The 144,179-nt window shown below is 36.5% G+C and overlaps 5 protein-coding genes across 13 annotated transcripts; 3 read left to right on the top strand and 2 right to left on the bottom strand.

Annotated features, from left to right (window-relative positions):
- Nucleotides 1–6,107: 6,107 nt before the first annotated feature.
- On the top strand, nt 6,108–25,410 carry LOC132145424 (collagen alpha-2(I) chain-like). The gene is made up of 50 exons (XM_059556455.1): nt 6,108–6,304; nt 7,026–7,027; nt 8,985–9,020; nt 9,257–9,340; nt 9,811–9,867; nt 10,065–10,109; nt 10,276–10,329; nt 10,420–10,473; nt 10,581–10,634; nt 10,721–10,774; nt 11,146–11,199; nt 11,553–11,597; nt 11,750–11,848; nt 11,945–11,998; nt 13,779–13,877; nt 14,014–14,058; nt 14,482–14,580; nt 15,135–15,188; nt 15,296–15,403; nt 15,771–15,824; nt 16,017–16,115; nt 16,285–16,338; nt 16,463–16,561; nt 16,652–16,705; nt 16,816–16,869; nt 16,973–17,026; nt 17,424–17,477; nt 17,592–17,636; nt 17,735–17,833; nt 17,910–18,017; nt 18,114–18,167; nt 18,260–18,313; nt 19,474–19,527; nt 19,697–19,750; nt 19,898–20,005; nt 21,036–21,089; nt 21,189–21,242; nt 21,350–21,511; nt 21,604–21,711; nt 21,802–21,909; nt 22,004–22,057; nt 22,228–22,335; nt 22,440–22,493; nt 22,592–22,699; nt 22,844–22,897; nt 22,992–23,099; nt 23,274–23,520; nt 23,631–23,815; nt 23,941–24,183; nt 24,426–25,410. The coding sequence occupies exons 1-50, from the start codon at nt 6,235–6,237 to the stop codon at nt 24,570–24,572; spliced, it is 4,059 nt and encodes a 1,352-aa protein (XP_059412438.1). The 5' UTR covers nt 6,108–6,234; the 3' UTR covers nt 24,573–25,410.
- A 9,820-nt stretch (nt 25,411–35,230) lies between these two features.
- Nucleotides 35,231–45,556, top strand: LOC132145404 (N-acetylneuraminate 9-O-acetyltransferase). Its single transcript, XM_059556424.1, has 18 exons — nt 35,231–35,896; nt 37,030–37,126; nt 37,204–37,324; nt 38,407–38,445; nt 38,563–38,625; nt 38,713–38,757; nt 38,842–38,965; nt 39,045–39,247; nt 39,333–39,746; nt 39,839–39,928; nt 40,021–40,140; nt 42,000–42,156; nt 42,286–42,365; nt 42,448–42,549; nt 42,644–42,784; nt 42,856–42,933; nt 43,196–43,288; nt 44,160–45,556. The coding sequence occupies exons 1-18, from the start codon at nt 35,590–35,592 to the stop codon at nt 44,409–44,411; spliced, it is 2,526 nt and encodes an 841-aa protein (XP_059412407.1). The 5' UTR covers nt 35,231–35,589; the 3' UTR covers nt 44,412–45,556.
- Nucleotides 45,557–46,067: 511 nt separating this feature from the next.
- LOC132145403 (epsilon-sarcoglycan-like) lies at nt 46,068–58,041 on the bottom strand. 4 transcript variants are annotated; one of them, XM_059556420.1, is made up of 13 exons: nt 57,901–58,030; nt 57,433–57,519; nt 53,343–53,465; nt 52,355–52,512; nt 51,871–51,943; nt 51,143–51,341; nt 50,414–50,576; nt 49,092–49,306; nt 48,483–48,509; nt 47,905–48,093; nt 46,839–46,882; nt 46,543–46,580; nt 46,068–46,449 (listed from the first exon to the last, which is right to left on the bottom strand). In XM_059556420.1, exons 1-13 carry the CDS (start codon nt 57,935–57,937, stop codon nt 46,399–46,401), a joined length of 1,404 nt encoding a protein of 467 aa, XP_059412403.1. In that variant the 5' UTR covers nt 57,938–58,030; the 3' UTR covers nt 46,068–46,398. The 4 variants fall into 4 exon arrangements, with proteins under 4 accessions (XP_059412403.1, XP_059412406.1, XP_059412405.1 ...); XM_059556423.1 differs by lacking the exon at nt 57,433–57,519 and having other exon boundaries at nt 57,901–58,041; XM_059556422.1 differs by lacking the exon at nt 46,543–46,580.
- Nucleotides 56,475–114,230, top strand: LOC132145402 (neurabin-1-like). Of its 6 annotated transcripts, none has more exons than XM_059556416.1 (20): nt 56,475–56,604; nt 62,240–63,615; nt 79,388–79,520; nt 79,983–80,103; nt 82,659–82,763; nt 88,098–88,233; nt 95,901–96,053; nt 96,490–96,543; nt 99,932–100,161; nt 100,921–101,017; nt 102,100–102,247; nt 106,265–106,335; nt 106,924–107,008; nt 107,202–107,253; nt 107,860–107,919; nt 108,668–108,716; nt 109,889–110,008; nt 110,208–110,231; nt 110,484–110,666; nt 111,199–114,230. In XM_059556416.1, the coding sequence occupies exons 2-20, from the start codon at nt 62,329–62,331 to the stop codon at nt 111,391–111,393; spliced, it is 3,303 nt and encodes a 1,100-aa protein (XP_059412399.1). In that variant the 5' UTR covers nt 56,475–56,604; nt 62,240–62,328; the 3' UTR covers nt 111,394–114,230. The 6 variants fall into 6 exon arrangements, with proteins under 6 accessions (XP_059412399.1, XP_059412398.1, XP_059412401.1 ...); XM_059556415.1 differs by lacking the exon at nt 56,475–56,604 and adding an exon at nt 58,018–58,153; XM_059556418.1 differs by lacking the exon at nt 56,475–56,604 and adding an exon at nt 60,620–60,794 and having other exon boundaries at nt 106,283–106,335.
- A 13,342-nt stretch (nt 114,231–127,572) lies between these two features.
- On the bottom strand, nt 127,573–137,741 carry LOC132145401 (pyruvate dehydrogenase (acetyl-transferring) kinase isozyme 2, mitochondrial-like). Its single transcript, XM_059556412.1, has 11 exons — nt 137,419–137,741; nt 136,688–136,829; nt 135,000–135,071; nt 134,691–134,875; nt 133,940–134,029; nt 133,727–133,804; nt 132,759–132,835; nt 132,171–132,269; nt 131,908–132,018; nt 131,552–131,665; nt 127,573–129,288 (listed from the first exon to the last, which is right to left on the bottom strand). Exons 1-11 carry the CDS (start codon nt 137,534–137,536, stop codon nt 129,145–129,147), a joined length of 1,230 nt encoding a protein of 409 aa, XP_059412395.1. The 5' UTR covers nt 137,537–137,741; the 3' UTR covers nt 127,573–129,144.
- Nucleotides 137,742–144,179: the final 6,438 nt, after the last annotated feature.

Raw genomic sequence — 144,179 nt, 5'->3', positions numbered from 1 at the left:
TTGGATGACAAATAATTTTCTCCAATTAAATTCGGATAAGACAGAGATATTAATTATTGGACCAAAAAACAGTACACAGAATCTTGTAGATTACAATCTGCAACTAGACGGATGTACTGTTACTTCCTCTACAGTCAGAAATCTGGGTGTTATATTAGACAGCAATTTGTCTTTTGAAAATCATATTTCCAATGTTACAAAAACTGCATTCTTCCATCTTAGAAACATTGCCAAGCTACGAAACATGTTATCTGTTTCTGATGCAGAAAAGCTAGTTCATGCATTCATGACCTCTAGACTGGACTATTGTAATGCACTTCTAGGTGGTTGTCCTGCTTCGTCAATAAACAAGCTACAGGTAGTCCAAAATGCAGCAGCTAGAGTCCTTACCAGGTCAAGAAAATATGATCATATTACCCCAATTTTACAGTCTCTGCACTGGCTACCTATTAAGTTCCGTATCTGTTACAAATTATCATTACTTACCTATAAGGCTCTAAATGGTTTAGCTCCTGTGTACCTAACTAGCCTTCTACCACGCTACAACCCATCACGCACCCTAAGGTCACAAAACGCTGGACTTTTGGTAGTTCCTAGGATAGCAAAGTCCACTAAAGGAGGTAGAGCTTTTTCACATTTGGCTCCCAAACTCTGGAATAGCCTTCCTGATAATGTTCGGGGTTCAGACACACTCTCTCTGTTTAAATCTAGATTAAAAACGCATCTCTTTCGCCAAGCATTCGAATAATGTATCTCTTAAATTGTGAGTGTAGTTGCATCTGCATTTTTATTCTTTAGCTTGGGTTAAACTAATTTTACTTTGTTGGATCAGCAGCTATGCTAATGATGTCTCTATCTTGTTTCTATGTTTTGCCACGGGATTTACATCCCGTGGTAACTAGGATTTACACAAGCTCCAGTCTGGATCCAGAACACCTGAGAAGAGATGATGCTGACCCTCAGAGGACCCCAGATGATCCTAACCTTGAATCAACAAACAGAACTAACAATTATTGCTACATGTGTGACTGCATCATATAATTACTATTAATTAATAATATTGATAGTTCATCATCTAGCTGACTACGTCTTGTATTATTATTATTATTTTTATTTTTCTAAAATCCTGTCAAACGTGCACAAACTACTAGCTACTACTAAATATTGTAGAAACATAATTTTCTGTAAAGTTGCTTTGTAACGATTTGTATTGTAAAAAGCGCTATGCAAATAAACTTGAATTGAATTGAATTGAATGTCAGAGAGATGGACCAAAATCTCTGAGGAATGTATCCAACACCTTGTTGAATCTATGCCACAAAGAATTAAGACAGTTCTGAAGGCAAAAGGGGGTCCAACCCGGTACTAGTAAGGTGTACCTAATAAAGTGGCCATATATATATATATATGTATGTATGTATGTATGTATGTTCTCTAACAGTACCAGCTTGGCAGTTGTTTAAAGGCAGGTTGTTTAAATGCACGCTTGACTGAAGATACCTCCCTTGGGCGTGTCTCCTACCTTCAAGAATGACAGCTCTGTAGAAACTCTCCTCTGGGAAAGAGTTCAGTTTAAATATGAGCATAATCTTCCTCTGTAGCTTATATCCTGTCTCTTTAAAAAAAAAAAAAAAAAAAAAAAAATTTAACTTTACCTAAAATTAGCCATAAGTATAAAGTATATAAGTCTAAGTATTAGGCATAAGGAAAAATCTAAAATAGCATTTTCCATATGAACCTAAATTTTCAATGCAATAAGTCTAATCATTTTTTTTAATCAGTTGTCTCTTGGCCCTCTTCCTCTATAGTTAAGCTGTGAATCTGCATTGTTTACTCTTGGTTTTCACTCTTGTGTCTGAGTGCATTAGATACATGCTGTCACAGCCACACTGGTATGATAGTCTTGTACCGATCGTGTTGCAGCTAGCAGGTGTACAGTGGATAACCTCTCACATGAGGCTTTTTGTGGTCCATGTACCTCCTCTGCTCTGCCTCTGGATGTGGAGAAATCTGAGACACAAGAAACTGGGTTGAGCATGCAGCCAATCACACGATGCCTGAGCTTAGCACATCTGGAATCCAACAACATCCAGCACTAGCAAACCCTTCAAAGTGTGGAGACCTCAGTGAAAAAAGGAGAGTTCTGCAAAATGGCAGACAATAAAAGCTGAGCAACATCTGAAAAGCAACAATAGAGATCTCAAATATTATTGTCATTAAAGTGAATGGTGCACGAGCAAAGAAAGTTAACTTAGCCTTCATCCTGTTTCAAAAACATTTCAAATCATGTACGATTCTTTTATGAGTATTAATTATTGTTATAAATACTACTGCAAAATAGGCATATGACTACATGTACAGCACAATGTTAAGACCAAGCAGAGCTTTGCAAAATAGCCATAGAATTCAAATTTAGCATCCTTTGCATCTTCTTGTTCAACATGGAAAATTATTATTTTTAATAAAAATATTTTATAAATAAAAGATAAATGGTAAATTAGTATTGTATTTATATAAACAATAATCATCATGATGAAGATTATTATTGCTATATTGTTCTTATGCTTACTTTATTCATATTATTACCTTTCATAAAGCTCAAAATAACGTTGCATAGATACTCACATTTTTTATTAGTTGCTTTTACTAGTTAGCAAGTTGACTAATAAAAGTTGACCAGTGGTTTAACTTTCTAGTAATTTAAGCAATAATGCTTTTATAGTGAGAGTTTTCAGAACATTTTACTACTGACAATATCATTGTTATGAGTCACTGTTATGAATAAGGTAATTTATGGAGTCAGCAAATGCATGTGTTTTTTTTTCTTCTAATTCCTCATTTGCTTCACTAATGTGTTCCCAACTCTTCATCTAGTCTCTCTTGAATCTGTTGAATTCCATGTTTGACTGAACATGCTGCAGTGCCTGACCATCTTTGAAACACATTTGCTCTCAGACGCTCCTCCCCTTCATTGCTTTCCCTACTTTAGCTACAAGCAATATGCTTGCACATTCCAGCAATGACTAATATTTTTCTGGCAGGGAAGTGAAGCCCAATGGAAAAGAAATAGTGAAGCCACCATTTAAAGAAAACTTGTTATTCAGCTTCTTTAGGCCTAATTAGTATACTGTATGTATTCAATACACTTTAATTGCCACAACCCTTTCTGGGTTTCAAGTAGATGTCAAATTAAGGCTATATGGACACTGTCTATATAGACGTCATTAACACTAGTGAGTTACAGTGCGTGTTACAGTCCTGCTGAGATGTCTAATTAAGCGCTCATAGTCTATGAACTTTCCCATCCTGTCCAATTAACCATTTAAACAGTGGGTGGGCTGTAACAGACCTCAGGATTTTATTACGCTGAAGAAAACAAACATGCTTGCACATCAGCTATCATTACTGAGTTTCTATTTACACATGCTCAAAACCATGCATGGCTCCTGGACACCTTTACTACAGACTGATTTAGAGTTAGGTTTTAGGAAAAGTGACAAGTAAGGTCCCAATATGGCATCCTTTGTGATTTTAATAAATACAATTAATCATACACTATCTACAATTATACACTGAGGTGCAAATATTATGGTACTCAATACTATAAATAGCATCTAACATTATTTAAAGGGTTAGTTCATCCAAAAATGAAAATTATGTCATTAATGACTCACCCTCATGTCATTCCAAACCCGTAAGACCTCCGTTCATCTTCGGAACACAGTTTAAGATATTTTAGATTTAGTCCGAGAGCTCTCAGTCCCTCCATTGAAGCTGTGTGTACGGTATACTCTCCATGTCCAGAAAGGTAAGAAAAACACCATATCGAAAATACACTTTGGTCCAAAAATAACGACTTTATTCAGCATTGTCTTCTCTTCCGGGTCTGTTGTGAGTGCGACTGTTGATGTACGATGCTGCTGACGAGTTTTCTGGAGCGCCTAATAACAAAGATAACACATCAGCAGCATCGTACGTCAACAGTCACAGCAGTCGCACTCACAACAGACCCGGAAGAGAAGACAATGCTGAATAAAGTCATAATTTTTTAATTTTTGGACCAAAATGTATTTTCAATGCTTCAACAATTTCTAACTGATCCTCTGATGTCCCAAGGGCTACTTTGATGATGTTTTTATTACCTTTCTGGACATGGACAGTATACTGTACATACATTTTCAATGGAGGGGCAGAAAGCTCTCGGACTAAATCTAAAATATCTTAAACTGTGTTCTGAAGAGGAACGGAGGTCTTTCGGGTTTTGAAGGACATGAGGGTGAGTCATTAATGACATGGGATTTTCATTTTTGGGTGAACTAACCCTTTAAACTCATGCTATTTGCATTGTAGCATCTGCTCATTCATTATAATGTGCCAAGTGAGTTTATGTGTGCATGTGTGAGCCTCAGTTTCCATTTTTTCATCAACATAATAGTGCCACTTTTAGTTTACTGACAACAGAAAATTGTTCTGTAAACTGCATAGAAATATCCTGTAGCCAACAACAACTGATGCATTTAATCAGTGTGGGTTCCCTCTTTAGCTCTGAAACATTCAGCCAGTTAAAAAAATAAAATAAAAAAAGATTAAAAGCTTGAAAGCATCTGCATTTTACTCATTTTTTACAGAGTTCATATTGATAGTAAATTTAGATTGGAAGAAATTTTAGATTGAATTAGACTGAAACACACACACTGGTAGACACGGTACATGTGTGTTTTAGGGAACATGCCATAGGGTTTCTGTGCTTTCAAGCTCTACATTCTGCAGAGGGCTAAATGGTGGATTCTGGCTACAGACATGTCTGGTCCTGTGGCCAGAGCTGCACTGAGGAAGGCAGGATCTGAAAATAGATCTCATAGACTGGTCTTGGTCTTCTGGCTAAAAGTGAGCTGAAATAAAGGTCTACAGAAAAACTGTCTCTCAAAAGAGTTTGAACATTGAAGAAAAAAGTCTGAGGCTAGCCAGTTAGTCATCAATGTATGTACAGTAAATGACAAATAAGAATGATAAAAAAACAGAAATCCTTATTAAAAAAATGCATCCTCATAAAAATGACAGAAAATGCTATAAGCCATCATCACTGTTTTTCTTGTCACATGACAACAAGATGGCTTCCTGCATGTCAGTTATGCCACACTGACTTTTTCACACTGATTTGCAAGAAAACATTTTTATTTGTAATATTTTAAAAAATTGCTCCACTGCTTATTTTCGTAGCTAATGAATAATAACTAAACAATAAATCAATCCCCAAATGTCATACAATGTAATATTTTTGTACTTTTTCTCTCTATTTTTTCTAACAATTTTAGTATTTTAACAATTATTGTCCTATTAATACTGTTTTTAACTTTCTTACTTTACAGGACCCAGACTTTTTTATATTAAGCCCCGCAAAATCATCATGACTTAACAACATTCATCACTGAGGAATAGTCATATACCAGTACACTGTATGGTTTAGTGGCATCATTTTAGACAGTCAAAATGAATTGCAGACTATGTCAGTCTGCATAGTGTACCCATAACAAAAAAAGGGTCAGGATTTCAGTGTGCTATCTGTACGGCAAAGCAGATAAAAGTAATGCATAATAAAATAAACCACAGTTCAGTCCAAACGCGCGCGTATTGGCGACCTGATCATACAGTGATGCGCGTTTTTACATTTCAAATCGAAGTGCCAAAGACGGACTTGTTACGTCAGCATAGCGAGAAATCTTCAGTTAGATATATCTCCCGTGAATCCGGGGTCAGAAGCGCATTGTTAAGATGCGTCAAATGCGCAAAACGCGCCACAAGTATCCGCTGGACGCGCTCGGACCCATCCGTTTCACTTGAGCTAAGCGCCATTGAAAGCCTGAGAAAAACGGTAAGCTTTACACTTATAAAGCTCGACCATGTCCACGTCCTCAAAAGAATGGATCTAATTAAAACGTTGTACTCGTCATCATTGTCGAGGTATTGCCAAGGTCTGAGAGAGAGGCAGGGATGAGGGCAGTGCTAGGATGAGAGTCACATAGAGGCTCTCTCTCCCATTGGTTTGGGGGCTCACTCTGGACACGCAGTCAAGGGAACCTCCTGCCATATAAATAGAGCTGGTTGGTCTTTATTATTCTAGCATCATTGCAGCAGGTTCCTGCAAAGTTTGGTGTTTATACCACAACTGTATGCCTGCTTGAAGTAGTTAAACCAGGGCACTGCAGCACAAGGAGTCTGCATGTCGGAGTAGACATGCTCAGCTTTGTGGATACCCGGATTCTGTTGCTGCTTGCAGTGACATCGTACCTAGCATCATGTCAATGTAAGTTTGAAATATGCTTTTTTTTTATAACCAAGGATCTTAAGGCTTTTTCTTTCTTCTACTGGATTTGCTGCGCTTGCTTGGTTGACCCTTGCTGGGAAATTACCTCAAGGAAAAGCTAGAACTACATCTGAAGAATTGAGGCGTTTCCTTTTGGCTTGCCACTGTAAAATCCAGCGGATCTTTTTAATGGATTCTTCGCGTCTTGGATATTTTCATCTGTTGCTGAGAAACTGAGAAACGGAAACACATGACATAGTTATTAAAAACTAGAAAAAAGAACTATACAAATATAGACAAATTACGGGCAGCTGGTTAACTCTCTTAAAAAAAATGTATTCTATTTAGGGCGCTGTACCTCATCTTTGTCCCACACTCCAGGAGTGTTTTTTCTAATTATGGGGGTCTGTAAAATCGGCCCCCTGCTGGCTAAATCTGTAACATAATTTTAAGCAACATCCTGTAAAACTGTTAATAATCTGATTTAAATGAACTGTTTGCAGTATAAATCATAAAAAGTTTACTAATAAACTAATAATAAATGTTAAACTTATTCCTTATCATAGGCCTATCATATCATAAATTAGATTGTATGCCTTTACAACATAAATGTGTTTTGGAACAAACTGATTTGTTAAAAAAAAATACTTTTAAAGATTTTTTTAGCTGATTTTAGATCAAAGAAAATTGGCATTTATTGTGGCATAAGGTCACCACCCAGCAGTCAAATACGCCACCTGGTGGAGAATAAGTGACATGACACGTAGCTGCTCCTACTGGATGAAAACTATTTAGTTCGAGTAGGAGTCATGGCAACCGGAAGGCCTAAACATGTAAACAATCACTGATGACCTCTAGTAGTAGTAGTACCTGATAACCACTGCATGTGACTCACTTGCTATAGTAAATCAATAAATAAGTTCAGCCTAGGTCAGTACTATATTATATATACAATGCAACAGTATATATTTAAAACTGTATATAATCAAAAGATTGCATATTTGTTCATCCACTTGTAAGAAATATTATTTTGAGAGAAACACTTTAATTAGACTAGTTAATAATAATGAATTCAAACAAATAAACAGTTTTTAGTAAATGTAATAAAGTAGATAAATATATTAGTTAGGATTTCGAGATAATACTTTTAGCAGTATACTACAGTTTTGTACATCATCTATTCTTACAGACGCTCAGTCATAAAATCAAATGTAACCCCAAGTTACTCATCTAGGCACACTTTGTTTTACAGCAAGACATGGATGTAAATGCACAAAATTCAATCCAGGCCTACTAAAATAAGATCTTCTTTTTTTGGCAACAATGCAAAAAAAAAAAAACCTACGACAATTCCTGTGCATATTTTTTCCTTTTAAAACATAATTTTTTGCATGTAAGGGACTGTATTTAGCACAAACCTTGACATTTTTGTTTGCCGTTCAGATTCTTCTGAAATGAAATGAGTGAATAGTAGCCTATAATAATAAATAGTAGACTTTTATGTTTAGAACTGTTACCATATTTCAACATGTGAAGTGTATAACTAATCAATCACCTCTGTGTCTCTCTCCTTCTCTCTCTTTCTGTTTTCTTCCTCCACCCCCATCTTCATCATACAGCGGTCAGTACACTCGCATGAAGTTATTTCAGTTAAATTAATAGAGATATTTACCTTATCTGATCCCCAAATCTCCAAATGGATGATGATATTCGGTGAGAAGATCCTTTGGTCAATCTCAAATATAACAGAGCATTTCGGATTATCAGAATTTCTGGGGGTTTTCCTTCTTGTCTATGACGGGAAGGAGGAAAGCACCATTGGCTCAAGCAAATGTCAGTGAAACTAGAGACCACCCTATCCTGCCTACCAGACAACCTGGGCACAATGGATCTTTTTAGATGGCCTGCTGAAGAGGTGGACTCAAAGTAACAAAATCAACATGCCACAGATATTCCTCCAGCCCGGTGGATTTTGCACAGCAGTTCCCTCAAGTGGACATGCATAGATAGCATAGATTATTCAAATTGGCATAAATATTTGAGACTGAATCAAATTGCTCACCTGAATATCATATAACATTATTGATCACTAACAATAAAAGGTGCTTAAAGGAACCTTATGAGAAACATCAAATTTTGGTCAATGGGACAGGCTCAAAATCCTGTTCTTTTTGATTTTCCTGTTCTTTTTGACTAGGCCTTTGAGCTCCTTGAAGTACCTTGGTTGAATGTAGCATCACGTGACTGGTGCATTGCTACCTTCATTAATATCTAATTAAGCAGCATGTTATAATTGTTCTGCAAGATTAATTTGCATGTTTGTAGTTTTAAGAATACAATAAATGATTTTGATATGAGCTATTGCACAACAAATGACATAATAATCTTAGAAAGGTGGAATAAACAAATCCTTTTTTTTTTTTTTTTTTTTTTTTTTATTTATTCCCTTTTCTATGTGCAATTACATAAAGATAAGCATTGGTTCTAATGGTCATGTTTATGACTGTGTGTGAAAAATGTGACTTAAATTGGGATAACATCAGTTTTCTTTTTTTTTTTTCTTTTTTTTTGCTATAACCCTGAGCATGCATATAAAAAAGCAAGTGGCCTTCATATGAAAGAGTATTAATATACTGTTGGACTTTAAAACAATTGTCTGGTTATACTTTTCTGTAAATAGGGCCCCAGGGGACCAAAAGGACCCAGAGGTGAGAGGGTAAGTTTATCCCGTAACTTTTCAGCATTATAGTCATATTTAATATAGGCCAAAGAGATTGGATAGGAAACATTTGTTAGGAAACATCTATTCTGTATATTTTTGGTATGAGTTTCAGTTTCACTAGATTAGCATGGTGCCTAGTTTACATCAACACCACAGATTCATCTCACATTTTAAAACATTAGAACAATTACAACTAGGTTAATTTTGTTTTTTGTTCTCATTCTCCACAGGGTCCTAAAGGACCAGATGGAAAACCCGGCAAACCTGGACTTCCTGGGCCTCCCGGCCCCCCTGGCCCCCCTGGTCTTGGTGGAGTAAGTTTCACACAGAAAAACTTGGCCAGAGACCTAAACTTGTTTATTACATTGCGATTCAGTGACTAAAGCTTGTGGGTAATTATATTTAAATCTCACGATCCTCCCATTACCCCTCGACCCAGTCATATTTAACATTTGACCTTTAACCTTTGTCCTCAACCTTGGCCTCAAAATGGCTTCCAAAAGTGTGAGATGTATTTATTTCCAATCCAAGTCGAAAAACAGTGTCATAATTTTAGTATGAAAGAAGAAGCATTTAGAGAATGTTTGTGTCAATAAAATGCTAAAATAACTCAAGCTTTCCATTTCTTTTGTTTTTGATGATACTGGAATATAACGTTAGCATTAAAATATTGTATTATGAAAATAAAATAAATCAATAATTACTGATATAAAATAATGTATTATTATTGCTCAATATGTTTTATTCATTTTTTGCTAAATATGTTGCTTAATTTCCTCTTTAGAACTTTGCTGCTCAATATGATGGCGCTAAAGGACCTGAACCTGGCCCTGGACCTATGGTGAGTTCATGTTCATGTTTACTACTCAAGCATGATGACATCTAAAACTCTTTTTCTTGCCAAAATGTGTCACTATTAATGCTGCAATGTCGTGCAAATGAAATACTGCACTTTTTATTTTATGTAATCATAATTTGTAAACTACTGCTGATCACACAGATACCTCAGGCCACTCATTTTTACTTTCACTTTTTCAGGGTTTGATGGGACCTAGAGGCCCAGCTGGACCTCCCGGTGCCCCTGTGAGTATTTGTTTAAAAACTGATTGTTGAAGTATTGATACCTTTTCAACAAAAAAAAAAACGTTATTGTTTTGATAATCAATGATTTAATTAAGTATTCATCTGGGTGTTTATGGCTCTAAAAAAATAAATGTAACATTTATTCCTTTTTTCTGTGAATATATAGGGACCTCAGGGATTCCAAGGACATGCTGGTGAGCCTGGAGAGCCCGGACAGGCTGTAAGTACTCTTGGTCACCACAGTTTTTTTAACACAGTTTGGGAATGTTCAACTTTAATGCTGATTTCTCTCTCTGTCATTTCATTACAGGGAGCTGTTGGTTCTCGTGGACCTCCTGGACCTCCTGGCAAAAATGGTGAAGATGTGAGTGCTATAATACCGTATACTTAAACTGAGCTTCTAACTCGAACATGCATTGCCCCATTTATACACACTGTGTCTAGACATCCTCTTTTATATTCTTCTCAAAGGGTAACAATGGCAGACCTGGAAAACCTGGAGACAGAGGAGTCCCTGGAGCACAGGTAAGGGCATCAAAATGCACATTTTTGTTTAAATCAAGCATGTTTGTGTTCACGTCTAAACTTCGTCTTTGCTCTTTCTTCTACAGGGTGCCCGTGGTTTCCCCGGAACTCCTGGACTTCCTGGCATGAAGGGACACAGAGTAAGTGCTTAGTTTTGAGGACTGATGAGAAGACATTGTTGGAGGTGGCACAGTGGCTAGCACTGTTGTCTCACAGCAAGAAGGTTCCTGGTTTGAGCCCCGGCGAGGACAGGAGGCCTTTCTTTGTGGAGTTTGCATGTTCTCTCTGTGTCTGACTGTATCCCACAGCACAAAGACATGCAAGTTAAAGACAAGTCTGTGTAAAGATGAGACTTGTGTATGGATTAACTAATTTTCTCCATGAATATAGCCATAGATGCTTGATTGGCATTAAGAAAGAAACAAACAGAAGACACTGTTAGTTAACACTTAACATGTAGTTTCAGTTGCTTACATCTAAGTAACCATGATTTTAATTTCTTGTTCCTCAGGGTTACACTGGTCTTGATGGACGCAAAGGAGAGCCTGGTGCCGCTGGTCTTAAGGTAGGAATCAAAGGTTTAACATCCTAAAACATCTCAGACTATAAAGAAATGCACCTGCCACCTTAAAAATACATATAAGAACATAATTTAGTGGAATCGATTGAGTGCATCTCAAAAATGTATGCATGAAAGAAACTGCACTTACTGATGCTTTACATACAGTAAATATTCTTACTTGTGAAGTTGCATTATGTGTATTAAGGTGCTATACAAATAAAACACATTATTATTACTATTATTACTGATATTTTTACTTACAAAGTATAGCACACTTACCATATTTTGTAGTGCATGAATCAAGTCAAATATATCTTGTCATATTTTAAAGGCTTTTGTTTTTCTTTTTTCAACAGGGTGAGAATGGTGCTCCTGGATCTAATGGAATCCCCGGACAGACAGTGAGTCAGAAAATTACATTTATGAAAATCTTTATTGTATATCCCAATTCTGCCTCCAGCACAAATGACTGTATCAGCTTAAATGGTCTTAAAACACATACCTACTTCAACTCTTTTTATTAAGTACATATCTCAATCCTCTTGTTGCACAGGGTGGTCGTGGTCTTCCTGGTGAGAGAGGTCGTGTTGGTCCTTCTGGCCCAGCTGGTGCTCGCGGTGCTGATGGCAACACTGGTCCTGCTGGCCCTGCTGTGAGTGGAATAGCTGCCCTTTGACCTCTCTGTCTCATAAAATGTGCCTTATGACATAGTCCTTATGTAGACATAACACATTTTCTCTCCTCTTAGGGTCCTTTGGGAGCAGCTGGTCCTCCCGGTTTCCCTGGTGGCCCTGGACCTAAGGTATGAGTGACAGGTGGCGAAATCAAAACTGAACAAATTCAACTAAATTTGACATCTGCCAGGCACCTCTGCGTAAAACAACGTGCCAGAAGATTAATACAGTGGGGAAATAATTATTTGATCCCCTGCTGATTTTGTAAGTTTGCCCACTTACAAAGAAATGAAGGGTTTGTCATTTTTATAGTAGGTTTATTTTAGCGTATAGAGACTGAATACCAACCAAAACAGAAAAAAAAAACATTATATAAAGGTTAGAAATTGATTTGCATTTCAGTGAGTAAAATAAGTATTTGATCCCCTACCAAACAGCAAGAATTCTGCCTCCCACAGATTTGTTATGTGCCCATGTGGAACACAGATTAGTCTTGCCACTTTAAGAAGTTACTCCTAATGTCAACTCGTTAGGTGTATCTTCCATTCCAACCTCTCCCACCACCAGGGGCAAGACCAAAGAGCCGTCAAAGGATGTCAGAGACAAGACTGTAGATCTGCACAAGGCTGGAATGGGCTACAAGACCATCAGCAAGAAGCTTGGTAAGAAGTAGACAACTGTTGGTGCGATTATTCGGAAATGGAATAAATACAAAACAACCATCAATCGCTATCAGTCTGTAGCTCCGTGCAAGATCTCGCCTCATGGGGTAAGGATGATCATAAGAAAGGTGAGGGATCAGCCCAGAACTACACAGGAGGAGCTTGTAATGATCCTAAGGCAGTTGGGACCACAGTCACCAAACAAAACCATTGATAACACACTACGCCGCAATGGACTGAAATCCTGCAGCATCCGCAAGGTCCCCCTGCTCAAGAAGGCACATGTACAGGCCCATTTAAAGTAGGCCGAAGAACATCTAAATGATTCAAAGAAGACTTGGGAAAAAGTGCTGTGGTAGGATGTCACCAAAATTGAGCTCTTTGCCATTAACATGACTGTTTGGATGGAGAGAAATGCTGACTATGACCCCAAGAACACCTTCCCTAGTGTCAAGCACGGAGATGGAAACATTATGCTTTGGGGCTGTTTTTCTGCTAAGGGTACAGGACGACTTCACCACATTGAGGGGCAAATTGACGGGGCCATGTACTGTAAAATCTTGGATGAGAACATTTCCTCAGCCAGGACACTGAAGATGGGTCATGGGTGGGTCTTCCAGCATGACAATCACCTGAAACATATCGCCAAGGCAACAAAGGAGTGGCTCAAGAAGAAGCACATTAAGGTCATGGAGTGGCCCAGCCAGTCTCCAGATATCAGTTGCCAAACAAAAGTCAAGAAACCTTAAGGATTTAGAGAGGATCTGTAAAGAGGAGTGTATCAAAAACCCTCCTGAGATGTGTGCAAACCTGATGACCAACTACAAAAAAAAAACATATTATCTCTGTGCTTGCCAACAAGGGTTTCTAAACGAAGTACTAATTCATGTTTTTCTGGGGGATCAAATACTTATTTCACTCACTGAAATGGAAATAAATTTCTAACTTTTATGTTATGTTTTTTTCTGGATTTTTTGGTTGGTATTCAGTCTATATACATTATAATAAACGTACTATAAAAATTACAGACCCTTAATTTCTTTTTAAGTTGGCAAACTTACAAAATCAGCAGGGGATCAAATAAATATTTTCCCCACTCTAGACATGCTAATATAAGCCAATACTGCCAGTTCAAATCATTTGATTAGATCTCATGCTCTACACATACAATACATTTCCTTAATTCATCATAACAACCTTCTCTCTTTTACCATCTGAAATTTACTCTGTCTATAATATTTGACAGGGAGAAATTGGACCTGCTGGTCCCACTGGCCCATCTGGACCTCAGGGACAAAGAGGAGAGCCAGGCACGAACGGAGCTGTGGGCCCAGTCGGACCCCCTGTAAGTGCATTTTAAATATTTGCAGATAAATTCATCTGATTTTCTTGAAGAAAAAAAAATATAATATATAATATTAAAAATAATAATATAAAAAGAAATAATATATATATATATGTTTCTCTTTGTACTTTTACAGGGTAACCCTGGTGCTAATGGTCTCAATGGTGCTAAGGGAGCAGCTGTAAGTTTTCATATCATTTATACTAAATAATTGAAATAATTATGTTGTGCTAATCATTTTAAAGTACAATTGCATTGGTATTTGAGGAAATAATTTACTAATTGTTGTGAAACACATCATGTTAGAAGTATTTTTGCTGTATTTTTACTTTTTTATATACATTTATTTTTATTTTACATTCTATTTTATTGTAACTGTTTTTCATTTTTAAACAGCAATTGCTGTACATTGCAATCACAAATCACAATCAACTAACTGAAGTGTCAAAATTCATTTTAAAAAGAGATCTTAACTGACTTACTGAAAGCTGTTTGCTTTACACCTTAAAGTAACATTACCACGCCTTCAGTGTTTGTGTGAAAGCATATGTTCTTAGGTTTTTTTTTTTTTTTTCTCAAATGTATTTTTTTGTATATTCCACAGGGCACCCCTGGAGTTGCTGGTGCCCCTGGCTTCCCTGGCCCTAGAGGCGGCCCTGGCCCCCAGGGACCTTCTGGAGCCTCTGGTCCAAGAGGTCTTGCTGTGAGTACCATCTGATTGGTCTTAGCTGCCATTTTTGGGGTTTTGGCTGAAAGAAAAAATAGGCTGGAAAGTTTTATGAGAAATCCAGGTTTAATTAGATGTCATTTAAACTCATGCTGGAAAAGACGTCACGTTTTCAGTTGAAGAGACAGCACACTTAGACAATGAGTGCAATTGCACAACAGTCATGATATGGTATTTTCAGTCAAAAATCAATAGTAACATAATTCCACAAGTTTTAGTTCTTTACAGTCGTTTTACTAAAACAATATCTTAAAAAATAGTTCGAGACTAGATTTTAATCAGAAGTAACACCAGCTGAAGGAGAAATTTTAATTATGTATTTTACAGCAAAAAAAAGTATGTTATTGTATTAAATTCAATTATGTTATTTTATTCAATTATTCTTAGTAAAACATAATTTAATATTTTCATTTTGGTGCATGATTCTATTTTTGTTAATATTCTTTTTTTTATTCTTACATTTTTAATAGGGAATTTCAGATATGTACATGTTATAAAATGGTCAAACCTTTGAACTTTTCAATGCTCAGGGTGACCCCGGACCCGTTGGAGTGAAGGGAGATTCTGGTGTTAAGGGTGAACCTGTGAGTATACACACTGCCAGTCATCGAAACAATTTATAAAGCATATATAATCTGAGTTATGGCTGAATGTCCTTGTTCACTTTCTCCTTTGTCTTTTTCCTGTACAGGGTAGTGCTGGTCCTCAGGGACCCCCTGGTCCTTCTGGTGAAGAGGGCAAGAGAGGGTCAACTGGTGAGCAGGGAGCTACTGGACCCGCTGGATTGCGTGGACCTAGGGTAAGTTTGATCTTAATAATAAAATGTTAATTTTAATATGTTAGGGGCGTCTCCACTTTAATTGTAAGTGTCAGAGAGAGAATGGAAACTTGATTTATAAGAGTACTACATGGACAAAAATAAAACAATACAAATGTATGATCACCAAATTTAGTTGGTTAGTGGGCCAATGATTTGAAAGAAAAAACACAACAGTACAGAATATTATAAAAAAAAAAGTACAAATCCAAGACTATGAATAAGAATAATGCAAAATAATTATAAAGCTTGATACAATGGTTAATTTTCTGCATGAAATATATATGTAATTAGTTATGTTTTTTATTATTTATTTTTACTAATCTATGTATATTCATCTTTCTTACAGGGAGCTGCTGGTACTCGTGGTCTGCCTGGTCTGGCTGGCAGATCGGGCCCAATGGTAAGATTCAAGAGATATTAAAAGAACGGTTCTGTATTTAAACAAGCTATATAGTGTATATAGAATGTGACAGTGGTGTCACAAAATATGTATGCATTTACATTATATAATAGTTTTCCTGCAAAATCCATGCAATTATACATAGTTCTGTTGCTATATTTAAGACTCTGATCCATGAATCTTGTGCCGTAGGGCATGCCTGGTGCCCGTGGTTCTACTGGTGCCCCTGGAGCCCGTGGACCTCCTGGAGATGCCGGTCGTGCTGGTGAGCCTGGTCTTACTGGAGCTAGAGTGAGTATCAGCCTCTTACTACTTTATATCTGTCCAGTCCATTATGACAGAATCTGTAAATCACAAAACAAGAAACGTGGCATTTCTCCTAATTTTACAATATCCATTGAAATCAATCATTCTTGACATGTGACCATATGAACAAGACCATCACATAATATCTTTTCAGGGTCTCCCTGGTAGCCCCGGCAGTTCTGGACCCCCTGGAAAGGAAGGGCCTGTTGTGAGTACAATTACAGTTTTTATATTCTTACTATACATAGTTCAAGGTACCCAGTAAAGTATTACTAATCCATGATCATTGTGCTTTGTGCACACTCATCACCACTTTATATGCTGTTCTCTAGGGGCCTTCTGGTCAAGATGGCCGCTCTGGCCCCCCTGGCCCAACTGGCCCCAGAGGCCAGCCCGGTAATATTGGATTCCCCGGTCCTAAGGGACCTTCTGTAAGTATTGACTGCATTTTGAACATTTCATCTTTAGATATTACAAATACAATAATGTATCATTGAGCTTATCAATGAATCTTCCTGTAGGGTGAGCCTGGCAAGCATGGTGAGAAGGGACCTGCTGGCCCCACTGGACTGAGAGTAAGTATTTCAGAGAGAAATTTCTGTTATAAACATACTTCAGAATCCAGTCTCAAGAAGCGAGTTATTAGTTCTTGAGCTGCTCTGATTACGTTTCTCTTTTCCTTTAGGGTCTTCCTGGTCCTGATGGTAACAACGGCCCTGCTGGTCCCGTCGGACTTGCTGTAAGTAGGCCATCTGATATTTTCTTAAAAGACTATCTATGTGGATTAGTACATGACCTTTCACTTTTTCTCAGTGGTAACAGATTGTAGTTTTCTAATTTAGGGTGCTCCAGGTGAAAAGGGAGAGCAGGGAGCATCTGGTGCTCCTGGTTTCCAGGTCAGTGTCATACTTTTACAAGCCTTCTTTCAAGATTAACGTGTGAAGTTAAATATAAGAAGGGCTTCCTGTCTGTCTTGGAACCCCATAAGTAGGGCTCAAGTACCAAATGTGGCCACAAATTGTTTCTTTCAATCAAAAAATTGGGTGAAAATAGTCTAATCAAGTAGCTCAAGATTATATGTCTTTTAAAAGCTTTGACAGTTTGGGGGCAGTTGTAATGTGAAGAAATCCAGACAAAATAGTATAATCACAAGGTACTCCATGGTTGTATCCATGGTTGGGAATCACTGTCATATGCAAATAGAATAAGATACATTTGTACTAGTCTAGAATCCTTCCTGTTTGTGTAGTGTTTGAATATTAAAAACTTGTGTTTCCTGCTTAATCCTAACAGGGTCTTCCTGGCCCCGCTGGACCTGTTGGTGAGGCCGGCAAGCCCGGAGATAGAGTAAGTTTTCATGGCTCAGATGTTAAGCAGCTTACACAGTTTTTGGATCACTTGCATAATACTGGATGCATAATGTCATGCAAATGATTAGAAATATTTCTTATCTCTCAACAGGGTATCCCTGGAGAGCAAGGTGTATCTGGACCTGCTGGTGTGAAGGTGACTTAACTTTCTCTGATTTCTTGTGCTGTGTTTATTTTCACATGAGAAGAAATGAGCCTATCTTACGGTTCTCCTGTACATTTATTACTATTAAGGGAGAGCGTGGTAACCCTGGAGCCGCTGGTGCTGCTGGAGCTCAGGGACCCATTGGTGCTCGTGGACCTGCTGGTACTCCTGGCCCTGATGGAAACAAGGTATGTACACATGACACTGCACATGTCATCTAGACACATAATTTAGAGTGTAACTGACAAAATCTGTATTCTTCAGGGAGAGCCTGGAGCAGCTGGAGCTGCTGGTGGCCCTGGACACCAGGGAGCTGCTGGTATGCCTGGTGAGCGTGGTACCGCTGGAACCCCTGGACCTAAAGGAGAGAAGGTATGTTTTGGAGCAAAGCTCTTGGCACTCTATAATGAATATGTTGCCAAATCTTCAGTCTCTTACAACTGACTAAAACATTTCTCTTATACACAGGGTGAGCAAGGATACAGAGGACTAGAGGGCAATGCTGGAAGAGATGGTGCCCGTGTGAGTATACCCAGTACCTTTATCTATTTCCATACAAAGTTACACAAATGTTTTGTAGCCCTGATTTTATGATACTATGGTACAATTTACAGGGTGCTCCTGGACCCAGTGGACCCCCTGGACCCGCTGGTGCTAATGGTGACAAGGTAAAGAGCATTCTCTCAACTGCTATGTCAATCAGATCAATGAAAATTGTTGCTATCACTCTAAATCATTGAAATATTTACACCAGTCCAAAGGGTTTTTCATTTTATTCCTTATGGATCTTGAGTGATGAATCACACATTGTAATCATAATTCAAAAGTGAAATCATAAAAAGAGGATTTGAAATGATTGAGAACAAAGTCACACTGGAATACATTTAATGGAACACCACAACAGAATGTATTAAGATTCTTACCTTCTCAAGGGGCGAGTAAATTACATCCTTGGTCCATTGTTTGAAGAAGAAATCCTGATGACAACTGTCAAAATCACTGCTGCCCTCTGCTGGAAAATTCAAACAATATTCCGTTATTCAAAAATGCTAGGGTCAAGTTAAAGCCTTCACATGATTTGATTATTTTTCTGTATATTTATTTTTTATTTGATGATCGTCTACAGTAAATATTTATAAACAACAAACATTGCTACATTCATTTAAATTTGGTTGAAATCATATTTTTAAAACCTTCAATGACAGACACATTTTCCTTTCTGAAAAATCTAAACTATTCTGTTATACAACTCTTTTACACGAGGAAACAAAAGCTTTTTTTTTTTGCAATGTTAATTCAGTGTAAATACAGTAGGTTGGAATTTATGCAGTTTTCTAAAACAATTTAATTTAACACGCTATAAGTGACATTTATTTACAAATGAATTATTAAATTGCACTAGTCTATATAAAGCATTGCCCATGTTCCTGAAATCCCATGTGTGTTGACTCTGAACAGTGAAAACAACTAAAATGCTAATGCATCGATTTAAAAAAGGAAATCCAATGTTCTTCTAATTTGCATAATATACTAATTATGACAAAACATTAAATGTGAAATACAAATTTGTTCAGCATGCTAAGGTAAGATGTTTAAGGAATGTCATACAAGGAAATGGGCCACATTTAACTTATGTGAACAGTGTGATTGTGTCCGAACTGTTCTGAGGGTTCTCCAAAATGATTTACAGGTTCTTCCTTCAGACTTTTTGCAGCCAAAAAGAAGGTGATAACCTACAAATAATTAACTTGGAAGACTGGCAAAAGCACTTACTTCAGGTAGCTGTAAAGATCATTCTGATCAAACCTATCTCTGTGTTCTCTTTCAGGGTGAGACTGGCTCTTTTGGCCCTGCTGGACCTGCTGGTCCTCGTGGTGCTCCTGTGAGTATTACAATCAGTTCTTTACTACACACTGATACAACAATTATTTCATTATATATTATTATATTTATGATTGTCCGATATTAAGGAACTAAAAAAAGAGCAGTGCACAAACTATAATTCAATTCAGAAACAAGCATTCATACTCAAATCTTGACATGTATTTTAGGGCGAACGTGGTGAGTCTGGCCCTGCCGGACCTTCTGGATTTGCTGGACCCCCTGTAAGTCCATGTGAATTCTCCTGAAGTCAGCTTCTAAAGATTTATTGTGATTCATATATTACATTTTAGACTTTCAAATCGGCTGTTTTAAAAAAACTTTGAACATATATGAACTAAAAACTGACAGGGATTCAATGATTCTTGTAGGGTGCTGATGGCCAGACTGGACAAAGAGGTGAGAAAGGACCTGCTGGTGGAAAGGGTGATGTTGGACCCCCAGGCCCTGCTGGTCCTGCTGGCAATACTGGACCTCTCGTAAGTTTGAGACTACATTTAATATAAACTCATTTACTGTTGAACAAACATATCTTAATGAGAATTTGGCCCTGTCCACATGAACGCGGTCATTTTTAAAACCGCAACTTGTTCTTTGCAGTTTGGCCATTTGTCTCCCGCTCTCTCTCATGAAGACAACATGGAAGTGACTTAAACTGTAATTCTTCGACTGGCCGCTAGAGGCTGGCTGCAAAAGGGAGTCAATCCTATAGACTCCCCATGTTAAAATGCCCAACTTTACAGCAGAAGATAAAACATGTTTACAGCTTGATTCAAAAATGATTTCGGTCTATATAGCAAATTGAACCCTTCATGACAACTGTGAGGGGGTGAATTTTTTCAGCATAATTAAGGGCGTGGCTACTTGAGTGACAGGTGGATATCACCACCGTTGAGCTAGGTGGGCGTGGTTTCAGCAACCAGCTCCGACCTTTTTGCCTATTTTCAATTACCATGGAGTGACGCGCAGCTGCCAAGATATCGATGGCTGCCCACTTTTGACTTCAAAAACGCTCTTCGGAAACCTATGGGTGACATCACGGACACTACGTCCATGTTTTTATACAGTCTATGGTCCACATGCAAACGCAGTGCCAGGTCACTGAAACAAAATTGAAAGATTTTCAAAAACTCAATTTGCAGTGTTCTCATGTTGACAGCGAAATCTGCGTTTTAGGCTTGTGATGTCGGAGCCAGCACTGTTATCTCCACCTCCTGGAAACTTTTTCAGGCTTCTGATTGGCCAACATGGCTTTAACGGTTGAGATTATAACGCCACCTGTTGGCTTGGCATGCTCTTGACAATGCATCATAGCATGCATTTGCATTTTCATGTGGACAGAGATTTTTTTTTAAACGGAAGGAGGAAAAACTGGACATGACCTTTGCTTCTGAAAAGTATTGTAGTTTTGACATTTCACCTCATGTCTCAGTCAAGGATATATTGGATTACTCATCCAATGTATCTTTATGACTTTTTACTTTTTTTTAATTTCTTGTGCATCTTTAGGGTCCTGCCGGTCCTGCTGGCCCACCTGGTGCCCGTGGTGACTCTGGTCCACCTGTAAGTATGTTTTTTTATGGATTTATATATTAATTTATATTGCTTGTTTAGCTGTGTGACATTTCCTACATAACTCATGAATTTCTGTCTCTGTTCTAGGGTCTGACTGGTTTCCCTGGTGCTGCTGGCAGAGTTGGACCTCCTGGTCCTGCTGTGAGTAATATTAGATAATTAAATGGAGTTGTCCGAACCTAATGCTTCATGCTAGCACTTGTATTATTTCAGGATATGTCTCACATATAATTGTTCCCACCAATTAGGGTATTGTTGGACCTGCTGGTCCCACTGGTGCTCCTGGAAAAGATGGCCCACGTGGTGCTCGTGGTGATGTTGGCCCTGCTGGTCCCCCAGGAGAGAATGGACTGATTGGACCACCTGGTCTGGCTGGAGAGAAGGGATCTCCCGGAGAGGCTGGCGCACCTGTAAGTACCACCTAATATGTCAGACCACATTAAATGCAAAGTATTATGTAGTATGAATTACAAATTATGATAAACTTTTTTTTTTAAATCAGGGAGCACCTGGATCTGCTGGGCCTCAGGGTCAGCTGGGATCTCAGGGATTCAATGGTCTTCCTGGCTCCAGAGGTGACCGTGGTCTTCCTGGTGGCCCTGGTGCTGTTGTAAGTGCACTGACCCCCTGATTGTCTCCAAACTGGTCAAAGTTCACATGCTACAGGGTAAATCTTAATTTTAATCTTGCTTGTTTTTAGGGTGAGCCTGGAAGAGTTGGTCCTGCTGGTGCCCCTGGTCCCCGTGGTCCCATTGGCAACATTGGCATGCCTGGTATGACTGGACCTCAGGGAGAGGCTGGACGTGAGGTGAGTATCAATTGTACTTCATTTTAAGACACACAATTTGTAGTTTTTTTGTATTTATTAACATTTTTATGCAATATTCACTGTTGTTTTGTAGGGAAGCCCTGGTAATGATGGACCTCCTGGCCGTCCTGGTGCTGCTGGCCTTAAGGTATAGAGCCTTGATATGACTTCTGACAAAGCATTTCTTTATATTAGACCATTACTAACTTTATCCTTAGACTGTAGTGTTGTAATAAATCCTAAAGTTTCAATTACCAAACCAGATTGTGTTACATATAAATGAAAAAAGTAATTGAACTGGACTATTTCAACTAACAGGGAGACCGTGGTGAGCCTGGTTCCTCTGGACCTGCTGGATCTGTTGGTGCTCCTGGACCAAATGGACCATCAGGCGCTGCTGGCAGACCCGGAAACCGTGGTGAATCTGTACGTGTTACTGAACTAAGCCACTGAATTTACTAAATTATGCACTGAAATTAGAGACTACCATGCATGTAATCAATCCATTCTCTCATTTACACCCCCTTTAGGGACCTTCTGGATCTGCTGGCCCTGCTGGAGCTGCTGGAGCAAGAGGTGCACCTGTAAGTGTGTCAGACATCATCATTGTTAAAGGCACTTTAATTGAACGACCCAGTCAATGGGTTCTATGGATATTTCAATGTCTCCTTTAAATTAACAGGGCCCTTCTGGACCTCGTGGTGAGAAAGGTGTTGCTGGAGACAAAGGAGAAAGGGGCATGAAGGGACTTCGTGGACATCCTGGTCTGCAGGGAATGCCCGGACCCAATGTAAGTGGCACAACTTTTAAAATAAGCTTCAACTTCTTTTTCCTGTGAAAACAGTTTGAACATTTTGTTTAGTTCTCATACAGATTAGTCAAATGATTCGGCATAAAAGATTGCAGAACAAGAACAAATGACACTGTCTTACAGGGTCCTTCTGGTGACAGCGGCCCTGCTGGTTTGGCTGGCCCTGCTGGTCCAAGAGTAAGTAACTGTCTCATTCTTAAGACTTATCACACAGGATTTTGAAATAAACATGTGGAAATGGGCATAATGGTTGTCTGCATTGTGTCTTAAGGGCCCAGCTGGTCCTAATGGCCCTCCTGGTAAGGACGGTTCAAATGGCATGCCTGGTGCTATTGGACCCCCTGGACACCGTGGTCCTCCTGGACATGTCGGACCTTCTGTAAGTAAACATACATTTGAGAATTACTCTTGACACAGATGGAAAGAAAACAGAAAATATATATTGTAAAATATAATATAGAAATATCTCAGTATCTTACCTTAAGATGAAATGTAGAGAGGACACCCCAGTTGAACACAATGTGTGGTTAATCTATAATGTGTTTGACTCTAGGGTCCTCCTGGATCTCCTGGTCTTCCCGGACCCGCTGGTGCAGCTGGTGGTGGATATGACACATCTGGAGGCTATGATGAGTACAGAGCTGACCAGGCCTCCCTCAGGGCTAAGGATTATGAGGTGGATGCCACCATCAAGTCCTTGAACACTCAGATTGACAATTTGCTTTCCCCTGAGGGCTCAAAGAAGAACCCTGCCCGTACTTGCCGTGACATCAGGCTCAGCCACCCTGAATGGAGCAGTGGTAAGTGACCAAAGCAGTCTGAGGTCTTCCAACAGAGTTAACCCATCTTCCAATAGTTTTTACTTCCTATGACTTTCCATAATGATCTGTACTGTTTTCTTTCCTTGTAGGTTTCTACTGGATCGACCCCAACCAGGGCTGCACCATGGATGCCATCAAGGCGTACTGCGACTTCTCTACTGGCCAGACCTGCATTCACCCCCACCCAGAGAGCATCCCACGCAAAAACTGGTACAGAAACTCCCAGGAGAAGAAACACATTTGGTTCGGCGAGACCATCAATGGAGGTACTGAGGTAAGTTGAAGAATTTCACTAAAGTTCGAGACGTTCGAAAGGACCAAATTAATTACTGTACTGACTGTTCAAGATTTATCAAGAGAATACAGTCTGAAGGTTGTTGTCTTCCATTCCCTTTTCAGTTCGGTTACAATGATGAGACCCTGAGCCCACAGTCCATGGCTACTCAGCTGGCCTTCATGCGTTTGCTGGCCAACCAGGCAGTCCAGAACATCACCTACCACTGCAAGAACAGCATTGCCTACATGGATGCCGAGAATGGAAACCTGAAAAAGGCTGTGTTGCTGCAGGGCTCAAATGATGTGGAGCTCAGGGCGGAGGGCAACAACCGCTTCACTTTCAGCGTCCTAGAGGATGGCTGCAGTGTAAGTTCTCTTTTTACACTTTGATTAAACAGACAAAAATCTTCATCCAGTTAGCACGATATGTACAAAATATGAGGTTAGGAGTTTACAGTCAACAGAGGATAGTGTTCAACATGCATATGAGACTGTCACAATTACACTAGTCTATACATGTTTACACCTTGGCATGTATATGACAGTATTATGTTTGTCAAAAAAGGAAGTCACTTAACATGTTTTATCTTTTTGTTGCATCCCTGCAGAGACACACTGGCCAGTGGAGCAAGACAGTCATTGAATACAGAACAAATAAACCATCTCGCCTTCCCATCCTCGACATTGCACCTTTGGACATTGGTGGCGCAGATCAAGAGTTTGGTTTGGACATTGGCCCAGTCTGTTTCAAATAAATAGACTCATGATAAATTAAACGAGAGAAAGAAAGAAAAAAGAAAAATCTCTGCCCTTCTTTCTGTGTTTTTTATACTGAAAGCTGATTTCTTTCTGCAAATCCACTTGCTTAAGCTGGGTTCTATCGGAGAGGACCAATGGACTGAACAGAGCATTGCACAATGCAAATTAATACAGCAGCCCAAAGAGACACAGGATAACACCATGTTATGGGACATGTCATCATTTTGTAAAAATAAAAGAAGTGTAATAAAAACAATGAAAGTATACATCACTTTGTGGTCTTTGTATATCTTCCAAAGAGGAAGTTTAAAACCACAATTTCTGTACGGTTTAAACTACCTCATGTGTAAAGGAAAATATTAATCAACATCCTAGTTGTCACAGTTGGTACTAAGGCTTCAAGTTCTGTCCTGTTTCAAAGGTGCTCCAATACTTGAAGCAGTGATATTATATGGTGCTATACACGCAGCTGTGGAGGAAACCACTGTTACTGTATTACTTTGTATTGTCTCTAAGGAATATTGCACAGGTCCCCCTGATAACCCCATTTTTAAGCAGGTGGAATATTCCTAAACCTGATGTTTATCTGGTTTTTACTTTTTGTTTTCTCAGAGTTTTTGTTTTTTTTTGTTTTGTTTTGTTCAGGCATTACATTCTTTTAAGCCCCCAGTGTTAATACTGACAGCACAGTTCATCCATTTTAAAAGGTTGCAGAGGCCTCTCTTTCAAAACAAACCACAAAGTTTATTGTACCTATTTTGTATATGTGAGATGTTTAAATAAATTGTGAAAAGTTCTGAAAATAAAGCATGTCCAATGTTCCGAAACACATTATTCCATGAGTTAAGTGCTTTAATGTTGGGAAAAAGATGTTTGATTTAATTCGCCATTTTGAATGTCTGCCTAATTTTTAATTCCTAAATTCACTAGCAAACAATTTCAATGTGTTTATTTTCAAAACATGAAATGGGTTTTCTATTGTATGCGAAGAATGGGTGTTTTCTTTCTTAGCAAAAAATACTTTGAATCTATTGCCATTTAGAGTAAATTTTCCTCTGTTCATAGTTATGACATGCTTTTCAGATGGCAAAATCTTTCTCACTTTTGAATCAAATAAAAAGGCAGTCACTGCAACTTGGCATGTTTCAAACATGATGTTTGTATTTGTAGAGAATCCAAACATGTCTATTTTTACACAGAAATGATAGCATTAAATGCTACACATTGTGTGTGTCCAATCTTTTTGATGTTTAACCAACATCCCCACTACTAACCAAGCAGCATAATTTATCACAGGGATCAATATTTAATATGGGTCCCATTACTATTAACTAAATTGATTCCTTTTTAATTATCGACATTATTTGGAGGTTCATCCTTGACAATCCACATGTTCAAATTTACGTCTCTGTGATGATTGGTTGATATTCCAGAGGGGAGGCTTGCCTACCCTGTGAGGTTTCTTTTTTCAACACTCCTCAGAGCGGAAAGTGAACACTCGATGCTGATTGGCTATTTTTATTTTCTTTTTTATCAACAGAGGCACAAGAGCTCAGCTCTCCCCAGCCTCCCTCTCCACCTGATCACTTAGCGGTTGTAACATCAGCAAATTTGGCACATCGGCGATAGAAAAGTGCCGCATTCCAACATCAGTAACATGTTATGGTATTAAAGCTGTGTAATAACAAACAAAAAATACACATTCTGAGACAAGAAGTGAAATTAATTGTGAATTTTATTAACATTAAATCGTCCTCCTCCCATTTTCACCTCAAAATTTTGGGGAAGTTATGCCTCCCCTGCCTCACCCAACAAGCCGCCATCAAAAACTGTACAAAAACATCACCTGTAGTTTTCTAAAGAGCGTTTTTGAAGCTCAAAGTGGGCGAAGCAGGCTGTCGCCATCTTGGAAGCGCGTTACCGCGAATCAGTCCAGGACAATCGAAAATGGGCAAAAAGGCAGGAGCTGGTTGCTGAAGCCACACCCATCTAGCTTGACTGCAGTGTCAGCAGCTGCAATCCACCTGTCACTCAAGGGGCCACGCCCATAATTATGCAGAACTTTAAGGCGTAATATAATTTAAACGGATGAGTTATTAAACAAAATTACCCCCTCACAGTTGTCATGAAGGTCAAAATTAGCTATATAGACCAAAATATTTTTTTGAACCAGGCAGTAAACATGTTTGTTTTGTTTTGTTTTGTTTTGTTTTTGCTGTAAAGTTGGGCAATTTACCATGGGGAGTCTATGGGATTGACTCCCTTTTGCAGCCAGCCTCTAGCGGCCAGTTGACGGATTACATTTTAAGTCACTTACGTGTTGGCTTCAAGGTAGCTAGTGGTAGGTAATTAGCCTCGCATAGCCAGATTGAATGTCTGAAATTCATGGCAGCTTTCATTGGCCAAGGCCCACCTATGAGGCCGTTTGGCAGACACGTTAAACAACCATTCACAGTTAGTTTCCCTCTTCCTCACATTTCGAGGCGTGGAAATTTCTGAGATTTCTGTTTTTTTCTTTCTCTTTGGAGTGTTACAAGCTCTTGGTGCATAAAGAAGATCTGTAAAGTTGCAAAGACTAAAGTCTCAAGTCTTTCTTTATCAAAGTTAAGACTGCCACAACCCACTAACGGCTCATTCAAACACACCCCCACAGTATTGTATTGTTTGTAGTGTGATCAACTTTGCCTAAGTACAAGTAGACATGTTAGGGAAGTAACATGTAACATTTTATTATATGTTGATATTTGTGTTCTACTGAAGAAACAAAGTCACCTACATCTTGGATGCCCTGGAGGTAAGCAGAAAAACATCCAATTTTCATTTTTGGGTGAACTGTCCCTTTAAGCTAGTTTGTGGCCCAGAGGTGGGCCAGACAATTTTTTTTATGTGCATGGGAATGCCTCTAATTGGCCATTGTATTCAAAAGCTTAACAGAATCGTGTGTGATTGGTGATTGCAGCACTATATAAACATGTCTGTCTCTGGCTCAGTGCCAGACAGTGTTGCCAAGTCCACAATTTTCCTGTGGAATTTGTCTACTTTAACAAAGTCAAAGTCAAAGTCACCTTTATTTATATAGCGCTTTAAACAAAATACATTGCGTCAAAGCAACTGAACAACATTCATTAGGAAAACAGTGTCAATAATGCAAAAATGATAGTTAAAGGCAGTTCATCATTGAATTCAGTGATGTCATCTCTGTTCAGTTAAATAGTGTCTGTGCATTTATTTGCAATCAAGTCAACGATATCGCTGTAGATGAAGTGACCCCAACTAAGCAAGCCAGAGGCGACAGCGGCAAGGAACCGAAACTCCATCGGTGACAGAATGGAGAAAAAAACCTTGGGAGAAACCAGGCTCAGTTGGGGGGCCAGTTCTCCTCTGGCCAGATGAAACCAGTAGTTTAATTCCAGGCTGCAGCACAGTCAGATTGTGCAGAAGAATCATCTGTTTCCTGTGGTCTTGTCCTGGTGGTCGTCTGAGACAAGGTCTTTACAGGGGATCTGTATCTGGGGCTCTAGTTGTCCTGGTCTCCGCTGTCTTTCAGGGCAGTAGAGGTCCTTTCTAGGTGCTGATCCACCATCTGGTCTGGATACGTACTGGATCCGGGTGACTGCAGTGACCCTCTGATCTGGACACAGACTGGATCTGGTGGCCACGGTGACCTCGGAACAAGAGAGAAACAGACAAATATTAGCGTAGATGCCATTCTTCTAATGATGTAGCAAGTACATAGGGTGTTATGGGAAGTGTTTCCGGTTCCGGTTTACCTAATTAATGCAGCCTAAAAATCCTTTAACGGATTTGGATAATAAAAGCATATTAGTATGTTATGTGTATGCCAGGTTAAAGAGATGGGTCTTTAATCTAGATTTAAACTGCAAGAGTGTGTCTGCCTCCCGAACAATGTTAGGTAGGTTATTCCAGAGTTTAGGCGCCAAATATGAAAAGGATCTGCCGCCCGCAGTTGATTTTGATATTCTAGGTATTATCAAATTGCCTGAGTTTTGAGAACGTAGCGGACGTAGAGGATTATAATGTAAAAGGAGCTCATTCAAATACTGAGGTGGTAAACCATTCAGGGCTTTATAAGTAATAAGCAATATTTTAAAATCTATACAATGCTTGATAGGGAGCCAGTGCAGTGTTGACAGGACCGGGCTAATATGGTCATACTTCCTGGTTCTAGTAAGAACTCTTGCTGCTGCATTTTGGACTAGCTGTAGTTTGTTTACTAAGCGTGCAGAACAACCACCCAATAAAGCATTACAACAATCTAACCTTGAGGTCATAAATGCATGGATTAACATTTCTGCATTTGACATTGAGAGCATAGGCCGTAATTTAGATATATTTTTGAGATGGAAAAATGCAGTTTTACAAATGCTAGAAACGTGGCTTTCTAAGGAAAGATTGCGATCAAATAGCACACCTAGGTTCCTAACTGATGACGAAGAATTGACAGAGCAACCATCAAGTCTTAGACAGTGTTCTAGGTTATTACAAGCGGAGTTTTTAGGTCCTATAAGTAACACCTCTGATTTTCAGAATTTAGCAGTAAAAAATTACTCGTCATCCAGTTTTTTATATCGACTATGCAATCCATTAGTTTTTCAAATTGGTGTGTTTCACCGGGCTGCGAAGAAATATAGAGCTGAGTATCATCAGCATAACAGTGAAAGCTAACACCATGTTTCCTGATGATATCTCCCAATGGTAACATATAAAGCGTGAAGAGTAGCGGCCCTAGTACTGAGCCTTGAGGTACTCCATACTGCACTTGTGATCGATAGGATACATCTTCATTCACTGCTACGAACTGATGGCGGTCATATAAGTAAGATTTAAACCATGCTAATGCACTTCCACTGATGCCAACAAAGTGTTCAAGTCTATGCAAAAGAATGTTGTGGTCAATTGTGTCAAACGCAGCACTAAGATCCAATAAAACTAATAGAGAGATACACCCACGATCAGATGATAAGAGCAGATCATTTGTAACTCTAAGGAGAGCAGTCTCAGTACTATGATACGGTCTAAATCCTGACTGGAAATCCTCACATATACCATTTTTCTCTAAGAAGGAATATAATTGTGAGGATACCACCTTTTCTAGTATCTTGGAAAGAAAAGGGAGATTCGAGATTGGTCTATAATTAACTAGTTCTTTGGGGTCAAGTTGTGGTTTTTTGATGAGAGGCTTAATAACAGCCAGTTTGAAGGTTTTGGGGACATATCCTAATGACAATGAGGAATTAATAATAGTCAGAAGAGGATCTATGACTTCTGGAAGCACCTCTTTTAGGAGCTTAGATGGTATAGGGTCTAACATACATGCATACATGTTGTTGGTTTAGATGATTTAACAAGTTTATACAATTCTTCCTCTCATATAGTAGAGAATGAGTGGAACTGTTCCTCAGGGGGTCTATAGTGCACTGTCTGATGTGATACTGTAGCTGACGGCTGAATGGTTGCAATTTTATCTCTAATAGTATCGATTTTAGAAGTAAAGTAGTTCATAAAGTCATTACTGCTGTGGTGTTGGGAAATGTCAACACTTGTTGAGGCTTTTTTTTTCGTTAATTTAGCCACTGTATTGAATAAATACCTGGGGTTATGTTTGTTTTCTTCTAAAAGAGAAGAAAAGTAATCGGATCTAGCAGTTTTTAATGCTTTTCTGTAGGATATGTTACTTTCCCGCCAAGCAATACGAAATACCTCTAGTTTTGTTTTCCTCCCGCTGCGCTCCATTTTTCGGGCTGCTCTCTTTAGGGTACGAGTATGCTCATTATACCATGGTGTCAAACTGTTTTCCTTAACCTTCCTTAAGCGTAAAGGAGCAACTTTATTTAAAGTGCTAGAAAAGAGAGAGTCCATAGTTTCTGTTACATCATCAAGTTGTTCTGAGGTTTTGGATATGCTAAGGAATTTGGTTACATCAGGAAGATAACTTAAAAAGCAGTCTTTTGTGTTAGAAGTGATGGTTCTTCCATTCTTGTAACAAGAAGTAGAATTTACAATTTTGGCTATATGAAGTTTGCACAGAACTAAATAATGATCTGAGATATCATCGCTTGGCTGAATAATTTCAACACCATCAAAATCAATTGCATGTGACAGTATTAAATCTAGAGTATGATTTCGACAATGAGTAGGTCCTGAAACGTGTTGTCTAACACCAATAGAGTTCAGAATGTCTATAAATGCAGATCCCAATGCATCTTTTTCATTATCAACGTGGATATTAAAATCACCAACTATTAAGACTTTATCTGCAGCCAGAACTAACTCGGATGTAAAATCACCAAACTCTTTAATAAAGTCTGTATGGTGCCCTGGTGGCCTGTATACAGTAGCCAGTACAAACATAACAGGGGATTTATCATTAACATTTGTTTCTCTGGATAATGTTATATGAAGCACCATTACTTCAAACGAGTTATACTTGAAGCCTGCCCTCTGAGAAATCCTGAAAACGTTGTTATAAATTGAAGCAACACCTCCACCTTTGCCTTTTAGACGCGGCTCATGTTTATAACAGTAATCTTGGGGGGTGGACTCATTTAAAATAATGTAATCATCAGGTTTTAGCCAGGTTTCTGTCAAACAGAGTACATCTATATTATGATCAGTGATCATATTATTTACAAAAAGTGTTTTCGTAGAAAGGGATCTGATATTCAATAAGCCAAGCTTTATCATTTGTTTATCCATATTGCTTCTGTTTTTTATTTGTTGAACCTCAATTAAATTGTTACTCTTAACTTGGTTTGGACGTTTTTTGTTTTTTCTAGTTCGGGGAACAGACACAGTCTCTATAGTGTGATATCTAGGTGAAAGAGTCTCTATGTGCTGAGAATTAACTGACCTCTGTGACGGTAGGCAGCTAGCAGACGGTCGGTTTAGCCAGTCTGTCTGCTTCCTGACCTGGGCCCCAGTTAGTCAAGTATAAACACTAAGACTATTTGCCATATTTCTAGAGAGAAGAGTGGCGCCACCCCAGGAGGGATGAAGACCATCTCTTTTAAACAGGTCAGGTCTGCCCCAAAAGCTCGTCCAATTGTCTATGAAACCTATGTTATTCTGTGGGCAACACTTAGACATCCAGCCATTGAGTGATGACAATCTGCTATGCATCTCGTCACCACGGTAAGCAGGGAGGGCACCAGAGCATATTACAGTGTCTGACATCGTGCTTGCAAGTTCACACACCTCTTTAATGTTATTTTTAGTGATCTCCGACTGGCGAAGTCGAACATCATTAGCGCCGGCATGAATAACAATCTTACTGTATTTACGTTTAGCATTAGCCAGCACTTTTAAATTTGCCAAGATGTCAGGCGCTCTGGCTCCCGGTAAACATTTGACTATGGTGGCTGGTGTCTCTATATTCACGTTCCGTACAATAGAATCACCAATAACTAGAGCACTTTCATCAGGTTTCTCAGTGGGTGCAGCACTGAGTGGTTTAATTAAACCTGTTTAATGTTTTGATCGGAAAAGAAGAGCGGTGTTTTGACCCACGACTACTCTGCCTCACCGTCACCCAGTTGCCCTGCTGCAGGGGGTCTGTTTCCGGAACCGAACAATGTACAGGAATCCCTGAGCTAGACGCATCCAAAGCCGTATCTAGAGCCCTAACATTCTTACTGTCCTCAATTAAAGTTTGGATGCGTGTCTCTAATTCTGAAATCTTCTCTGTCAGCCTGACTATTTCCCTGCATTTATCACATGTGAATCCCTCATCAGCGACAGAGATAGATAAACTGTACATGTGGCAAGAGGTGCAAGTAACAATGACAGGAGGAGCCATTACTCACCGTGCTTGATGAAAATTCTTACTGCGGTTGTTTGATTATTTTAAATAATCAAACAACCGATTTTTATTATTTTTATTATGTAAAATGTTTGCAGCTGCTTTGGGTTGTCTATAACATTGTAGCCACTGAAAAGACATTATTTTAAAAATGCAAAGTATATAACAATTATTTAAAAAATGCAAAGTAACACTGTTGCCGTGGGTTGTTTTTTATGTCCACAGGATGAAGGTAACCCCAATAACCTCATATTTACCCCCTGGAATGTGCATTTACCAGGGAAACCCACAAAAAAAAAAAAAAAACGTATTTTACACCCTGGAACATAATTTTTATCAGGGAACCCACAACTAAATGGGATTGGGCTAGTTTTGAGTAGCAATTGGGCTGGTTTTGTTGTGAAAACCTGGCAACCCTGGCACCAGCCAAAGGGCAAAAGCAGATTTTATTTTAGCAGTTGATAATGTGCTGCACGGAACGTTCTAATCTCAGCTGGGGTTTTTTTCTGTCTTTTGAAAGCTGCATTCATATCCACTTGGCTCAAAATCTGAGGGGGCACATGAATGGGCAATCCACTGTTTGGGGGTAAATTTTTTGTCTGAAACAGAAAAGTGAAATAACAGTCGGTTTTAACTATTTAATATCTTGGTAGAACCTGGTGAGGTTCAAGAGAGCAAATATTCAGATGTAGCTACTGTACATTTTTGTGAACACACCAACTTTTGACCCAGAAATGATCCCCGTGCCAACCAATCCCATACCCCCATACCACAGTTCAGGGCTTTGTCCAAAATCACCCCTATACCACTACATAGTGCACTATTTGAGGAGACATTATCAAGTGCACTTATCCAATCCCATAATGCACCTCAGTAATGTCCCACACTTGAGGTCTGAGCAGGTACACACGACAGGAAGTGCAAGTGCAAGACTGTCCCAGGTCTAATAAATGGCAAAGCTCAGTGCCCTAAATGCGTACTAAATCCACACTATCTGATCGCACTTCAGGGCAGCATTTGAGTCTTTACAGCATTTGAGTCTTTCCATCATTTTCACGTACTCATGTGACCTAAAATCACAACATGTCCAGGAAATCATTACAGTGTAAGTTTAATTATACATTACATGTAACTTATTTTGTAGTAAAACGTAAAATGTTGCATTTTATTGATACAAAGACGATTTTTATTATTTTTATTTTGTAAAATGTTTGCAGCTGCTTTGGGTTGTCTATAACATTGTAGCTACTGAAAAGACATTATTTTAAAAATGCAAAGTATATAAAAACTGTATTTGCCTTTTTACAACCCTATAAAACAAGTCCCGCTGAGTAATCAAAAGTTCTACCTACTGTACACTTAGGCCAAATACAGGAATACATAATTTAAGTAGACAAGTGTTTAAGTGCTAAGAGTGCAAGTGCAGGTATTGGGACAGGCCCGATGTATGAATTGCCACGTCTGGCCATAAGATGGCGTCTACAACACTTCTGGATCATAGCTAGCAATGGGGTTAGCACCACCTCCTCACTAAGATGGAAGAAGTTATTTTGTGTTGCCTGGCTCAGAGTTGCTCTCAGATTGGTCTTGAATCACTTTTAAGCTAAGACTCCTATTAGGATTTTTAAGCTGAATTAGGAACTATCTAAGAGTATTCTTAGAATCTTTAAGAATACGGGCCCAGGACATTACTTAAAACAGATTGCATACTTTTCCAAACTGCAGTTGAAGCCTGGCATTACAAGCTAAAAAGAGAAGGTCTAGTAGGCCTACTTGTGTCTGTTAAGAACACGAAAGGTTTCCCATTCATTACCTTAGCTTTAAGAAGGGTGTGGCCGCTGGCTCTAAGACTTTTTTTGACTGTTCAGTATTAATGTTATTAAATAGCAATGGGAATCATGTAAGATTTGCAATTAAGAAACTATGCCACCTGGGGCCTGTACCATGATGGTGGCTGAACAAACTCTGAGTTTGTCACTTTCACTTTGCTTAAAGCTGATTGGTCAAATTTCAGTTTGGGATCTCTAAACCAGAACATAACCTACCCCAGAGCAGGGGTGCATTTCCCAAAACCATAGTTGCTAACTTAGTTAGCAACTATGGTTTTGGGAAACGCACCCCAGGCTAGCCAGCTAAACCGGATTCATGATACAGGCCCCTGGTTAGTATCATATAAAAGTAGGCCTATGTCAGTTCAATGTATGCTACAAAAAAAAAAATTTTCAGTTGTGTTGGTAGAACACAGCAAACCAACCACCTGCACCCAGAGTTCAGCTCGTGTTAAATGAATGCAGGCAAATGCAAATAACACTTGTTTTATGACACAGAAGAAACGAACACACTCGAAACCTAACCATTTCTCTGAATGACAACAATGAGGGAAGAAAGAAGCGATATTATTTCATGAATAATATTCATGTTATATTGTAACTATTATAGTTTATACCTACCAGGGTGCAGTGATTGGATTCAATGAACTCTTTCTCATGAATAAATCCTAAGGGCCAGCGGACATAGATCTGCCCTGCAATCCTCCATACACTTTGACTTTGCTTTTCAAACCTGAAAGATGAAATTGCTCGGAAAAAAAACAGTTTCCACTATTGAAAACATTTATGAGTGCTTTTAGTCTTTTCAGAGATGTGCAGCCAGTATATCTGTTGCCATCTCAAAAATGTGTTCTGGGGTTTCATGACCCTTTAACACTGGTTTGTTCACATAGTAGCTAAAGAATTGCCCTGCCAATATCTCTTTTTAAGAGTATATTTTAAGAGTTAAGAGTAATTTTTCATACCCTCAGAAACGGTTTAAAACTGCTCATTCTACATAACACAATGTTTAGTCCTAACCAGTCCAGAACAACTTGAGGTGCTAGATGCCAAGAGAACTCTATACATTGAGTTCATTGTTGAGGAAGGCATGTCATTATCAACAAACCATTTAAACGGCTGCGTATCTTGATCAAACTAATTATATTGGTCGTAGCGGTTCAGTAAACAGAAGGAATACGTTCCAAGTTTAACGAGGTTTGGTTTCTTCCAGTTTGACAAGTGGGCAGGACACTGGATAAAAAAAAAGAACTTAAGAAGAAGTAGCCTAGGCTACGTTAGTTTGGGAAAAGTCTGCGCGAGATTTCTTTAAGGCGTTGGAAGGTAAAAGAAAGCAATCAGGGGAACGTAAAACTTGATGTAGATATGATAGTTGAACCAACCGCAGAAGAAGGAGCGCAATCGGACTCCAGCAAACCTGCACTGCTCACGACAACAGAAGCGGAGGCGCACGCGGGAAGCGAGCACGCGCCGCTCGGCTCTGACATCGTCAGCTTCGCCGCAGCTCGTCTGTCTGCCTGTTGTCATGGAGGAGCCAAGATGGCGGTCCTGGCCTATAGCCTAGGCAAACGAGAAATAAATCAATATTTCAGCATCAAAAATGCAAAACTGCTGTCTGTCGCCGCCGTCGTCCTTCTCACTGTGTTCCACACGGCTACTCGTCATTATGGAGGTGAGTGTTTGTGTGGCGGTGTGTGAGAAAGAGCTGCGTGTTTGTGTTAGCGTCAATGCTAATGCTGTCACTCAGTGTTTTCTGGGAGGGTGTGCGCGTCTGTCACTGCTAGATAAGAGCCGTAGCTTTGCAAGTGAATACACTAATAAACTGTGACTGTTTATTTTTTTTTACGGATGTCTGTTTGGAGTAATTTTAACACGAAGCACACCATTGTATCTGTCAAAGATTTTAGCTAATCAATAACAGATTAAACCAGTGTTGTCGCCCAGCTGGTTTGTCATCAGGGTTGCATTTCCAGTTAGACTTCACTCTTTGACGCATAGCGCCCAGTAGACCGTAGCTTAAAAGCAGGTGCCAGGTAGTATTTTGGAGGGGCATTATAGGCGTGTCTAATACTCATAAATAGATAGGCTACGTGCTTCACTAGATTTTGATCCAGCCAAACCCATGTAGTATATTAAGTTTAAGTTTTTTACAGGTAACATTCATCTAGTCCTGCTTGTGTTGCCTGAAACTGAAGTGTAATATTGTTATTGGTCATATCTTAATGTGTAGGCATGTTCAGGTGATATTATTGTCCTTAGTACTATCAGGATTGCGCAATGAATATATCATCTCCTTATGTAGTCAGTGATGAACCAATCTGAAAATGAATATTTTTTTTATCGTTTATATCATGTAATTACTATGTTGAAATGATTTGAAATGTGTAGATATGGTCTTAATGTCTAGAGTATGCAAACCTTCTTATTCTCCTTACCATGCTGGCACAGAAGCACTTGGAGGAACTAAATATTGTAACTGAAAAGCTTTGTACACTATTTTAAATTCTTTGTTTATGTTGTACACTTATCAGACGGACATATTTGCACTGTGGTTTTGCTGTTTTCACACGATCCTTCTAATGCTGATTTGAAAACAGTTGTGCTGTTTAATATTGGTGAATAAAAAGTTAACCTGGGAAAAAAAAATGGGAATAGAAATTTTATTTAACTATGTAAAAGTCTTTACTGCATACTTGCTTTATGACAGAATAACAATTCAATTATTTCACAAAAAAATAAATAATTACTAACCCCCCTAACTTAGTTTAAGGTTATTTCACTATAATTATGCACTGTTTCTTTCAGGCAGTGACACGTGTGACTGGCTTTTATCCAGTGGGCGTTTTTTAGGGGACAGTGTATGGCAGCCCTATGGCTGCATGCTTCACAAGTACAAAAGCAGGTAAATCATGTTATGATTGTGATGCATGTGGGATTGAAATGTGGACTGGAATTTACAGTCCTTTTATTGTCTTTCAGTGAAGCAAAGGTTTGCCTCAGAGAGAAGAGAATAGCATTTGTAGGAGACTCTAGAATACGTCAGCTCTTCTATTCTTTCATCAAAATGATGAACCCTGAGGTGAAAGAAGTTGGGAACAAGGTTTGTTGTTGCTATTCATTACAGTAAGCCTTCTTTTGGTTAACTGATATAATGTATTTCAGACCAGAGTGAGTATTTACTTCAAAGTCGTATTTTTTTCAGTGTTGGATGGCCCCCAAGCAATTGCAACTTTAATAAATGTGCCGTTCAAAGGATGCAGTTAAATTAAAAAAGAAAGGGTGTAGTTGTTCCTGTTTAGCAGAATGTTACTGCTGGTATTTCAAAATATGCCCCGAACAAAAGCAGTTGTTTTTAGACACTAACCTGGGTACATTATGTGAGTGAAAGTGAAAGTGTATATGTAAATGATTTAAGGTCACTATGAAATAAAAACATACAGTTCTTATTCTTTATGAAATAACCTTAGTTCTTATTTTAAATAATCCCTTCACCCTTCCGTTCTTCTACAATCTGATAAATTCTAGATGAACAAGTCAAGTCCCGTGCTAGATGTTTTGCCTCTTTCGATAGCTGTATGTACATCAAAACAGTGAAGGAAAGGTGGTCACTATTTCTGCTTTAACATGCCAACTTTAATTTTTCAGTGCTCAAATGGGTCCACACTGATTTTCATAGACTGAAATTGCATGTCACCCTCCACAGATATGATTTCAACATAGCAATTTAAAATCCTCTTTACTGTCACCATGTCTCTCAAACACACACTACAAGAAAAACCTGTCTTAAGTAGCACAGGTATATTTGTAGCGATAGCCAAAAATACATTGTTTGGTTCCATGAAGATATTTTGTAAATGTCCTACCATAAATATATAAAAACGTAATTTTCTGCAATCGCATGTGAGTGAGTGTTTGCTGAAAGGGAGACTATTGTCCTGCCCTCATGCCAGAGAACAAGTCATCTGAGGTCAATGTCGTTGCAAGTGGGAAGGGAAGTTATTTTGATTAAAGATTATGAGGCTCTTGAATTATAAATAAATAAATCATTATAGTAAACACTGCATTATTCCATAAAAAAAATAAAACAAAATTAATAAGAACGATACATTTTCAAAGTTCTTTTATTGTGTGTTAATTATATGTATTTTTAATTATATATGCTCTTCTCAATTGTTCCACCAGCATGAAAACATCCCTTTTGTAGATGGTGATTCCACTGTCGTAAGTATTTTTAATTCACTGTGTCCTGTACAGCAGAGAGTTTCATTTTATTTGAGCAGTGATCCTTCACAGTTATTAATTGTTATATAACAACTCAGAATATGTTTACCTTTTTAGGACTTCCTATGGTATGCCGAAGTGAACAATTCCTTGAAGGGGCAGTTGATGTTATGGACAGAGGTAAAGGCAATCAACTTGCACTTGATAGAAAGCAGGCAAGTTATTAAATCACAGGCTTAAGACTCTGGTCTCATCTTATGATTTTAGGGATCTGCTTCCAAACCACATGTCATCATCATCGGTGCTGCTACGGTGAGTTCCTGTTTGCAGTCATAATGGATTCAGGTGCTGTTTTTGAAAGTCCTTCTAATGACAGATGTTTGTGGTTTCCAACAGTGGTCCATTAAGTTGCACAACGGCAAGAGTGAGGCACTCTCTCAGTACAGAGCGAACCTCACGGCTATATCAGACACACTGGAAAAACTAGCAGAGCACAGTGAAGTCTATTGGGTTCTGCAAGGTTAGTTTTGAAATTCAGATCCTCTGGAATGATGGCTTCACATTTATGTCTCATGTTTTTGCATTGTCTGTTTATATAGATCCTGTTTATGAAGACGTGCTAAGTGACAGTCGAAAGATGATCACAAATGAGCAGATAAATCTGTACAACGAGGCAGCTGTTAGCACTCTGAATACCAGCAAAAAGAAAGTCAAGTTTTTAGAGGCCTCTCGACGAGCTGCTATGGAGACAATTTCCCAGTCGGTGGATGGATTGCACCTCCCTGAGAGCACAAGAGATGTTGTAAGCTTCTGGTTGAGATTAGTTTTGCAATTAGTAACTATTTTATTCTTTTTATCTTTATGACTAATATTTACCCACTTCTCAGGGCGCCATGGTTCTGATGAACTCCATGTGCAATAAGATCCTGAAGCCCATTGACGGCTCTTGCTGTCAGAGCGCTCCTCCCCTAAGCGTCCTTCAGATGATAGCTGCTGGTCTCTTTTTGCTCTCCATCATCATCTTGCTCATCATGGGCTATAGTGGACATCATAAGAGCAGACACGTTCCTGATGTGGAGAGCGGAGAGGAGAAGAAACCCCCAGTTGTTGTGGGTCAACTGAACCCTAAGGGACCTTTACTGGCCATCTGCAAAATGAGCCTTATCATGTTGTACTTCTACCTGTGTGACAGGGCAGACATTTTTATGAAGGAGCAGAAATTCTATACACATTCCACCTTTTTCATCCCTCTCATCTACATCTTCGTTCTGGGCATCTTCTACAGTGAGAACAGCAAAGAGGTAGTGCAGGCTCTTGGGAAGCTGTTCTAGTCTCAAATGCTGTTTAAATGTTCATATTGATATTCTTATACAAGTTTTATTTCTCTTTCCAGACGAAACTCTTGAACAGAGAGCAAACGGATGAATGGAAGGGCTGGATGCAGCTGGTTATCCTTATTTACCACATTTCTGGAGCTAGCACTGTATGGTTATTAATAGCTTGGATTTAATAACATTGGATTACTTTGCTTTACTCTGGTATTACAAGTGACTGCACTCTCCTTTGTTTTCTCAGTTTATACCCGTGTACATGCATGTCCGTGTCCTGGTAGCTGCGTATCTCTTCCAAACAGGATATGGACACTTCTCGTTCTTCTGGCTGAAGGGAGACTTTGGACTTTACAGAGTGTGTCAGGTACTTGTTGCCAGACTCTGCTTATCTTCTGTTCCCGTATTCATGTAGCAGTGACTGAGATATGATCTTCTTGTAAAACGATTAGGCCAATGTAAGTCCAATGTAAACGTGTTAATGATCAAAATAAATGCTGATTTGCCACTCTAGAAACATGTTAAAATGATTTCTGAAGGATCACAGGAACAAATTACACTTTCAAATACATTAATATACAAACCCGATTCCAAAAAAGTTGGGACACTGTACAAATTGTGAATAAAAACAGAATGCAATGATGTGGAAGTTTCAAATTTCTATATTTTATTCAGAATACAACATAGATGACATATCAAATGTTTAAACTGAGAAAATGTATAACTTTAAGGGAAAAATACATTGATTTTAAATTTCATGGCATCAACACATCTCAAAAAAGTTTGGACAAGGCCGTGTTTACCACTGTGTGGCATACCCTCTTCTTTTTATAACAGTCTGCAAACGTCTGGGGACTGAGGAGACAAGTTGCTCAAGTTTAGGAATAGGAATGTTGTCCCATTCTTGTCTAATACAGGCTTCTAGTTGCTCAACTGTCTTAGGTCTTGTTTGTCGCATCTTCCTCTTTATGATGCGCCAAAATGTTTTTTTATGGGTGAAAGGTCTGGACTGCAGGCTGGCCATTTCAGTACCTGGATCCTTCTTCTACGCAGCCATGATGTTGTAATTGATGCAGTATGTGGTCTGGAATTGTCATGTTGGAAAATGTAAGGTCTTCCCTGAAAGAGACGACGTCTGGATTGGAGCATATGTTGTTCTAGAAGATACCTTTAAGGCATTGATGATGCCTTTCCAGATGTGTAAGCTGCCCATGCCACACGCACTACTGCAACCCCATACCATCAGAGATGCAGGCTTCTGAACTGAGCTCTGATAACAACTTGGGTTGTCCTTGACATGGCGTCCCAGTTTTCCAAAAAGAAAATCTTGATTCGTCTGACCACAGAACAGTTTTCCACTTCTGGTTCATGTTTAGATATGGCTTCTTTTTTAACCTATAGAGTTTTAGCCGGCAGTAGCGAATGGCACGGTGTGTAGCTCTCATGAAATCCAAAATGAGCCAATATTTGGCATGACATTTCAAAATGTCTCACTTTCAACATTTGATATGTTATATATGTTCTATTGTGAATAAAATATAAGTTTATGAGATTTGTAAAGTATTCCATTCCTTTTTTACTCACAATTTGTACAGTGTCCCAACTTTTTTGGAATCTGGTTTGTGGAAAGCAGTAGTTTTAAATAATACATTTTATATTATTTCACAGCATTACTGTTTATTTGATGTATTTAATAAATAATGCAGCTTTGCTATGCATAAGAGACTTCTTACAAAAATATTTGAATTCTATAGACCCCAAACTTCTAAACAGTAGATTTATAGTATTATAAACAGTATTTATAATATATTTATTAAAGCCTCAATTACAATATGGCATGATATACAGTATTTATATTTTACGTTATTATGAATAATGTTATTTATGATTAAATATTACGGGTTTTTTTGTTTTGTTTTTTTGCTGTACATTTATTCAAAACATTAACTATAACAGTACAGTAACTTATAAGACTTATTCTTTTTATATATATACAACTGTGAACTTTCACTTATTGTTTTTAATTGTCACCTTCCATATGGATTATTGCTAGTTCATTGCTCAATGTGGAAAATTGTTGTTACAAAGTAGATGTGACCAAATTGCTTATCAATGTAAATTTTAATAATGGCAACATTTAGAGGGAAATGCTTTGTAAAAAAAAAAACAAAAAAAAACTTCACAGCATATGATACAAATAATGCGTCATCTCTGTCTGTCTTTTAGGTTATCTTCAGGCTTAACTTCCTTGTGGTGGTGCTGTGTCTGGTTATGGACAGGCCTTATCAGTTTTATTACTTTGTGCCTCTTGTCACCTTTTGGTTTGCAGTTATTTATGCTACAATGGCATTGTGGCCACAGATTCTTCAGAAGCAAGCCAATGGTAATTGAAGTTATACAAGAGTATTTGCTGTTATTCATTTAAAAGACCTCAAACAATCCTAAAATAATTTTTAAACATATAAAATACATCAAGCCTTGAAAAATAGTTTTCTCTTTTAATTATGCACAGGTAGTGCATTCTGGAACCTGGCACTATTGTTGAAACTTCTGGGTTTGCTTCTTTTCATCTGCTTCTTTGCATATTCACAGGTAAGTTTCTCTCTAACAAAAGGACTGTTAAGACTTGTTTTGATACAAAATTGTGCATTTAAATCTTTCGCGTTTGTTGCAGGAACTCTTTGAGGCTGTTTTCTCTTTGTGGCCCATTTCAAGGCTCTTTGAGCTGCAAGGTAGCATCCATGAGTGGTGGTTCAGGTGGAAACTAGATCGATTTGTACGTAAAACATCCATTCTTTTGAATTAATAAGAACTGTAAAACATTTGTCTTGAAGTAGGCCTAACAGATTTCTGCTCTTTTTGATTGCTAGGCCGTGATCAATGGGATGCTCTTCGCCTTCATATACCTGGTCCTGCAGAAATGTCAGCTGCTGTCTGAAGGCAAAGGAGAGCCTCTCTTCTCCAACAAGATTTCCAACTGTCTGCTCTTTGTCTCTGTGGTGTCTTTTATTGTAAGACTTTTTTCGGTTTCTCTCTAAAAATATTACTTTGACTTCTTTACAATTGATTTTTTTGTTCCCAGACGTACTCCATTTGGGCCAGTGGGTGCAAAAACAAGTCTGAGTGTAATGAGATGCATCCATACATTTCAGTCGTCCAGGCAAGTACCCATTCTACTTTGTGCTCTTTATAATAACGTTCTCTTGCACACTTGTAACTATGGATGATTAAAAAAAATCATTTCTATTCATAACAACACTAACCTTTATCACATTTGATTCAGACAGTCGGATAGCTTTTGTGAGAACAGAAAGAACATCTGTAACCTAAAATAATGGATCCCTTTCAAAGAGCTTTTTGCTTTGTTCTGTTGTGCCTATGAGGCTGCTGACATTTCATCACTGTGCTTTTTCTGCCCACAGATTCTGGCTTTCATTTTGATCCGGAATATTCCTGGTTATGCTCGTTCTTTGTACAGCTCGTTCTTTGCATGGTTTGGAAAGATCTCCCTAGAGGTGAGACAGTACAAGCTTTACTGCAAACAAACAAAATAAAAGTTGTCATGTTTAAGGGTATTTTTGATGTCCTGTCAATTAGGATTGACATTTACGACTCATCGATCTTTGATTAAGATTAGGGGTATGATTCTCCCTTTGGTGTGAGAGGTTCCTGTGTTCCTATCCCGGACGAGCCCCCAATTTCATGTTATGCCCTGTCTAGTGTAAAGGGACAGAATGAAAGAGAGTAAGAGATGGTAGAGTTCTTTTTGAAAAATGAATGAGCAATGTTTTAATGAGCATAAATTATACAAATAAGTAATATAGTTTTACAATACAACTGAGGTAATTTAGCTTGCCCTAGATCACAAAATAAAATATAATTACTTCCCTACCTCCCATCCAAAAACAATCAATCAAAGGTTTCAACAATGTTGTCAGTCTCCCTACCTCCCCAAAATATTATGTACAATTATTTATATTATTGTCCTAACAGGTCTTAGCAGGGGCAATCAACGATCAGTCAGTAAATGTGCGGTAGTTAGAATTACAAAGTGGGCTAATCAAACTAACAAACAAACGGTATGCACAGGCAAACACTCAAATGAACACACAAACATAATCAGTTTTAGAAGAGACGAAGGAGGCTTTTATAGGCAGCTGACCGGGCAGGACATGGCACCAATTAGAATGCATGAACCAATCTGGCTTCTTCCTGGACAGAGACACACAAACACCAACCAAAACACACAGAAATAGAACAAAAGGAACAAAACACTGAAGTAAAATACCTAGTCCACTGCAAATGCATGTTTAAAAATGCTGGAAAGAAACTATTACACGGTTTTGATTGAGATTATTCTAACATGCTTTCTGTTTTCTCCACCAGCTCTTCATATGCCAGTATCATATTTGGCTGGCAGCAGACACCAAGGGCATCCTGGTCCTCATTCCTGGAAACCCCACTTTAAACATTATCGTCAGCACATTCATCTTTGTCTGTGTAGCTCATGAGATTTCCCAGATAACCAATGACTTGGCCCAGGTGGCCATTCCTAAAGAGATCGGGCCTCTACTGAAGAGACTGCTGGGAGCAGGAGGCTTTCTAGTGCTGGTACTGATACGGTCCCAAAATGAATAATCCAGGGCAATCAGACCGTAGCACATCTTGTCCGCTGAGGATCCTAATGGAGCTGTCTGTATAAAATAAAGGAACTTGACAGGCCTAGAACATTTTTGCCGAGGAGATTATCCTGGGAATTCTTACGCCATTGGCCTGTTTACAAAACTCAAGCTGGAACCGAAGCCAAGGACCTCAGATGATCAAATAAGGATTCTTAAAGCAGGATGTTTGCAGTAGACAAATAATACATCCTGTGTGCAGATAACAGGTAAACCTGTGCTCTGTCCTCTCATAGACCTGAGATGTATTTTATGGACGGTATTTAAAAATATATGTTAATATTTTTTACAGTGGTATGTGTTTGTGTGTCCTCATTGTCTCCCAGTTTTCAGTTTTTGTTCACAGCGCCCACGACCGCAAAATGTCTAGGAGTAATACATTCCTGTCCCTCAGCTTGTAAATCTGTCAGAACTACATTGGCTTAGGCAACAACTATTTCCATAAAAAACACAATTTACATTCATATCACACCAGCAGCTCTATCCTTTAGGTGAACAGCTTCTTTTGAAAATGAAACATTTGAATTATCGAAAGGTAAACATCCATTTATGTGCCATCATAAAAAACTCAAACGATGGTAGTGAATTTGTTCGCACTACTAATGGAATCCATAAGCACTGCTTCAATCAGAATGTTTTCCAGAAGTTGATTGTTTGCTGAGTTAATTTTGGGTGGATGAGGGAGGAACCGCTTTTGATGTGAAAGGTAAACTTGAACTATCAAGACAAAAGAAGACATGTGCTTTGATCATAACATGATGTGGTTACCCTCTTTCGATTGCACTGAGTGGGGCGTACTTCCTGCAGATTTTGAGTCGTTTGAGCCAGTTATCTTTCGGGTTTTTTTTTTTTTTTTTTTTTAACCACATGGGTTTACTCGGTTCATAAGATTACAGCTTAATGTTAAAATCAGCTTTGTCTATGATCTGTGACCTCATTATTTATTGTTTAATGCATGTCTTCATATCCTCTCAAACTGTTTGAAATGTGATTGTAATTCAATCACTCAACTTGATGTAATTCTTTTAATATATTACATGTAAAAAGAGTGAAATTTAATGATCAGTTTACTGATAATGCTGTAAATAGATCCTATTTAATGTGCCATTGAGAGACAAAGGTGTATTGTTTCAATAGTGGTACTCCATTATAGTTACTGAAAAGTTACATTTACTATGAAATTATCACATTTTAAATCTACTCTTCATAGCAGTTCAATGTAGGTTTATTTTAAATCAACTGCAAGATATATTCATACTTTGTTTTCGATCAGTGAAAATGCTTTTTTTTTTCTAAGCAAATCAAAATTTGTACAGTATGCCTTTACCTGGAAGATCCATGCAACTGATTTTTTATTTTATTTTTTCAAACAACTTAATAATTTGTATAGTTCGCTTTAAGTTTTATTTAAAGAAACCCCAAAGGCCTCAAAGGAATTGTGTTTACAGTATGTTAAAATGTGAAAATATTCAATCAATTTGGAAATGCCTTCATATTGTATAGTCAATGTTGATAATAAATCTCTTCTCAAAAATTTGATTTTTTTTTTTAAATTCATCTTCATTTCTGTTTAAATGTCTTCCACTCACATCCCTAGAACAAACATACACCAGTGTTGTTATCTAGTGGCAAGTGTATTCATTTATTTATCAAAACACATTTGCTCATACAAGAGAACAAAACAGACAATATCAGTTCCCAGTAAATGTGCCTCCATTAGTGCCTCATTATAAAAAATTTAAACATTTGACAACATATTTAGTGTGGATATTATTTTAAAGTATTGTTTTAGTGTGCTAATCTCAGCATTAGTTATGACACTGAATAAGGTTTGGATATTGCACTTTTAAACGTGCATGAGAACACGTAGGCATTGAACTTGAAGCTATAGCTACACATGCACATTTGGCAAGATTAAACGGGTACAAAAGTGAAGCCACACGAGATCACAGGTTTAGAGCTTCGGCCACCTTTCTCTCCTCAGGAATACCATTTACCTACAATGAGAGGAACACTTTAGAAACGTGAAATAGCTCATCTTGTTCTTTTTTTTAAAACACATTATCGCACATGCAAAGAATAATACTTGCCTCTAGCCTCCGAAAAGTCGTCATACAATAATTATCTCCTTTGTTAGCATGAATGAATGAACAGCATGTTAGACAGGAAGAGATTTCTCAGCTGTCAGCTGACAGCTGATGTCAGTTCAATATGTATACACTGGGGTTCACCAGAGAGCAATGAAAGACTGCAATTAACATCTCCTCTGTGAGGATAATGACCCCTGCCCTTTTTTATGGATAATTTAGGAAAATGTTTAAATCTATTTGCTGTTTATATCAATGGGATGAAAAGCTTAGACGTCAGTTTTCATTGCTTCACTTACCAGAGGACTGCTGCTGTGGTATTTGGATCTGATTTTGTAGATTTCTGTAAATAAAGACAATGGCAAAGATTTGGCCAAGATGCTCATCACTAGCACACCATAATGAGGGTCGGTTGCATTAAGAGGTATTGCATAAACTAAAACAACAACAGCAACAGAGTTTTATACACATTGTTGTCAAAGGCTCTGAGTCGATTCTTATCGGTGAATAGAAAAACAATACTCAATACTAATCAACTCAAACAGCGCAGTTCTTTTTCTCACCCTAAAGTTGTTCCAAACCTGTACGAGTTTCTTTCTTCTGTTAAACACAAAAGAAGATATTTTAAAAACTGTGGCTAACCAAACAGTTACAGGCAGCCATTTACTTTCATAGAAAATAATGAATTTGTACAGGCTTGGAACAACATGAGGGTGAGTAAAGGAAGAAAAAATGTAAATTTTGGGGTGAACTATCACTTTAAATGAATGTAGTTACTGACAAATATTGACGTACATAGTTATTGTATAAAGATACAAATTACTTTCTTTTGTCAGTAGCATTTTACTTTTGATTAATTCTGTTGTTTAATATAAAATTAAAACCAATTATTGGATTGCATTTGTGCAAACATCTTTTGCAAGAATGGTTTTAAAATTATTATGTGAACAGAATAATTAAAATGATCTTTTACACACTTGGCCATGGAACTGAATTTATTTTTCAAAATGTGCATTCTTTAAAAGTACTTACAAAAATAATTTTTGCATCCATAAGTTACCAAGATTGTTAAATTATTTTTGAATTCGATTCCAACTTTTTTCTTCTTCTTATCACATAATTTCTGGTCAGTCGTACTGATGATAATACACATATGTAGTGATGTTTGATCTGCTTTAATCTCTCCAAGTCATCAGTGATTTAATACCAGGGCACTGGGGGATTCAAGCTTGTTTTTAAAGAACACTGGATTATAGTAACCTACTTTCTCAGCTCTTCTTAAACCAGATCCACCATTTCCAAACTCAAATTATACCTTACATTTCACCCAGAAACTCTTGATTAAAGCAAAAGTCACAGACTCACGTCTGCGTCTGCATGAGCGGCATGCTGGTGGTCTCGTAACTGTCGGGATGGATGGGCGGCACCACCTCTCCGCTCACAGGATGGAAGACCGGCAGTGTCGAGAGAGGCCACGAAATCTCCCGGTTCTTAGACATGCTGCGAAGCTCCTTAGTAGACTTCTGAATGGAGCTGTGGTGAACCAGCTGAATACTGGGAATGGAAGGAGCAGCTAAATGACTATTTAAAGCAAATACATGCACAAAAAGTATAATACAGAATATCTGAAGTTCTAGGGATAACATTGGGTTATCTGTCTGTTTTGCAGGGCTATTTGATGAATATTTGTCTTTTGACACACTACCTCATACAATTATATGAATCATATATCTCTGTCACTGAAGCAGCTGCCCATTGATGACACCATGGAGACACAGAGGCGATTGTATGAATGAGATGGAAATGAACATGTCACCATGATGAAGGATTTAAGATAACAAAACATAGGGAAGAAAAAAAACATGGAGAACCTATCCAAAGAAAGAAAAAAGATCCGAAAAGGAGAAAGAAAAAGCCAAGACCACAGGAGAGGGAACACTTACTCTGGTGTTTGCATGTTTCTTTTTTCCCTAGAAACAAAACAAAATGACTGAATTAAATTCTAATATTTATTGTTAAAGACAACCACACAAAAGCCAATGGAGAGCGATTCAGGATGGGAATGGAGGGGTGGGAATGGATAAAATGAAGTCTGGTGATGCAGTTGTCTCCTTCAGGCTGCGGTGGTAGCTCTGATGGTGGGTGACATCAGGAAACACACTGGGATTGGCTGATAATGAAGAGGAAACATCTGCCGGAATGGCTCTAAATACAACAGATGGAACCTTTGGACTAAGTGCATTTCAGTTAATGATTAAATAGAGGGGGGGGGGGGGTGATGCTTGATGAAGATGGTAAGCTGCTTTTTTGGCAGGGATGCGACCCCGTCTTTCAGACTTTTACATATTCTAGAAAAGCCCTCAAGATCTTCACTTAACTACTTAGAAGATGCTGTACTGGCACTGCATGGTTTATAAAGATCAAAAAGTAATCTATCATTTAAATGTCAGCCATTAAGCAATGCCCATTAATTACAAGTATTAAGTGTAAGTGGAGATTTGTGCTTGCTTGTGTGTTTCACTTTCACTAAGAGTTTAACACAGCGAACTTACACCCCTTCCCGTCGACAACACATGGAGTAGGCGAGGATGATGAAGAGGACCAGGGCGACAGCTGAGGGCACCGCCAGGGTGATCAGGAAGTCAGCGAAATAGTCTCTACTTTTCAGTGACTCTGAAGGCGGGTTGTACTCGCCGATGTCCGGCAGCACACCTGTGCCCGGGTCTGGACGGTTACTGTGCACAGGAACAACCTTAGTGATGTCCACCTTCAAGAACAAAGACAAACTGGGCTCAGCATAAATAAACGCTTGACATGGTTAGAGAATAACAACATTACATTTCCTGCTAAATTTGTGTGCGAATGTGTTTTGAGGTACACTATAGTTCATAAGTTTGGGGTAGGTAAGATTTTCTTATGCTTCTTATACTCACCACGGCTGCAATTATTTGATCATAAAACAGTAATACTGTGACGTTTTCTAATTTATATTAAAGGTGCATACAGCATACAGTAGGATTGACACCGAGTGGTCGAACTAGGTATTACAGTCCAAGTTCAAAATATTGGAGAGGGTTTTTTTTCACTGTTTTCACTTGCATGTTGCCAGATTAACGACACCAACATGAACGACCACATTTCACGATGAATAAAGTAAAATATGCTGTGTTTTCTGCCAACTGGCAACCCGGGGTGCCGAAATATAATTGGGTAAACTGGTAGTTTCACAAACCAAAACATTTTCAAAGGAGACAAACTGACTGTAGCATTGTTTTTCAGATAAACAATTATTTAATTTAGCATGTTTCTTAAATATCTGAAAACATATTACGGTATTTTTTATGCTTTGGTAGAGTCAAAAACTTTCATACAGCACCTTTGCCATCTTTGAACAATTAATTAATAATTATTTTATTCATGTGATGCCAAAGCCAAATTTTCAGCAGCCATTACTTAAGCCTTTAGTGTCACATGATCCTTCACAAATGATTCTTATATGCTGATTTGTTCCTTAAGAAGAACATTATTTACATAATCACATTCAATAATGATGGGGATCATATAAGTCTGACTTCTATTAAATGCTCATTTAAATGTTATGCTCATTCTCATCTAGTCTGCTAACAGTTACTTTTGGCACATATAGATAAATGTTTCTTAAACCAAAAAATGGTTGGAAGTAAAGCTGGAATAATATTTGCTTTAAGATAATGGAAAAATTGAATAAAATAATAAATATAAAACATGCATACTGTACATACAAAAAAAGTGACTAAAAGTAAAAGTTATGTTAACTTGCACACAACAGTGGCCTCTCATGGTGGATCTCATTCCACAGTATGACACAGATCTGAGCCAGAGATCTGGTGCTCACCAGAGAGATCTTGCACCAGTCGATGTGAAACTGATCTCTGAACTTCTTATCGCAGCTGATGACGGGCTCCATCTCCTGACTGCAGCGCAGCTGGTTCTGTGGGGTCTCCACCTCTCGAAGGCACGATGAGAACTGCACGTCTGCTCCCACCATCACATACACACTGCGAATGTCACAGAAGCTTTATGCACGCAGTTCATACATTTTTAAGCTGTTTTTAACAGTAAATTGGCACTCAACGTAAGCATGCTGTACTGAAATACAGCATAAAGGTACTGAAGACAATAGCACTAGACAGACAATATACATCCTCTGTCTGTCAATATGAGTGTTTTCTGCTCTAAGCCGAGAGCTCCTAAAATGCTTTATCTGGAACATTTTATCTTCTGAAAGAGGACATGAATATTTGATTAACAACTTATGCCAACGCATGAGGGAACTCCTTTAAAGAAATGTGAACTGAGAAGGGCAGCTTTTACGTAAATTTAAAGGGGCCAATATGCACTGTTCTTCTGCCTTCTGGGACAAGATGTTCTACCTTTCATGAGTTTCTTTTTTCTTTCAAGAATGAATTAATTTGAATAATATTGCAATTTATACAGTTACTAAACCACTTGTTAGTATAATTTAGATTAGCCAGAAGATACACTACTGCTACTTCATATTTGTTGATTTATACCACAAGTCCAGTGCGACTAATACATTTTTCGGTGTATATTTTGATCTCACCCCTCTTTCAGGTCGTTAATGGGTAATGGCACTCGTCCGCCCCGGTCCAACGCTGAAGTGATGTTGATGGCATTGAGTCTCTCCGGTTGCCACACGTTCTTGACCGCACCGAGAAAATCTCCCAGCACCTCACTGGCCAACATCTCCTCAACGTTCATGTTCTTGATGAAGAACTCAGCCTGATAGGGCAGAGGAAATTCTGCCAGAAAGCAAAAAAAGTAGGAGAGACATGAACATATCTTCCTCTATGCAATTAGAAGTAACAGTTACATAACAGTAGGATAATAAGGCTGTCATGTTGAAGAGTCTCTTTATGACAGATGGTGGACTGCGTCACAGTAAGGCCACATCTGCATTGAAACACAGATCAGGAACGGGGAATCTCATAGCATTTAATATAAACATAAAAACGGGGAATCTCATAACATTTAAAATAAACATAAAGCAGATCTGCCTGTGAAAGAGAGTTTGCAACATTCAATGTGGTGAATACACTAAATCAGCTGCTAAAATAACACGATTTACCTGATTAAAATATCAACTAATAACAGTATTACCAAACATGTTAACATCTGGCTGGTAGATTCATTCATCTTAAAATGACATGTTTTCCATACTTTAGGATTATTCTCTATATTAAGGTTTTCAGTCAAACAAAGTCTTTCTTTGAGCATATGGCTGTATGTTATAATGAGATTTGCGAAATCCAAACTGTTCTTGGCTCTCACCTTCTGTAGACATGATGTTTATGACCAAGTTGTGCCTGGCAGTTTCAAAAGTGCGTTTATTATACGCGGTAATCTGCAACACGCAAGAGGGAAAGTTTAAGCCCGGCTCAGGGCAGCTTTACATTCATGCCATGCAGAGGATGTCAGAATCAGATGCAAGCACATACAGTTTCTCAAGGGTAAAGAAGAATAACAAAGCCAAATCCTTACATGAATCTAAAGCCTGAACAATACACAAAGAGGAGATAAGCATACTTTTGCATACAAATTCAACTTTGCCTGTTACCTTCTACTCTCCTAGCAAAAAATGATTATAGATTTATTCCTACGAAAATAAAAACTACACACTACTATGTGCTTTACTGTCAATTTAATGCATCCTTGCTGAATAAAAAGTATTAGTTTCTTTCAAAGACAACCTTACAGACCCCAGCTTTTAAACAGTAGTGTATGAGATCAGATGTGTTTATACATGATAACACACCTCAATGATGGTCGGCTTGCCTATATGCGCAGCGGTTGGTGAGCCATAGAGGACTCCATCGCTATGAGGGGTTCTCTGAATGTAACGCAGCCATCCAGGCCTGTCTGGATAGCCTTTGAGGTTAGTATTAAATGTGATGGGGTCATTACTCGAGTCACCTGAAATGAAGAATCATTTTTATTTAAGCAATAAGGTAAGACAGCCTGTGCCAAATGTGCTTTTACATGGCTACTGCAAAATAAAAAATATTGTGGAGAGAGATATACTTTGTATTTATCATGTACCAGGTTTCCTTAGAAAAACATAAAGGCTCTGACGTGTAAACTGAGAGGTGAAGAGAAGGTTTAAAATCACAAGTGGATGTAAAACAAACAAGACTACAGCCAAGAAAGAGAAGTGCTAGAAGAAGACAACAACGTACAGTAGGCCACAGCGGAAGGACCTTCGACAAACTAAACAGGATTTACAGAGACTGATACTCCTATAACAGGAAGATTGGATCATACAGGATATAGAGGAGTTGATGAGTCAAATGGGATTGGAAGTTCCTAAAAAGAAGTATAAAAAGTCTGAGGAGTAAGCTGCAACTGAAAGTCACATCAAGGGCATAGTCTGACACCCTATTGAGGGGTGCTTAACAGTATCTCCAATATTGCTGTTTAGAATTTGACTGAATTTGAGCCATAGCTGATTTTGTTTTATTTTTGCATTAACCGCTCTGTATTGTAACTAATAAAATAAGAGATGTAATTGTTACTATTGCCTCCCGTGAGACTTTACTTGTAACTACAAACTGAGCCTCAAACAAGAACAACCACAAGAGGGTCTTCTACATCATTCCTGAAGAACTTGAATCTGCGGGCGGGTGAATGCTTTGTGGTTTAGGCTAGATTTGACTATATACCCAACCTGAATAATCATAGGGTTAAAAATGAGAGATAAAAGTAACAATAGGCATATTATTGAGTAAGTAGTGGAGTAAATATACCTGCTTTTGGATACGGTGGGAACTCTCCTTTAAAGTATTCCCTCTCTAGCACATGAACGAAAAGCACTCCAGCAGAAGGATAAACGTTGCGGTCGCCGTGCGACTTAGAGAGGATGGTGACCACTGGTGCGGAAAGAAATGACAAATTAATTAAATGCAAATAACCAAATCACCTTACTGTAAACGGTAAAACATCTGCAAAGACAAAAAACAGCTATTAGAAAACAATCAAATATGTACACAACAGTGCTGTCAAATGATTAATTGCAATTAATGTGTGTGTACACTATGTATATATAAATACACATACATGCATATTTAAGAAAGATATGTTTATATATTAAGTATATATTTATATATAATATTATATGAATTTAAATATATAAATGTCAATATATGTAAATAGTTTTACAATATATACTGTATGTGTGTGTATAACACATTTATTTTTATTTTGTATACCATTAATCACAATTAATCATTGGACAGCACTAATACACACCACCATTCATTATTTTTTTTATAAATTAGTACTTCTATTATGCCATCACATGGCATAAAAAACAAAAACACAAAATCTTCATAGTAACTTAATTTAAATAAATAAATATGATTTTGTTGTTTCATAATAGACAGACATAAATAATGTTATAATTTATGGATATAATTTAGAAAAGCTTAAGAGTGACTATCTTTGCATATTTTCATATTACATATTTTTTTGCCCTTTTCCAGTACTCTTATCTAAACTCTCTATATGAACTTTTATGTAGTTTTTTCTTTCTTTCTTATATTTATGCGTTTATATAACAGGGTGTGTTTCTTTCTTCTAAAAATCATCTGTGTGGGAGTGTGTGAGAATGTGTTATGTGAGCGAGTGGGTAAGTGTGTTTTGGGTATCAGGCCTATCAGGAGGGTAGTACAGTGAGTCACAATCTCAAATGCTCAACACACCTCTCATCCCCCCATCCCTCGCTCTGCACATTAAACCCCCTTTCTCTGGTGCAACACATACACATGCACACATACTCCCCGTTCAAGTATTATATAAAAGAAAAGCGCTCAGTTTTTTCAGTGGTTCATAATAGATACTGAAGAGATGGTTGCCAGCATGCTTTTACAGTCTCTTTCTTTTCTCACAAGTCAGCTGGGAGGAAGCTGGTTTTAAATCTCCACAGGGGAGTGTGCTGCACTGGGAGAAAGCTACTGCAGCAATGCACTACATAAACACCAGATCTCTTCAAGCTTTCAGAAACAAACTGCTTCTAGTACATCACTTAAGGCAGAGCATGTGCTTACAAGGAGGCTGAAGGTTGCTCAAACACATTAAGCAGGTCAGAACAGCAAAAACCAAGGGATTACACAAAGAGAGCTGACATACTGTAAATATGAACACATACAGATAAAATAATCCTTTGATACATCAACAAACAAAGAAAACGGTTCTGTGGATTTATATCAGCCTACCCCATAAATTCACACACAAACAGACACACACACACACACACACACACACACAAGCATGCATAATGTATATAAGAGTATATAATGTGTATCAAAGGATAAATATATTTTAATGTACTTTAATATAAATATTTGTATATACCTTTATGCTAATTATTTACATTTGTTTTTAAATGAACAAAATACATTTTATTTTTAAACTGCACTTTAAGTTTGACACACCAACACCCATATATTGAGTATCAAAATATATTTTTTAAATATATTTAAATATTATTAGTGGTTATTGGTTTAATAATTTAAAAGTCTTGGTAAACTTCACCTTATTCAAAAAAGTGAGCGCAATTAATGTTATATTACTGTTGCAAAGGGGGCTGGCTGTAAATGCAATGTTTATGTACATTTTCTAGCGATTACTGATGTAGCAAATTATCGAATGATGAACAACTGATATTTATAATGGGATATTACAACAGGGTACAGGCTATAATCAAAAAAGCAGCACAGATGATACAGATTTTTTTGCATTTTTGTGTTACCTTTTGTGTGCTAAAATGTGGACGGTGTATGCAGATAAACACTATAAGCAAACATAATTCATAATTTAATGAGTAACAAAATTATGCTTTTTAATTTGAATCAACGCCTGTTCATGCATCTGTTCAGGCCGTCACGACTATTCACATGCTGTCAATGTGAGGGTATTTTTTTATGTAAAGATGTTCTATTCTGTTTCCTGCCACTCTGAGAAGAAAACCATCCAACCAATAAGACTCGCACTTCTGATCACCCATGCAGAATTGTGACAAATTTATGCTCAAAACAGACTATTTTGATACGCAAGAGCAAATACCAGAGGAAGAGACTTAAAACTGGCTCTCTCTGTACTTGTGGATTCGGTGTTCTTTGATAAACACCATAGTGAATTTTTGCTCCGATCATTCATTTTGGTGTGAACAGGCTTTAAAACTACACAAAGATCTACTTTAATGTGCAGAGGTGACAGAAACCAAACATTCATGCACTGTAGGGGCTTGTTGAGCAGGTGTGTCATTACTAATGGTTTAATCCACAGTGGAGGTATTGATCTGTTTCTGGGGTGTTGATGGCTGTGGTTTTGTACGCATGGGGTCACAGATGCATGCTTTGAATAATTGGAGTGCCAGATGGTTTATTCTTTCACCCTGAGGGAGATCTTAGCCCAGAGCCTGATATAAACCCAATAACGACAAAACCACATCCCAGGGTCTATAAAATTATTTGAATACTGTGTGAACTCAAGGCAAACTGAAGGGGATGATCAACACTATATGCTAATGAGTCAACCATTAATGGTTAATGCCAAACTTTGCGACACTAAGTAATGGCAGAGCAAACACGCACATGCGCAAACACGAACACAAATTACAGACGTGCCCTACTGTGCAAATGGCTAATCCTGGTTTATGATTTTATGGGCTGACCTTGGGTGGGCCTAATCAAAATATTCATCATGTGCCATACTTTCTCTTTCGCTCCCTCCCTTGTCGTGACACAGCCAGGGATATACTACTGAACTATTGCACTGTGCTGACTTCTCCTTTCCGGTCAATTCATGCATTTCACAATACATTGGGAAGAAAAAAAAAACAGGGCAGACTAATTGCAGGACTGAGAAGACGTCAAACTGTTCAAAGTACTGCGCCTGGAAGTCAATGTTATGCACAAAATTGGGTCAGCCTGTCATGAGTAAGCTGTAGCCAGGAACACACTCAAGGTGAAGGGATTGAATGCTTTCCTCAAGCCGTCCATTTATCAGGTAATACCGATTTTCATTTTTAATACACTTGAAGAAGTGGATAATGGTTTTAATATCAATGCATTAATTTATAATGGACATAAAATGTGTATTACGTAGAACGTATTATGCACATCAAAATGTTTAAGTGAAACTGTAAGCATATAAAAAAAACGTTATATATTAGAGGTAGAATAACTTATATTGTTATAATACACAAACAGTAGTTTTGTTAAAGAAGTAGCTCTTCCCCTTCTACTTCAATAGAGTCAAGAGGAAGGTGAATTATATAGGTTGGCGATTCAGCAGGTTGGCAGGTGTTAAGCCCAAAAAGCTTTGCACGGCAAAGTGCTGTGCGTTTGTTATGATCACTTCAAACACATTGGCTTTGTCTCAAAATCTAGTGAGCTGCCTACCTAGTCAGCATTTCGAACATCACATGTAACACTTTGGATATTTGGCTATGCATGCTAATGCCCAAACCATCTGTTTAATAGCTCATGAATGAATCAGTGTTTTGATGCTGAATTAATATTTTAAGACAGTGAATCGCTCTAGTTCACTTGACTCATGTTTTTCATTCACCTTTTGTGCATCCCTCCTTTTTAATGTGCTCTCATTGATTGTTACTGTCATTTATTTATTTAGAAATTCAGTTTTTTCAGGGGTCTCCCTGTCCAATTGATACTATGAACAAAAATGAAAACATTATATAGCATAACCTGCAGAAAAAAGGACACTGAACCGAGTCAAAAGATTCGAGTCACTGGGATGATTTACAATCCCCAATGCTATTAGACAGGCAGCATGCTAGTGTTTGAGACACAGCCATTCTGTGCAATCACTCACCGCCACTCTGAAACACAGATCTCTGTTTGGAGTCGATTAAAGCCCGGGATTGTCCGTCTGTGCCCCTGACACAACGAACTATTACGGCTTTTACAACGGACAAAACAGGAATAGAGGGGCAATTACATAAAACCATTTACTAAGAAAAACAGCATCGTAATCGTACAAGACATTCCTGTTGTTCAGGCAAAAGAACCAAGTGTTTTAATGTTGCTGCCATTTAACTATAGTATGTATAAAATAATATATTATTAGTGGAAACTCCTATATTAGCGTCTCTTTCACGTAGTACAGTTGATATACCGACTCTGTATCTTTGAGTTAGCGATTAACTGCCAGTCAGTTTATCATTATGATGTAATGAGAACGAGAGCTATTACGTTAGCCAGCAGGCTAGCTATCATCCAACGGAAAAGAACGAGTATTTCTCCCAGTGTCGACGTCTCAGGTCTTTATAACGTTACGTACCCACTATGAGCCCCGCGAAAACGCCAACCGAGACCATCGTTCAGTTGCCACAGTAGCTCTTAAAATCACACATTTGAAGTATCGCTGGTGGTCCTCGGGACGTGACAGCCATAAGCATCATCCTCCGCTGCTCGGATTCCTCCCACTCACTGAAGCTGATGGCCGCTGGTTGGCTGAAACATCTGGCGCAGATGCTGGAAAAAAATCACAAGCTATATTTACAGGGGGACCCAGTTAAGACAGAATGGAAAACGTATGTAGCATATACCACACAATAATTCTTTTGTAAAATGCAAGCCTAATTGTGTAAGCATTTATTATTAGTAGTATATTAATATTATTATTATTATTATTATTATGGCTCCCAGATGAGAACTTTGCTCATGTTTTCAACTCATGTGTATTCTGTAAAATGTTATAATTAGATATAGAGGCCTATCAATTTAAGCTGTTATTTCTTTCTTGCTTGCTTTTTTTCTTTCTTCGGTAGTAATTTCTTTCAATATTTTTTTTATTATTATTGTTGCAATTTTTTATAACTTATTTTTTCTTCTTTTCTTAACACTTTGCTTAGATTTGGAGTATTTCTTGCTGAAATTTCCCATCTTACATCATATCTTAAGTTTTCTTTTGTTTAGTTGTTTGTATTTTTCCTTTTTCATTCATTCATTCATTCATTCATTCATTCATATTTCAATGTTCATTATTTGTAATTAAAAAGATGCTCAGTGGGAAAAAAAATATGTTTATAGATTATAGATAAGTATACAATAACAATAGTAATAATGGACTATAGATAACTATACAATAACAATAGTAATAATATCAGCAATAAAATATGCCAATAGCCAACAATACATTATGGGTCAGAATTATACATTTTTCTTTTATGCCCAAAATCATTAGGATATTAAATAAAGTTCCATGTAGATACTTTGTCAATTTCCTACAGTAAATATATAAAAAGTTTTTTTTTTCTTTCTTTCCTGCACCCCCGGATTCCAGATATAGTTACATAGCAAATAGTTACATATGGCCAAATATTATCCATTCGTAATAAATCTTAAAAATTGAAGCAAAAAAAAAAAGACCCTTATGACTCCAGGGTCACATATTATAAAAAATAACATATTATTTGGATGCATTTTATTATAAAATTTAAAGTGGCTGAAATACGTTTATCATTGCTGTTTGTGACTGACACCACTTTCATTTTATTTTCAATTTGAAAATTGGTGACATATGTACACATGTAGCATGACCACTGAAATGTGATTTATTTATTTATTTGGTTCTAGCATGTAGTGCAAATGTAGTGCTGTAAAACACAAACACAACCCCTCTCTGAGGATAATGCACAGGAGGCTCCTCCCTCCCCCATCCATCATGCCCCATAAGCTCTAAAGATGACAATGAGATAAGGTCTATTAAAATGCATTCAACCCCCCGTGGAGAGGCTGAGCACGCAGATGGTCATGGCCATTTGCACTGTGCACAACGCTGCACAGCTGGACAGCTTATAGTCAGCACCACGAGTGATACAAACCTTCTGTTGGATCTTTATCATTTTTTGTACCTCACTAAAAAAAAGAGCTATAGCTTCATCCTGTGCCATCAATGTTTTAGGTTGCTAAGCAACATCTTCATACATCTGCTGACAGAAATACAAGGCGATCAAGTGTTATGCAATAAATAGTACTAAAAAAATAAAAAAATAAAAAATAAATAAAGAGGGTGTAAAGGAATATTTCCTTGTCTATTGTGCTTCCGGAAACACAGTTCAGTGGTTTCATTAAATTTACTTGGTAGTCTTTGGGTTAAAGGCACAAATACAGAGAAATAGGATTGGGATTCAACATTGGCTTAATGAAACAAACAAGAAAAAAAAAATCAATTTGGGCCTAGCATGCAGTAAACATCACTAGTCTAAACCTTGTAAAACAGCTTAGAATAGCTTATTAGAAATCCTGTTTTTCTCATTCTCTGAATAATTCATTATTTTTATATTTGTATGACTTTATGACTTTGTCACTATCCTTATGCTTCAAAGGCGGCACACATGCTGTTTCTGAAGTAAAAAGTGAAAACTGAATGTTGTGAATATGAATTATTATCAATTGAATTTAGTTTTATGAATTATTAAAAATGTTTTACATGTTATAAACATGAAATAATGAATGCAAACATGAAACATGTCAACGAAAAAAAATAAAAATAAAAATCATATATATGTTCCCTGAATTCTGCTCCCAAATTCCATCTAAAAACTCAATGCCAACAGTCTAATTGTTAGCTATTTGATCAACTGATCACATTATAGATTGCATTCAATTATCTTTCTTGTCGCCACGTGGCCTCTAACGCAACCACTGTAGTTATTATGCTGCGATATTAATTACTTGCATTCCTTTGCCAGGCTGCAGTTTGCTCGTTCCCTCTCTACACAGATTATTGGATCAAACCATTCTTGAAAATTAAGGTTACACACCTGTCAAGCCGTTGAAGCTCTCATAAAAATAGCACAAAGGCAAGTAACACAACAAGTTTCGGCAAATAAATTTAGAAATACAGAACTGGTTTCGTTTGAGTGATAGTTTGATTCTAAATGGTGTAATGTATCAACACCCCTACTAAGGGAATGGCAGCATCACCCCTCGCCTGCAATGGCGTTGTCTAGCTGCGCGCTCGTGTGTGTGTGTGTGTGTGTGTGTGTGTAAAGCCCGGTTTGTATGTCATATTGTGTCAATTGTCTGGTGAAGTCCAGCATGGTAGTTTGATGTTAATAGAGGAGCTGAATTAAAATGTTGTTCAATGTCATTCCTCTTTGGTTAATGATATAAATAGCGAGGACACATTTATTCCTGGGGTAACTGGCATTACATTTGAATGCGTAGGTAAGTGAATCTTGTTTTGGAGCAACAACAAGGGAGTTAAGCAATACTTGTGTCACTTCTGCTTCGTGTTTGTGTGTACGATGTTTCGCTAGCTGTGGCTAAATACACTCGCTGGAATGAGCTAGGTCTGTATTTTTGGAATGTTTCTGGAAACTGGGTTTGTAGGATGGAGCTGTCAGTGATGCAGGCGATGTGATGCGCGTAAGGGTTGGTTGTTCATCATCTCTATATAGCGCTAAATGCATAACGTTATTTATATTTGACACAAATTAGTTTCACATTTATTTGCGTCATGCATGTTGTGAGAGATAAATGTGCGCTGTTATTTTACCACCAACAACTGTTTTATCGCGCAGGTAGCGCGCACAGTTATATTTTGTCCTTGTGTTGGTCTGAAATGTGCATCTGCCTTTCTGTGCTTTTATTAGCGATATAAAATATTAATTCGTGATATGTGAGGTGGATTTTAAACACGTCCCGGCAGCGTAAAATGCAGAGGCTGTCTGCGGTACACGATGGGTGATGGAAGGCAAATCTAATCTGTGAGTCACATCGAGATCTGCGTCGAAAACACATCGGTGCATCAACAACATCACGCTGAAATTGAGTGCTCCGACGGCCCTTATGGCAAAGTGATGATCACCCATAGTGTTCAAGAACCAGGGCGGTGGACATTTAAAAGCCAGAGCAATGGCATCCTCCAGCATCTGAGCCCCTTTTGAGCTGTTTACAAACTGATGTGCAGAGTTGCTTTAGAGATGTTGTTGTTTTCATCCGTCGTGCTGCTGTTCAGTAGGCTCTTGTAACAGCGAATTTAGGGAAGTGACTCCATTAAGCCAACCCAAAACTATTTTTGTGTAGATATGTGAGCAGAATTACAGTAAAGTGGGAGATTCATGTCTATTCAAATCACTAACGAAATTGAATCGCAAAATTCAAAGTGGGCTCATAAGGTGTGTGCCCACCTGTACCAAATAAGCCCACTACACATTTCCAATGTAAATGCTTTACATCATATTAGACATTTCAATTTAGATTCAGTTTTTATTAGTCGGCATGACTAATTAAAGAGCTGCTGATCAAACCGGAGTATCTGAGCATCCATCCAAACACTCTCAGTCTGGATGTAACTTGAGTCTTACCATGGTATCTGTACTTATACTGTATCTTATCTTAAAGTAAGTCAATTCCTCTGACACACTCTTTTCTTTGGTTGAGCCTCTATCTGGACTCTTGAGCTTTCTGTCTCAGGTCATTCTATCAACTGCTTATTTCTTTGCCAAGGCTGCAGCTTGTTGTGAGACTTATTTTTAGACTCTATAGTCCTTAATTTATTTTATGACAAGTTTCCACTTTTTACAGTGTATTATTGTGTTATGTGCACAAATAATTGCATAACTTGTAAGCAAACAAGCTACTCGTAACCTTTTTGTAAATGTTTTCAGAAATCCCCAACAAAATGTGATTGCACCCAACAAACAACCAGAAGGAATGTTAGTGTATATTTGAGAAGACCTCCATTGTCGAGGCTAAGATGTTGAAGACGGAGGCCTCGGCAGAGAGGAATACCCTGAGGAGCGCTTCCCCGCACCGAAATGCCTACAGGACGGAGTTCCAGGCTCTAAAGAAGGCATTTGACCAACCGAGACAAGATGGAGACCCCAAACCCAAGGACCAGGACGGGGTCAGGCAGCCCCGAGGTCGGCAATATGGGGCCCATGTCAGTCGCATCAAGAACATGTTCATGCAAATGGGGACTGAGGACACTGGGTCCAACAGACGATCAAGGGAAGAGACCTCCCCACAGAAACTCAACAAGCCAACAAACTTCATCAACAGGACAGATGGGTCAGAGGTCAAGTTCCAGCAAGGGACTGGAGAGCGGACTGCCGGTGGCCCACATAACATAAAATTCTCTGAAACAAGGAAACTCTTTGAGCAGAGCTCCAGAGATGCTTCACAGTCACCCGTGTACTCTTATGGCCGGGACAAGAGGGGTTCTCATGAGCATTTGGATGACTGGCGGGGGGCGCGTTCAAACCGAGGCAGTACGGACTCTTTGGATAGTCTTTGCTCCAGGACAGATGCCTCATCTCCCACTGTGAGTCAGCTCAGTGCTGTGTTCGAAAATATAGACCACCAGGGCTCCGGTGTTACTCTCAGAAAAGGCCACGGAGGCGGAAGAGGGCTGTGCTCCCCAGATGGCTTACAGAGACAAGGGGAAGCCAGTGAGGACGACAGTGCACGACAGTCTCCATCACATGGTTTTTACAGGACACGAGTGGGTAGCAAGCACAATCTGCCAGTTTCTTCATCTTCAGAAGATCTTCTTAGTCCTAGTCCTCTGTCGGAGACTGTGAAGCCTGATGAGAAGAAGCCGCAGGAAACCCCAGAGTTGGTTGATGGATCCAGAGAGCCCAAACCAAAAGATGAGGTAAAATCAACCGAGGCCATAGACGGTGCTTCAGCAGAGACTCAAGTCAATGACACTGCAGGAAATTCACATGAGTCTACAGCTACCAAGGTCCATGAGGACACAAGCGGTGATGTGAAAGAGGAGTCTAGCCGGATTACAGAGGATCAAACTGAAGAACCAAATGAGGAATACAGTGGCAATGAGAGAGTTATTTTCAATGCTGATGGAGATGCTTGCTACCAGGGCTGGGGGGAGAGCTGCACCGACCCCGAGGATGACCTGTATGATGATGATCTTTCCTATGACCCAGGATCAGAGATTACAGAGATTCCCGGTCTTCCAGAGGAGGAAAAGGAGGCTGTTCCCCAAAAAAGAAAAATTAGATTCAGCTCTACTCCCATCAAAGTAAGTTTATTGCTGGTCTTTAACTGTATTAATGGGTCAATTATGTGACATTTAACATCAGCATGAAATGGAATTTCATCCTGTCTATTTTTTAAATGCATCTTGTTGATTTTATTGTGAACAATTCATCCACACGAATTAAAATGTAATTTACCCCACCCCACCAAGCATTCAGCTCTGCCTCCATCCATCAAAAATCCATAGAACCAGTTCCTACCCAAAATTATTTTTCTTTTTCGATAATCCGTCCCACTCGAATGTACATCACAAAACAGATTAAAGATCTTTCACTAATTCCATTTCATACTATTTTAGTTTTATTTAAATATTATCATAATGTTTATTAATATTTTAAAATTAGGTTTTATTTAGAAATATTAGTTTAGATTTTAGAATTTGTGTTATGTGGTTGTAATTTTTATTAGTTTTCGTTTTTTAAATATTTCTATTTAACCATTTTTTTTTAGTAATTCTTGTACTCCAGTTTAAACTAAATTGAAATTTTCAGTTTAGTTTAAACTGAAGTAAAAAAAAAACAATTTCTGAAAAACATTTCTTATTTCCATTTAAGTTTTTAAATTTGAGGTTTTTAGTTCAGCTTTATTTAAATTATCAAAAATTATGTTTAATAATTTTTGTTTTAGTTAACAAAAACAACACTGCTTTTGTTACACTGTGACTGTACACTTTAAAAATACATTTAATACATGCACTTTGTATATACTTTAATAGCTCTTATATAATTTTTTTCTTTTTCTTAAATGACAGATGTTACATCATGATCATGATACATTTTCATTCCTTTACCTTGAAAAAAATAAATAAGAACTTGAAAATAATAATTAAGGCATACTCAATAACATAAACAAAACAGTGTAATACATTATAAAACCAAGATGAATTCAAAGAGTACATTATTATTATTTGTTTTTTCCATTTTTATTATTTTCTTTTCTTTCTCATGGACACTCTTAAAGGGATAGTTCACTCTCAAATAAAATTTTGGTATGTTTTAGCTTACCTCAAGGACATCCAAGATGTAGGTTTCTTTGTTTCCGCAGTATTTCCCATTTTGATATTTTTAGTTCAAACCGTTCTTGTCTGTGGCTCATATAATGGAGGTCTATGGTCACCACCTCAAAGAGCAGGCACAGAGGAGTCCAAATAAAACAATTCCCCATCATAAGTACACATTGATGACCTAAGACACGAAACGAGCGGTTTGTGTAAGAAAACGAACAGTATTTATATCGTTTTTACCTCTTGTACACAACCACATCCAAATGATCTGAGTGCTCGAGTGTTTCCTGATGTGACGTGCGCGCGCGCTCTGGCTTAGTCTGCGCATGCACGGAAAGCGCCGGAAGTGATCTCTCGCGCATGCATGTCACTCATTTTTTACTGTTTACCACACAATACGCAACCAATCTGCACTGTCTGAAATATAATGCAGTAATTGTAATTAATTAATTTGTTTATAAAGCACCCTATAATCGTTGCTATTATAATAAAAATACAACACATTACTCACTCTATTGACAGCGTGCCATTGGGTCCCTCTGGCATTGGACGTCGCCACCAGTTTATACGTGGCAAACTAAACACAACGTGCAAAACGCTGCGTCTCAACAGCGGAGAAAACTCAGGAACTTCAGGCAGGCAGGTGTGATGCGAAACTGTCAATGTCCTCGTTGTTATCTTGTAGTTGTTCCATTCATGACAACATATGCTCTCCACTTCTGTTGGCATCTCACAACACTTGCTACTAAAACACCACCAATTTTGAAGAGATCTCTGTCTCTCTGAGGCTTGAAGACGTGTTGCTGCAGCGGATCGCTCCTGAGTACTTGGTCTGTGTATTCTGGTTCAAATAAATATGGTTGTGAATAAAATTAAATGTTGTCTATGGATATATTGAAATCGTTTTCCATTGCAATTTCCTGTACGTCTAAATATGTTTAGATCTTCACAGTGAAAGGTAACACTTCCGAAATATCTGTGTAAACCATAGACAGTAAGTGTAAACAATGAGTCATGTACACGCGCGAGAGATCACTTCCGGCGCTTTCCGTGCATGCGCAGACTAAGCCAGAGCGCGCGCGCACGTCACATCAGGAAACACTCGCGCACTCAGATCATTTGGATGTAGTTGTGTACAAGAGGTAAAAACGATATAAATACTGTTCGTTTTCTTACACAAACCGCTCGTTTCGTGTCTTAGGTCATCAGTGTGCACTTATGATGGGGAATTGTTTAATTTGGACTCCTCTGTGCATGCTCTTTGAGGTGGTGACCATAGACCTCCATTATATGAGCCACAGACATGAACGGTTTGACCTAAAAATATCGAAATGGGAAATACTGCGGAAACAAAGAAACCTACATCTTGGATGTCCTTGAGGTAAGCTAAAACATACCAAAATTTAATTTGAGAGTGAACTATCCCTTTAAATTTTCTCAAACAGACTTGTTAAGAGTCACCTGCATCTTGTTATTGAGTTCCTGTTGTTCATCTTGTCTCGTAACATAGTCATAATTGAATCTAAGGAGGCCATTAATGCCTTTTTTATAGATTTTCTCTAAATCTAGCAAGAGAAATTCTCTGTTTTGCCCACCTATGTTAGTGCTATTTAGATAATGAGCAGACAGAACCATAAACTGACATCCAGAGGCCCACTCATGCCTGCAGGGAGATGAACACATATAGCTTCTGTCCTCACATGCCTCGCTGGTTCTCCTTGCTGTAACTTTTCACACCACCACTATCTGTCCAAATGCTTGTCAGTCCCTGCTCCTCTAGACTATGATCAAGTCACGCTCCCATGAGAACATGGATAACCAATTTGTTCACAACTTTTTCCAAGGTGAAGCATGAATGTACCGTATTTTTCGGACTATAAGTCGCACCTGAGTATAAGTTGCATCAGTCCAAAATTAGGTCATGATGAGGGAAAAAACATATAAGTCGCACTGGACTATAAGTTATTTAGAACCAAGAACCAATTGAAAACATTACCGTCTACAGCCCCGAGAGGGCGCTCTATGTCTTCAGTGTAGACTACAGGAGCACTGAGCAGCATAGAATATAGAGCATAGAGCCGCCCTCTCGCGGCTGTAGACGGTAATGTTTTCTATTGGTTCATTTCTCTCGGTTCATGTCAAATTAATTTTGATAAATAAGCCGCACCTGACTATAAGTCGCAGGACCAGCCAAACTATGAAAAAAAGTGCGACTTATAGTCCGGAAAATACGGTAATTATAGTCTGTCTATCGATGTCCTCTGTTTGGAAGGAGGCTACAGAATCAAATTCTTTGAAAGGGGATTTGTACTATGTTAACTTCTCAGAAATGCATTTTACAGCCAATTAGAGCTCAGATCAATTATCTTAGCCAGCATTTAAATCACTTATCTTTAATTTGGATATATAATAGCACAGCTGTGGACTAGGGCTGTTGTCATTGAGTTGTTGCAATATCATGAAAATCACTGCTGACTGTTTGAGCTGCTGGAAATGTGTTTACAGCTCTGGATATTAACTCTTATCGGAAGCTGGATGAAGATGTGGAAAACGCTTGAAAACAAACATTCCTCTTGTTGGATCAGTCCCATTAATACTCTTAAGCGGTGCTGGACCAGTTCCACTCCTGCTCTCAATGGGAAAACGTGATGTTTGCTTGCTAATCTCCCTCACACGAGCTGAATTTCATTGAGCAGCCATGTGCTGGTATTAACTGAATTAAAAGGTCCATTACACCCAGTTTGTACTCTTTTTTTGCTCTTGAAGTTTTGTATTCTTAGAGTCCCTTAATAAGATCACATCCCAATGCTACTCTCCGTTTGAAATCTTGGATCTGGCTGCTAATTATAAACGTGAAATATAGGTCTTCACAGCTGGCGAATGACAAACATGTGACGGTGAATTTGAACATATGCTTCGTAACTGGTATTTAGATCAATCTGGTATAGCAGAAGTGTCATTTAGCTATGTTCTTTCATAAATAGTCATGAACTAAATATTAATTAAAGCATAGTACTGTAGCACCTGGAGGAACCAGAAAATGCCAGGCTTTTTGTAAAATGGCATTGTGCCAGCTGGGTTAACTGTCAACTCGACTGAACTGCCCTGGTCATTAGCTTGACAAAGAAAGACTTTTTCATGAGTCAGGGAATTTTAAACCCAGGCCACATGGTTTTTCTACAGACATGGAGGAAATAACAGTATGTGGTCTGTGTTCAGACTTGAGAAAGGGACTGATTTGTGGTCAAACATTGTCCATTATTAACCAGACTAGCTTGTCGTTGAATAGAACACACTGAACATTTTCTCTCTTGCTCATAATATTTCTTAGTCGCTCATTAAGTGGATTGTTTCCATATTAAAGCATTTCAAAAGCATCATTAATGTAGAGTTGATGTAAGAGGCTCTTGTGTGAGCAGCTCTAGTGGCTGTGTGGAATAACAGCACTCTCAAAGACTCTTCCCTCCATTTACTGACGATTACAGGTTCATCAGTTTCAAAATGATCACAGCTTAATTCCCTGATTCATCTTTTTCAGTTTCATGCAATAAATTAGGCTTGTATTATTTATTTTTTTCCATCTTCATGTTTAATTTTTTTGATTAATGGATAAGCATTGTGCTCACAAAACAGGTCTGTTTAGATGGGGAGTTTCATTACCTAAATTCAGGTAATAAAATGCAAAAAATAATGGCTGATGTTTGGCATAGCAAAATGAATAGGCTTGATTTTTAACTTTTAAAAGGACGGTCAGTCGGCACAAGTGGCCTCATGGTTAATGCGCTGACATATAGCTCCATTGCGTTATGGGTGTCCTAATCTCAGTCTCAGACATCACGCCCGCAGACCGTTGGCTAAACGTCTGATGCAAATGGGACATAAAAGTGGAAACAGTGTCGAAGTAGGAGTAGGAGAGTCGAAGTCATCGTCGGATTGGTTGAATTATATAGGATTTCCGGGAGATGTGTGTGTGTCGCGTTCTTTAAAGTACCGCCTGGAAACAAAGATAGCGTGGCGCTGAACCCCCTCACGAAAAAGAAGAAAGCCATCGAGTTAAAATATTATGTATGTAATATAATGTAAAATATTTAAAAGTTTGCGGCATAGAATCTTTAAAATACGTCCGAGAGGTTTACACATCAGCCTGTTATTGTGGCGATATTTCCACACCCCGAAACGTGACACTGAACGAAACAAACTGTGATTGGTTGTCAGTCAAATGGCCTCATGGGCGGGCCTTGGCCAATAAAAGCTGCCATAGATTCCAGACCTTCAGCCGTTAGTCTGAAAGTCTGGCTATGCAAGACTACAGGTGTCCCAAGTTCGAATCCCAGCTCGAGAACCTTTCCAGATCCTACCCCGCTTTCTCTCTCCCACTTCACTTCCTGTCATGTCTACACTGTCCTGTCATAATAAATGTAAAAAAAAAAAAAGTTTGGTAATGTCCAAGTCTTTACATCTGTGGGCAAGGTTCATAACATCCCCACATATTGACCTTATTCAATGCCATATTTTTTATAGAAATTAAAATTATGCTTTTTAAAGGATAAAAGTACAGTGTATCAGGTACAGGTTTTTGTGTTTATTAACATGTTTTTTTGTCTGATGAAACATCTTTCTGACAAAAACATTCAAAGACTAAAACCCCCTACAGTTTTGTGTTTTGTGAAATCATCTACCTTTACAGTGCATGCCTTTGTAAAGACCACAAGTCTATCCCTCACAGCGTTTTTTATATCTGGTGTCCAACCTGAATTATGTCTGTTGGTGGGTGCATGCAATTTGTTTTACTGTAAAATTAGCTGTTTTTAATGGTCAATGAAAGGGATATTTTACTGAAAAATGAAAATCTATTTCAACCTCAAATTGTTTAGGACAGGTATGATTTTTTTCTCCAGTTGAACGCTAAGGGAGAAATCAGACTTCAAAAAGGATGTGAAAGCACCATAAAAATAGCATAAAAGTAGTATGTGTGGAATTTTCTGAAGTCATATGATAGCTTTGAGTGTGAAATTTGAGAATTTAACTTGAAATTTCCCCTTTTGTGTTCCAAAGAATGTCATACAGTTTTGAAATAACATAAGGTGGAGTAAATGATAACAGAATTTTTATTTTGGGGTGAACTATGTCTTATAGGACATTTCTTCATAATGTGATGTGTCACCACATGATGTCAAATATAAAAATTAGTACCTTAAAGCAACCAAATCACTGACCTAGCTGACTTTAATGGATTTTTTTCCCACAGGGGTTGCTTTCTAACCACTGGAGGCAGTGAAGGGCATTTCAAGTCAGTTTCATTGACCTGACTTAATATCCACATCCTGTTAGTCTAGCTCTGATAATGAAGACATGGCATCCAGTAGCCAAGTCCTCTGTCTGTCCTTTTTTATTTATTTTTTTTGTAGACAGTTGCACAAATCAGTTTTATTACTTTTGCAGCTTTTCACCCATTATGTTATGAAAACATGTGCCTTACCATTGCAAAACAAGAAAGGAAACAAAGCAAGAACATTTTTTGCATTATCACGAGAAAGTGTGACACACCAATGTCTAATGTAAACTCAGGCATTTTTAGATTCACTGGTTTGGTTGTCACAACATTCGGCAACTAGATTTTGAATATGATATTATTGTGTGGTTGTGCAGTTGAGTAATATCTGTTTAGAAGATAATTCTTATATTACATTTAATTGAGAGCAAATTAACCAGATCCCATCGAATGAAGCACGTGTCTGATGCAGGAGCGATTGTCTGTTGTACAGTCAATTGTAGTGTTTGTTTAGCTGTGCCCTTTGTTACATCCATCCTGTCATCATCCACCTACATAAACTGCACTTACAGGCTGAATGAAATATGACATTAGCTGTGCTAATCGCAGCCTCTTGTTATGGCATATTTATTCCTTCTTGATTCACTAATGGATTTGAAAGACTGGGCAGCAGTTGAATGACTGCTGAAATGATTCAGTGATTATACACTCCATTCTGTGCTTAGATGAACATACTGATTATAGATCACATGGCTCTCTCTGAATCAATCCAGCCTTTTACTATATCAGCTCAGTCCTGTAATTCAGTTAAAAGGGCGGATGGCCATAGAGTAGTTATTAGACCTATTTTAGGGTTATATTAAATATATATAAACATACTTTAAGGAACATACTGTAGATAAGAAAAATCTTAGTGAGCTGAACAAAGGATTTATTACCATTAATATTTAATTATCATTTTCATTTTATTTTAAGGGATCTCCAGTAGATCAAGGTATTTTTGAAGTAGTAGGCTTTATGTAATTGGAAAAAGGCTATTTCAACCTTATACCATGGATAAAAATGTCTCAGTTGGTGATTTCATGATGATTTAGATGGGTGCTAATGATCCAACAAGCACAGGTTTCTGATTAGTTGATTTTCTATTAAATAGAAAGTTTGGGTGTAATATTTTGAAGCACCAATCCGTTAAACAAATAAAATAAAAAGGCTAGGGTTCAGTTAACTATATAACTGCTATGATTTGCTACTTTCTGTTGAGTTGCAGTGGGTATAAGGGGTGGGAATTTCTAATTTTAGAGAGCATCTGATCGGACAAATATTTGTTTAGTGCAGGATGAGTCATCAATATTTTTGTCCCGTTTCAGAGAGAAAAACTGAGAATTTTAAATGTGTTAAAAAGTTTTGTCCATTACACTAGACATGTTTATGTTTTGGTCTGTTTACAGGAGTTATGTAGTCAGTGGGAAACTGATATTGCTCATTTGTTGAATTTGTTGCGCAGAACAAACTTGCTGTCATGAGATATCAATGTGCAGTTTGTGCACTTCGGGTTCAGGGAAAAATAGGCAATCAAGCAATTGTCTTGGTCTCATGACAGCAATTTTGAAGCTGTAGTCATTGGCAAAGATCTATCTCACAATGCATTATGAATGCTGTGGTATTTTTTATTTGTTTTTTTCTCTGACATCTGACCCCTTCTGGAGATGAATTTTTAACGACTGTGGAAACAGAAGACAGGCCTGTGGTTCTGATGCTGTGCCTGTGTTCCAGCTGTCCGTGTCAGGCACTTATTCTCCACAGCTCTCCCTCCGCCCCCCGTCACAGGCCGTCACTGGATCTGTCAGAGAGTGTAGTTCTTGCTTTTTTCCATGCTGGAAACAAGGAGGTATTCAATGCTGACACAGTGTCCTGTATTGTTGTGAAACAGTCAGGACAAATGCAGTCGCTGTGTGTTCACCCAGATGTGTAGAGTGCCATTTTTTCCTCAGTGCGCACCCATTGTAATCAGGAATATCTATAATAACAATAATAGTAATAATTTAGAAAAAAATAATGTATATAATGCTATATTTCTTTTTAAAAAAGGAAAGGACATGATGTGTTCAAGTATGGTGACCCATACTCAAAATCTGTGCTCTTCATTTGTCCCTGCTTTATAAGTACTAATAAACAGCCAATATGCTAGTAATATGCATTCTAATAAGCAACTAGTTCATATTGAGAATTATTCCATAAACTAAAGTACTACCATATATAGCAAAGCAAATATCATGCTTATAGTGAATATATTCTGGTTGATTTGTCTATATATTACATTATAATATATTATATTTTCTCTCAACAAATCAGCCAATATATATATATATAATATTATATAAAAAATATATAATATTCTACAATATTCTAAAATATTTGTTTAAACATATTTTATATTCTTTCTTTATTTTTTTATGTATCAATTGTTTTAACACAATCTATCTAAACATATAATTTTATATATGATTATATTTTTAGTAGACCTGTATTTTATTTGTATTTTATTTTATTTATTTATTTATCTATTTCATAGTTTAATAACTATTAGTTAAGAGCTATGGTTGTCAAATCTTTAATGAAGTGTTACTTTCTATGAAGTAAGGATGAATAAAAAGTTTAAAGCATTATTAAATGCATATGTATATCCCCGGGAACACATGATATAGGTAAAAATTGATAGCCTGAATGTACTGTAAGTCGCTTTGGATAAAAGCGTCTGCTAAATGCATAAATTGATTTAATTTATTTAAAATGTAATATGTATAATGCATGTGTGTTTAGATTAGGCTTCAAGCTGAGACTAGCTTGCACGAACACGTTGCCTGTAAATCTAACACTCTCACCCACTCATGTGGTCAGTTGATGAATTATGAATTCATCAGACCATGTTACTGATCATGTGAGAAGACTCAACCAACAAATGAGAATGAAACATAAAGTAAGCAATTGTTTGTGTCTTGTTTATCCCGTTATGCTAGTAGCTCCCCCTCACTCTGCTAGCATGCTACTCAGCCCCCAGAGGTATTTTCACAAACACAGGATTAAAAAGAGGGCAAAATGACATTCCAGGCCAGATAAACTGAAAAAAAGAGTCAAGAGGATGAATATAACCATGCGTTTTGAAGAAGCTGTGGACTTGACACAGAGCAAAAGGCTAATTATGCTGGAGAGTTTCATATCACCTGACTCATCATTTTTCCTTCATGGCAAAGTGTTTTTTTTTTTAAATAGTTGAAAGGTAAAATGTCCTTTAAAGTAATGCTTAGACTCTAAAGTAATGCTGAGACTCACAGAATGCTTTCTGTGAAAGGGCTTTTACTACACTGATGAAAATCTTTTAATAACTTTCAGCATTAGCAAACATTCAAATACTTGGCATGAAACTGGTGATTCATATATTTTATGTTTCTTCCATTATAGGCACGTTTATGTCCATTTTTATTCAAATGAAGATTTTCATTATAAAAAATGTTATAAGTAAGTCTCTTACTGTATGCCCAATGAGATTGAATTTATTTGATCAAAAATGACATTATATTACAATTTGAAATAACTGTTTTCTATGTGAATGATAAAGCTGAATGTTCAGCAGCCATTGCTTTAGTAACATTTCTTATTATTATCAATGTTGAAAACAGTTTTGCTTTGCAGTGCTGCGTAATATTTTTGTAGAAACCATTATATGGTTTTTTTTTCCCCTACATGTTTCATCAACTAAATGCATCCTTATTGAATAAAAGGATTAATTTCTTAATAAAATAAGAATTTAGTTATTTTGCAAAGAATGATTAACCAAAAAATTCTGAGAATATTATTTCTTGTGTGTATGCAGGGTGCTAGCTATGAAATACACAATAGCAAAACAAATGTTTTTTAAAATAGTTTAATGTAACTTCGATCACAGAATGCCTTTTGTTTCTTCAATTTCTTTGTTTCAGAAATAAGACTGCAAATGATGATTAATTGCGATGTGTGTGCACTGTGTATATTTATTATGTATATATAAATACACACACACATGTATATATTAAGGAAAAATATTTTAGATTTATACAATATATATATATAATATTAGTATATATAATATATTAATATATAATATTAGTAATATATAATTTATAAACATATGTGTTTGTATTTATATTTACATAATACATATACACAGTACACACATGTAGTATGTAAGCATAAACTTTTTTTTGAATGCGATTAATTGTTTTGCAGCCCTGTTCAGAAAATATGACAGAATTCTCTTGTGATTCCTTGTTAGTAGATAAATTAAACTAGTGAGTGTGAAAAGGGTATTTTTTTAGTGTCTGTAGTTGTAGAATCACCCATATGTTCATATCTAAATGTATTCTTTACCAATATGGTAGAATGATAATTAATTTGACTTTGCCAAACACCTCATTTTGGAGCAGCTTGTTTTCAGACAATAGTACAGGAATGTCTGTCTACAGATTTGTCTGTTGCATGGTTAATCCACTCAGCATCAGCCTCTGCGTTCCTCTGAGGGATCGCTGTGTTTGAATGTGTCTGTGTGTGTGTGTGTGGTGACACTGGGAGCGCTGGCACCGCTGCTTGACTGTAGAGCCATTTAATGCGATCCGCTGTAGTCAGCCAAACTTTAGGCCACTCAGCACTGTTGCCAGTCTGTGATACAAATGGCGACAAACACTTTCAGTCGATTTTTCATCTCCATCCCTCCCTGCTTCCCCTCGGCCTGCCTCTCAGTTAATCTTCGGACTGCTCCCCACAAGGACTGCAGTCACCCCACAATGCAGCTGGAGGAGTGCTGGTGTAATATGCTGCATTAGTGGTATACCGATGAGCCATGGCTTCTCTGCTAGAAGTGCAGTGACACAAAGAAGGATGAGAGACGAGAGGGATAATGAAGTAATGAGCAAAGAGGGACGAGGAAGAGAGTAGGAGGAGAGGGATGGATGATGGGCCTTGCTCAGTTTTACTCACCCCTGCAGTTCTGTAGAAATTTGCCAAGAAAAATGAGAAGCTTTCAGAGCCTTTGGTGGGATCTCACAACATGCAATAAAAACTTAAAGTACTCTCCGAACAGCTTATACAAAGCTTACATTTCTTGGCTATTATGCAAGGTAGCAGTTGGAGCCAAAGACCTCGCAGGCTGCTGGGTTTTAAGACTGCAGTACGCTAGAGTGTATGAGCAATAGATTGAGGATAAAGGATCCTATGAGAGCTGGTCTACTGTATGACGAGAAGACAAAAGAGTCGAGATGCACTGCAATTGTTTGAAGGCAACTAATAGGTGTATTGATCTAAATGGTAAAATGACAGTAGATGGATAGAGGTGAGACTGATGATAGGACGAATCAATGTTACTAGATGGGTGAAGATCCACAAAGATGCTCACAAACAGTAGCTCTGTTAGTCGGACCAAAGCCAAGAAAAGGTTCAGCAATGACTTGGGAACCTACTGAAGAAAACTGAAGATTCCTGGTATTTCCTTTTTGGAGGGTTACAAAGTTGCCTTTATAACTCAAACAAATATATATAGCCTTTAGTCTATTTTTTAATTTTTAGTTCATGTGTCTAAAACCTACTGTTCCAAAGTTAAAGTTACAATTTAAAATTTAAAATAATCTTTAAAAAAAATATTTCTCATATTTTGTGATGCCAAATATGGATTTTGAGCAGCCATTAGTCTAATATGTTTTATTATTATCAATGATGAAAACGTGCTGCTTAATATTTTTGTGGAATCCCCCCAAAATTTGAACAGCAGTGTTTGTCACAATGTGTGGTATGGTTTATAGAACCATCATTCAGAGTCACAAATATGATTTGTTTCAGCCATCTTGTTCCTTTTAATTTTTTACTGTATTATTTTTTTTCAATTAATCACTGCATCGTGATATATTATGTCACTCTTCCTAAAAATCTCAAATGGTAAATTTATGTATTAAATTATGCTTCAAAGTCCACGGTTATTTTATTTGGGTGCCTGGTGACAAACCTTTTTGTGTCTTCATATTATCATATGAATGACCAATAAAATATCAAATTAAACCATGTAATTACATTCAAGCTAAACATAAAGTGTCCTAGACAGCTACTGTATAGATGTCTATAATGAATACAAAAGAAGATGTGAATTATTATGTTCTCCCATGGCATGTCAGACCTGACAGTAGCCTTCAGCGCACTACCCACACTTTGTCTTTTACGTAGAGCCCTCATGTTTGTCATCTCTGGCAGATTCACAAAAGACAGTCAGCTGCTGAGCCTTTTTTAGCCAGCTGTGGAGTGTGGACTGTCAGCACAGTGATAGTTGGTTGAGCTCAGGAGAAAACGGGAGAATAGGGTGTGAGGGAAACTCTGAAACAGATCCACTGAATGTAGAAATGGCTGTTTCTAAAAATGTCTTCACTTTCAGGTTAGAGCTCTGCTCAAGGGAATGTTTCTGGATATGCCCTCCTGGCATCTTTCAATAGGAGTCTATAACTGTGGTAGGGAATCTTCCAGGATAAATATGTTAGCAGCTTCACTGCCCAGACCTTTCTGCCAATGTTATCTTCAATAAATCCATTGAAGGACTGTAGACGAAGGGCCCATTACACTTCATCTAATCATTCGGTCAGCAATGTGACTGCTCAATAATGCATAGCTGTTGATCAGTTTACATTATTGATGCTGTAAAGTGCACTAGAGATTATGCTTGCTTTTGTCCCAGTGCTTGGATACACTATGCTCTGGTTTCGTAGTGCTTCCTACCACATACGATTTGGACTGATTGGTTTTGACTTGTAATTAGCATAAAATATCAGATTTAAGTCTAACTGGTTTTCATCACATATGAGATAGTTTTTTTCTGCAATGATCAGTCATGGTTTAATAGAAGCTGAAGATTCTCATGGAGGCAGCTGGACACACTGACAGCTGCCTGCTGGTGAATGCAGCATGTTCATTTGAGGTAGAGCAGTGTGGGTTCAATTTTATATATATATATATATATACAGTACAGACCAAAAGTTTGGACACACCTTCTCATTCAAAGAGTTTTCTTTATTTTCATGACTATGAAAATTGTAGATTTACACTGAAGGCATCAAAACTATGAATTAACACATGTGGAATTATATACATAACAAAAAAGTGTGAAACAACTGAAAAAATGTCATATTCTAGGTTCTTCAAAGTAGCCACCTTTTGCTTTGATTACTGCTTTGCACACTCTTGGCTTTCCCTTGATGAGCTTCAAGAGGTAATCACCTGAAATGGTCTTCCAACAGTCTTGAAGGAGTTCCCCGAGAGATGCTTAGCACTTGTTGGCCCTTTTGCCTTCAGTCTGCGGTCCAGCTCACCCCTAAACCATCTCGATTGGGTTCAGATCCGGTGACTGTGGAGGCCAGGTCATCTGGCGCAGCACCCCATCACTCTCCTTCTTGGTCAAATAGCCCTTGATGCCTTCAGTGTGACTCTACAATTTTCACAGTCATGAAAACAAAGAAAACTCTTTGAATGAGAAGGTGTGTCCAAATTTTGGTCTGTACTATATATATATATATATATATATATATATATATATATATATATATAATGACATATTTGGAATATTTTTTAAATATTTTAAAACGTATTGTTTAACAAATATTTTATTTATAAATATTTTATGCATATTTCTGTTCACTTGTTTGGGGTCAGTAAGATCATTTAATTGATCATTAAATTGATCAGAGGTGATCATGAAGACACGTTATTTCTTTCTTTCATTTTTTTGTAAAGTGCTTTTCAACATACTTTTTGAAGAAACCGAAAATTAATGTTTCTACATTATTATTATTACAAATAAGAGTGATCTGTTGTCAGAATGATGTCAAAATAATGTCTATATGGCAGAAATGGATCTAAGATTATACAAATCATAATTAAGTTAATGTCATGATTCATTTAAGAAGAAACATGCATGCTGTTATAATTTCTTTTTTAAAATCTTTTTTTTTTTAGCACTGGATCAGCCAATTAGAATGATTTCTGAAGGATCATATGACATTGGAGACTGGAGCAATGATGCTGAAAATTCAGTTTTGCATCACAGGAATAAATCAAATTTAAACTTTTAAAAATGTAGAAAATGTAGCAATATTTCTCTGTATATTTGATCAAATAATTGCAATCTTGGTGAGCACAAGAAACTTCTTGCTTTTATATATATAAATCGTTCTTGGAAGTCTTAAAATGTTATTATTTCTATATTAACCCCGATACTTGCCTTAGGAAGTTTTAAAAACATTTTTTAAATGAAACACTGTAAAATCTGGGTCACGGAAAGTGATTCTGTGTCAACATGAAGCTACAACTTATCCAGTGAACCCTTTTTATAAGGAAAGAGATAAAGAGGAGGCAAGAAAGTGTAGCATGGGCACGGGGCCGATGTTTGTCCGAGAACCTGCTTAGGGGACACAGTTGTGCGTGACTGTCCTTACACACCACGATGCACAGAACCATCACTTACACTGAGGAGATGGCAAATGACATTTAGTGTTTCAGACGAGAAGCAATGTTTTGAAGATGCTCAGATTCAACCAGAGACATTGCATCACTTTCTCACTATATATATATATATATATATATATATATATATATATATATATATACAGTGGCATGAGAAAGTTTGGGAACCCCTTGCAGAAAATGTGAATAATTTTAACAAAAGAGAGATCATAAAAAATGCATGTTATTTATTTAGTACTGTTGAGTAAGATATTTTACATAAAATATGATTACATATAGTCCACAAGACAAAAAAAAAAATAGCTGAAATTATTAAAATAACCCAATGGTTCTTAATACTGTGTGTGGATGATCTACGACTTTTTCTTTTTTTGCTTTGTTTTTTGTGATGGTTGTTCATGAGTCCCTAGAAGAAAACCCAATGCATTAAGAGCCGGGTGTTAAAAACTTGAAAACATGATGAAGATGTCCAAATTTTTCTTATTTTGTTGAATTATAATTTTTTTTTTCCATTTAGCACTGCCTTCAGAAGCAACAGAAGATACGTGCATGTTTCCCAGAAGACAAATTAAGTACAATTTATCTTGATCTTTAAATTCAAAAAGTTTTCACCCACCGTGTGTGAAAAGATGGATCTCATAATCATACATTCACTGCTGGAAAGGGTTCAAATATGCAAAAGATGGTAGAAAACTGAAGAATCTACAGGAACTGAAAGATTTTTCTGAAAAACAGTGCACAGTTGTTCAGAACAAACAAGAGACTCATGAAAAAAAAAACAGTCTTAGATCATCCAGGTAACCACACACAGTATTAAGAACTGTAAGAACTATGTGGTACAAATATCCTATATTTTGTAAATGTGAAAAAAGTGCTCTACACAGTTTTTTCAACTTTTTTTAGTCATGTAACCTCAGTATTGTGACACTAGCCTTGACTTCTTTTGGCTACCAGGTGTTCAAAACCTACTCCAATGAAGATTACGACCGGAGGAATGAAGAGGTGGACCCAGTGGCATCCTCAGCTGAGTATGAGCTGGAGAAACGGGTGGAGAAGCTGGAACTTCTCCCTGTGGAACTGGAAAAAGGTGAATAGCAGGATAGCAGTGTCACCAAAGAGATTTCTCAGAGGTTAAACATTTAGGATATATATATATATATATATATATATATATATATATATATATATATATATATATAATTTTTTATTTTAAGTTAGACTAGGTCTTACCATTGTGGTACTTTTGCTTTTTTAACCTTATAGTTATTGAGGTACAGTATAGCCTCTGTGACAACTAGCTTCCCTATAAACTAAAAAAAAATAATAATAATTAGATACAAATATGTTTTCAGGGAAATGTTCTGCATGTATCTGCATATTTTGAGCACTGTGAGTAAATCAATGGTAAGCCTTGAATATTGATCAGTTGCAGTAAACGTGCATCCATTCATCAAACATCCATGATTTATTGAATTGTCACTCTTTCCGTTTGCCCAGCACTAATTTTTTTCCTTTCACTGGTTTGTGTACGTTTATCTGTGTATGTCAGATGAGGACGGCCTGGGCATCAGTATTATAGGAATGGGGGTCGGCGCTGACGCAGGCCTGGAGAAGCTGGGCATCTTCGTCAAGACTGTCATAGAGGGTGGAGCAGCAGAGAGAGATGGAAGGTAAACTAAACTGCACATACCTTATTATTTCTCAAATGATTAATCCAAAATATCCAAAATAAAAGTTTTTGTTTACATAATATACATTTGTGTACTGTGTGTATATATATTTATATATATATATATATATATATATATATATATATATAAACACACACATGCATGTATATATTTAAGAAAAATTTTGTTTATATTGTAAATATATTAATATAAATATATACATGTAAATATTTTAAAAATATATACTGTATGTGTGTGTATTTATATATGCATAGTAAATGTACACACATTACACACACATATATTATGCAAACAAAAACTTTTATTTTGGATGTGATTAATCACGATTAATCATTTTTCAGCACTAGCATTAATACACACTACTTTAGTGAAGGACATATGTATTGGTATTTTATTACCCTACTTTCTGGATATCGAGTATTTTCCATGTAGAAAAACAACCCTGTTGGTCAAACAGTATAGAAAATCATGGGTTTCTCGTCCTTGCTCTTTTTAGCTGCACCCAGAGTGAGTGAATCCCTGAGAGTCCCTCATGAGATTTGCACATTGCCTAAAATTAAAGCAAAGCTTGAGGCTTTATCACTGATTGTAGCTAAAGAAAGGCTAGGGATGAGAATGAAAGCAGCCCACTTCACTTCTGGCCAAACATTCTAGTAACTTTAGTAGACTGTTTTTGCTTTACTAAAACGGACACCACTGGGGAAATAGTGGTAGTGAGATTAAGCAGTTTTTATAAAAGTTATTTTTCATTTTTTAATTAAAATGATATTAGCAGCATAAAATATTGAGTAAAAGTTATTTAACGTCTATGCATTTGGTTTGTTTCCCTTTAGTTTTAATGGCAGCAGCAATCAACAGATTTAACAAGACGACATGTTTCTGTAAAACCTGTCAATCATGTTTTCCAGCATGATTTGAAATAGTTCAAAGAACTTCTTTAGCTGCATCTGAATGAGTCACATGATCAGTGTGTCACAAATTTACTTTAGTGTTAATTAGTGACCTAGAAATAGTGCAGAGTCTGAAGTACAGAATTGTTATATTTTTTTCATTTTAAAGTTATAATATTTCTTTAAAGATTGAAAGTTTATTTCCAAGTTTAAGATTTTGAATGTCAGCCTCTTAGTGTGGTTTCATCTTTTCACTGAGTGACATCAAACCCTGCTGAAATCTTGAGAAATTTGTACTTGTTTCAAGATTACCAAGCAACTGCAAGCTTTGCAATCAGGTTTCAAAAGGACTATTCAATAGCCAGAATGTAATTTCTTCCACCATTAACTCAGGCTGTTTCTGAGCGAAGTATAACAATGTAGAATTCAACAGTGACATTTAAATCTTTGCACTGGAGTCCTTATTTTTTGCATGTTGGAACTCTTAATTTCCTGCTTTATTATAAGTATATTGGCGACACTGAAAAATGCATGTGAAAGTCAAGCTGTGCTTACGCCACACTCTTTAGGTGCACATTAGGATTCAGTCTTGCAAGCATCCCTCCGTCTGCTTTGCCTGCATAACAGCCGGATTTGCCAGGGGCTCGATATCCAGACTGGAATCAAGGGTCAAGGCAATTTGGTCAAACTCACAAAGCTCATTACAGATATCACACAGTTGGAGCTCTTCATGCAAACACTGTAGCATTCTGAAAATATACTATCACATGTTGTTAAGGAGCTTACTCGTCCATGTAATCCTATATGATTGTAATTCCTTCTGTCTTGTGAGCATTATTTCTCTTTAGCTGCTGAAATGAAAGAATGTGACCACCCAAGACCAACTGAAAACATCCAAATTTTGTTCTCAACCTTCTTTGTCCTTTTTAAGTCCTATGACCTAAATTATTTAATTGAAGTATTCACTAAGATTTTTATATTTATTTTTATTAATGGAGTATAAAGGATATATTTGTAGAAAACTTTTTGTAGAGTTAGTAATTTAGTAATTGAATTTAATTAAATTATTAACAACAAAAACTTTATGAATGTATTTTATTTTTGTATGTTCATCCACATGGCAGTATAAAGAATTTATCTGTAGAAAATATGTTTTCATTTATTAATTTAATTATTAATAATACAAAACAAACAACTACACTAATAGTTGTAATTATTATTATTTAATTATTCTATATTCTAAAAAATATTTAGTAGTATTAAGAATGTATTTATAGAAAATTATTTTTTATAATTATTATTATTACATATTGTGAATTATTAATTTAATTCACTCTTGATACTGTTGTCTTTTCATTGATAAGGCGGAACAGAAGTCATATCTGTCATAATTATGCATAAATAAATCTTTACACATCTTTACTATGTCTTTACAAACTGAAATTTTTGTCTGTACTTTTATCTTATTGTCTTCACAAAGACCTAGCACAATTTCACTAGAGTTCTGTGTCAAACTCTAGGGATTCACAAACTCTAGGAAACCCTGTCCCAGGATGTACTGTGTCCTTCATACACAGTTTGCACAGTGTCCTAATAGTGTCACTGCAACAAGCATTACAACATAACCACCTTCATTTTCCACAGAATTAAAGTGAATGATCAAATCGTGGAGGTTGACGGCACCAGTCTGGTGGGAGTAACTCAGAGCTTCGCTGCTTCTGTCCTGAGAAACACACAGGGAGTGGTTAGGTAAGATGCTAGAAGTCTACAACCGGTTTTGCTTGTGTATTATGTCTATTTAATCCCAGGTTTGCCCCTGAATGCGGTCCGCAAGATCCTCACATCCCCACATCCTCACTGTAGCTTACAAGTGTTATCATTAGTGTATGAAATAACATGACATGCCATCGTCTTTTCCTCCCACTCAGCGTTCTTCTGAGAGAAACACAGACTTCTTATTAGTGTATCTAAACTCCCCTTAGACACGACAGCACAGAGCATGTCTTTGAAAAGCATTTTGGCTTCTTCGAGTTCTTCACACTGTGAGAAAACAAGACTCTTCATTAACAATAGAGCTGCACAGCATGATGGAGCGGATTGTTTTTAACAGATGCTGTCAGTGGTGAATTATACTTTCTCTGAAAATATAAACACGCTGTAATTTTTTTTTATTTACCTTTAACTTTCAAATGTATGTTTATTTTAAAGGCTTTATGTAATTGCCTAATATAATTTCCTTAAAGGGATAGCTCACCCAAAAATTTAAACTCTGTTCCAAACCTGTATGAATTTCGTAAATGATAAGTTTTTGGGTGAAATATCTCTTTAAATGTGACTTTCTTGTGAGGGACACGTGTGTGTGTAATAAAATAAATATGAAATAATATAATTAATATATTTGAGGATAAATAATAATATAATATAATACGTCATTTTATATAGTTCATATATTTATAATGTCAGATTTGTACTTGAAAAGATCAAATAATTTAGTACTATGAAGGTCTCAGGAAATGTACTCTTTCACCATATTTTTGTTTTTCAGCTGTCTATCCATTCCTGGTTTTGATTTATTCCCTCCTGCTGGTTATTTCTCTCTGTTCTCACCGATGAGGCAGTGTGGCCCAGATTTGGATTTTGTGCTATATTTAACCTACTATAGGAATTAAGGCATGTCTTAAACTCTGTCTGCTCCAGTGACCACCAATAAATATATGAAGATTGACACTCTATTAAGAACAATTCATTGCTGTGATGATTCAATGTCAGAGTCTAAAGATTTTTATAACAAGTTGGCAGGAACGCCTCCTCGCTGGGTGAGGGGATGTGTATATCCTTAAATGCATCCTGTCACTCCAGATGTATGTGAATAATACTGGTGGATTTTGCCAATAAGAAAGCTCTGTCCTGGAGCAGTTGGGATCCCTGTGTGTGGTATCGAGATGGAAGAGAGGACTGTTTCCAGGTCAGCTGTGCTGCAGAAGCAGCAGAGATGTTTGGCATAACACGGTATTGGCCCAGTTGTTGCTTCAGATGTAGATCAAATTTGGGCCCTTATCTGTGCCTAATGCTGGTGATTAGGACTCCATGCTGAGCGCTTCCCTGCTGGTCCTCCAAAACATGGATTGTGCAATGTAGAGGATGCAGTGAATATTATTGGAGGGAATTGTCTTTTTTTAACTCCAATTATTAGACATTTTCACTCCTTTCATGTAATGGCTTATAATTGATAAATGGCATATATTAAAAATCCATACTAGTGTGTCAAACAGCTTAAAGGGATAGTTCACCCAAAAATAAAAGTTACCCCATGATTTACTCACCTTAAGTTATCCTAGGTGTATATGACTCTCTTCTTTCAGACAAATACAATCAGAGTTATATTAAAAAATTTCCTGGCTCTTCCAAGGTTTATAATGGCAGTGAATGGTGGTCGAGATTTTAAAAGGGGTCATATGATGCAATTTCTATTTTTCCTTTGCTTAAGTCTGTTATGTAGCTACGCTATTTGTGCATGTATAATATCTGCAAAGATCTGGAATCTGGAAATATTTGCGATTCTGTGCAAAAGCACTTTATTTGCAACGCATTTTATGGATGACAGTTTTGTGAACCTAGGAGAGTAGCCTACAAAGCTGGTTGTGCAAAGGCTATTTAAAAAAAAGGGTCAATTTCGACTTTGCTTTGACAATCTGGCGCTTATTCTGAATCAGCTACTGTAAGTATGTTTTCTTAATAGTTCAAGTATTTGATATTGACTGTTCAAATGTGGAGTTTTGCACCATGTAGAGAATTAGATTGTGTGAGTGTATGTGAGTGAGAGAGAGACAGGGTCACATCACAGTGGAGTCAGCTTTCTTAATCGTGGCTTATGTACTGCAAGTACATATGAGCTTCATCACTGTTTCTGTCACATCACTCTGTTTTTCTTTCAGGCTTGAACTTATGGTAAAACTAAGGACATTATTTACTGTCTTTACATTTATGTTGAAAGCTGAAGCTCGCGAATATGGAAAGTGTGTTACATTTCCGACGAGTGCTTGCGGTGTTCACAATTCACTGGGTCAGCTGGCCATTCTAACAAGACTTTGCTTGTTAGAAGGAGGTGCTTTGTAGAAAATGACATGTTTGAGAGAGGCGGGACATAGAGGACCTACAATCAGGGTTCCCATAGGGCCTGGAAAGTTTTAGAAAATAAACATACATTGATGCAGATCCTTGAAAATGCCTGAATTTGTTTTGTGCAAGAAGTTTTCTGGAAAAAAAAAATCACATTATTCCCTCTGGTTAACAATTCATGGCCTATGCATAGACGCTTGCTTGATTTACATTAGTTACACTCATTTATGTGTTACGTTAAGTGTTTCGCGCGTGAGGTAATTTGGTTGTATGTTGCCATGACGTTAGAGTGACCATATTTCCTCTTTTTCCCGGACATGTCCTCTTTTTGACCAAAAAAAAAAATCTGGTCAGGATTTCTGAATCGCCAAAAATGGTGGGAATTTGCCTTTGCTTTCTACAGTCACCAGTGCGTTTTTGTATTAGAGCACTGCAAGAACTTTTTCCGTAATCCAGTGTTCTGTCAATTTGTCCTACCCTTTCAGATTTTGTTACCTCCTATTAAAACAGTGGGTAGTATAATTCCACAACGAAAAATGCTACCTGTAAAGTTATGGTTTATTAACATCTACACGTACCACAACCCTAAACCTACCCTTACAGTAATGCAGACACATTAAATATTGTTGTTCAGCATGAGAAAAGGACGCAATATGTGCGCATGCGCAATTAACCCTGGTAGGAAAATCTGACGGGTACGATAAAATGTCAGGACACCGGCTCCCACTGAATTTCTGACCGTTATTGCCCACTCCCGTAATTTTTGTGTCCAATCCAGCCCGTTCCCTGCAAACATTCTAATATAGCATAATTTTTGCACATCAGGGAGCCGCTATCAACATGCAGAGTATTTAAATCTCTTTTGTATCAGCCATCTCTTTGTCCTCAACCTGTGAACTGTCAAATCTGACTCCTGCAGCTCGTGTTGAATGCAGGGTTGCCAAGTCCACTTTTTTTTCTCACTATGGCTACTTTTAAACTGTTAATGGGTTGATTTTCCCTGTGGGTTAAAGATTTGAAATGTTGTTTAATTACATTTGACTAAAATGCTTGTATTGAAACTTTTTGCATTCCGCCTTTGTTAAAACTTTTAAAACTGCCTATGTTAGCTAGATGTTAAGTTTTGTGAAGGAGGGCCTCTGGTAGGAAGCTTTTTAGCTGTGTTTATGATCAATATGCGTAACAGTGACTGTAAAATATGTATTTTAGGTATTGAAATGACATTTTTAGTTTTGATATTTGGGATATGGTCAATGCAACACTTTGGGCACTACTTTAACCACCAACCAACCACACCCCAGTCCCCCGCCCCGCCCACACCCACTTTTCTCTTTTTGGAAAACTAAAATATGGTCACCCTACATGGCGTTCATGTGTGCCCAAAACTGCTAGGATGGTATTTGCTGAATTAAATTGCTTTGCTTGTTAAGATAATGTAAACCCATGAGGCAAGAAAAACTTAAAAGCATATTTATATATCTTAAAACTTCTGGTTACATGAGCCTAAGGTCTTTTCTACAGAGCCCCGCACATGACATGCAAGAAAAAATAAATAAATTGTGTGCACGATTTACTAATTAGTTCCCTCAATGTACTAAAACGTGCACACGATTGCTATTGCATTCCCTCGTTTTACTATTGCGTTCACTCAATTTATAAATTGTGCGCACGATTTATTAATTCGTTCCCTCGATTTTAGCAAATCGAGCGAACGCAATAGTAAATCGAGCGAACGCAATAGTAATCGTGTTAGCGACGATTTAGCCTTATATTTTTTCCTGCATGTCATGGCTCTGTACTTTTCAGTAAAATCCATGCAAAACTTAATATCAGATCATTTTAGAATATAATATAGGATGTACGGAATATTCATCAGTTTTATGCAAAACAGAAATACAACAAATAGAATATCAGATCTCTGTCATATGAAGAAGCTTTTTTTGCATAGTTGTGTTTGACAAATTAAAACTGTAACAATGTATCTTACAAGATAACACGATGAAACCTTGCTCTCACTTGAAATGTGTCCCCACATTAAGTCCTTGAATTTGAGGGAATTGGACCTGGAAAGTCCTTGAAAGGTCCTTGAATTTGGAGTTAATCAAGGTGTGGGAACCCTGTACAATAATGAAAAATAATTTGTTTTTTGAACATTAAAGCGTCAACCTATTCTGTTACACCAGATACACAAAATAATGATCTTTAAAATAGCATCATATGACCCCTTTTAGTGCATCCATCCATCCATCATATAAATGTAATATGTATAGACAACTAGATGTAAGTCATTTGTAAGCTGATGTCTTAAGGAGAAAATCTGTTCAGTTTTTCCTCTTAGTCAGTTGTTAGTGCTCAAATATTAGGTTCACTGCACCACTTGATTGGTCTTTAAGAACATCACCCAGTACAGTATTATTACTCAGTATTGTAAGGCAGGTCATTTACATTCAGAGATTACTGATTGATATTTAACCAATTGCCATTCTGTTTGGTGCCACTAATAGTGCAGAAATGACAAACTTGACCTTTAATGATAAACTTTCGGCAGTCATTTTTCCCCTGACATTCTCAAGTAGAATTGTTGACATTTTTAAACAGTTGTGTTCACTTTGTCACAGTCATTTATCACACTGACCTCTCAAGAATGACCTCCTGTCATGGTCATTGATTTATAGGGTGCAAAAGATACAATCCGTCAATGAAGTAAGAACAAAAATGCTTGTTGAAGCCAGACACTGCAAGAAACGAGCTTCACATATTTCACTTCATTGAGACAGAAAATAAGGTTTTTATACTGAATGACATGCAATTTCACATTCCAAATTTTTATACCCACCTCATTTATGTAAAAATCTACTTTGTCTCCATTTGAAAATCAATAGCCATGACCCTTTCTAGCTTCTTCCAAACTGCATTTGTTCACAAAGCACCATCCCCCCATTGGTATTTGGTGTGTCTTTGCAGGTTTGTGATTGGCCGAGAGCGTCCGGGACAGCAGAGCGAGGTGGCACAACTCATCAGTCAGACACTGGAGCAGGAGAGACGTCAGAGAGAGATGATGGAGCAACAGTACGTCCAGTATGATGCTGATGATGACGAGGTGAGCACAGAACAGGTCTCACATCAGAGCTTGTGTGAGCATGTCAGCGACTGTCTGAACAGAGTAATCAACCGTCACAAGCCAGTTGGAGCAGGTTCAAATCTATTATCCATGATTCGTCCATGCTACAAGCCTCAACCTGTTACAATTTGTCACATCAAAGTGCAGCAGGATGAAACAGTTCTGCTAGTCAAAATCTAGCTATAACCTGTTCAGTCATATTAAAAATAATGGTAAGACTTTAGTATAGGGACCAATTCTCACTAATAACTTGTTATTAGCCTGCCTACTATTAACATATTAGCTATTTATTAGTTCTTATAAAGCACATATTCTAAATTACCATATTCTATATCCCTAATCCTACCAAATATACCAAAACTTAACAACAACCTTTTAAACTATTAATAAGCAGCAAATTAGGAGGTTACTGAGTCATAGGTAATGGTTTTGGACCTTAAAATAAAGTGTGACCAAAATAATATTATGAACTGTAGGCTTGCATAGTTCTGGTTTATCAACATATCTGTTGTATAATTTCTTCTCACAGTGTCCTACATTTGACCATATTTTTCTAAATATAGCATAATAAGGATAGTTCCTCTAGTGCCACAAAAACACTTGTTGCTCCATCTATTTAAGTCTTCCTGTTGAAAGGAAAAATCTTAAAGGTGCTCTAAGCGATGCCGGGAGTCGTAACTTCTTTTTGACGTTCAAATTGTTGTCAAACAAAACGGAGGCTAGCTAGACCCTCCCTCTTCCTCATCCGTGCTCTAACCCCCCAAATCTTTCTTGTCGGTTATTGGCTGGAACAGTTTGTTATGTTTTGTGGTGCGGGTGAGCCCAGTTTGTTTTTCTTGTTATTTGTGGAGCCTGTGGTGTCTAGAGAGACCCCGTTTTTTTACAGTGTGTTCAGGGGACAAGCAGCTAGCGGATAGTGAGGAGATGTTTGCTGGATGTGACAAAAAATGTTTTGGCCTAAAAAATGTGTGACATCACTTAGAGCACCTTTAAATATAAAATATAAATAATATATAAATCTCAAAATCTAAAATCTCAGTTGATTCCCCTTGACAAGGTTTTCAAACAGCAAAGTACGACTATTTATTTATCATATTTATTTAAGCATTTCCTTGCTGTATATTATTATTAGTGTGTGTGTTTGTGTGTTAGTACAGTATATATATATATATATATATATATATATAGATATAGATATAGATATATATATAAAGAATACATACAATAATAATTAATGTATAACAAAATATGTTGCTGTTTCCTTCAGCTTTTAACATGGAATCCATGTTTAATCAAGTTTATTTTTATTATTATTATTATGATCATTATTAAATGTTCATCTCTTCTTCTCAGAGTAAAATTTTTTTCATTTAGAATTTAATAATTTTCTTTGACTTTAGTTCAACAAAAATACAATTTTAAAGTATAAAATTTATTATATGCCTGTTATTTTTTTCGCACACTAATCAGTCTTACTACATAATAATATATAGTTGGCATGATATTTCTACTGTGTTACAATTTCAGTTTCAGCACTGTTACAAAGTGTGTTAAGGCTGTTGAGAGCTTCTCATGGAAAGACACCCACAGTGGCAACTTTCTACTCCATGGAGAGTTGATGGGGTTTGTTATATTACTAGTGACTGAGCAGTTATTGCTCAGTTCTCATTAGTAGAGCGGGGGGCAGCCTGGCTTTCCAAACAAGAGGGCCACAAGTCTGTTATCACATGTGTGACTGTGCTGCGATCTGTTTTTTTTAAAGGATTTAGAGCGGTGCATTACCATAATTAATGCTGGACTGTCACAGTGGTGGGATTCTATATGAAAGCTCTGATGACTGACTGAAGAATGCGTTGAATTAATTGCCCACTACAAATCAGAGATAATTACCTCAGTAGACCAGGCAATTTCTACCTTGTGATTTGGAGGACACGGACAATTTAGCATTACAGTCTCGTGTGCAGCGCAGAATGATGCAAGACTCACCCGTACAAATGCAAGAGTGAATTTTTAATGCCTCATTATTTGTCAGTGAGAATCTAAATGAACATTTTGACTGGATGTGTGTGTTGATTTCAGAATGCATCAAAATTATTATATTATTATATTATAATTTATATTTATTATTATATTTATCCCATTATTATATTTAGCTGATGTCATTCTAATGTACCTGGCCCTCATGGATTTATTTGTTCCTCCTCTGTGGTAATATCTGGATATTGTGCAGCGGCTGGCTCGTGTGCAGACTGCGCTCTTGAAATGGCTGTGCGATCAGCACTGTTTTATAATTCTGGCACAGGCGGCTTCTCCCAGCAGACAGGCTGCCCGTAAGGAATTGTAATGAATGTAGCAGTCCCTGCTAAAAGATTAGCATGTTTGCGTGTGGGTGGATGGGTGTTTTTTCGTGCGAATGTGCCGTGTGTGTGCTTGAGTGTCAGCACATATGAATGTCTGTTTAAATGTGTCATATCAGTGTCATTCGAGAGAGGCCTTACAAAATGAAAGTTTAGGGGCTGATGTGTTCACTGAGGCAAAATGTTGTGAACCAGCCTGAAATCTTGCTGTACTGTGGATTAGCAGCTGCCAAAACCATTCACAAGCGGCCTGCCAACAGTAAATGGCCTTAAAACAGCAGGGTCCTGGAGGATGTCCTGGTTATAAGGACATTCAAGAAAGGTTCGGAAAGGTGGCGAAGGAATGGACATTCAGTTGCATCAGCCACACTTATAAATATTTGAATTTCTAAGCATTATGTTATATCAAACTAAATAATGATAGACTGTTTTGAAACCTAATTTTTTTTTAGCCATTTTTACATTATTGCTGACAAAATTGCATTTTTACATTAGTTAGTCTGTTTTACCAATTGTGTTAATAATGTAACATTTTGGTAAATGTAATTTTTGAAAATTAAAAAAAAATAATATAAATTTTCTCACTGGATAATATTGTCTGAAAATTATCCCAATATCAACCACTAATTTATGATATGTGTGTGTATATATATATATATATATGCATTTATTTGATAAAAATACAGAAAAAACAGTAATATTGTGAAATATTATTACAACTTAAAATAATAGTTTTCTATTTGAATATACTTAAAAAAATAATTTATTCCTGTGATGCAAAGCTGAATTTTCAGCATCATTACTCCAGCCTTCAGTGTCACATGTAACATCCAGTCTATCACATGATCATTTAGAAATAATTTTAATATTCTGATATATTATGAGTGCTGGAAACTGTTCTGCTGTCTGATATATTTGATGAATAAAAGGTTAAAAAGAACTGCATTTATATAAAAAAAAAAATCTAATAATATATATTCTAGTAATATATTTTCTTTACTATCACTTTTTATCAATTTAACACATCCTTGCTGAATAAAAGTATTGATTTTATTTTAAAAAAAGAAAAAAAAATTACTGACCCCAAATTACTGACCAGTAGTGTATATTGTTATTACAAAATATTTATATTTTAAAAACATAGCTTCTTTTTTTTTTTTTTTTTACTTTTTATTCATCAAAGTATCCTAAAAAAGTATCACATGTTCTGAAAAAATATTAAGCAGCAGAACTGTATCCAACTTTGATAATGAATCATCATATTAGAATGATTTCTAAAGGATCATTTGATAATGATCCTAAAAATTCAGCTTTGCATCACAGAAATAAATGATCAAGTATAATAAATTTAAAAATTAAATTAATAATATATCACAATATTACATTTTTTTCTGTATTTTTGATCAAGTAAATGCAGGCTTGATGAGCAGAAGAAACGTCTTTCAAAAACATTAAAAATAGTAATGTTTCCAAACTTTTGGTCTGTGCTGTATATATACTGCCGTTCAATAGTTTGGGATCAGTATTATTTATGTTTTTTAATGGAGTCTCTTGTGCTCATCAAGGCTGTATTTAAAACTGTAATATTGTCAGATATTATTTCCCTTTTCATCCATTTAAAACATCCTTGCTGAATAAAAGTATTAATTACTTTCAAAAAAAAAAAAAAAAAGATAAAAAATTTACTGACTCCAAACTTTTGAACGGTAGTCTATATTGTAACACAAGATGTCCAGTTTGAATAAATGCTGTTTATATATATATATATATATATATATATATATATATATATATATATATATACAACCCGAATTCCGGAAAAGTTGGGACGTTTTTTACATTTTAATAAAATGAAAACTAAAAGACTTTCAAATCACATGAGCCAATATTTTATTCACAATAGAACATAGATAACATAGCAAGTGTTTAAACTGAGAAAGTTTAAAATTTTATGCACAAAATGAGCTCATTTCAATTTTGATTTCTGCTACAGGTCTCAAAATAGTTGGGACGGGGCATGTTTACCATGGTGTAGCATCTCCTTTTCTTTTCAAAACAGTTTGAAGACGTCTGGGCATTGAGGCTATGAGTTGCTGGAGTTTTGCTGTTGGAATTTGGTCCCATTCTTGCCTTATATAGATTTCCAGCTGCTGAAGAGTTCGTGGTCGTCTTTGACGTATTTTTCGTTTAATGATGCGCCAAATGTTCTCTATAGGTGAAAGATCTGGACTGCAGGCAGGCCAGGTTAGCACCCGGACTCTTCTACGACGAAGCCATGCTGTTGTTATAGCTGCAGTATGTGGTTTTGCATTGTCCTGCTGAAATAAACAAGGCCTTCCCTGAAATAGACGTTGTTTGGAGGGAAGCATATGTTGCTCTAAAACCTTTATATACCTTTCAGCATTCACAGAGCCTTCCAAAACATGCAAGCTGCCCATACCGTATGCACTTATGCACCCCCATACCATCAGAGATGCTGGCTTTTGAACTGAACGCTGATAACATGCTGGAAGGTCTCCCTCCTCTTTAGCCCGGAGGACACGGTGTCCGTGATTTCTAACAAGAATGTCAAATTTGGACTTGTCTGACCATAAAACACTATTCCACTTTGAAATAGTCCATTTTAAATGAGCCTTGGCCCACAGGACACGACGGCGCTTCTGGACCATGTTCACATATGGCTTCCTTTTTGCATGATAGAGCTTTAGTTGGCATCTGCTGATGGCACGGCGGATTGTGTTTAACCAACAGTGGTTTCTGAAAGTATTCCTGTGCCCATTTAGTAATGTCATTGACACAATCATGCCGATGAGTGATGCAGTGTCGTCTGAGAGCCCGAAGACCACGGGCATCCAATAAAGGTCTCCGGCCTTGTCCCTTACGCACAGAGATTTCTCCAGTTTCTCTGAATCTTTTGATGATGTTATGCACTGTAGATGATGAGATTTGCAAAGCCTTTGCAATTTGACGTTGAGGAACATTGTTTTTAAAGTTTTCCACAATTTTTTTACGCAGTCTTTCACAGATTGGAGAGCCTCTGCCCATCTTTACATCTGAGAGACTCTGCTTCTCTAAGACAAAGCTTTTATAGCTAATCATGTTACAGACCTGATATCAATTAACTTAATTAATCACTAGATGTTCTCCCAGCTGAATTTTTTCAAAACTGCTTGCTTTTTTAGCCATTTGTTGCCCCCGTGCCAACTTTTTTGAGACCTGTAGCAGGCATTAAATTTTAAATGAGCTAATTAAGTGGATAAAAGTGTAAAATTTCTCAGTTTAAACATTTGCTACGTTATCTATGTTCTATTGTGAATAAAATATTGGCTCATGTGATTTGAAATTCCTTTAGTTTTCATTTTATTAAAGTTTAAAAAATGTCCCAACTTTTCCGGAATTCGGGTTGTGTGTATATATATATATATATATATATAAATATATAGATATATAGATAGATAGATAGATAGATAGATAGATAGATAGATAGATAGATTGATAGATTGATAGATATATTCATAAAACAATCCTGAATAAAGTATCACAGGTTCCTAAAAACATGAAGCAGCACAACTGTTTCCCACTTTGATAATTATTCAGCACATTAGAATGATTTCTGAAGGATCATGTGACACTGAAGACTGGAGTAATGATTTTGAAAATTCAGCTTTGCATCACAGGATTAAATTAGATTTTAAAGAATATTAAAATAGAAACTTATTTTAAATTGCAGTATTATTTGACAAAATAACATATTTAGCCATCTTTTTTACTATATTAAACATATAGCAATATTCATGACACAAAATTGCTTAATTCCAATATTTTTACATTTAGTTACTTTACAATTACTGTTCACATAAAGTTAATCTGTAAAAGCATATAACAGTTAAATCTTTAGAAAATCTCAAAAATGTATATCCATTTTCTTACTGTACAATGAAATGTTCCCAAATTCACAAGTAGCATTTGCATTTTACTATAATATGCAAAATAGTAAATAAAACTTATTTTGTTATCTGATACAATGACCTTAATACATTTTTAGTGTGGCTCTCTGTACTCTCTGTGCCTCTATATATGACCTTCTTGCAATTAGTTTCCTCAACCACCAGCGTGTTAAAAGGATGGTGACACATATACTAATTGAATGTGACACTCCAAAATTAGCTAATTTGCCCCTTGAGAGTATCTGAGCGGGAATATCATGTTGATGATATGGAGTTTGTGTGCTGCGCACAGTGTCATCTCATTTAACATGTGTGAGGGGATGTGAGAGAGAGAAGATATACAAATGAGACACAATTGAGACCACTCAGGTTAAAGTAGTACAGTAGGACAGGGTTATATATGGCTTCCTGCCAGGCAGAATAATTTGATCTGGAAAGAAGGCCTCCCAGGGAACAGCCCTGCCCTGCAACCAGATACAAGCCCCAGCCAAGCAGAACCAACCTGTCTGTGTGTGTCTGCACATCCATCCACCTTAAATAACTTTGGCAGATCCACACGCAAGCAGGAGAAATATATGCTGCATGATTCGCTTTTATTTAGAAAAGATAACAGACCAAAACCATTCAAAAGTTTGGGATCAGTATGATTGATGAAAATTTGTTATATATATATTATAATTTTTTTTTTGCCTTCAATATTACTGATCCCAAACTGAACAAAATTATGAGGCAAATGGTGGTCACACCAGATACTGACTGGTTTTACAGTAAAAAACCCCAATACAGTAAAATTGCACATTTTGGAGTGACCTTTTATTGTGGCCAGCCTAAGACAGACCTGTGTAATAATCATGCTGTCTAATCAGCATCTTGATATGCCACACCTGTGAGGTGAATGGATTATCTCGGCAAATTGTCGAACAGTATTGTATTTTATACATAAACAACACCATATTAAGAAACGGACTCAATATTTCAATTTTATGCAAGCATTGCCTTTGAATAACTGAGATTGCTACATGATTGTTACGGTGTTCTTTGGGTTATTAGGTCATTGTTAACTAGCTCAAGTCAAAAGACTTGTGGTCGTAAGATTTTGCTGAGCTGTACAAATCGAAATAAAGCTCAAATTTTAAATTGGCTAAGCATACCAGTTAATATAAAAGCTTACAATCAGGTTTTTAGGATATGAAATTATCTATTATCTGTATTGTTCTTAAGAAAATACAGCATCCTGTACACCCAATGTTAAGTTGTTAAGCCTATTAAAGATAGAAACCCTTCACCTTGTTTTATACAGTAAATGCAGTGTGGATGTTTATTTCCATGTGCCCATGCCCAGACAGGGGAGTATGCCACTGATGAGGAGGAGGAGGCAGGCCAGACGGGAACAGACAGAGATGTGGCCATTGAGGTTTTCGATTTACCTGAAAACGAGGACATCATCTCGCCATCAGAACTGGATGCCACCAAACTTTATCAGAAGTTTCGAGAGGTAAACCAAGATTGCATGCATTTTTTTTAATGGATCAATGAAAGGAAGTACTTAGCCTTTAGAAAACCTGAAAATGTCTTAATATGATAATAATAGTTTATATTTTGAACTTTATAATCATCAAATAATTGTTTCACAAAATATTAAGCAACTGTTTTCAACATTACTAATAATGTTTCTTGAGAAACAAATCATCAACATATTGGAATCATTTGTAAGTTAAGACTGCTAAATATTACACTCACTCACTCATTCCTCAGTTGTCTATTTCCTGCTTGCTCTCTGCTGTTCTTTCTCTTGAGTCTGGAGAGAGAGAGAGAGAGAGAGAGTTGTCACGCAGAGAGAGCCCCTCTGGTCAGTTTCCTTTGAGAGGAGGACTGTCCTTGAACATCTACTCATCTTTCTTCTACTCTCTCTCATCCCTTTGCGTCTACAGCTGCAGATTAAACACACTGTCACTGAAGCTGAGATCCAGAAACTCAAGAACAAGGTAAGAGGCTACTGTATCTGCTAACATTTTTAATCTCATAGAAAGCTACAAATTGGATGTTTTTCCCCCAACTGGAATCTGCAGTATGTTGAAGAAAAAGAACAACTGTGTGGTTTTATTGCAAATTTCCTATATACTTCAATTTTAGTTTGTTGTCATTTATAAAGTAGGCAAGAGGAAAGAGCACCAACATGACCTCAGAATGGCAGCAAAACACTTTTTTTTACTATTATACACAGTTATAATATTAATTCATATTTTTAATTAGTTTTATATTTATGTTGTCTTTTTTCATAAGCTTTGAGAGGTGAACGAGCGGTCATGTGATGTGTCTCAGAATTAGTGCGAGAAAGATGCGAAAATGGATGCTGAGTAGGTGTAACGGAGGCTTGCGTGATTACGTTTTGGTCGCACCAGCAACTAAAGCAAAGTCTGAGGTGTGAAAAAGTTTTGACCATGTTTATAATGAGAATAATACGTGAATAATGACGCACCATCAGTGAGCGCAGGAACACGCTGAAGACATCTACAGTGGATTCAATCATTTTCCTCCACAAAAACATGTAGGCTTAGCCTAATCTCTGTGAGTAAAGGTTTTTCAAATGATAACTAAATATTAGGGCTGTGAATCTTTGGCAAGGCAGCGATTCGATTCGATTACGATTCATAGGTTTTCGATTCGATTCAAGAATGATTTTTGCAAATTTAGAACGATTCAATTCGATTCGATTCACAATTAAATTCGATTCGATTCGATTATAACGATTCGATTCTGCATTCTTTAAGTGCATTCACGGGATTATTTAAATGCTTCTACTAAATTCTTTAAATTCTTAGTCAGGGGGCAAATTACAGTAGCATTTATGGTTAGATAACCATAGGTTAGAAAAAAAAAATAACTTTTGTCCATTGTTAAATGCTAGTTTAATGATGCAACATGGCATACGTAAAAAGGTATGTAAGCCAAGTTTTTAAAAAAGAGCTTAAAGAGTATTATGTATAAGCTAACATTTTGTCACACCAGGGGCGTAGCCATAATTTCAGAAGTGACAGAAATGTCAAATACAATCATTTTATGTATGTAGCCTATATAATAATAATAATTATTATTATTATTATTATTTTTTTTTTTTACAATGAATTATCTTCTTTTTAATTACTTTTAATTAGCTGTAATAAATCAAATACACTGCTGGACAATAATCAATCATTTGTAATCAATATTTTTTTCCTAATGGCAATTTTATGATTGTTTTATATACTAGGCTACATTTAATTAGCAATTATTTAAATTTTCTGCACAGAATAAGGTAGAAAATATACTTTATAGTTTCTGTACTGTAATAAATGTCAATTAGCGCTGCATCATTCATAAATTGTTTGTGTTTTTTTTAGTTTCATCAGTTCATTCTGCTTTTATTCAGTTTAGCTGCAGATAAAGGCTGGCACGTCTATGAGAGTGAGATCACTTTTCTTTTTGTGTGTGAAAACTTCTTTATCTCATTTTCACAAAATAAAATGCTATAGTAGGCTAGCTATTTAACTTTTCCTCTCCATCAGCGAATGATGATCCTGAAAGCAAATGCACCAGATGTCTGTTTGCTAAAGCTATAAACGCTACTTTCATGCATCTGATTTTCAGATAAACCTTGTGCTCTTATTTCAAGGTCGTCATTAATGCAATGATTATTTTAACAGTTTCCTTCGTACATTCGGTTCATCCGCATTGTTTAAACATATTTATCATTCAATGGATCTGTGCGTATGATTTAGACACTTACATTTCTGCTCCGTCCATGCAATAAATACAGCTCCGGTAACTCCGTCGGTAAGATGCAGAGAGCCATTGACAAACTACAGAAAAGTAAAACTACTTCACGTTAGCATTACTGGCCACGAGTCCTATAGATCACACGTCAGCTGCGTCAGAGACGAACGGAGCGCGAGCGCAATCCTGTGACAGTCTCACAGGCGGTAAACGGTGGAGCGCGTGAAGGACAGATAAGAGGCACGATTCACGAACACTCTTCAAGGTCTCCATTAATTTGTGCGTGTAGTAATTTAATGTGTATACATTTTGAAAGCATTGAATCGCTATAGAAATCGCGATTCATTCGATTCTTAGCATTTTGAATCGATTACTGTCCAAGATTGGTGATTCACGATTCAAAAATCATGTTTCAAGATCGATGCATATGAATCGACAGGGTTTGTAATCGATGCATCGAGAAAACGAGTGAATCGTTACACCCCTACTAAATATTAATTGAGTCTTTAATGCATAATGTGGACAGAGTATTTACGCTAATGTTGGCATTATTCTTTTATTAAATGTCAGCTGCTAGTGGCGAAGCAAATCCAGCAGAGCCTATATCTTAATTTCGTTATTGCCAAATACCCATCTTAATTTAAAATTTATCTTAATTTAATTTGTTAAAAAAGACTCGTTTTTATTGGTGCGTACATTTGAATAATGTTGGGCTGTAAACGGGTTCGGGCTTTTAAAAAGCTGTCAATCAAAATGTACACGTCGGGCTCGGGTCCTGTCGGGCCTAATTTTTATGGCCTGATTACAGCTCTAATATATCTCAGTTTCGAAATGACTGGTTTTGTAATCCAGGGTCACATATTGTATCTTAGCTATCTTTATTAACTAAAAACTAATTGTATTCGTTTATGTTTTTGTTGCAACCAACTCAAATCTGTTTTGTATTTTGTAGTGTAAACAAACTTCATTCAGAACATGGTGCATCGTGATCTACAAATATACCTTTTTTTACTCAAACTTTCCTCAGAACTAGTGGCATTCACTATGTAGTGAATAGTGAATGAGTCAGCGGCTTTGGACAGTATATGCATGAATGCTTAAAGCACCTTCTCTAAAGCACCTTGTGAATTCAGTGGCAAATGTCATGTTAGACATGAGCAGAATTACAAATTTGAGCTTTCCACACTGACGGCTACTCTGTTGTTATCTGAGAAAATCTCTTGGCATACAGTAGTGCTGACGTTTACATCATTATTATAGCAACCCATGTACTGTAGATGCGCCGGATATTGACTACACCGCCTGAACAAAAATCAGATTTCATCACTTGTGAAATGACAGTGTAGACAGTCACGGCTTGTTTATGGTGTGAACAAATCTATTTATATTCCTCCATCTCATATGAAGACATGTTGATGTGTGTTTTTCATTCTATTGTTCAATGTATCATTCCTGTAAAATAAAAGTAGTATGCCCAGGAACATTTCTTAAGTTGGTAAATTGGGTCGGTTTTGTTTTCATGTTGTCTTTAATGTCCATTTAAATAGTTCACTATATGCTCTATTAACTTTTTTTACCTTCATGTCTTCCCTGTGTCTCCATCCTGGATTCTGTATATAGCTGGCTGCAGTGGAAAAAGAGAAGTCAAGGTGGGAGAGAGAGAAGACGCAGCTCAAGCAAAGCATTGAGGACAATAAGGAGAGGATGCTAAAACTGGAGAGCTATTGGATTGAGGCTCAGACTCTGTGCCATACGGTCAATGAACATCTGAAGGAGGCCCAGAATCAGTATCAGGCCCTGGAAAAGAAGTACAACAAGGCCAAGAAGCTCATTAAGGACTTCCAGCAGAGGTACAGTTTCTGAGATGATCGAAGCGTACTTTAACTATGTCCTTTAAACATAAGAGAATTTATAGAGACTACTAATTACATTTCAGGTAATTATAATACCAGCGCAGTGCTGAAGAGAGGGATCTTGATTATATGGCTGCTGTTCTTCACAAAAGACCACAAATGAGCTCATTACCATGAATGGCAGTAAAAGAGCTTCTGAGTTTTTGAAGTAGTGGTGTTCTAAAACTTTGTTTGTTCCCTCGCTGTCTGCTCCCTACATAGGGGAGCTGATATGTTAGGTAGCATCCTAAAATGCAGCTTAGGTTATAAAATGAAAAGATACGTTGTGATTATAGAACTGTGAACTGTGAGTTTAGTCGTCTTGATGGCTGAAGTTTGTGGGAATCTCAGCGCGCATTCCTTAAGCCTAAAAGTGTGTGTAAGCTGAACTCTGTGGTCATTTCTATCACAGCTCCTCTCCTCTGGAGCCTGACGGCCTTTAATTTTGTTTTCCCTTCAGGCATTATAGCCATAGTTAACTGCAGAGTCGCTGTCTATCTATGCTGACGAGCCTGAGTAAGCAGTCATGGCAATCCATTGTACAAGAAGTCTCATAGTTGACAGTAGTTTGATGGATTTGTTTTTTGTTATTTGCTTGATAATGAGGTACTCTGCTCTCAAAGCCCTTCGAAACAGACTAATAGGTCCATGCAAGCCCATATATGAGCACAAACAATCTTGTCCTTTCGCCAAATCTCCGTCTTTGCTTGCTTTCAGAGAGATGGAGTTTGCTCATAGGGAGGATGCAGAGAAGCAGAGGCTGGAGGAGGCGGAAAAAACTCATTTGACTGAAATCCAGAGTCTTCAAGTTAGGGTAATTATCTGCACACACACACACAAACACGTCAGTGCATTTCACGGCATTTCATGGCCACTGTCTTGTACTGTGAAATCATCCAAGTCAGTTTTTGAGCCTGCGTGGAAAAGGTACTGTATATAGCAACTGAGCAAGATTCTTAAATGTTTTGTTGGAAATTTGGATGAGACAAAGCTTAGGAACGATATTAAAACATTACAGACCTTGTCAGTTTGAATATTAATTAGGTAACATCCAGTAGAGATGTAAGTGAGTGTGTCAATAAATGGTATGCTATTTGCATGCGCAAATTCAGTGGGAGTAAAATAATTTTTCTGTAAATCTATTTCAAATATCACAGTACATACTTGTACTGTAGTTAGATATGATTTATACAGACCTGTAATTATATTTTACAAGTGTTATACTGTGAAATGGGCCACATACAAGATCCATAAGAAACCAACATATAGAATAGAACTTGTACAGAACAAGTACAGTACTGTACATCTGGTGGCAGGAAGGCACATCTTTTAACTGATAAACTGTTTAACTGATAATATCTTATATAATATCTTATAATATAATAGAGCTTTTTTCATATAGGAGTATATACTACCCTGTTAAAAATATATTTTATTTTTATTTATTTATTTATTTTTGGAAAGAAATGAATACTTTTATTTAGCAAGGACACATTAAGATCAAACATGAAAGTAAATCTTTATAATATAATATTATAATTATACGAAAGCATTCTATTTCAAATAAATGCTGTTCTCTAATCCAAGAATCACAAAAAAGTATGAATTTCTACAAAAATATTATGCAACTGAACTTGTTTTCAACAATGATGAATGAAGAAATATTTCTTGAGCAGCAAATCTGCATATTGTGAAACTGAAGACTGGAGTAAATATCTGCCATCACAGGAATAAATTGCATAAAATATATGTGAAAATTGAAAACAGTTATTTAAAATTGTAAGAATATTTAACAATATTACTGTTTTACTGTACTTGGTGACCATAAGAGACATCTATACTGTATAATCCATATGTGTGTTGTATAAAAACTATAGCACGTGTGGTCTTGTTTAGATTGCTACATTGGAGTCAGAGCTGATGCAGCTGATGAAGCAAAATGGCATCCAGGTAAACAACAACAACAACAGCGCTGAGAGCCGAGCCCAGCTGACTGAGAGACTGACAGCCTTACAGTGTCAGAGGAGAAGTGTTGCTGGAGCAGGTGAGTCACAAACATCTCAACACTCTCCCCCACTGGCTTATTAATTACTAAAATGATCATCCGTCTTCTATTTGACAAGTATCCTCAAACCAGAACTCATATAAAAACATGCTTGCTCAGGTACCAGGACACACTTTATACAGCAGGTCGTGTTTTGCACCCAAACTATTAATAGTGATTTAGTGGTAGGTGAAGCACTATGCAGGTACCAGATGGGCATCATTATTATGTGACAGGAAACAATTAATACACAGGAAAAATTTGCTTATTAGTCACAATTAAAGCTGTGCTTATCAGAAAGATATGAAGAAAAAACATGGGTTTCAGCTTCTACAAAGGGGAAATATGTCAAAACCAATGTATAAAACACACCCAATATTCCATGACATTTTGTTAAAGCCACAGTGTTCAGTGATGATATGATAAATATTGCTTACATTTTTTTTTAATCCTCATACAAATATACAGAACAAGCCATTAAAAAGGGAACTGAATATGAGTTGTTAACATTAAATATTTATACATTTGGTGCTAATTCTTCATTATTATTATTATTATTTATTTTAATTCTTATTATTTTTTAATGTTGTTATTTAAAAAATTATTGTATTATGCATTATGATGATAATAATATGAATCATATATTCTTATTATTATCAACATGCATAATTCAATAATTTTAAATACTAATATATATAGAGAGAGACAGAGTGAGAGTAATAAAAATAACAATAATTATTTATTTTTTAAATAACACAAAATTATATATATATATATATATATATATATATATATATATATATATATATATATATATATATTTCAAATTATTGTATTATGCATGTTGATGAGCTAATAATAAAAGTATTTTTTTTATTATTATTATCTTTTTTATTTTTAAATAGTAGTAATAGTAGTAGTAATAATAATCATAATGATAATCATTTGAATAAAATTAATTATATAATAATAATAATAATAATAGTTCACATAAAAATCATTTATACTTTATTTTCAATACACTGACAGCTGAACAAACAGTGCCCTGGGACACAACAGTGCGACATATTCAAAAAATATTTTTGTTCCTCATAGCCTCACTTGTGTCAAGTTAAATAAGGCGAGCACTTTCTGCTTGTTATGTAACAGTATCTCTCTGTAATAAACTCCATTCTGCACCAATACCCCTACACCCTCACTCGCTTTGAACTCAGCTGTGTACAACTGAGGTTCGTTAATGGAATTAAAGCAGCATCATTCTTCTCAAGCGCTTGATGCTTCACACCTCACACACTCAATAGTAATGGGTGCACTGGCCCTTCAAATCTGCCTATTCTGAATCCGCTATGATCACTGTGATAAGAGTGGACAGCGCTGGAAAGCTGATTGGATGCATTGTGACTGAATGAAGCAGATTATGAGGAAGTACTGCCGCAGGGACGGCCTCAGTTCACCGAAAGCCTCTTCTGCAGGAAACCTCTCAGCCCTGTTTCCAACAAGAACCATTTCATTTCAAATATCCATAAATAGCATATATCGGCTACAGGGCATTGTATCTTATAAACAAACTAGCCAGAAGTCTGTTGTAGGATTATATGTTTTCATCAACCAAAGTACCTGATATTTCATAGTGGATTACTGTCATTTTTTGCATTTAAAGCAATTTTTAACGTGTTAAAATACTTTCTCCTATCCATGAGCATGAGAACTATAGTTGCAGAAAAATATGTAAAGCAGGGGTGTCCAAACTATGGCCCGCTATCACTCCTGTGGTGGCCTCCAAGAAATTAAAAAAATTATACAAATCTGCAGAGGTGGGCAAACTACAGCCATTTTCATCCTCCCCATGATGCAGTTGGTCCAAATTAGCTAATTTGATGCAATATCAGTAAAATCCAATAGATGGTAAAATCCAATAGCCTGTAGTGCGGTATATAGCGGTTAAGGCTAGAAGGGATACGAATGGTGTTACTGGGCATGCGCACATCAATACAGCAGATTTTTTGTCACACTGGACAACAATAATTTTAAAAATTTCATTATTCTAAGGGGTAGGTGTAGACATTCATAAAACACAATCTAATAGGTAGAAAATGAATTTCATTGTTCATTTCCAGTCAGAGCTGTATCCTGTATATAACCCCTGATTAACTGTACACCATCCCGCTTCTCCAACGCAGCCACTCTAGTCAATGCTTGCTTACACCAGCCACGCTGCGGCACATTTCAGAGGCTTTCTGCACTGCTTCGCTAAAGATAGGCGCTTAGTCTAGTTTTGACGGATTCAATTAGAGTGAATGCCACTATAATTTGTGTTTCTTTTTACTTATATTTTCATTATTTTTTTCTATTCTGAACATTGCTAAATCTACAGGGCTTTTTTGTGGAGAGTGGGGAACATACATGTCTCTAATGTTTGTAAACATATAAATAAAATGTGTCTTATACATCAGTCGACTTGTACACCAATACAACTCATCTGTGTGTCATAAAGTGCCTATAAAAAAAGTTAGAGATGGTATAAGAATAGAACTGCCATATAGGCCTATGTACAAGTATATATTCCGTAAATTAAATTTAGAATAAAAAAATTTAAAAAAATCTAAAATCAAAGCTTAATTTGTCATAAACATATTATACGACCCCTTACTTAATGTGGAAAACTTGATGTGGCCTTTGAGTCAAAAAGTTTGCCCACCCCTGGTGTAAAGTATGTGAATTTGGTCATAAAAGTGCTTAGACACAAACAATGAAATGATTTCATGTATGTATGTAAATATTCACAGTAATGGATGAAAAATGTGATGTTGGAAAAAGTGGTGGTTGTCCCACCCTCAACCTCCACCAAACGATTCCCATGATTGCAGATCAAGCCCGCACTATGGTCGGGAGGAATTTTGCCACATTTCTCTTTCAGTATGAGTACATTTCTTAGGATGTCTGGTGTGCAGCGCTCTCTTGAGGTCTTAGTCGGGTTGAGGTCAGAGCTCTGACTGGGCCAGAGGGCAAATTTTCTTATGTTAAAGCGGTTATGTTTTTCATTCCTTGGGCTTCAGGTTTGCTAAAGACATTATGAATTATTAGAAAAAATAATATACTTTTCCTACACTGCACTGTGTGTTTAGTGTAGAGCATGGTTTAGGGTCAGCTAAATTTGTTAATGTTTTGTAAGTCTCTTATTCAAACACACACACACACACATATATATATATATACAGTATAACATACATTTAAATTGTAATTTATTCCGTGTCACATTCACTGATTTGGTGCTCAAGAAATATATGTATTTATATTTAAATATATACAGTGGTGGCCAAAATTATTATAACATTTTCAGCAGCTAAAAATGGCTTTAAGTGAGTTATTTTTATCTTTTGCTGTAGTGTGTCAGTAGGAAATATCAGTTTACATTTCCAAACATTAATTTTTGTCTGACAACAGCCAGTGCCTCACACAGAGATCTGATCTCATCATCATCCAGTCCGTCTGGAATGACAAGAAGAAACTGAGACAGAATAAATCCAGAAGAACTGTGGCAACGTCTCAACGACGCTTCAAGAGACCTACCTGCAAAGATACCTGAAAAACTGTGCACCTAGGGCAAAAGCTGCTTTAAACACATGGTCACACTTGTTGATTTAATTTAGTTAATAGAATTTAAAAGATTTAAAAAAAAATCTATAACAGTATTTTTGACAGCATCCTCGTTTTACAGCTTTTTTACATAAGTGCCTAAAACTTTTAACAATACTGTAGCCTTGGTTTCTTGAAGCGTTCTTTAGTCTGTCTCGGTTTCTTCTTGTTATTCCAGACGGACTGGATGATGATGAGATCAGATCTCTGTGTGAGGCACTGGCTGTTGCAGCTACAGCAAAAAAGATAGAAATAGCTGACTTAAAAACATTTGTTTAGCTGCTGAATATACTAGTGTTCTAATAATTTTGGTCACCAATGTATATAATAAATATGTCGCTGTTTCACAGTCCGTGTATATTATGTTATGTAATTGTACAGATCTGTTTTTTGTGCTAGAACTGGACGAGCTGACAGGAACCAGTGGAACTCACCCTGAGAGAAACGAGAGGGTAAGACTCACTTTCACACGCACCAAACACTTCTCATTCAGACTCAGGACATTTAAGCCAGATGCTCTGATAAAGAATGAAAGTCGATTCTAATCTCATGCTTAATTCATGAGTATGTGTAGAATATGTCAGCTTTCTATGGTTACAAAATACTACATTAACATTAAATACATTTATGATGTATGAATAGCCACAGTTGTAACTTTTTTTTCCTCTCGAGTAAGTTTTGTTTTCAATCATTGGTTCTTAGGGTGGGATAGGATCACAAAACAGGAGAAAAGCTAGAACGTGTTATTGTACATATTGTTGTTCTTGAACAGCAGGATCAAGTTACAAATTGTTGTTGCCTAAGGGCCTGTTTTTACCTATTTAGCATATTTTTTAGGTTTCCTGAGAAAACATTATTTACATTGCTTCCTCTCTCAGAATCCTAACCACACTGTGTCTAACTGTTGTAAGTGTCTGTAATATCCATAATACCGTACATCTGTTGGGTCAGCAAAAACAGACAGGAAACCACTTATTGTTGCAAAGAGCATTCTTTTTAGATGTATAACAACCTCTCTTTCTTTCTGTTGCTGTCTGTAGGGCTCTGGGCCTCAATCCTCCAGGGTGGCTTGTGCCTCAGAGGCCAGGCTCAAACACCCGCAGCCTCAGGGACCTGATAATGAAGGTAGATGCACCAAATCATTTTTACCTGATTAGGGCTCAATTACAGGCCTAATGAATGATGCTTAAAGCCTGAGAGACACAATGAGGAAAAGTCCCTCAAGAAAAGATAACATAGCAAGAGGAGCACTTGAAGTAATGGATATGGCCTCTATTCAGTAAATGTTGCTATTTGCCTCTGCCTGATTTTTCTACAGGCTCTTCAGCAAGTCGTGATGATAAATCTGGCAAAAAACTTCTAGACTTGGGGTAAGATGGTGCCAATTCTACGTTTACATGTATGATGATGATGTATAAAAGTACAGTAGAGCTTTATGTAATTGTCAGAATGAATGCAGAAGACACTAACCTTCTGTCTGTTGATGTGAACTGCTTTAAAAAAATCTTAGATCGCTTATCCTTACCAACTGTTTTCTCTTTTAATATATATTTTTAATACATTTCCTGTGGGGGCAAAGCGGAATATTCAGAAGTCATTACTACAGTCTTCAGTTTCACACGATCCTTCAGAAATCATTCTAATATGCTGATTTGGTCCAAAAACAATCTTGTCATTCTTGAAAACAGTTGTGCTGCTTAATATTTGTGCGTAATATTCGGATGTTTCAAGATTCTTTGATTAAAAGAAAGTGTAAAAGAACAGCATTTATTTAAAAAATGGAAATATTTGGTAACATTCTAAATGTTATTATTGTCGATTTTAGATCAATTTAATGCATATTTGCTGAACAAAAGTATTTTAAAAAATGTATTGACACCAAACTGGTAGTGTAGATTCAATAAAAGAAACTGTGAATATTACTGATGGGAATTCTCTCATCCCAAACTGTAACAAGCTTCTGGTAATACTTTCAGATCTTCTCTGAGGAAGAGTCAAGGGAAAAAGCAGGATCCAAAAGGATCTCCTGGTAAAAGGTAAATAAAGAACCACATATCTAATATATATCTAATATGTTTATGATCAGCCTACCTACAAATGAAATAGCAGGATTTTTGAGATCCTTTTCAATTCAATGTCAGGATAAATGCGTTGTAACCTAAGTCTCATGAATTGTAAAGTACGTGCCCAGCTGTGCCTTAAAACTGAGGTCTCCAGGACTGCAAGATGAATAAAAGTGCAAAAGAGCTTCCACACTAGTTAAAAAGGAAAAAAAAAATCAAAGAAAATCTTTTCAGCTTGGATTTGTCCTCGGATTTAATGTACAAAACTTTTTTCTCATTTTATTTTTCTTGATCTTACACACCTAGTTATATTATATTATATTATACCTAGTTATAGCAATCTGTCCTGGGCTGTACATCTCAGATGTGCCAGACTGCAGGACATAACACACACATTTTGCATTCGAATGAGTCTTCAGTGATTCAAAGAATTGCTTAATCGATGATTAAAGAGAATTGCAGATGCAAGGCTAAATAAAGGTTTTATTTCCACCGGGAATAAATGGATGACCGGTCATATTCCACAGCGTCACAGTCCCTGGATCCCTGGATAGACTTTTAACAATGCAAATAAAAAAAAATACCTAAATTAAGGCTGAACCTTAAGTCTAAAAAGTAGTGAAATAAATGCAGCTCCCATCTGCGAGTATGATCTGTCTCAGCTCTTGTACCAGTCATTCAGTCATTATGTATGCTTGAATAACCAGTCCCCTATCTTTAGCTCCACAGGACCTTCAACAGAGAACAGTCCTGAAACATGCAAGAGCAAGGTGAGAAAAGTCAAACTGGCGTATATATACATAAAGTATTTATCTAAATACTGTTGCTAGTTTAACAGAAATTGCAATCAGTTGTTTAAAATATAAATGCCTGCTGCCTGTTTAGTGATATACTGTAACCTCTCTCTGGTGTGTTGCATTTCCATTGAACAGAAATCTTTTTCCTGGCCACGCTTCTTCTCCTATTCATATTATGTGGTACTGTATCAAGTTTGCTCAGATCCAAGGCTAATCGGACGTTTCTCTGATTTTAGCTGTAGAAACACAGAAGTGGCACGCTACTGTTTCATTGTTGCTAAATTATTCTAAAGTATTGGGCAATTTCCCTCGGCTGCATGCATTCTGACTCCTAACACTCTTTAATTTTTTCATATTCTTAAAATAGAGGAACTTCACAAAATGTGACCTTGCTCAGGCTGTGTTTCTGGGATCAATGAAATCTTGTGTTAAGTTTGAACGACAAAAACTGTGGCCTGCTCCCCATGCTGAGTCAAGGCGTTCAGTTAGCTTTAAATGAATCATTTTTGTGCCAGCAAACAGCCCAACCGATTCAGTGTATTTTTATATTCAGTTCAGAATCTCTTTTACAGACTTTGAGGTGTTGGAGACAACCAGACTGGTAAACGTGTGTGGATAGTCTCTACAGGGACGAGAGTGTGTCTCTTCAAAAAATGTTTGACATTGAGGAACTCGAATCTTTTCAGCAATATTTTACAGAGAAAAACGACCGGTGAACATAATGCCATTTAATTCTTGAAACTGTGACACAGTGTTTAGAACATCTGACCAAAATCATATTCAAACGCATCATGTTGAAAGACTTTCCCTAAATGCGTTCATTTAAAAATGCAAATGAATTTACTCTGTGACAAATTATCCCGATTATCACATGAGTGACAGCATCAGCGTACACAAAGCATTTTGTCGGGGTGTGCATGTCTCCTTTTGTCTCGTTAATCTTAAAAGACTTAATTGGCTTAACTGTCAGTCAACCCTAAATTACACTGATAATTCTCTGTCATAGTCAATAAAACAATCAGAATCAAGGAATAAATGATTACCTCTCAAGTAATAAAGAGAAATAATTCAATCAAATCAAATTGATACATGGGGAGATGTGTCAATCAGATGAGAGATGTCTTACAGGTGTATTTCTCCTCCAGGGTCCTGGTGTCACTGATGACCTCAGCCTCAGCAGCACCAGCTCCACAGAGGTCAGTGGCCTCCTGACCGATGCTAAGATGTCCAGCCGATCGCAGACACTAATGCTCTCCTCAGATGAGGTATTGTTTGTACTTACAACCTGAATTCTGTTTAAAATTCAAAAATAAAAATTTCGGTCAAGATTTACTTAACCCTTATGTTGTCCCAAACATGTTGTTAAGTATATCTATTCTAAAGCATCACTTGTTCTGCCTTGAAAGATCAGCTTTTTCTGATTCAGTAAGGGTTTTTCTTCTCCTTTTACGCTGCGTTTATTAGAGTGTGGATATGATTGAAGATGAGGTGAGACTTTGTTTGAATGAGTTTGAATCCCAGAATGTTCTGTGATCCAACAATATTTTTTTATTTTAATTTGACATTTTATTTAATTTTTCTCAGAAAATTTTATATATATATATATATATATATATATATATATATATATATATTAACTTTGATTTCTTAAAATGCATGTGTAATGCATAGAAGCCAGTCAACGTATATGATTAATTAGTGCTGATGACTATGTGCTGTAAGTTTGCGTGTGTGTGTCAGATTCTAGATGACGGTCCTCCTCCGAAGCCGTACCAGTGGCAGAACCGCAGCGTGACTGAATGGACATGTCAACAGGTGTCATGCTGGCTCATGGGTCTGAACCTGGAACAGTATGTCTCTCTTTTTACTGCCAAGAATGTGGATGGAGAGCAGCTGCTCAAGCTGGACAGCACAGCACTCAAGGTGAGGAACAGATTTGTTGGGATAATTTAGTCTGTCTATTTCTTTATGGTGAAAATCTGTCAAATTAAGAACATATATGATGGCAAAAACATACATTTTCAATGATCAACATATAAACATCATTAACTTCATTTTTTCACATTTAGAGTCATATATTATTTTGTATATTACACTAATAAATTAGCTAGTTTATTGCATTATTTAAGTATTTACTTATTTAATATACATTTACAGCAGAAAAAAAGTTTTGATTAACTTCAATATATTTGTTTGTTTGATTTATTTATTTTTTTCCAATAACTGTGTGATTTTATACAAGAAAATTAAATCTTAAAAAAAAAGTAAAAAATTTTTATAGCTGGTTAAATGTTTTCCATTAAAGTGACTGCTTCCTCTGCCATATGCTAAAATTGCAAGAATAATTCATGTCCCATCTACTTTCCCTGCAGTGTGGAAGTTGTCTGTAGAGATTAGCAGTTTCTTAGGACCCATCTGAACATCCTGTAAGTGTGTCCGTGTATGTTTTTGGCAGGCTCTGGGTGTAGAGTCCTCTCAGGATCGGGCTCTCATAAAGAAAAAGCTGAAGGATCTGAAGGTGTTGATAGAAAAAACTCGGAGAAACAGAGAAAAAATGGAGAAACAGCGCAAGAAGGATCTGGAGCAGAATCAGAAACAGGGCCGGAAGAATAGCTACTCCTCCGGACCAGGAGAGGGCGCTACTGAATAACACTAATCACCTTACTACTATCTCACCATTATAAGTACAGATGAGTTCAGCATTTCACAGGACTGAAAGTTCATTGCAAAAGGGGCTTATTGCTATTGAGCTGCCATTGGATGAATTGAAACCAAAATTTCTAAATATGGATTTTGTTACTTTTACTGAACAATATTCAGGGTTTTTTTCTCGTTTTAGCAGAATGATAACTGCTTTTTTGGTTTCCTGTGTTTTACGTCCGACTAATATCTATTTATTTGCATATGGAGAATATGTATATATTGAACCAGAGCATATCAGCTCATAACTCATCGGTTAAAAACTCTGCATTACAAGCACCTTTAGACATTGAGACATTGCACATATGCAGAAAGCATATATATGAATATGTCTAACGTGCCATAGTTTGTTAAAAAAAATGTGGAAAGTTTTAAAACGATGGCTTTGAAAAAGCACAGGTCTGAGAGATAGTCTGAGAGATCTCTTCACCTCAAAGAGTTTGAGTGCTGCTCACAAGAACCACTACAGTCGGATTCACTGGCAAACACAAACCTTACTGTGAGAAGAAAGCCATTCTGGGTAATGAGATATCACGGACCCTCATTGTGAATATTTCACTGTATAATTCGAACCTCCTGTTTGGATCTCCTTCATCGACCTGCCAGAATTCAAGATGAATACAACTGATGTGTATGTTCTTCTCCGAGCTTGAATCCTCCTAATGATCTTTGGAAGAAAAATGGTAGCAAGGGGATACTAAACAATTTTTCAGGAGTCTGCCGTTTTAAACTCTTCTCTAAAGATGCAAGACTTGTACTCTAAAAGAAAAAAAGACCCACTGCTGCTTCTATTTCACAGCTACCTGCTTCTAGCCCTCTCCATCGCCCTGAGCTAGATTCTCAGTTAGACCCAAGTGCTGCCTTTTGAAGTGCTGTTTAGATTTTTATTTTATTTTTATGGTTTGAGGTTACAGTCTGGATCACACCGATTGTGTGAATGCACCTCTGTTTTACCGGCATCCAAATGTTGTAGAGCAGATGACAAATGTGCACTTAAAACGGACCTATCTACAGTAAACTACCAGTCAAATGTTTGGGGACAGTAGGATTTTTAAAGAAATGAATGTGTTTAGTCAGCAAGAATGCATTACATTGATTTCTATTTCAAATACATGCTTTGCTTAGGAACTTTTATTCATCAAAGAGCTCAAAATGTAAAACATTTTCCAGAAAAACTCAACTGCACAACTGTTTTCAGTATTAATACTATTAGTTGTTTGTTGACCAGCAAATCAGCATATTGAAAATGATTTCTGAAGGATCGTGTGACTAAAGACTGGAGTAATGATGCTGAAAATTCAGCTTTGCCATCACAGGAATAAATTATATCATTATTAAGAGTTATTTTAAATCGTATTAATATTTAACGAAAGTATTGTTTTTACTCAATTTTTAGTCAAATAAATGCAGCCTTGATCAGCATAAGAGACTTCTTTAAAAAAAAATCTTACTGACCCCAAACTTTTAAACCATAGTGTGTTATTTTATCAGGCTAGATTTTATTCAGTTTATCCTAGTGTTGTTGTTGTTGTTGTCTTTCAGTTTTTTGACAGATTCACACAGCGAGCACCATAACATAGTCTTTTGTAATGTAAATTACTGCATAGAGTAATCAGTATCACCTCTATCAGTTTATCCTGGGTTGTATTTTTAAATTTATGCAATACATTTCACATATGTATCAACTGTAAGTGTACAAAACACAGTAGCCTGCAGACATTGTTTTGCATTTTAGAATCCACTCTGATGAGTGACATTAACCCAGTTTAACCCACATTCTATTCACTGCCCAATTTTATCAGTCCGTATCATATTTTTCTCAATTCTGCATTTTTGTAAACATGCTGTTTTTCTCATCCAGGGTGAGACATATCGTTCATGTAAACATTTGAATTAGTGATTATTTCCATAGCAACACGAAGGCAGCTTCAGTGGTACTTGGGCACTGTACAGAGGACATTAGGCAGTGCCTCATGACCCTGTGGATTTATTACAAGCACTCAGATGTGACTCCATTGAAGATTATATTATTGTCAACTACTGAATTATTTATCTCTAATCATTTTATTAGCCTATTTATTGTTTTCCCAATCAAAGAAATGTTTGTAAGTCAGTTCACATTATTTATGAAGCAAAAAAAAAAAAAAAATACTACCAAAAAAACGTAATTGTAATCAAAAAGTGGAGAATTAGGGGCTTGTATGTTTGTTCATTTACTCACCATGCTCTTGTGAACATATCTTTATTATTGTAATTGCAAAAAGTCTTAACATTATGAAAACCTTTGTAGCCCTCTGCTATGAATCACCTGAAAAAATATCCTGCTGTAGATCCAAATCTAACCTGCCTACCCGTTTATGATATACTTACTTTTGTATGTGAAAGTTAAGCAATAGCTTTTAATCCCGGCGTTTTTTATCCATGAGGAGACCGAAGACCGGGTCTGTCTGTTTGAATGTGTCTGCGAGCAGGGATAATCAGGTACGGATCTGAGGACAGAAATCTGCTTCTCTTTCATGGGTTATTTGTTGTTTTCATTGTATGGCAGAGTCAGTCAGGGGATATAGAGGAACTGCACGCAACACCTGAGAAAAGAGCATTAACCTGTATATTTTTTGTTCATCATACCCGCATGAGGGACCTCAATGTGCCATACCCCTTCTTTCCAAAACTACTAAATTCTGTCTTTTATAAATTAAAAGCCTTGTGAAAGTTTGTCATGTTGGACTGTAAATACACTTCAAATGACATATTTGGTCAGAGAAATACAGTGAAAGATCATTCCAAGCCTGTCTCGAGTTGTTCATGTGCTAGCAGTTTGTGGATTCAAATGTGGAGGTTTTAAGGTTTTACAATTTGTTGCGGAAAAGTAAAAAAAAAAAAGAAAAACTAAACCTAACCCTCAGTTGGCCTTAAGCACATCATTCAAAAACTTACAAAGAAGACTGTACAAAGTTGTCAAAATGTAAACTTCAATTGCCATGAAGTGTTGCACGTTTAATTAGTCGAAAATATTGTAAATTTGGTCTAAAATGTTTGAAATAACTATTTCTAAATTCAGATTTTAGTTGTGATGCCCCGTTATGTCCACTGCATTTTCTTTCAGTTTGCATTTGCAAGTATTCTTATTACACAATCCTGAAGAAATCCTTTTTGTTTTGATTTATTTGAGAATCATTTAATGTTTTGATTAATTGAGAAACCTTTATTGTAATGCAACTTTACGGCTTTATTTCACCTGTTTGTAATGCATTGTCTTGTTATCTGTCACATTCTTTAACAAGATAGCCTCCAAAAAGGCAATACCAAGGTGTGACCTTGCTGCACTTTTGCACCGTTTGCCATTTGTAATGGATTCGCACAAAATACTATAAGATATAATACATGGCGTCTTTAGACTAAATCTTTATAATATTTCTTAAATGCTGTCGATCATTATGAACTTTTAACTTTTGTTTGGTCCAGAGTAGGCTTTGACCTCTTCCTCTCACAGACTACTGTTAGTCAGACTGATGTGTTTCACGCGTCGCACGCTCCTGTACCGACCACTGGAATTCATAAAGCTTTCTGGAATTACCTAAACATATCAAAATAGTGTTTCTCGCGGATTAATCGGTGTATATGTGAGATAAGAGCAAGCCTCGAGCAGTTCTCGGTTTAGCGATAAAAGTAGATAACATGGTACTGTATGATTGCAGTCAGTAATCCAGCCACAGGATGGCGCTAGACTGCCAATAACAGATTAAACGTCGTCTATGAATTTGAATCACTTTGACTGAAGAACGCACAGTAAGGGCACTTGATATCAGTAGTGTGATATACACTATAATTTCCGATTAAACTATTTGTTCTGTTGCATAACTATACAAGTGATTTTTATGACCTCAAAGGAAACTTTTCTTGCTGTGAATTAATTTGTTCCTCGACCCCTGAAATAAAAATTCAGGAGTTTTGTGGCTCTTAGTCCATTCATGACTCATCCTACACTACACTGATTTTGGTCTAATCAGATGCTTTATGCCCTGCTCCCAATACCACCAGCAACCAATTAGCAAGCTGCAAGCAAGGATATTAACTGCTTAAGGGTTAGGGTTAAAATGTTCTACTTTAATAACAAATATGTTAACAACATATGAAAACAACATTTATCTACTGAGAAAAAAAAAACTATGGAGAAATTGTAAAATACACCTGCAGCAGTCATGTTATTTTAGTGTTATTTATATATACAACTGTAGTATTATGTAGACTACTATATATTTACAGCATATTAACATTACCATTTATCTTTTATATTTATTTTTATATTTTCAGTCTTCATTGTAATTTTAGTTGAAGTTTGAGTAATTTTATGTGATTTTGACATTTTTATTATATATTTTGTTATATTTCTTGTGTAACTTGAATTTTATTTCAGTTTTAACTTATAATTGTAGTACTTCAGCTTACTGAACATTTCTAAATTTCTTTTATCTTCTTGCATTTTTCATCTCTTATTATATTTAATATTTCAGCTTTATTTTAATTACCAAAAATTATTTTTTTAAGTTTTAGTTAACAACAACACTACAACCAGTTGCACCTTAAATATAAACAAGTTATATATATATATATATATATATATATATAGGTTACAGTCAAGTTTTTATTTAGCATATTTGTCACACATAATATTCAGATCATCAAACAAATGTTAACATTACACAAAGATAATGCAAGTAAATACAAATGCTGTTTTTAAATGATGATTTCATTACATGTTAGGAGAAAATTGTTAGCTTGAATGCACTGTAAGTCGCTTTGGATAAAAGCGTCTGCTAAATGCATACATTTTAATTTAATTTAATTTATTAAGGGAAAATGTGAAAATGGCTCTATGCGAAAAATGAATTGTCCCCTCCTGTTAAATCATGAAATAACTGTGATTAACCACATTATTTTAGAAAACACTCACACTCAGGCCTTATTACTGCTAGACTGAATCTAGAAATCGCTTAAATAGAACCTGTCTGACAATGAAGCATGCTTAACCTTTAATTACTCCTAAAAAAGGACACTTAAAGTCTTTGGGGTCATTTTTACCCCAAACTTTTAAAAAGCGATTGCATAAGGAAATATACATTTTTTATATGGAAAACTATATATCATTTTTTTTATTTACTTCTCAACTATACATTTATGCTGTGTTTTCGTGGAAATTTTGAAGTTTTTTACCTATTTACTGCACAATTACATAACTAGGCCATAAATTGGCTCATGAAAAATGATTTTTTAAAGAAAAAATCACTTAAATGATGATCTTAATTAAATCTAAATAGTTTCTGGACATTGCTCTATGTGTTAGGGATAGAATACTGCCATCTAAAGGTTAGTCAAAAAACTTTATTTCTTATGGGTTAGGAATTAAAGTGCAATGGCCACATGTATCCACTAGAGTGCTATAGAGACTCATTCATTTTCACTTCATTTTTCTTGATGCTTCAACTTCTCCTCACAACTTTATGATATATATTTTGTGAATATTTATTTAAACATTTTGAAATACATAAAAAAATCTGTAGTTTTGTCAGAGTTAGAATTTGTTGTTGTTTTCTAATATATTTTGAATTATCTGCTTTTGCAAATTATTATACATACATTTGAAAAAAACAAGTCACCACTATGACATGATTGTAATCACACACTATTTATTTCAGAAAATTATTTATCAACAACTATTTATTTTTTTAGAACAAGAGATTTTAGAACAAGATGAATTTTAAAAGTAAATAAACCAATATAATACAAAACAACAGCACCAATAAACTGTAATGACCAGGAGTGAAGGGTACACAGAACAACTTTTTTTATAAATCACATGGCTAATAAACATGTGAAAGAACAAGCAGAATATTATAGAATATATATTACAAGCTTGTTCCATGTTGCATATGTGACATTTTTCAGATTTGTGCCAGTTTAGTTGATTTTATTTGCCAATTTCTATAAAAATGCTCTCTGTTGCAGTGGCATACGTATGTTTGTGTGTGTGTGTATGTGTGTGTGTGTGTGTGTGTGTGTATGAGATAGAAAGTTTGTTCCACTTTGGGTTTATGCTCTAGGACCAGACCTTGAATTAAATGTAAAAATTTTTAGATTTATGCCAGTTTAGTTAATTTTATTTGCCAATTTCTATAAAAATGCTGTCTGTTGCAGTGGCATACGTATGTTTGTGTGTGTGTGTGTGTGTGTGTGTGTGTGTATGAGATAGAAAGTTTGTTCCACTTTGGGTTTATGCTCTAGGACCAGACCTTGAATTAAATTTAAAAAATTTTAGATTTATGCCAGTTTAGTTAATTTTATTTGCCAATTTCTATAAAAATGCTCTCTGTTGCAGTGGCATACGTATGTTTGTGTGTGTGTGTGTGTGTGTGTGTGTGTGTGTGTGTGTATGAGATAGAAAGTTTGTTCCACTTTGGGTTTATGCTCTAGGACCAGACCTTGAATTAAATGTAAAAATTTTTAGATTTATGCCAGTTTAGTTAATTTTATTTGCCAATTTCTATAAAAATGCTCTCTGTTGCAGTGGCATACGTATGTTTGTGTGTGTGTGTGTGTGTGTGTGTGTGTGTATGAGATAGAAAGTTTGTTCCACTTTGGGTTTATGCTCTAGGACCAGACCTTGAATTAAATGTAAAAATTTTTAGATTTATGCCAGTTTAGTTAATTTTATTTGCCAATTTCTATAAAAATGCTCTCTGTTGCAGTGGCATACGTATGTTTGTGTGTGTGTGTGTGTGTGTGTGTGTGTGTGTGTATGAGATAGAAAGTTTGTTCCACTTTGCGTTTATGCTCTAGGACCAGACCTTGAATTAAATGTAAAATTTTTTAGATTTATGCCAGTTTAGTTAATTTTATTTGCCAATTTCTATAAAAATGCTCTCTGTTGCAGTGGCATACGTATGTTTGTGTGTGTGTGTGTGTGTGTGTGTGTGTATGAGATAGAAAGTTTGTTCCACTTTGGGTTTATGCTCTAGGACCAGACCTTGAATTAAATGTAAAAAATTTTAGATTTATGCCAGTTTAGTTAATTTTATTTGCCAATTTCTGTAAAAATGCTCTCTGTTGCAGTCACATACATGTGTGTGTTTGTGTGTGTGTGTGTGTGTGTGTGTATGAGATACAAAGTTCTTTCTACTTTTTATTTATGCTCTAGGACCAGATCTTGGTTTATTTGTAGAAATTTTCAGATTTATAATGGATTTAGTTTTATTTTTTTGACAAACAAAATTTTAAAAAGTCATTTTTTGCATTTTCCCATTCATTTTCAATGTGGGGTCATTTTGACCCCAAAGACCTTAAAAGGTAAATTTTTTTTTACACACCTTTAGAACAACCAAATCAAGCCCAGTTTTTTTGTGCATGTTTAGATAGATGATTTAGTTTCATGCCCCTGCGATGAAGGTAACACTTTTAAAAAATGAAGGAAAAATCCATTGGGGTCATTTTGACCCCAAAGGATGATTAAAGGTTAAAGAGCAACACATCATGCCGCGATCTACAGAAGTCAAGAACAGATGAGTCATAAAAGAACCCAGTACAACATCTAAAGAACTGCAGGCCTCAGTTGCTTCAATTAAGGTCAGTGTTCATGATTCAACAATAAGAAAGAGACTGGGTGAAATCCATGGGAGAGTTCCAAGGTAAAATCCAATGCTGACCAAAAAGAACACAAAGGTTCGTCTCACATTTGATAAACAAGTATCTTGATTATCCCCAAGACATTTGGGCAAATATTCTATGGACTGATGAGACAAAAGTTGAACTTATTGGAAGGTGTGTGTACCGTTACATTTGGCATAAAACCAACACAGCATTTCATAAAAAGAACATCATACCAACAGTCAAACATTCAGGTGGTAGTGTGATGGTCTGGTCTTAAGGACCTGGATGACTTTCCGTATTTGATGGAACCATGGATTCTGCACTCGATCAAAACATCCTGAAGGAGAAGGTCCGGCCATCAGTTTGTTGTCCTCAAGCTCAAACACACTTGGGTTCTGCAGCAGGACAATGATCCCAAACACACCAGCAAGTCCATCTCTGAATGGCTCAAGAAAAACAAAACTAAGGTTTTGGAGTGGCCAAGTCAAAGTTCAGACTTAAACTCGATTGAGATGCTGTGGCATGACCTTAAACAATCCATTCATGCTCGAAAACTCTCCATTGAGAGGGTTGAAAAGAAGAGTGAATCAAAAATTGAACCAAAGACTCTTTTCCATCAGTCGCAAATGCTTGATTGCAAATCTAAAAACCAGTTATTAGATTTAGGGGGCAATTACTTTTTCATGTAGGGCCAGGCAGGTTTGGACAGCTTTTTTCCCTTAATAAATTAAAATAATATTATAAGTTTATTATTAATTTGATCATTTCAAAACTGCATTTTGAATTTACTTGGGTTATCGTTGTATAATAGCAAGATTTGTTTGATGATCCGAATCATTCAAGTGGAAAAAAAAACAAAAACAAAACAGGAAGGGGGCAAAAACTTTTTCACATGACTGTATATATGCCTCTGATCACTGCTGCATTCTGGGCCATGAACGTTCGAGCGGGCCTACAGCTCAGACCATCATCTTGGCTACAGAATCCTGCTTGACCACAATGCTAACTTACATTTATATGTGGAAGACAAGAAGATGGCAGTGCACAAAGCTTGCTGGAACTGTGACCATGTGCTTCTCCAGATGTTACTGGAGGCCCATGCCAAAGACTAATGCTATGGATATCAATGGATGCGCAGCGATACAGTATCTGCTGAAGGTGATGCAGATCAGGCCGCGGGCCATTGCTGAACGCTGCTGAACTACGGAGCAGAACGAGTGTGTCCACCACAGTTTCACAAGGTACAACACCCATCCACCCAAACTGCTTTACTATTCCATACAGTATATTTGAAGAGTGTCAGTGGAAAGTTTATGGTCAACTAGATGGTGTTTGCACTTAAGATGAATCTTAAAATATTAATGTTGTTCTTTTTGGTTGTCTTTCTATTAAGTACTGTAGGTGTTGCAGGTGTGTCATGAATACCCCAGGGCAGTGGAGGTTATGGTCAATTCTTATGAACATGTCAAGTACACTGAAAAATGGAGGGCTGTTATTCCTGAAGCTGTATATGAGGTCAGAAACAAACCTTTTTATACACTGCAAAAAATAAACAAAATGAGAAAATATAATGCAATAACACAAAACATGTAAAACACAGAAAAAATAAAAATATTAATAAAAATGTAAACATTTAGTAAGGTCTATGCTTAAAATAGGTGCAAAAATAAGGAAAAACATTGCATTATTATTTTAAGTTTATCTTGCTTTAAAAATGTTTCTTGAGCACCAAATCAGCATATTAGAATGATTTCTGAAGGATCACATGACACTGAAGACTGGAGTAATGATCATCACAGGAATACATTACATTTTTTTTTTCACAAATATGTTTATTATAATTTTCAATTTAAGGACAAAACACATAACACACACATAAGAAATAAAATAAAGACCCTCCCCCCACCCTAAAACCCACCCTTCACTCAATTACAACAAAATTATTTTCTACAAATCACAGTCTTTTACAAGGCGTAAAAAGGGCCACCAAATGTCTTTAAAGTCCTCCAGTTTTCCTTTGGCAATATATGTCAGTTTCTCCAGCGCCAAATTACTGGACATCAGTTTGATCCACTGTTTCACTCCAGGTTTTTCTGTGTCCTTCCATTTCAAAGCAAAAACATATTTCGCCTGCACCAGGCAAAAGTTTACAAGTTTCTTGTTCTTTGTATTGCATTTGAAGCTATTTGGAAAAATGTGTAATATACAGAGTTTACCATCTAAGGGCATTTTACATTCAATTAGATCAGAAATTAGTGCACAGATTTGCTTCCAAAAGATTTGAAGTTCCTCGCATTGCCACATACAATGATATAGTGTCCCCTTTTCTTTACCACATTTGACACAATCATCTGGTATATTAGGGTTGAAATGATGGAGTTTCACTGGTGTGATGTGCGTCCTGAACAACCACTTGTACTGTACTAATCGGAATCTTGTGTTGATAGTTTGTTTTTGTGCAAGAATACAGGAGTTATTCCACTCCTCAACTGAAATGTCTGTTTCCATATCAGATCTCCAAGCTTGTAAATATGAAAGGCTACTTTCTTTTGAGGCTGCAATTAAAATATTATAAAATTTGGAAAGTAAGCCCCTACTGTGATGGTGGTTAATAGCCATATTCTCTATGGTGGATAGTGGGGGTTGCACAGTCGACTTCAATAAATTAGTAATAAAACTTCTGACCTGAAGATACTTAAAAAAATGTTTCTTAGGCAAGTCATATTTGTTTGTCAACTGTTCAAAAGACATTAGAACTCCATCATTGTACAAGTCCCCTAATTTACACACACCTTTATTCATCCACATTTTAAAGCCCATATCCGCGCGTGCAGGTTTAAATGTAACATTGCCCCAAATGGGTGACAGAGTTGAAAGCTTAGACTCCTCATTCAAAGCAACATGTGCTTGGTGCCAGATCGAAACAGTGTTTCTGACAATTGGATTTTTTGTGTTTTTTAGCAGCTGTTTAGTTTCAGCTGAGTAAATATAGGATTTTAATGGCAATTCTATTGTGTTGTTTTCAATTTGTATCCAAGAAGGAATATCCTTACGTGAAAAATACGAAGTAGCGGCACATAATTGAGCTGCCCAGTAGTACAGCTTCATGTTAGGCAGTCCAAGCCCCCCTCGGTCGAAAGGTAAATATAGAAGAGAAAGTCGTAACCTGGGCCGTTTATTATTCCATATGAATTTGGTAAAGTTTTTATTTAATGATGAAAACAAAGAGGCAGGAATATGTAGGGGAATAGATTGAAAAAGATATAGAAACTTTGGAAGAATCGACATTTTTATAATATTAATGCGACCTATCATGGAGATTGGCATCGTGTCCCATCTCTCTAATGATTCTTAAACCTTTTGAACTAGAGGGTCATAATTGATAGAAACAATTTTCTTTATGTCCGGGTTAACCTGGATTCCCAAATAGGTAAAACCTTCATAGGTGCAGGTAAATTGTGTTTGGATAGGAGGGTTGTTTTTGTTCAGAAATAATAGGGAGCTTTTCTTCTGGTTTATTTTGTATCCAGAGAAATGGCCAAAAGTTTGTAAAATATTTCCCACTGCATGAACTCCAAGTTAGTTAAAAATAAAACAATATCATCCGCAAAAAGGGATAACCGATGTTCCGTTTGTCCTATTTTTATCCCAGTCAGCTCGTGGGAGTTGCGTATAGCCATAGCAAGTGGCTCAATGGCAAAAAGAAACAACAGCGGGCTAAGGGGACAGCCCTGTTGAGTGGATCTACAAAGTTGTATAGGTGTAGAGAACTGACTATTTGTTACAATTTTAGCAATCGGTTCTGTGTATAATAATCGGACCCATTTCAAATATTTCTCTCCCAGACCAAATCTTTTGAGGGTTTCAAAAAGGTATCTCCATTCTATTCTGTCAAACGCCTTTTCGGCGTCTAATGACAAAAATGCGTGGTCAGTGGCGGATTGTTTTTCGTACAATATATTCAAAAGTCAACGAATATTATGAAAGGCTTTGCGGTCCAAAATAAATCCATTTTGATCATTAGAAATTAATTTTGGAGTGTGTGTTTCAATCCTGCGGGCCAGGGCCTTGCACAATATTTTTGTGTCACAGGACATTAGTGATATGGGGCGATATGAACCCATTTCTGTTGGAGTTTTACCTGGTTTTAAAATGACAGAAATGGAGGCCATTCTCAAAGATGGTGGTAGAATACCTTTTTCATAGGATTCATTGAACATATCTAGCAGGTGAGGCAATAATTTGTCAGGGAATCTCTTATAAATTTCAACTGGGAGTCCGTCAGGGCCTGGGGCTTTGCCACTGTTCATATGACGAAGTGCCTCTTTAAGTTCTTCTACACTCAGTTTTTCATCAAGGATATTTTTAGTCTCTTCAGGTAGGGTTGGAAATTGCAGCTGGTCTAAAAATTGATTCTGTGCATTTTCATTTTCAGGATATTCGGATTTATACAAATTTTCATAATATTTGGCAAAAGCATTGTTTATACGTGTTGGGTCTACAACATCTTCTCCATCGTCCAGTGTAATTGAATTAATAGCTCTATCTGATTGTATATTTTTGAGTCTCCAGGCCAGGAGCTTCCCTGCCTTCTCACCCTGATCATAGTAGGACTGTTTCAACCACATTAAGTTTGTAGCTATTTTGTTAGCGCTGAGTTCATTATATTCAGACTTTAATAACAGAAGTTTCTTATATTTGTCAGCGTCATCTTGCTGATATAAGTGGTCTTGCAGTTCTTTTATTTGTTTTTCAAGGTCTTTTAGTTTACTCAAATGTATTTTAGATTTACTTCTAGTATAGCTTATTATTTCCCCCCTTATATAGGCCTTAAATGCCTCCCATTTTATCGACGCACTAGTTTGGTTTGTATTGAAGAAGAAATAATCTGTTATCTTCCCTTCTAGAAATTCTTCAAACTCAACAGATTTCAACCATTTTGCTTGAAATCGAAATGGGAGTGGATGGGAACTAAAATTGGGCATCAGTAGGGATAAAATAACTGGGGCATGATCAGAGAGTAAAATAGTTTCGTACCAACATTTCTGAACTAGAGATAACAGAATGGAGGAGACCAAAAACAAATCTATACGCAAATAAGTTTTGTACGTGCTGGAGAAACATGAGAACTCTACCTTATCAGGGTAAAGATATCTCCAAACCTCTACCAAATTAAGGTCTCTCATGAACTTCCCAATAGTCCTTCTTGCCCGTTGGTGGGAGGTGTCAGAGGTATTTGATCTGTCCATTGCAGGATTAATCACACAGTTAAAATCACCTCCAATGATGTACTGGCCACTATAAGATAATACATTACATTTTAAAATAAAATACAAAACTTTTTTTTTTTTTGCAATGCAATGCAATGTTGAATCGCAGCATCTCCTTCTTCCTTCATCAGTGAAGAAATACTTGCTTCTGGAGCCTGTAGGAATCATATACTGACATTGTTTCTGCATTATACCTTTATGACTATTTCTTCAAATTCAAATTTTGTTCCAATGTAAACAATGCTCCAAACTTGTTTACTTTTTGTTTTCAAAATATTTTTTTCTCTTTATTTGATCCTTTACTAGGGAACAGTTAGATGGCTGATGTATTAATGTGTATAATTTCAAATAAATATTTAATAGATAAATAATGAATAATTTGATTTTATGCTGATAATATATAATATATTCCAAATAGAACTTTTAAATATTATACATTCAAAATTTATTGGTCTTTCCACTCCATGCTTTTTAAAAGCCTTATATTTTAATCTGCTCTATATAGTCAAACTCAGGTCTGAAGCTTGTCGGCTGAGACTGTAGATCAGTTTTTGAGGGGGAAAGCCATATTTAGCGTAAGAGGATAATTTCAGGGTGTAAGCCAACAGCACATTAATGATAACAGCTGAATAGGATGAGATTTCTAAGCCATTAGTCCTTTTGTCAGAGAAAAAAAATGAAGTGCTTATCAGGATTTAACCCTGAATAATGAGAGCATGACACAATAGTCTTGGAACATCTTTAGATTAGTTTAAGCTATAAAGGAGGTTTTAAAGGTCATTTTTGACAAGTTAAATCAGGATCCAGGATTTTTAATAAAGGTAATATGAATGATCTTAATGAATGTATGTCATTCTGTGCATGGACTACAGTTTAACGTTCCTAAGCCACAAGAACTAATAGTGTTCATAATACCTTACCCCGATAAGTACACATTCTCATTTGTCTCGATTTGATCAAATAAAATCAAATAAAATCATCAGTTTTAGGTGAATGAGTCATTCTTGTTCAATTCTGTGGAGCAATTGAAGCTTAATTTGAAAATGTAAGGACTTAAATACAATGAATGGGGTGATTTTATCAAAATTAATTTCCATGACTTACATATCTTACGAAAGACTATTTTGCCACCTTCACTGATGGAAGTGAATTATGGAAGTCTTTTTTTCTGAATGGATTCAACAGAATCAATACTCACCAACCATGTTTAATATTTAGTAAACAAGCACACATGAGACTGGGATATGTACAATAAAAATCTGCTTGTACATATTTCATACTGGCTTTTTTCAGTGATATTAGAGGTGACTAAATGTATGTTTGTCCTTTCAACCTATGAGATACAGTTTCACTGTTTGAAAATCATTGGCCTCAGCACTTGGTAAAGTATTTTTAAAGAGTGGAGGTGCTCTTTTCATTCTAGTCGGCACTAATTTAAGGTTGCCATCTCCTTTAATGAGTTCTGTGATCACTGAGTCTTGTGAGTTTAGGATAGTACTGTATCTGTTCTTCTTATCTCTCTCTGTACCCCACACAATATCACCTGGAAGCAATGATTCTTCCTCCCAGAACACAGCCTGTTTCCACTTATCCTCCACAGAAGAGATACAACAGAGAAACAGCCCTCAACCCCTGACCCTGTAATGCTACAGACCAACTTTTATTTTCCATTGTGTGAGATTAAATTAAATTTGAAGCACATTAAAGTGATAATCTAATAATCAACTCCACAATCTAGAGGAAAAAATAACTGTGTGTGTTTGTTCCTATGGAAATGAGGAACTAGCAGCAGTTGTGTGGTTTTAAAAACAGTACATTGTGTGAATGACTGACAGGTCAGGTGGTGTGGTTATGGCTCTTAAAATAGCACTATTTTCCAAGAGGGGCGGGGCCACCAGTCACAGATACCAGATCAAGTGCTGTTAGGAGAGACGTGCAAAAGAAAAGATCATTTTGTTCCATGCTTATGGTTACAGGCCAGAAATAAACTGAGAAACTGTGCCAAGATCCCATCCTTAAGTAAGAGTGTAGCTCCTCTGCTAAATACCCCAGGCTATACAAAACTATACTGTAATACACCAACTCAAAATTATACTACCGACTGGATTGTGACACCCATTTAACCACTTTTGAAATGGTTTACACTACCATTCAAAAGCTTGGGAATGTATATGTGTAACTGAATGTGACGTACAGTCAAACCAAATGTATTCAGACACACATAATAGCCTTTAATAGAATGGCCTTTTATTGTGGCCAGCCTAAGGCAGACCTGTGTAATAATCATGCTGTGTAATTAGCATCTTGATATGCCACACCTGTGAGGTGGATTATCTCTGCAAAGGAGAAGTGCTCACTAACACAGATTTAGACAGGTTTGTGAACAAACAATATTTGAGAGAAACAGGCCTTTTGTGTACATAGAAAAAGTATTAGATCTTTGAGTTCAGCTCATGAAAAATGGGGACAAAATAATTAATAATTTTGATCAGTATATATATATATATATATATATATATATATATATATATATATATATATATATATATATATATATATATATATATATATGGATTAAATTGTTCAAAAGTGATTTATAATGTTACAAAAGATGTCTACTTAAAATACATATGCTGTTCTTTTGAACTTTTTTGAAAAAATAAATAAAATAATAATAATTGGTTTTCACAAAAATATCAAGCAGCACAACTGTTTTTAACATTGTTAATCATGTGACTGAAGACTGGATTAATGGCTTCTGAAAATTCAGCTTTGCCATCACAGGAATAAATTACATTTTAAAATATTTAATAATAGAAAGCAGTTTTAATTGCAATATCTCACTACTCTCCTCTTACACAAATAAATGAAGCCTTATTGAACATGAGACATGAATAAATAAATAAAACACCCACCCTGAAACTTTTGTATGGTAGCGTAATAAAAAATGATATATGAAAAATGAACAAAAGAAATAATACTGAAAACAAAGCAACAAAAAAAATAGCAATATAAAACAATGTAATGTAAACAATTACAATGTAAACAATGTAAAACAAATAAATAATATTTTGTGGTGCATGACAAAACGCTCCTTAATGTCATTTCAAACCTGTTGTGACTGATTTTCTTGTGTACAAAACAAAATGAGTCCTTTGGAAGAATGTCCAAGCTGGAATATTCCGTATAATAAAATGTTAAAAAAAAGAGATGAAAAAAAGGAAAACTATTTTTTTTTCTTCATTCATTGTTTTAATAGTACAGAAAATGGCACTCTCTCACTGCACGAGTGAGTTTTATGGATAACACTGTGTATTCATTAACACAGTTGCTTCTTTGTGAATACAGGATTGTGTATCAAGAACACGTCAAGAAGCAGGTGTGATTTCACGAGGATGGGTATGTCAAGCTCAACATGACGGCAAATGAAGCTTATGAGGTATGAACGAATAACATCAACATGTCAGTTCTTGATTACAGCTTGAAATGTGCAAATGATCTATTGAGGTTGTCTAAATACTTCCATCTCTGAACGAGGCAAATACATGTTAGCGGAGCAAACTGCTCGTGAGTGTCACTTGAAAAAGAGCAGCTGCTGCCAGTTGAGTTCCCGTAAAATTCATACAGGTCCTTTACATTGCTTTCAAAAAGCCAACTTTGCAAATATTACAGTAAAAGTAAAACAAAACAACAAAAACAAAATCGAATGACTAAAAAAACACAGACAAAACTAGAAAGGCAAATCAGCACAATCCTGAGATAATATATTTAAAAACAAGCCATTTCATTCATCTTTCATTTATACGCAAATGAAAATAATGAAAATATTGCCTCTTCAGTGTTTTCATGCTAACAAAATAAATCAAATAGAGCTACATGTCATTTTTGTTCATACAGAATACCTGAAATGTTCAGCCAGAAGCTGCTGTCACAAAGATCATAACTTTTTGTGGCCAAAAAGCTTCACACACATAGCAAAAAGTAACACTGTCTAATCCATCTAGCCAGTTTTAAATAAATGAATAACATAGCGATGAACCTGGGCCCAAACTTACTATGTCGGTTTCTCCTAACACAACTCAATCTATTATTATTACATGTTAGATAGAGTGTCAAATTAAATTCATTGTTTTTAATGTCAGTGAAGTAACTTGGATGTCATTGTGACAGCAACTCTCACATGTTTATGAAATGATTTGGCCTTACTGATAGCATCTCATTTTTACACTCAAAAGTAAATGGAGTGTTAGACATTAGGTCCAACTGTTAGAGGAACATTTCAAGATCACAATAAAGCAACACACAACTATGGTCATTCTAATATTTTTAACCACCAAACTATATAAAGCCTTGGTTACTTTCAGATTATTGTGTGTTCTCCCAAATATTTGCTAGAAATACATGCTATAACTCACACAAAGCTGGTAACTTGGCCCCACTGACTAAAAAGTTCTCTACTCTAAAACACACTTACAGAATCTGTGGTAATGTGTAGGAATCAACAAGTGCTCAAACAACCTATCAGCTTTAGTATATTCGACTGAAGTCTCTGACACCACTGAAGAAGAATGTCCTGTGAGTTGGCATAGCAAATGAAGTGCATGGTGTATTATAAGCAATGTGAGATGTGGAAGACAAAAATGCCCTTGTTATTCAGACTGAAACATTCATAAAGTCAATTATCAACTCAAGCGTCTGAAATATCTCAACAGTCACATTGATGGTTACCCAAATGAACTCCACTATAGTTCAGTTCTTATGTTTATCGTATGAGCTTCTCATTCCTCTCAAACACTGTACTCGTACTTTCCCAGTTTCTTGGGCTCGCTGCTCGGGATGCACCAGTCGTCTGCCTCCATGCTCGTTTGATAATGCCTTAAGGCTGACTTATTGAAGACAGGAAGTCTTTCTATTGATTCAGTTGATAAGGCCTGTTAAAAAAGAGGGGGAGAACAAATAAGAAAGACTTTAAAGATATTTGTGAATTGGTGTAGAATTTCATCCAAATTCTAAAAATGTGGTCATATTTACAGTAGGACTGTAAAAAAAAAATAATAAAAAAAAATATATATATTATATAAATATAAAAAGCATCTACAGGTCTTAACCAACATTTTAACTTTTTTTAAGTAGTCAAATTGAGATGTAACTACAACATGATCCAAGTCACTTTATCTTTATTAACCATCCCTTTAAAGACAATTCTAGACCAAGTGCACCACGCATGAAGTTGTCAACATGATGTAAATGTTAAGCAAATTACTTGTTAAATATTTTTGCAGTAAGGACGCATGAACTACAACTTTGTCTTGTACAAACCTGTTTTATACATCATATATGTTCAGAAATAATATGAAGAAAATGTTATTTACATGAGCGGTTAATCATGTACGCCGACATTCATACAAATTAACCAAGAGACCTTGTTAAATTTGAGGCTGCACCATAAATGGATGGTCCACACAAAAAATAAAAATTGTCATCATTTATTCACCCTCATGTCCTGCAAAACCTTTAAGGGGGTCATATGATGCTTTTTTAAAGATCATTATTTTGTGTATTTGTTGTAACAGAATATGCTGACATGCTTTAATGTTCAAAAAACACATTATTTTTCAAATACTATACATTATTGTAGGTTCTTTATGCCCCGCCTCTCTCAAACGCGTTGTCCCGCCTTCCGAAAAGCGCAGTCTGCTCTGATTGGTCAACTGACCCAGTGCATTGTGATTGGTTGAACACTGCAAGCACTCGTTGGAAATGTAACACCCCTTTCCATAATCGCGTGCTTCATCTTTCAAAATAAATGTAAAGACCGTTAATAATGTCCTTAGTTTTACCATCAGTTCAAGCCGGAAAGAGGAACAGAGTGATGTTACAGACAGTGATGAAGCTCGAATGTGTTTGCAGTACACAAGCCACGGACGGTTAAGACGGCTGACTCCACTGTGTGACTCTGTCTCTCACACACGACACGCAAAACTCTGCATTTGAACATTCAATAGAAAATACTTAAACTAATCACAAAACAGACTTCCAGTAGCCGATTCAGAAGCACCAGATTGTCGTAGTGAAGTCAGAATTACCTCGATCCTAGGTTCACGAAACGGTTGTCCATAAAATGCATTGCTGTTCTTATGTAAGTAATCTTAAAGATTCCTAAATGCATCTACTTTCAGAAGGCCAAATAAAGTGCTTTTGCTTTCGCCTAGATACACACAGCATCTCCCTGACATGGCTGCTTTAACACTAACTGAGGTTACTGAAACCACGCCTTTCTTTACGTGAACATTTGGGCCGCATTACGCAAATATTTCCACATAGTGACATAGACATGTGGGGTGTGTTTGAATTAGCCATTTTAGGGGGTGTAGCAGAGTCTTAACTTTGATTTGAGACTTTAGTCTTTGCAACTTTACACATCTTCTTTATGCACCAAGAGCTTGTAACACTCCAAAGAGAAAGAAAAAACTGAAATCGCATCACATGACCCCTTTAATACTTACTTTCTACACTAGAATATAAAATAAAGTATTCTGAAGAATGTTGGTAACCAGTTTTTGTATCTGCCATTTAAATGGGACACATCTTGGCCACGATTTTTATATTGCCTAAAACATCCAAAGTAGTTTGACCAATAACATGCAGGAATTGTACATAATCGACCAATCGTGGCACGTGAGGAGGTGAGATCTACAGAGAACAATCAAAGCAATGCAAATATATGCATGTGATTGCTTGTTCGTTTGGCTTGAATTGCTGCGCAGCCAACAAATAATAGCATAGAGAATAATAGCATTTGTTCATTTGTCTGAACAAATTCAGACACCAAAGTACCGCGAGCCATCTGCTCTTGTGAATGTCTTACAATGATCAATCTGCATAGCGATCCAAAACCTGGATATTTGAGGTAATTTAGAAACCCTGCCAGGGACACATCCCGTAAAAATGGCCCATATGGTCATCCTAGATCCAACTGACTTTCATTAACTGGACAAAAAAAAAATGGAACGTCAATTGAAACGGAAATCATTTGGTTACCAACCTTCTTCAAAATATCATCTTTTGTGGTTTGCAGAAGAAAGAGTCATACAGGTTTACATGAACAAAGAAATTCAGAAATTCACTTATGAGGACACTTCATACATAAGTAGTAAACAGTGAAGCAGTTCACCAGGTAGTGCTAGAGTGTACCTTTAGGTATATGACTGCCGACGTGCCGTATCCCTCCATAGAGTAGAGCTGCAGATCTCCCTGGAAGTACTTGGCATAAAGGCGGGAAATAGGAAGACCATAGCCAAAACCAGCCTGCAAAGAGAGAAAGCCATAGTAAGTGCGTGAGAGAAAGATAAAACATTAAAACTGCATTACAATACTAACCTGATGTAAACAATAAACTGAACTATTGGTAATTCTGCTAATTTATAACTCCGTAAGCTCACAGTTTACCTGAAAACATGACTGTGGATCAAAAGTTTACCATGTGCTATCATTGCACAACAAAGACAATCTGCATCCAGTATGTTTAATTAGACAGTCTAGGTTCTTACCAGGGGAGCATTACGGCTGATTTCAGACACAGGACTCGGTGCAGTTGAATACATGTAGCTGAAAAGCCTTTCGATTTTCCTCAAAGGAACTCCACCTCCTCTGTCAGACATCTAATATATACCACAAGAGTCATTACAAACATGTTTTGGCTCTCACTGCTCTTCCAAGTTAAAACAGAGAAGAAAACATTCAACTTTTGCTGACCTGTTACATCTCTGCATCTGAAAAAGCATGAGTTCTGAGGTGTTGAAATAAAGCTCACCTTGATGGTCAGATCTTCACTTCCTAAAGAAACTCTCACTTTGATTGGTGGTAGATGTAGGCTGGTCTCATGGGTTTCCACAGTTGCTCTCATTGCATTCTGTTACAGAGAAAAAAAAACACATTACCATCAAATGCTTGATGGTCAAGTCAATTCAAACCCATTTGACTTTCTTACTTCTGTTGGACACAAAAAGGAGATGTTAAGCTAAATGTCAATGCAGCTCTTTTCCATATAATGAAAAAGCCCAAAACGAACCAATGAATGGTCCATAAAACTTGTTCACTATATTCCAAGTCTTCTGAATCCATACAATAGCTTTGGATAAGGACCAGACAAGGTTTAATCATTAATCACTGAAAATCTAGCTCTTAAATTTCATTTACACTTGCAGATATTCTTGTTTTGTAACCACCTGCGATGTAACAACATTCTGTAAAAACTAATTTTGTGTTCTGCAGAAGAAAAGAAGTCATACAGGTTTGGAACAATATGAGGGTGAAGTTATGATGATGCATTTGCCTCTTTTTTACTTTGTTTAAGACTATCATTGTGACGGCTATAGCTACTATAAAGTGATGCAAGTACCTTGAAGAGCTCAAAGAGCATGTGGTACAGATGAGAAGGGACATAAACTATATGTATAGGGTCACTGGTTCCTTTAACTGTAAAAACAACAGATATATCAGTTCAGTAACAGTTGAGTAACCCAAAAAACAAGAGTATAATATGCAGGCCCACATTCATTTTTTATGTTAAGAATGCTAAGAAGAAATCAACACTGGCATGCTGCCCAAACTAGTCAGGTATGAAGCACATGATAGAGGTTATGCTGGCTATTTTGTTACTTTGGTCACTCAACCTTGTAGGTTCTCTTTGCTTGACAATAGTACACTGTTATTTACATGTCTAAGAGTTAAAACAAGAGATCATGCCAACATTTTGCCATTATGTAACTAAGTACACAGTGCTGTTCCTATCATCCATTTCTACATAGACACACAGTGATAAGATTATAAAGTGCTATTTCTGTCTACACCGATAAGTGATTTAAGAACTTATTAAATGTGGTTGCATAATCGTTAAAGTTTATAATAATGCTATTATTTATTACGATCAATTACTTATACTGTAAATGTACATTTCGGTTACATCGACATTCTACTGTTAAGGGGTCTGTAAGATTATTTTAATGCTTTTGAAAGAAGTCCCTTATGCTCACCAAGGCTGCATATATTTGACCAAAAACACAGTAAAAACTGTAATAATGTGAAATATTATTAACATTTAATATAACTTTTCTATATAAAAATATTTCCAAATGTAATTTATTCATAAGATTTCACAGCATAACCATAATTTTGTTGGCACCATCCCACACTATCAAACAACTACAGTCTAACGTGGAATCAATAAGACTGTAAATAAGCAAATAAGAGTTAAAAAAAGACTGTAGAGAGCTCCACTGCAGAGTTCAGGTTTTCAGAAAAATCATGACTCGCTATGCACACGACACACAAAGACTGAAATTCAGAGAGAAAAAAATTCTCGCTCACAGTTCACTTGTTTGATTTCCACTTCGGGAGAGGTCAAGTAGTACTGATCACACAGCATCTTGGCACTCTCATAGGCATCTAGAGAGAGAAAGTGTGAGACACAGTATGAGTGTGCCCATGCAGGGCCTACGATGTCATTATACCCACAGTTTATTGGCTTTCTTTGACAGATTAAATAAAAGTGTTACACAGGCCAGGACCATGGTTAATTACCTTCTACAACCTCCACAACATCACAGTTTGGGTCGATGCTGCCAATGTGTTTAGGGTGGGCTGGATTGGTGCTGCCATCGAAGATTAACGCTAAAATGAACACACATTTTAAATACATTTTATTTGTAGGAATGCACAATATATGGGTACTACATTGGTTATTTTCATATTATAATGACTGTTAATTATCTGTATTGGATAACATAAGATCTACACTTGATCAAAAGTTTGGGGTTAGTAACTTTTCTTTATAGAAATTATCTTTTTTATTAAGCAAGGACACCTTGCATTCATCAAAAGTGACCGTAAATACATTTATAAAGTTACAAATGATTTAAGCTTAAATAATACGTCTCTTTTGGACAGTAGTTTATATAAGTCAGTAGTAGATATTTAACAGCATTTGCTTATTTCCCCTATTTTATTTGCCAAGCTCACTTAAAGTTAATTTCATAACACTGTTAAAATCTTTAGTAAATCTCAAAATGAATATCCATTTTCTCATGCAGTGCGATATAATGCCTAAATTCACTATACGCATTTCATTTTAAATTATTTAGACAAAATAGTACAGCATTTTAAAATATACTTTTTATCCATTGGTTATGAAACTTTGGTGCATTACATTATCAGCAGATGGTTAATCTATTGTTTCAGCTGAGACAGAAATATCCATCCTGCTTGGGCTGGGCTTTAATACTTTAGTCTTAGTGTTATGATGTTAGTTACCATGTGTTAGCACAACACTTACTGTGCTGATTCATCAGCATGCGTGTGGAGATTCGGCTCATGTAGAAGCGGTCCAAAAAATACTGGACATTCTGATTGGTCACGGGATCCACGCCAAAGGCCTCCTTGTACTCCAGGACTCCCTGTGCCATGGTGGGCACCACATTGTTGTGCCTGTTCCTGACATTGATCAGCGTTTCTGTGAATCTAGGAGACACACCATCCAGTTAAACACACTTAAAACAGACTGCAGCCAAGTTAAACATGAGCTAAACACGGGTAAGATTAATGACTTTGGATTTCCCAGAATGCTCCTGAATACTGTACTTACTTAGTTAGGATTTTTTTATCATCAGGGTCTTTCTCCAAAAAGTCAACAAGCTCCATCAAACTCTGTGCATACCTGTTTTTGAGAGTAAACAAACAATCAGGGTTTATTTTTAGACTGACCTAAATAAAGTTTTATTTTTGAATTGATTTATTAAATGATTAATAAATGAACTTTCTTTCTTTCTTTTTTTTTTTGACAATGAAAACGTGAATTTCAGTTTCAGAGTTTTTATTTTTTTTTTAAATGTATTTAGGTGCACCACTATTTCACAAAATTGAATTAAATCGAATGAGATAAGAATCAAATTGCATAATTGTACCAATACCCAGCCCTATTTGAAACACCGATGAAGTTGTTTATCTGAATGGCTAACAGAGGTGCAAAGCACTGACAGGTATTTACTCTAACCACTGATCAAATTCTTATCACTGCTTTCCCAAAGCTGAATGGTGATTAAACAGCCTTGCATTGATAATTTAATGGTGAGAGTAAATCAATCCCCCCATGTGACTTTTGACAAGAGTGATGTGCTGCACAGAGAACAACAGTCTTACACGTGACACACTGTACAATGTACAAGCTACAATCCCCCTGAATGACAGTGTTCTGCGTCAGTGTCAAAGAGGACTTGTTTACACTGAGACATCTAGGAAGGTTGCAGCGCACACTTGTTTGTGTTCAGTCTCTCATGCTACCTGACACCGCATAACATTTTGTTGAACACATTTGAAAGCTACATTTAGTTCACGTTGTGATCTCAGCATGATTCTAGAGATTCTAGAGTTTTGAGGACAAAAAACCCTGAAACAAATGGACTATCACATATGAAGACTTAAAACTACATTTTAGAAGCAAAAATAACAACAAATCTGTTTCATATAGAGAAAACCAAGGGCAATTGTATCATTTTGTATATTGTATAAATGTACTCACAAACTGTTACAAATCTCCCTGTTATTTATTGGAATATAGTAATGTAATAACATAAATACATAATAAATATTTTATTTAAAATAAATGAAACATACTAAAAAGTAAACTAACAAATAACATCCTCATGAGAACAACTCTTATATGTCTCAAACATATTCTACTTGCTAATATTTAAAATGACTTATAACTACAAAGTTATTTTTCACATTCTAATTGATTAATGTTTCAGTTTTAACAAACTAAGAAAGATTGTTACTTATCTGGTCTGTGGGATGTGAATTCCTTAAATGACTTCTTTTATGGTATAAAAAAGCACAAAGCCAGCTGTCTATCCATCATCTTTGTTTTCATGATGTAAACTGCATTAATGATTTTGACCTCAGGTTCAAGTTTCAGATCACAATTAACTTATATATCTTATATATCCATATGCATTTTAGCTTAAAGATGAACAAAAATGTTATCTGAACACACATTACTATCCAACCTGAACTAGCTAGAATGGTGACTAAATAATTCTGAAAAATGCTGACAAAGTTGTTGAAAATTTTCTGAATCAACATTTCACACCAACACAAGGTCAATGACTTCATGGTCACCTTTCGTTTGGAGTCATGTGCTGCACACTATAGGTCATATATGTCATATGAGTTGTAAAAACTTTATAATAGAGCCTGGAGTAGGCAGAAATTCATCACACTGGAGCATGAGGCACTTCAGCGAGTCTAGAACAGCGTGTCAGCTGTGGATCTCACCAGCTATGAAGCAGCTTCACTGAAGGAGTGCTGAGCAGTTTGTCCGGGAGGAAGTCGATCTCCTTCATGATGTTGGCTAAACGGACAGGAAGCTCTTGCCTTAAAAACATGAAGGAGGTCTTTTCACAGGCATTGGCTGATCCTGCAAGCAAGACGGGACTACGTTAGTAAGAATCATGTGTGCAGACATCTAAATGGATTTTAGAATTAAGCTTTGTAAGATGAGATTTTCTGTAAAAATTTTAATTTTTTTTACATTTTGTATTTATTGCCAGTTTTCTTTAAGATCCTGTAACAATGCAGAAAAGGTAATAAAAAAACAGACAGTTTTTAAGAATTACATCTCATCTCATTGTCTAGACGTACTTCAGGTTAAAGTATAATAAATACAGCTATTAAAAACAACATCAATGGTACAGTTTATTTTGTGAGGCGATATTAAATTTATATATCATCAAACAACTATATTCAAAGTCATTTGAGAGATTTTTTTATGCAATCTTTTCTACCTTATAACAGTAGGAGGAAGGTTGTGTCTTAAAACCTAGTAGAGAGCTGCATATTTAGAAATAATGTTTTGCATTACAGCTGCATACAGTTGAACAATGCAGACGCCCACAATACTGCAAAAGTAGATTTATACTTTTTATTAGTGCTCACTAGTAGGTTTTCAGACACAGTCACAATGAGATGGCTCCATCAGATCCCTTTCAAACATGTAAACAACTCACCAAAGTCAATGAACTGCTTCATTGACAGCGGGGACGGAGAGTACTTTGAAAACCTGTCCACTTGTTTAGGTATGTTCAGCTTCGAGCTGTTCTTCAGCATGATCTGGGCGAACTTCATGTTGATCTTCAAGTGAAACCCACAGTTTGTGTAACGTTCTTCTCAGCGAGTTATTGTCCTCGTCTCGTCAGATGCAGTTCGCAAAGTTTGACATTCTAGCACAGCCTTTTAGTTCATCACATGAAGATCTCCGCAGAAATCCGGTGTGCTCGGACTGTCCGGTGGAAGAGTCTTCCTGGATCGCTCTAATTCGGTTTAATTTGTCAGCACAAGGTACAAAACAGGGTTCAAATACAAGGGAGGGAGGACGTTACTCCAGTCAACAGAGTTAGTACAATAGAGTTTAACCAAAACAACGTGCTCTCTCTTTCTATTCTTATCGACAGGTAAAACGCTATTATTGCATTGTATTGCAGTTAATATAAAGAGACTGATTATATGATTCTGTCGTATGCTTGTTCTTGTGCAGTCATCAGAAATGCACTTCGCTATCTACGTTCTATGCATCTATATCGCGCTGCCATTGACGCATGCGCACAGCTGATGTAGAGCAAAGGTCTTTGGGAGTGGGGCTGAGGCTATTTTTTTTAAGTCGTCTTTAGTGGTGTATTGTACAGAGTGTTCCACATCCTCTAAATGACTGAGGGGACAAATCACTTGTCATAACCTCAATTAGTTCCTTTAATGCGACAATATAGCCTACTGAGGGTATATTTTTTTAAGGATGAAAAATTATTAAATGCAAATGTGTTATTCATGTAGGCCTATTTAGTTTCAGGGTTATCAATACTAAAGGAAAAAATATTAACGAAAAAATACCATGTGTATAGAGTATACAATCATATAAAGTTTAAAATATGTGATATTAAGATTACAAAAACAGAGGCTTTACAAAAATCATATTACACTCACAAACTGTTTTTCATCACCCCTGTTAATCTAGTGATTTCTATTTTAAAATCATTGGAATAATTGTATTTATTTATGTATTTTACAGTAATCATTTACTGTTCATTTAGGCTGGTCTGGCTAAAAGACCTGCAGCCCAGCTTAAACCAGAAAACAATCTTTAGGCTTGTGGTTTCTACATATTTTCTGCAGTATTCTGAATGACAAAAGGCTAAACTGCCTTGCTCTTTTGGACTATATTGCGCTATCTATTGGATAACAATTCAAACGATCCTAATGTTTACATTTGTACGTCGATGCAAAAAATAAAAAAAATAAAAAATAATAAATTCCGCAAGGTGGCACTGCTGCAGTGATTCATTTACCGTATTTCTACATTATAACAGCATTTTGGAAAGAGAGCTGGGAGCTTTTATTTATCTCTAGGTAACAAGGTCTGTGAGAATCTTGCCACCGCTGAAAAAATGTAGGCCATTAACCTTACATTTTGCCAACAGCTTTGATGAATTTCTAAATAATTTTAAATAATGGTTTATGTTATAACTCTCTGTAATCGAATTGGAGTTTGTCATGAAAAAAAAAAAACGGAATTATGATACATGACAGTCCACTTAATGTAGCAAATTCCTCATAGACAGCTATCTCCGGACCTTATGAACCTGTCCACATCATAAATGTGATGTTTGCATGATAATTTGCAATCAAAAAATATGTTTTTATTTATTGATTTGTGTTTTTTATTTATTTATTTTTCAGTAAGCATTAATAAAGCTTTCCCCACAGTCTGATATTGTTTTGTTTTTGTGACCCATCCATTTCATCACATTTATTGTTTTTATCATATAATAAACACTAGGATTTACAGTTTGAGAAGCATTATTCTTAGATCATATAGATACAGTCATATGCCAAACCCTTAAGATGGCAGTGCATCCTGATGGCTGTACTGAGTTTGTCAGGATGTGCTACCCCTCTATCAGAGCGGCTTTATTAAGACAGAGACTACGAATGCAGCTGTGGCATGCAGTAGGCAGAGTCTGGTTGCTCTTTAAAGCTAAGCAGGCCAGAGCCTAGCCAGTACACTTGATGGGAGACCATTTGTGGAAATATATCTGGCTGCTGCTGCTAGTTTTAGTCCAGCCCGCAGGACGTGATCATCCCTATCTTGAATGGGTGCAAAAGTCTGAGTGTAATGACGCAGACTTTAGACTGTGAAAAGGAGCATCCTGCAGATGAGGCATTAAACTGGCCTCCTGACATTCTGTTGTCATGAATTCCCCAACTCAATTACGAATTTGACTTGTTTTCTTTTTGAAGCTGGTTGCACAGTCTGATGGCTGGTAGGCCGTTGTGAAAAACTAGCTTGCTGCTAGAGCTAGTTTTAGTCCAGCAAGCAGTGGGTGCTCATTCCCTGACTTGTATGGGGTGCAAAAGTTTTAGTACAAGGAATCGGTCTTCAGAATGTAAAAGGAACCAACCTTTTGATAAGAGAAAGTAGAAACTGCTCCTGAGGATTCAGATTTGGACTGACAAGCGCAGGGAGAGCGAGGCCCTCCTCCAGAGCATTGGAATTTCACCCAAACCTCCATTAGGGACAGTAGACAGACCACTGGACCGCACTGAAATATCCATCTGCACTGCAGCCACCTCGGTCAACAATGCCTGCCTCCATAACACTTCTTCCGAACATTGCATTTTTACCTTTGCCAAGATCAGGCAACCTCTTTTTAGACGGGCTTTTCCAGGTTTGTATTTTTTTTATTTAATTTTTTTTTTTTTTGTCTTTTGGATTCTGCATTTTAGTCTTTTTGCTACACTGTAGCTACATCCTGAATTACTAATCCTGTCAAAGTTGCTTTGTAATTGCTAATGTAATTTCTAAGGTTTATCCAACATAATAGATCTTTTCAACTGCCCAGCAAGTCACACATATCTCTAGACGTTAACAAAACACTAATTAATACAAACAAGCGCAAATTAAGAAACGTATTATCTCACCACTGTGCAGGTTTTGTGGCAGTCATGTAATCCCTTTCTTTGCTACTATTGCCATCTAGCGGAGAGCTATGTACATTACAACGATGGGCTCCATACTTTTTTTTTTTTTTTTTTTTTTTTTTTTTTTTTTTATTCAATTTTGAAAGTAACAATGACAATTTACATCAAACATAAGACAAACATACATTGGGGAAAACGTATAACAGATCTTACATTAGAAAGAATAAGAGTTAAATTCTACAAATAATTTTTTTCAACAAAAGAGATGTTTTTATGCATTTCTTATTTCTAGTGATTGAATTCAATGAGTCATGGAATATTTTAAGATCTTTACAAAAAAAATTAAAGGAGGGTGTTATAGACATTACTTTAGCTTTATGTATATGAAACTTCCCAAGAAGAATTATTAACTTTAATGTGTTATCAATTATATTTGAACCAGTATTACAGTCCAAGAAGAAGATCATAGCCTCATCTATTCTGATTATTTTGTAGAATGTATCAAAAACCATCATAGATACCTGCTTCCAAAAGTCTTCAGAGTGTTTACATTTATAAAATAAGTGTATAAGCGTTTCAGATTCAAGATTACAAAAACAACATTGTGGCGAGAAGTCTTTTATAAATTTACTAAGAAATACATTACACGGATAATACCTGTGTAATATTTTAAAATGAGTTTCCTTAACCTTATTTGGCAGTAAAAATGCATTACTTGCTGACCAGATTATCTCAATTGAAGGTATAGAATAAAAATGTTGTTTCCATTTCAGAATTGTTTTAGGGTAACAGCTGATATCTTGATTAAGACACTTTCTGATGTAAGAGTTATTACACTTCATATCCAAAATATGAACACCCCCAATAACAAGTTTAGGGGTTTGCCGTAACACTGGGTTGTAGCTGAGATGCGCTTTCACAAGCTGAAGCAATTTAATGGAGATGTTTTTAACAACCACATTGTAATCTCTGCATGTAGATTCAACCCCTGAGAGAGCAAGAAATTGTTGATAAGTATATATCTCACCATTACAATTTAGTAAGTCAGAAATAAAAATAATTCCTTTATCAAACCATTCTTTTTTATATATACTTTTCCTTTTAGATAATATATGTTGGTTATTCCATATTATACACTTGTGAGGGGAGAAATTGTGTTTAAAGGCTATTTTCCATGCATCTAGTGATTGCTTGTGAAAATTAGATAATTTGATGGGAAGTTTACTACATTTGAAGTCACATGATAATAAAAAGTTTAACCCACCACACTTTTCAAAAAACAAATTGGGGATATAAAACCATATAGAATCATTATGGGCCAAGCAATGTTTCAACCAATTGATTTTAAAAATGGTATTAAGAGTACTGAAATCAAGAACATTAAGCCCACCCTCTGAAAGAGTTCTGATAATCGTTTTTCTTTTTATATATTCAGTCTTATTTTTCCAAATGAATTTAAATATGGCCCTATCAATATCGGAGCACATTTTAGAATTTACGTACAATGAGAGAGCCGGGTATACCAGCCTCGAAATTCCCTCAGCCTTGGAAAGCAGAACACGTCCATGGATAGACAGGTTTCTCTGAGACCAGCAATTAAAAACCATCTTTGCTTTATGTAAACACGTAGAAAAATTATTTTCAAGTCTTTCATGTGGACATTTATTGATTATAATGCCAAGGTACCTAACCTTTTCTTTTACCTTAATTCCACATATGTCTGGGATAGCAGAAGGGTGAATTGTCATAATCTCAGATTTATTCTGATTAACAGAAAGGCCAGAGGCATGTGAAAAAAGTTTTAAAGCCTCTAATATAATGGGGACTTGACTTTTATCCTTCAGGAAGATGCATGTATCATCTGCCAGTTGACTGGTTAAAATAGTGCGGTCTGCTATTTGGATGCCTTCAATTTTCGAACAATTCACTACATAAAGATTAAGAAGCTCTGCAACCAACAGAAACAAAAAAGGAGAAATAGGGCAGCCTTGCCTGATGCCTCTCTCAATGACAAACCGTGGTGAAGTCCCACTAGACAAGGATACATTACTATTGATGTCTTTATACAGAGTCTGTACAGTTTTCACAAATTTTGGACCAAAGCCAAATCGTCTTAAGGCATCATACATAAAGGCATGCTCTACTGTATCAAATGCCTTGTAGAAATCTAAGAACAAGATTAGTGCATCATCATTAACCAACTCAGAGTAATCTAAAAGATCCAAAACAAGACGAATATTATTTGAAATGTGTCGACCTTTCATGAAGCCAGATTGTGTGAGAGAGATAACTTCTTCTAAGCAGGGTTTTAGTCTCCTAGCATATACTGCAGCTAATATTTTGTAATCAGAATTAAGCAATGTTATAGGGCGCCAATTATCTAAAAAATTTTTGTCTTTATTTGGTTTAGGAATTAACGTAATAAGACCTTGCTTCATCGATGCAGATAATTCCCCTCGATCTAAACATTCTTTGAAAAAGTCTAAGATTAAATCTTTTATATCACTCCAAAATGATCGATAAAATTCAAACGGTAACCCATCAGGGCCCGGACTCTTATTAAATGGGGTCTTTGTAATTAGAATGTCCAGTTCTTCCATAGTTATTTCTCCCTCACAAACAGCATGACTATCTTCACTTATAGCTGGAATAAAAGGATCCACATTCAAGAAAAATGTATTAGAAAATTCAGAATGAAAGGAAGAAGTATACAGTCGTTGATAAAAGTCAGATACAAATTTTGAAATCTTGCCTTCCTCAGAAGTGAGATTACCATTAATATTAAGGGTTGTAATCCTTTTTAATTCACCTCTTCTTTTTTCTAAATTAAAAAAATATGTAGAATTCTTTTCTCCAAATTCAAGCCATTTTGCCCTTGATCTGATGAATGCACCTTTGGCCTTTTCTGCATAAAGAACATCAAGGTCTTCCTTCAATAAATACAACTTCTCCTTGTCTTGTTCACTGGGAGATGGCATACATAAAATATTATTAATTTCTTTTATGATCGCAGAGCTTCTTGACTCCTTTGCCTTAGAAAGTTGTTTACCAAACTTTATAGAGAATTTTCGGGACTCATATTTAAAAAATTCCCACTTTGCAATAGCAGAATCTGAATTAACTTTACATTTTTCAATAATATTTTTAATACCTGAACAATATGTAGGAAGTTGCAAAAACGAAGTATTCATCTTCCAGTATCCTGGTCGTCTCTGAGAACTGTTACGAAGCTCAGATATTTCAAGATCGATACAGGCATGGTCAGTTAGAGGGGCAGGAGAAATAGTACAAGAGCTATTAAAAGATGGGCTCCATACTTATAACTTTTATAACTGCTTTTTAAATGGAATCTAATTTTGCATAATATAAATTAGTACAGTATAAATATAACTTTGTTTATAAAGTAGCTGGTTAAAATGTATTTAAAATTGAACAACATATTATATCTGACTGTCTTTTCATAGTCCCGACACCAATGTCCCCATCGGAATCAAACACCCACACCCAGCGAGACAGCCAAGACTCAGTTGATAGAGCAGCTGCTGGCAGCTATTTTAACACTCCAAAATCTTTATATATACAATTTTATAATGTTGTAGAATACTTTTTATTTTAAAAAGTATATCATTATTTTATAATAATTTTGAGTAATTGGAAACATTAAATAAACATTTTAATGTCAGTTCAGAAATAAAATATTGTGTTCTAATTTTTGTTTTTCAAAGACTAAAAGTGTTTCTTTGTTAAGGGATAGTTCACTCAAAAATGAAAATTCTGACATTAATTTCTCACCCTC

The sequence above is a fragment of the Carassius carassius genome, chromosome 8, assembly GCF_963082965.1.
Source record: "Carassius carassius chromosome 8, fCarCar2.1, whole genome shotgun sequence".
Classification (NCBI taxonomy): Eukaryota; Metazoa; Chordata; class Actinopteri; order Cypriniformes; family Cyprinidae; genus Carassius; species Carassius carassius.
This window is presented reverse-complemented; position numbering and strand designations above follow the sequence as displayed.

Excerpts from the sequence above, each read along its gene's own strand:
- LOC132145424 (XM_059556455.1), top strand. The coding sequence starts at position 6,235 with ATGCTCAGCTTTGTGGATACCCGGATTCTGTTGCTGCTTGCAGTGACA. Across the intron at positions 11,849-11,944 it reads CTGGTCCTGCTGGCCCTGCT|GGTCCTTTGGGAGCAGCTGG; the intron begins GTGAGTGGAATA and ends CTCTCCTCTTAG. Across the intron at positions 19,528-19,696 it reads CTGGTCCTCGTGGTGCTCCT|GGCGAACGTGGTGAGTCTGG; the intron begins GTGAGTATTACA and ends CATGTATTTTAG.
- LOC132145404 (XM_059556424.1), top strand. The coding sequence starts at position 35,590 with ATGATAGTTGAACCAACCGCAGAAGAAGGAGCGCAATCGGACTCCAGC. Across the intron at positions 42,366-42,447 it reads GCTTCTTTGCATATTCACAG|GAACTCTTTGAGGCTGTTTT; the intron begins GTAAGTTTCTCT and ends CGTTTGTTGCAG. Across the intron at positions 43,289-44,159 it reads TTGGAAAGATCTCCCTAGAG|CTCTTCATATGCCAGTATCA; the intron begins GTGAGACAGTAC and ends TTTCTCCACCAG.
- LOC132145403 (XM_059556420.1), bottom strand. The coding sequence starts at position 57,937 with ATGGTCTCGGTTGGCGTTTTCGCGGGGCTCATAGTGG. Across the intron at positions 50,577-51,142 it reads ATTAACGACCTGAAAGAGGG|TGTGTATGTGATGGTGGGAG; the intron begins GTGAGATCAAAA and ends TGACATTCGCAG. Across the intron at positions 46,450-46,542 it reads CGACTTTTCGGAGGCTAGAG|GTAAATGGTATTCCTGAGGA; the intron begins GCAAGTATTATT and ends CTCTCATTGTAG.
- LOC132145402 (XM_059556416.1), top strand. The coding sequence starts at position 62,329 with ATGTTGAAGACGGAGGCCTCGGCAGAGAGGAATACCCTGAGGAGCGCT. Across the intron at positions 96,544-99,931 it reads TCCAGAAACTCAAGAACAAG|CTGGCTGCAGTGGAAAAAGA; the intron begins GTAAGAGGCTAC and ends TTCTGTATATAG. Across the intron at positions 110,667-111,198 it reads TGGACAGCACAGCACTCAAG|GCTCTGGGTGTAGAGTCCTC; the intron begins GTGAGGAACAGA and ends TGTTTTTGGCAG.
- LOC132145401 (XM_059556412.1), bottom strand. The coding sequence starts at position 137,536 with ATGAAGTTCGCCCAGATCATGCTGAAGAACAGCTCGAAGCTGAACATA. Across the intron at positions 133,805-133,939 it reads TGTTGTGGAGGTTGTAGAAG|ATGCCTATGAGAGTGCCAAG; the intron begins GTAATTAACCAT and ends TTCTCTCTCTAG. Across the intron at positions 129,289-131,551 it reads CGGCAGTCATATACCTAAAG|GCCTTATCAACTGAATCAAT; the intron begins GTACACTCTAGC and ends CTTTTTTAACAG.